Source organism: Meriones unguiculatus, chromosome 19 (assembly GCF_030254825.1).
Source record: "Meriones unguiculatus strain TT.TT164.6M chromosome 19, Bangor_MerUng_6.1, whole genome shotgun sequence".
NCBI classification, from domain to species: domain Eukaryota; kingdom Metazoa; phylum Chordata; class Mammalia; order Rodentia; family Muridae; genus Meriones; species Meriones unguiculatus.
Window position 1 is genome coordinate 53,406,160 of NC_083366.1, and position 134,456 is coordinate 53,540,615.

General features: G+C 43.5%; 2 protein-coding genes and 1 long non-coding RNA gene across 13 annotated transcripts; 1 reads left to right on the forward strand and 2 right to left on the reverse strand.

Annotated features, from left to right (window-relative positions):
* Window positions 1-1,656: 1,656 nt before the first annotated feature.
* On the reverse strand, window positions 1,657-31,636 carry Cage1 (cancer antigen 1). Of its 10 annotated transcripts, none has more exons than XM_060372326.1 (13): window positions 31,413-31,636; window positions 26,693-26,843; window positions 23,171-23,258; window positions 20,809-21,329; window positions 17,930-18,982; window positions 13,889-14,035; window positions 12,005-12,115; window positions 10,658-10,738; window positions 9,911-10,018; window positions 8,069-8,173; window positions 7,155-7,225; window positions 3,692-3,760; window positions 1,657-1,783 (listed from the first exon to the last, which is right to left on the reverse strand). In XM_060372326.1, exons 2-13 carry the CDS (start codon window positions 26,795-26,797, stop codon window positions 1,699-1,701), a joined length of 2,544 nt encoding a protein of 847 aa, XP_060228309.1. In that variant the 5' UTR covers window positions 26,798-26,843; window positions 31,413-31,636; the 3' UTR covers window positions 1,657-1,698. The 10 variants fall into 10 exon arrangements, with proteins under 10 accessions (XP_060228309.1, XP_060228307.1, XP_060228308.1 ...); XM_060372324.1 differs by having other exon boundaries at window positions 26,693-26,948; XM_060372325.1 differs by having other exon boundaries at window positions 31,382-31,636.
* An 85-nt stretch (window positions 31,637-31,721) lies between these two features.
* On the forward strand, window positions 31,722-55,653 carry Riok1 (RIO kinase 1). The gene is made up of 17 exons (XM_021633113.2): window positions 31,722-31,996; window positions 34,908-35,106; window positions 38,629-38,719; window positions 39,579-39,648; window positions 41,138-41,180; window positions 42,705-42,797; window positions 44,491-44,603; window positions 44,688-44,768; window positions 45,906-45,992; window positions 46,858-46,995; window positions 47,821-47,924; window positions 48,447-48,553; window positions 51,438-51,503; window positions 51,977-52,096; window positions 53,437-53,490; window positions 54,473-54,625; window positions 55,225-55,653. Exons 1-17 carry the CDS (start codon window positions 31,926-31,928, stop codon window positions 55,333-55,335), a joined length of 1,701 nt encoding a protein of 566 aa, XP_021488788.1. The 5' UTR covers window positions 31,722-31,925; the 3' UTR covers window positions 55,336-55,653.
* On the reverse strand, window positions 48,409-73,297 carry LOC132649263 (uncharacterized). Of its 2 annotated transcripts, XR_009587701.1 has the most exons (7): window positions 73,160-73,297; window positions 66,627-66,811; window positions 63,465-66,540; window positions 60,184-60,393; window positions 58,462-58,602; window positions 55,715-55,972; window positions 48,409-48,544 (listed from the first exon to the last, which is right to left on the reverse strand). It is a non-coding gene; the product is annotated as an uncharacterized LOC132649263 (long non-coding RNA). The 2 variants fall into 2 exon arrangements; XR_009587702.1 differs by lacking the exons at window positions 48,409-48,544; window positions 55,715-55,972; window positions 58,462-58,602 and adding an exon at window positions 58,640-59,587.
* Window positions 73,298-134,456: the final 61,159 nt, after the last annotated feature.

A 134,456-nucleotide genomic window follows, 5' to 3' on the forward strand; every position in this document is an offset into this window, starting at 1 on the left:
AGGCTATCTTGACCAGCTCCTCAATTAGCTGGACAGCCTCCATTCCTTCCCCAGCCCACACTTCAATCCAGCCACCAGGTTGATCACTAGAAAACCCACCACTTAACCTTCCTCTTCACCCTCAGGCTCTGTCCTCCTTTCTCTTACAGTAAAATGTTTATAGGCCAATCAGAAGCCAGTCATCGTTTGCGGTTTGGATCCCATCACCCGTGTAGAGGCGTGATTCTAGAGCACCCTTCTCTACATCACTGCCCCTGCTTCTCAGTGTGTCATGCCCATCAACACACACCACCCTCTAATACCACCTCCCAAACCTGACGGCTCAGAGGCCTCTCCTTTCAGTGAATCTTCACTCTCATTTTGCAGCTTTCTTCTCAGTCTAGTCCAGCTAGGCTTGGCTTCCAAATGTGTCATTAAACCTGATAAATCCGGTGACAGTAATGTAAAGCTTCCCTCCGCCTCCAGCACTCATGTTCTTTAGGCTCTAGATTCCCACCTCTGTGGCCCCTTCTCTACAGGATGACTAAATAACAAGCTACTGCCTAGGAGTGTCACCCCACCTGCTTTGGTTTTATACGAGGGCTTGCAGGATGGGAAGGAAGACCCTGGTAAGAGGCTGTGGGAAGACAGTCATCAGGTGCGGTTTGGAGGCCAGGGCTAAACGCAAGAAATACTGGACGGTACAGGCCCAATGGCAGTGGAGATGAGAGGAGGAGAGTGGAAACTAGGGAGAAATAGCCTGGGCACAGTAGAATAAGCCTTGCTTCCCAACAAGGCCACACCTACTCCAAGGCCACACCTCCTAACGTGCCACTTCCTATAGGCCAAGCATTCACAGACATGAGTGTGTGGGGCCGTTCCTATTTAAACCACCACAACCACATTCCCGTTTGTCCTAATGCATGTCAGTCTTAGCTGATCCAGTGCTGTGTAGGCCTCCCTTCCCACCTGTCCAGAACCCTCCAGGTCATCTATCCAGTCAGGTCATGAGACACACACACACCCCGCCCCTTCCCAAAGATAGAGCCTGTCTGAACCCCTCTGGGAGGCTCTAGTGGACCATCTTGTCCAAGTGTCCCAAGGCTTGAACATTTTTTGTTTCCAAGCCCATACAGGAGCTGCCTTATAGAGCACTCCAACAGACAGACGTGGTGATATCGTGACTTATTCAGCATGTCCTTTGGAACCGTTGTACTCTCCACACTTACTCCCTCTTCATCTAACTGGCCTCGGTGACATGAAAGGATTTCCACCAACAGAACATACTGATCAACAGCTGCATGTTCAGATCAACAGCTGCATGTTCAGCCTCTTTTGAGGATTTGACAAAGGGTTGGAATGGGGAGGGTGGGGACAGGGCATACAGGAAGCCAAGCAGGATATAACCAATAGGTCACATGTTTGGTGTGCAGACAATGGGGGACCTGATTTGCATTTCCAGACCCACATTTTTAAAGAGCTGAGCAGTGCTGCATGCTTGTAGTGTTGGCACTGTGGAGATGGAGACAGTGGGATTCCTGGGCTCACTGGCCAACCAGCCTAGCCTATTTGGTAAGTTCTAGGCCAGTGAGAGACCCTGTGTCAAAAACAACATGGATGACTCCTGGGGAGGAACAGCCAAGTTTGTCCGCCACCACATACACACATGCAAATAACTTAACTTCAGGAATGAATATTTAATCATGTATTACTGTCAGTTCACATGGACACAGAACATTCTTTATAGTGGCCATCAAGATGACCTACCAATGTCATGGACTTCGGGTGACTTTCTAATCTTGGTCTGTAAGAAAGAAAGAAAGACGATGTTAAAATGGGGAGAGAAGACTAAAATAGTGATTATTGTGAGAAATACACCATTATTGGCATATTTGCCTCTCACTTTCAAGAACTTGTCATTTATATCAAACTATAAGACCCTAAAAAGATGAAGCTTTTCAACACATAGTGTGTGGTCTGTGCTCAGTGTGGAGTTCGCCCAACACAATCTCCTTATATTGAATAGGCTCCTAACTTACTTAAGTCAGGACTCGGCTTCAAAATGAAACCTACAAAATCTCAGCAAGTGCTGAAGCAAAAAATTCGACACCCAGGGGTAGAGATGGCTCAGTGGCTGAGAGTTTATGCTGCTCTTGCAGAGGACCAGACTCTGGGTCCCAGCACCCACATCCGGTGGCTCACCACAAAACTGTAACTGCAGATCAGAGGGCTGCAAAGCCTCTGGCCTCTGTGGTCACCTGCACTCATGTGTACATACCCACACACAGGCACAGACACACACAATAACATTTTAAAGACACCTGGGACTGTCTCTTAATCCCAAAGTTCCAGTGTTTCCATTGCCAGAAACAACTGGGCAGATTCAGCACCGTGATTTTGAGAAGAAAATTAGGGGAAATAGGGGAAGTCTCAAGCCGAACTTCTGATGGGGACACTGAAGTCAGCAGGTGAGTCAAGACTTCAGAGGTAGTCATGGCTGAAGCCTGCAGGGAGCTGGAGTTTTCACACAAATGGAGTTACCATCCAGGAGCCCTTGTGACCTCTTTCCCTTGTTTCAAAGTCAATAAATCCATATAAATAAAATAAATGTGTAAAAATAAATGTGACAAGTAAACAAATGTCTCAACTGGTAAATGTATAAAGTTATATAAAAATATTTTAAAGTGATTCTAGAAATAAAGCCCATAGTTTGTTTCTAGGACTCAGAGAAAACCCACACTGTGTTAAAAGTAAAAGTCAAAACTCCTGAGCACACACCTGTGATCTCAGCACTCAGAGAGGCAGAGGCAGAGGCAGAGGCAGAGGCAGAGGCAGAGGCAGAGGCAGAGGCAGAGGCAGGTGGTCTCTGTGAGTTTGAGGCCAGCCTGGTCTATAAAGTGAGTCCATACAGAAAAGGCTACACAGAGAAACCCTGTCTTGAAAAACAAAACAAATAAAAAAACTCCTGAGCAGATTTAAAGCTAGTGTTTGCAAAGTGATCATATAAAATAACTATGACTTTTCTAACTTTCCAATTTTAGTATTGTATGTACTGCTGAAGCTAGAACCCAGCTGTAAGACAGTCAACCCACGAGATTATGTACTTACCCTATAGCACTGAGCTACGTGTCTGACTGAGACTCTTCTAAAATTAAAGAATTTAAGATTTTGTGTTAGTGGAGGGAGTCGGTTTATAAACATGTAGAAGGTAGCGTCTTTATTGAAGACAAGAACCTCAGCTCATAACCTGTGTAGTATCGGCATATAGCTTCTGTGACAGCAGGCAGCCTGGCCTTCTAATTCAAACTCCACAAAACCTGTGGTAACAAGGTAGGTGGAACATGCCTGTAATCTCAGAACTCAGGAGCCGTTGGTGAAAGGATTTTGTATTGCAATCTGTGCTGCATAGCAAAACGTTGTTTAAAAAAACAAAAACAGAACCCAGATGTGAGACCAGCTCAAAAACTGGATATAAAAAAAATCTTTTTGACACAGGATCTTGCTAAACTTTGGGATAGCTGGGGGTTTTAGGTGTGTGCCAGTGTGCAAGGCCTACAAGAAAACGTTGGTCAAGTTACTGTTTTATACTAGGAAAGTACAAAATACTTCATACTTATCTTAAATAAAGACATAAGGAGAGAAAAGTTTTAAAATATATTATTTACTAAATGTATTTTAAACACTTTTTTTTTTAAACAAAAGGAAAACTTACCTTGGCCTTCTGGTTTTCTCTCTGGGCGTTCTAATTAAATCTTCCAAATGTCTATTTCTCTCTTCCAAACTAAAGGAAGAAACAATTGCATTTTACACAAAATGGACTTTTCTAGATAAATATTTTGTAGATTCTTTGGAGACTGTCTTAGTTACTGTTCTAGGGCTGTGAAGAGATATTATGACCAAGGCAATTTTTACAAAAAGTATATAATTGAGGGCTTGCTTATAGTTTTGGAGGATTAGTCCATTATCATCATGGCAGGAAGCAGGCAGGCATGGCACTGGATCAGTAGCTGAGAGCTTTACATCCTAATCCACAAAGAGCAAGCAGAGAGAAAAAGAAAGAGAGAGACTGGGCTTGGCATGGGCTTTTGGAACCTCCAAGCCCACTCCCCCCAGTGACACACTGTCTCCAACAACATCACACCTCCTACTCCTTCCCAAACAGTTCCAGTGACAGTGGCCCAGGCATTCAAACATAGGAGCCTATGAGAGGCATTCTTACTCAAACCGCCACAAAAACTGTGAGTAGATACTATAAAAATTATGAGCTAAGGTTTTTATCTATAATAAATTGCTCTGTTATATATTTCATGATCAGATCTTTCTCAAAACTAACATTAATCCAAAGCTAATCATGAGTCATCTGTTTATCTCGCCATATAGGAATCTGGGATTTTTCCTGGAAATTCAGAACACATGGTCAATTTTTCCCTTTATAAGTTCCAGGGCTAAAGATAGTAATAGATAATAGCAAATATATAGAATGCATTTGGCTATTCTTGTCTGTTTGCACAGTGGGTGCACTGTAATATAGCCTAGAGGTGTGTTAACAGAGACCCTCGTCTGGGGGTAAACGCCTGGTAGTCTCACTGCATGGTCCCAGCATTCTGTTAGCCTGCTTTCTGTTTTTATGCATTAAGAAGAGGGAGGGAATCAAAGCAAGAGAGACATTTAGAATCTCAAATAGACTCTTCAGGAGCCAGAGTCAACATGTTCAAAACAAACAGAACTAAAAGCTACAAGGGGAAAAAAAAGGCCAACCTACCTACAAAGGCAAATACAGTGCATCAAACCTCTCAAAGGAACCCCCAAAATCCAGGGAAAACATGGGATGGTATATTTCAAGTCCTAAAAGCAAGTAACTTCCAAATAAGATTGTTATAGCCAGCAAATTGTCTTTAGAATGGTAGAGAAATATGGATATTTTAAGACAAACACAAACTAACACAATCCAGAGGGCTACCAAGTCAGTATGGCAAAGGATACCTAAAGGAACCCTAAATACAGAGGAAGAACCAAGAGTCTGAACCAAGGAGCATAATAAACTCACAACCCCCTAATATGAATAGGAGAGATAGAAAAGAACATCTGCTAATCCAATTAACCAGAGAAACAAGCAGCCAAATTACAGGAGTCAGCACAGAGCTCTAATAACCAACCCTGAGTGGAAGTGCTTTAAGCTGCCCGACTAACCAACCCAAAGACACCGGCTGGCTGATTGGATTAAAAAGGACGATCCAAAGTTCCTTTGTCTCTAGGAAATGCATCTCAGAGGCAAAAAACCAAACAAACAAAAAACAAAACAGTCACAGACTGAAAGTGACAGGATGGAATTCAATTTTCCAAGCAAAGGAAAGTCAACAGCCATGGTAGAACTCAGCAAACACCAGAGGTGTAAGAGGTCAGTGAGATGGGCTCAGTGAACAAAAATTCTTGCCCTCAATCTGGTTTCTATCCCCAGACAGAACCCAGGAAGGAGATGGCTCCCAAAAGTTGTCCTCTGACCTACACACTCACACACAAACACACACACAAGCCTATGCACATACATTGAACATACAACAAATAAACAAACTGGAGAAAACAAAACCCCAAAAAAAATATGAAGGATGTAAAGCAGATGCGTTTACCTGGTTTAGGTCATAATGTAGAACATTCGGTACCGTCCTTATTTTGTACCCCTAGAACCACGACTTAGAACCATCATTTAGGCTGTTAGGACATTTCTATACCTGAAATTCTTCTTCTAACGTTAATAGTCACTTTTGGAAAGTGACACGAACACGGGGTGATCTCTGTTTACACTGTGTCATAGCAATAATTTAAGGGGTTTCTTGTCTTCCTTCTCCCTAAATCCTACCTGATAAAAACCCTTATACCCCAAACTTCCAGCTACTTCTGGTATTTTGTTAAGCGAAGCCTTCAAGTTGTATTTCGAATGGGAATAAAGCAAAGCTGTTCTCAGTGCCCATCTCTTGATCTTTATCTGCTGGATTCCTGTCTCCAGCTTTTACACATTCACAAAAAACGGACCCTCTAGGCCTCCATTGTAGGGCTTGTCCCTTCTTGGGAAAGGTGTGAAGGGCTGGGATATGGGTGCCACCCGCCCAACCCGGAAGGAGTCTTCCGTGTGGTAGCTGTTGTCCACCAGGCGGGAGGGGCACTGGGGGCGGTGCCGACAAACCCAGGTCTGCTCTGCTGATCAGCTGCAGAGCTGCGGGTGTAGGGTTGTGGGTGCAGGGCACAGGCAGGGTGGACGCTTTATCCTGAAGAGAGTGAAGCTGATGTTCATGAGGACGAAGTGAGAGCCAAATGATTCCTCACGGAGAACTTCAAATGGAAAGCATAAAGCCCTTGAACCCTTGAGTCTCCTTCGTGGCCAGCGGCTCAGTCATCAACACAGCTCTACCACCACCCTCTAGGGCTGGGGCCATGGTCTTCTTGTAAGAGCTCTTCAGGTGACCGGATTGAGCAGGATAGGCAGGAACAGCACCTCTTGTAACCAGCAGCGAGGTTACAAGAAGCCCAAGGCTAGTGAAGATTTTTTAAAATAGGAAATGGAGTTCAAGGACAGCCAAGGCTCCACAGAGAAACTCTGTCAAGAAGAAAGGAAGAAGGAAGGAAGGAAGAGAGAAGGAAGGAAGGAAGGAAGGAAGGAAGGAAGGGAAGGAGGAAAGGAGGGAGGAAAGGAATAAGAGAAAGAACGAGAAAGAGAAAGAAAAAGGGAGGAAAGAAGAGAGAGGAAGGAAGGAAGGAAGGAAGGAAAGAAGGAAGGAAGGAAGGAAGGAAGGAAGGAAGGAAAAAAGAAAACCCAAGACCAGAAGCCCCAAATTGCCTGAGATTCTTTCTTTTGGATTAAATATAAACTGGCGGTGCCTTTTAGAGAAATTGGTTTGTACACCAAAATTCTCAGAAAAGCTGTAAGCTCTTGAAGACAGTGGAAGGCAAGTCAGCAGTCCGCCAGACGCCAGGCTGCGCTCTCACTCAGTGAGTCCCCAGAAGAAAGAAGTAATAAAGCAGCTCATCCGAACCAGGTCCTGGGACATACTTTCAGGCTGTCCTAAAGGACACATACCCTTGTTTACCTATTTCTAAGAGTCAGAGAAAAAGATCTTACAAGCCAGAGAATAAAACAAAACATCAGTAAATACTCATAAAAATTAGTTTTATTAACTTACTGTGCAATCTGAGAATGGGATATCTCAAGTCTTTGGTCAGCACATTTTATAATTTCTTCATATGACGTTACCTTGGGAAAATAAATATATTTTTTTTATAAATACAAGTATTTGCATCTATTTTTTTTTCTTTTTAAGAATCTTTACAAGTTGAAGTTTAATTATTTGACTACCATAAATGAAAATTCTACAACAGACAAAACATCCTTTTTCCATTTGGATGTCAGGAATATGAGTAACAACAGAGTTAGACTCTGTTAGTTAGAGTCACTCTTCAGGCTGGAAATGTGAGTCCCAGAAACTGGATAGCTCCAGTGAGTGCACTAAAATCCATCTGTCTCCCACACAACAACCCAGGGTAAGGATTATAGCCTGTTTGGTTAAAGTTATTGCAGTCTTTGTTTGTTTCTTTGAGTAAACTACAAACTTGGCTCATGTCTGCAGTTTCAGCACTTGGGAAGCTCAGACAGTAAAAATTGACATTCCAAGGCCAGGCTGGGCTTACATGTGGTGACACTGTCTCAAAAGACAAAAAGGAAAACAAACAAAAAAAAGTACAACACTAAGTTGGCAAGATACTTAATTAACTTGAAGGTAAAGTAGGGAAATTAAGACTTTAAGGTGCCAGGAGCAATGTTTTGGATACTTTCCAGCTCTCCAGCTAAAGGGCCATTTATATGCATTGCCAGTTAAAGGGACCAGTCTAAAGAGGCTTAGCAAAGCTCAGATCACTTTAGTGCTGGCGTTCTATTAGTTTTGACACCACATTTTTGTTTAGTTTTATTGTTGCTGTTTGGTTTGATTTTTTAGGCTGAAGACCAAACCCAGGGCACAGAGCCAGATCCTTATCCTAACATCATTTTTTGAAGTCATTTCATTCATTCCTTTTTTTTTTTCTATTAGAAAACTTGTACCTTATTTATTAGGCTGCCTACATGTCTCCGGTACTTGTCATTCTCCTCAATGAGTTTGCTGTAGTGGTCTTCTTTGCTCTCCAGAAGGCCTCCCAGCTTTGTGATCTATAGAGAAACATCAGTGGAAATGTAACCTGGAAACTGAAAGGGTTAGACTAACTTTGTAACCTATATGTCTTCTAAAGCCTATAGTTTTGAGTTTTAGGTCCAGGTTAAGCTAAAGCCTCTTAGTACCTTTCCAGAGAGTGAAGGAATGTGACCCTATCTGTGAGGACAGATATAAAAAAAAGGCAAGCAAGCAATGACCTTCACTCAGCAAAAGAATGACCAGACCCTTGTCCTTGAGATAGCGTTTCTTAGCAATGAACCTAGACTTCTTCTGAGTAGCTTTTGACCTCCAGCCAAAAGTCTGTAGCCCCTAATCTTCAAGGATGAGCTAACCACCCCACCTTCAATTGCAGCTGCATCCACACTTGGCAGGACTGGCCAAGCTTGAGCTCCTAAGACTAACCAATTATCTTACTTTATAACTTCTTCATCCAATCCTAAATTGCCAAAACTGCAACTTCAAATTTCCCGCAATTTTTCTTTTAAAAACCTAAAGGCCTTTGTCTCCCGGTGCCACTCTTTGCTGACCAGCAGGGGTGACCCCATTGTACAATGGTTAATAAACCTCTTGCTTTTGCAACGAGTCTTGGTCTGGGGGAGTTTCTGGGAAGGGCGCGATTGAACTCCTGAGCTGTGAGACCCCAGGTCTTACAGAAACCACCACGAAACAGGGGTAAAAAATGAAAACAACAAGCTATATTTTAATTCTAGTGTTCTCTGAAAGTGAGTTCTGCTAAAGCGAGATGTGATGTAGATGCCAGATCTGGGGACAGATTGCATATAGAACATATGAGCAGGAATTATAATCAACTAATCAATTGTGTTATTTTCTAGTATGAAATAGCTTTGTACATAACCAAGCACCTGCTAGTACCTACAAGCAATAATCACGTGCAAATTCATTACTCTCCATCACGCAGGTAACCCACGCAGAGGCATGTTTGAGTCTGAGTTAAAGGGGTGTGTGTGATGATGCAGGGGCAGGTCTGAGACATACCCTCCCCTGCAATGATGCTCATGTCTGAGGTTAGCTTAATGTAGGTCAGGGTCCAGCATATCGTCCATCTTTTGCAAAAGTACTATTGAAAATTAAAAATTGTACAGGTTGGCAAGATGGCTTAGTAGGTAAAGGCACCTGTAACCATAGCTGATGATCTGAGGTCTATTCCACAGACCCATGTGGAAAGGGAGAAGCAACTCCTGCTATTTGTCTCTATCTCCACAACACTTTGCATGACAATATGGTTACATACACACACACACACACACACACACACATTCATGCGCGCGCACACACATACAATCAATCAAATGTAATAAAAGTTTTAAATAAAAACTTACTTTTTTCTGAGAATGGTACTTAGAGTCATTAGGAAAGCTTATTAACAATTTTCTTTGAAAGTTAATTTTCAAAGCAATTATAGAAGAAAAACTACAGAAAGGTACCTACTAACTAGCAGTGCAAAAGTGATTTTCAGTCTTCTCACACTTTATAGTTGTGTGTTAGGGGTTGGTCTGGTCCTCTGGAATTGCAGCTTAAGCCACTGAGCCCATTTCTCCAGCCTGATATATAGAATTTTAAAACATAAAAACACTTCCATACTTTATTGGCAATGCCGCCACAGCGCCAGTGTGAGTATTTTAATGAGCAATACTTCGGAGGTTGATAACGTCTTAAAATTTAATGGATGATACTGGGTATAAAAAGGACCGTAAGTCATTGGTCTATCTTACCAAGAAATCAAGCTCCTCATTTAGGTTGTGGTATTTATCCAGTTTGACTGCCAATAACACAGGAACTTCTCTGGCATTCCTGGCTTCTTCTGCATCAAAATCTGTGACCTGAGATTAAACATGTTTGTACACATTTCAGTACTTACCCACTGCTATCATTTCACAGTATTATTTTAACTTGAGAAGCAGAGAAAGAGGTCTGGAGAGATGGCTCAGCAGTTAAGAGCATTTGCTGATCTTACAGAAGACCCAGGTTCAGTTCCCAGCCCCACATGGGGGCCACGCAAAATCTGTAATTCCAGTTCCGTGGGATCTGATGCCCCAGTCTGGACTCCTCAAACACTGCATAAATGTATGTGCTGCACATACTTGCAGGCAAAACACACTCTTACACATTTTTTTATTTTTATTTTTTAAGACTCAAAGAGAGGATTAAGCGATATGAGGCTAGATTCAAAGAAGTACAGAACTTTGGGGGAGGTAGTAGTGTATGCCCTTAATCCCAGCACTTGGGAAGCCGCAGCAGGCAAATCTCTTTGAGTTCAAGACCAGCTTGGTCTACTGAGTAAGTTCCAGGACAGCCAGGGCTACACAGAGAGACATCGTCTTGAAAAACCGGGGCGGGGGGTGGGGGGGAAAGGTTTACAGAACGTAGAGCTAGAAGGACTTCAGTGAATTTGTCGAGAGAACATAAATATCCACAGTGTACTTACGGGTTGAAGCCGAAGCACAACATGTTAAACTCACCTCAGCCGTGTGATCTTGAAGTGCTTTTTCATTAGCAATCAACTCTTTAAGAGTTGCAATTCTGTGTTTATGTTTCAATAACTAGGAAGAAAGCATTTCATATTTTAGAGGGAAAGAAATAAAATTGCCTACTAGAACATTTTTGATAAAGTCACGCAACCATGCAAAGTCTAATCTTGAAGGCGGAAGTGATGTAATTACTTCAAGCACTTCCCAGTATGAGGGGGCTTCCTACGGTGGGCCTAAGACTGCTGTGCTGAGCAAGAGCAGCTGGCAAGTCACCCAGCACCCCGCACTGAGGTTTCCATGGCACCTGCTGTGAATGACTCAAGGGGCCGAACCCCGCTACTCATAGCACAGTTTACACTGAATGCTTGCCTGCTTTCTGGTGGGATGGAACGTGGTTTGTGATTCCCCCAATAAACATTCTCTATGGACAAGTCGTTATCGACCTTCCCGGGAAGATGGCCCTCGAGCCTGTGACCACTGTTCAGTGCTGGGGAAATGATGCACAGACTCTGTGCCCCCTCCGGGGCACATGGGAACCTCTTCCCTTCTGATGCAGCCCCCCTGTGCCTTTCCCTGGCTGCTTCCCCCGGGTGTCTTATGGTGTAAGACATCTTAGTTAGGCGTGCAGTCGGATGCTGAATCCCATTAGATCCCTGGAGTTCGTAGTAGAAGGAGAACCAACTCCTGAAAATTGTCTTCTGCTCTTCACACATGCGCTGTGGCCCATGTGTGACCCCCCAACACACATTAATAAATACAATTAAATTTAATATTTTTGCAGTGAAGATACTCTAAGTGCCCCTGTTCCAACCCTTTTTCCCAATGAAGAAATAAGGGTTTGATTTTAAATGTGTCCAAGTGACAAGGTTTGAAGCCACTATAAGAAGTGTGAAAAAAAAATCTCTTCTTTAGAAACCACTAATGCCATTTAAAAATGAAAAAAAAATGTAGAAATTAAAAAATGTTTATTATACTTATGTGCTTTCATGTGTGTGTATATGCTTTGTGGCTCTGTATGTGGCAGTGAAGGGAAAACTTCTGAAAGTCTGTTCTTTCCTCCTCCATGTGGGGTCCCAGGGGTCGAATTCAGGTCACTGGGCATGGTGGTATGTGTCCCTAGCTACTGAGCCATCTCATCACCCAGGTGAATAAAATTTCCCAGTGCAGATTCAAGTTGTAAATAAGTCAAATGTTGACTATTGTATTTAATTCTAAGAGGCTGGTCTGGTCCCCAAGCGCGTCTTAAACAAATCCACAACGCTGGGAGCAGCTGTTCTGTGGTGTTACATGCTACTTTCTTCTAGACTGAATCGGGTTTTAGAAGAAAAAACACAGTACCTCTTTATCTAAATCTTTCTTTTTATTCTGAAAGTCCTTCAATTTTTGCAGCATTACATCATTAGCTCTCTTACTCTCTTGGCAGTGTTCAGCATCAGGAATGTTGAGATCCTAAGGATAAGGGTGGTTTGAGAAAGTAGATTGATTTTCGTTGAAGCTAAAATGAAGGGAAACCTCCTTTCAGACATAAGGGGCCAAATGAGATAAATCATATCGACTCCCATCCTTCAACTGTTCTTCAACATCTCACTAAGCGTTAATATGAAAGCCTGCTTGGAAATTCACACGTGCTCATGCATGGCTGTTAGGAGTGGGGAGTGTACTGCTAATGCTCACCTAAGAAAAATGCAGCTTACATTCATACATATATCAGCCCTTAGCCTGGCCTGTCTACATGTCCAAACCTTGAATAAATTGGTACCTCTGTCAGAAGAACAATCAGACATCTACGAAATTACTGTACATGAGCAACTGTTAGAAGGATGGGATGAAAAAGCTGGTAACCAAGAAAGGTCTGTACCACATTTGATCGGAACCTTTAAAAACAGTTTTGTGTTTGTGGGCCATAGCTTTGTGATCTATGATCTGCACACCAAAGACTTAGCATGCTATCTGACACTCAACGAATACTAATGTTCAACAACCGTTAACTGGATGAGACGAAGGTTTTTGTCTTATGTTAAAAACAAGGCTATGCCCGGCAGTGGTGGCACATGCCTTTAATCCCAGATACTGGCAGGCAGAGGCTGAGGCAGTTGGATCTCTTGAGTTCTAAAGCCAGCCTCATCTACAGTGTGGTTCCAGGACAGTTGGGGCTACACAGAGAAACCCTGTCTTCAAACAAACAAACAAACAAAACAAAGGAAAAAAAAAAAACCCAAAGCACGGCAAGCTATGCCCTCAAATTTGAGTTCAGATAAGTGTGCTTACAGTTGAAGAAGTGTACAACAGAAAAAAAAATGGCTAATTTGAAAATCTAGCAAGTACACACCCTTTCACATCATTTTTGTTGAATGCAGTTGCTGCCCAGGACAGAAGCACTTATGCTTCCCTATTTAAGGAAACTGGCTGAGACCACGTTACTTGGACAAGTCATACAGCCAAGACATGTAAGGCCAGGATTTGAACTCATTGACACTTTGTTTTAAAATTATTTATTTAGGGCTGGAGAGATGACTCAGTGGTTAAGAGCACTGGCTGCTCTTCCAGAGGTCCAAAGTTCAATTCTCAGCAACCACATGGTGGCTCCCAACCATCTACAGTGAGATCTGGTGCCCTCTTCTGGTGTGCAGACAGAACACTATATACATAAAAATAAATCTTATTTATTTATTTATTTATTTAATGGATAGATGGGCGTTTTGCCTGCATGTATGTCTGATGTCTACAGAGGCCAGTTAGCTCCCCTGGAAACTGAGATTATAGGCGGTTCTGAGCCTCCCTGTGGATGCTGGAAATTGAACGTTTGTCCTGTGGGACGGTAGCTCAACCCTGAGCTACCTCTCCAAAACTGTTACTTCATTTTTCATTCTACTCATATGTACAGTTCTGTCCCAAACTATTTTTTTAATCAAGCAAACAACTCATTAATGTGAACCAATCACTGAGGGAGGACTGACCCAGAATATAAGACTCTGGAAAGAAGAAGATGGCTAGTTGGTATTTTTATTCTTCATCACTTTATCTTTCCATCTGACTATATGCACCTGTTAGTACCATGAAGAGAAACAGTACAGAGCCTGGGGAGCAGAGGAGGGCTGCATGGGTGGAGGTCTGGTTCTGTCTTTTCTTCTGTAACTTAATTCTGTGACCTTTCACAGCCTCTCTCAGTTCACTCCAACTGAAGGAAATGATTTTTTTTTTTTTTTTTTTTTTTTTTTTTACCTGACATGTGAGAAGTCCTATTGTCAGGGCCAAAAGACTGTGAATTCTAGAGGCCAGTGGAGAAGTTCTCTTCATAGGCTGAAGTTGCAGGTTTTCTTTACAAGATGAGCAATTCAGGAACAAATTAGAATGTGTCCCCTTTGTATCCTACATGTACACAATTCAGATTTATCACAATGAAGCCAAAGGAGCATGTTAGCTTTTCAATAAAATGCTGGTAAAACACTATGCTTAAAAGCTCTGAGCAATGGTTCTGAAGTGTTTTTCCTTGGGATCCCTTTATATTCTTAAATTTTCTCAAGAAAAACAGGGCATACTTTAATAAAAAAAAAAAAGAGTCTGTATTTTTCACATTAGAAATTGTAACAGTGTATTTTAGAGTATTTGTTTACTAAGTCAGTTGTCTAACAATCCATTATGTCTAAACATAAACAGACCTTTTATTAAAACTGTATTTTTAAAAATAAAAACACTACCAAAGGAGAAGTTTTCTAATTTTTGCCATTTTGGGTGGAGGGGTGAGGGGTGGTACTGGGGATCAGACTCAAGTTCTTAAGTAAGCGCCTTGGCTCATTTTCGACTAATTTTAACTCTATAGTGGGAAAGGATTTTCATCTTTGATCCACACATCCAGTGGAGGGAGTGGAACTCTTTGAGAGGATTAGAAGGATTAGGAGGCGTGGCCTTGTGATAGGCGTGACTTTGCTGGAGGAAGTGTGTCACTGAGAGTGGTAGGCTGTGAAGTTTCCAAAGCTCCTGTCAGGCCCAGAGTCTCTCCCTCTGCCTACAGATCATGATGGTGCTTCAGTGCCTGCCTTTGTACAGCCATGCTCCCTGCCATGACGCTAACAAAGCTAACCTCTGGAACTCTAAGTCCCCAATTAAATGTTTTCTTTTATAAGAGCTGCCTTCGTCATGGTCATGGTGTCTCTTTCACAGCAACAAAACAGTGACTAGTACACATCCCATCAGCCAGGAGTCAATTATTTTACCACATGTCACAGAGCTTCTAAAATACCATATACTTGTGAAGTAACAATGGGGAAAGCAATAATGTCTTTTGAGAGAGGATATCAAAGTCGGTATTCCCACATACAGAGCAAATTCTCCAATTATCTGCCCCTGCCCATTCTTTACAATCGTAAGACAGTGTTACCAAGGCTGGCTTCAAATTTAGGATCATTTTGCTTCAGACCCCAAATGTCTGAGGTCATAAGCGTGTGCATTACACCCAGCAACAGTAATGCCTTTTCTTCCACGCTGTTAGCTCAGTTACAGACATATATAGTATTACTACATGAGTTCCAGAGTCTGAGCCACTTTTCAAAGTGATTATTCCTTTTAAAAATACTTTTCATCTGTTGAATAAATAAAAATATTCTTATTATTTATTACATTTCATTTCATTTCGTGTGTGCAGTACCATGTGGAGGTCACAGAACGACTTCTGGAAGTCAGATCTGTGCTTCCACCATGTGGATTCCAGGGACTTACCTCAGCTTCTCAATCTCCAAAGCAAGTGCTTTTACCCAGGAAGCCCTCTTGTCAGTTCCCAAACAACCTTATTCCTTAAGTGGCTTGAGTCTTACTATAAAAGGTGCCACCAGGCAAGGCATGGCGGCTTACACCTGTAATCTAAGCATGGATTCATCTAAAACAGGAAGATTACCACAAGCCCGAAGCCAGACTAGGTTACATCATAAAACCCTGTCTCCCCCAAAACAAAACAAACCAACAACAAAAAAACAAACAAAAGGACGGGAGAGAGGGAGGAAGTTATGTTGGGAAGAAGGGAGGGAAAAGGAAGGAGTAGCAGATACAGATCTAAAGCCCAGGGTCATCATAACCAATAATTGTCATCATAACCACTTGTTTTCCACTGAGAACAGTAAATACTTCCTGGGGTCCTCATCACAGTGGCGCTGATGCTCTGCTTCAGAATTACTCTATTACAAGCACCAAAGAAGACACAGAGATGGAAGGCAGAAGAAGAAATAGCTACACCACACCAGTCACCAATCTTAATATTACTATAATATGCTCTCTGACCATATTTTGAGAGAACAGACCTAGAATAGCAAAAATTTGGAGATGTTAAAGAAATCCTTTGGTCAAGATTAGCCCAAGAACTTTACTTCTTCTTCCCCTCCCTCCTAATCCTCCAGATGGGGTTTCTTTGTGTATCCCAGGCTGTCCTGGAACTCGCTCTATAGACCAGGCTAGCCTGGAACTCACAGAGTTCCATCTGCCTCTGCCTCCCAAGTGCTGGGATTAAAGGTGTGTGCTACCACTGCCAATCGAGAATTTGACTTCTTAACAAGAAAACTAAGGGGGAAAAAATCTACATCGTTTTTAACCTCTATAGTCAAACCATCTGAAAGGTACAGTGGTTGGGAGGACTAAGGCTTCTGCTAAAGTCAGCTGCTTTGAAAAGGTGGCCCCTGGAATAGCACCATTTTATTCCCCCTGGGATATCACTGCAACTGCATGCTCAGCCAGTCTGCGTGTCATCAGCTCCTTCAGGTCAGGTTGCACTTGTCCGAGTTTGAGGATCACTAATCTAGGTAATCTTTAGACAGCTTTTTTAGTGTTTTGATTTTGATTTTTTTAAACTAAGAAAACAACAGTATTTTCCAAAAAAAAAAAAAGAAAAAGAAAAATCCCAAAACTAGATTTACTTTCAAATAACACTTCTAATGATTATGAAAATGATTCTGCTCTTGTTTCTCTAACTCTCTCTCTTTCTCGGTGCCCCCTCCCCTTTTCTCTCTCTCTCTCTCCCCATCATGTCCTGTTCCCCCTTCCCTCCATACCCACCTAATAAACCTCTTGCATAGGAAAAAAAAAAAAAGAAAGAAAAAGAAAATGATTCCATGATACCTTCAAGGCAACACTAAAAACACACACACACACACACACACACACACAGCTGGGCAGTGGCACATACCTGTAATGTCCTACTTGGAAAGCAGAGGCAGAAGAACCACCAGAAATCGGAGGCCAGCCAGGTCTATATAGCAAGCCCAACCAACCAAACAAATAATAATCTCTAAAGTAAAATAGACTTGCCCAGTTGTCCAGCTCAAACTGGCTTGCTTGCTTCAGCAAGTTGTCCACGCGCATGCACCCCCACAGCTGCCACTAGATCAGCTTTTTTTCTGAACAAGATCTTACTTTCCCTGGGCAGCACAGTGGCTCATAACCCGCGAATCTAACACTCAGGGTTCTCAGGCATTAGCATCTTGAGTTCAAGGCCAGCCTTAACCACATAGTTTCAGGTCAGCCTGGGCTGCATGGCAAGATCCTGTCACAAACAAATAAGCCAACCAAAATAGATTTGATTCAACTTAGTTAAGATTCATATACTCGAAGGAAGAAATATAATAGATGTGCCCTGACTTGTGAAAATTACCCCTTCTTGGCTGTGCTTTCAGGTACTTTGCTAAAACAAACAAACAAAGCTTTAGAATGACAAAAAAAGGTAGTTTCTCCAAATGTGCTGATTAAAGGTTCTAATGCTGTTTTCAGTACTTTACAATTTTACAAATAATACATGCTATGGCATAGATTTTACTTTGTAAGTAAAAGAGCTCTTTTATTTGTTTATTGCTAAATCAGATTTGGAACCACACTTCAAAAATTCTCTGGCAGCCAGCTAAAACAAATCAGACATGACCCACAATCCTCTTCCAAACCAAACCAAACCAACCAACCAAACACACCTCCCCAGAAAAGAAAGAAATCCTCTTTCAAGACTCTTTTAGACATTGGTCATGGTACCAAGAAAATTCCCAGGTCAATTATCATCTCTACCAAAATCATCACAAGAAGCCAAGAATTATTGTTCTTTAAGGTTAAGTGGCCAGCAACAGTAGAAACTTCTCTAACTCTGTGATACATTCCCTTTCTGTTTCTCTGTTTTAAGAATAATTCTTTCCACAAACAAACACTACATGTGATTATTATCAAGCCTAAATGTCCATCACTAGACTGCTTGAAACTTCGGGGAGTGTGTTAGACACTCAGCATCCGCATCAGTACCTGGGTGACATCTGGCTCCATCACTTCCTCCAGCTGTTCCTTTGACTGAATTATCTCAAAGTCAGGGGCACAAGTTTGCGGCTCCCCCCTTGCAACCAGCTGCCGGAGTTCTGCATTCTCCTGCTGCAGCTCATTGACCTGCTGCTGGAGCTTTGTAGTTTTAGCCCTCTCACTCTCACAGGTCAACAGCAAGCTTTTCACTTGAGCAACCAGCTTCTCAACTCTTGACTTCAATTTCCGCCTTTCTTTCAGGTTTTCCCTTTCCCGCCTCTGAGATTCCTCCTGAAAAGACAGGAACTCTTGTTCCCGGATCTCCTTCTCCCTCTTCAACAAGTCCAGAGCAGAACTGGTGGCCTTTTCCAGCTCTCCCTTGTGTCGCTGCAGCCTCTGGAGCTCTTCATCTTTCCTGCTTAAGGTTTTCTCTATCTCCAGGAACTGGCTGACCGATCTGTTTTTCTGCTGTATCTCGGTGATGTACCTTTCCTGTAAACGGACGTAATGGACCTTGATCTTTTTAACCTGGAGCTGGAGGGTCTCCTTGTCTTTCTTGGATTCCAGAAGGTGCTTTTTGGTGCTAGCCGAAACCTCTTGCAGATCCTGAAATTTCTTCTTGATATCATTCTTCTCCAGGATCACATTGTATTTGTCATCAATTAACTGCTCAATGTTCTCCTTTAGTTTATTTATGACGTCAACCAATACCTGCTGTTTGCTGACCTTTGTCTGTAGTTCTTTAACCCTGTTTTCTAAGTTCGAGTTCCTACCGTGGAGGTCTTGGATCTGCATTTCCTGTTTTTTATTAGTCTGTTTTAACTTTTGCAAGGCTTCGTTTAAAGCCATGTCCTCTTCCAGAGGCTCTGAGCTTCCCAAGCCTAGCTCCCCAGCAGGCATCATGTAGTGGTCCTGAGATCTGCTCTTGAAGATGCCGGGTGGAGACCAAGGGGAGAGCATGGCCAGGCTGTCTACACCATCTTCTGTGACTTCCTCATGGTTGCTAACAGACATCTCAGAAATCTCCCCAGAATTCAATATTTCTTTTGAAGACACTTCAGGCTGTAAATTACAGTAAATAAAATAAATGTGAAAGAATAGACTTCTGAGTACGACTCCCAAACAGCATGGCAGAACACAAGCAGTAGGCATAAGCTAGACATGCATATCATATCTACTTAGACAAAAAAATTATAATTGGATTCTCATCATCTTCCGGGATGTAAACTTTCTGGCCACATTATAAAGTGCTTTCTTTTATTTCAAAAATCAATTAAACAAATGTAATAATGACCCTATAGACTATAAGGTCTTTTGAATGAAGATCTCTAATAACATCCCGTTCAGACCATTACTTCACCCATGCTGATTCTTATGAACATTAGAATGGCAGACGTACTTCATGATTGACTTACGCCCACAATTCATGTTTGGTGGGGGTTTGTATGCAACAGAAGACTGCAGAATTGTGGTATAGAACACTGAAAGGAATATGACATTAAATCCCTTGTGAAAAATATCTGTAGGGGTAGTACTCTATCAATTTAGAGATGCTGAGCCCCTGCATTTTTATTGGCTTTCCACTGCCCTGGGATAAAGTCAGTCATCTAAGCAAGGTTCCCAAGGTCCCGATAACTGCTCTTGACAGCTCACCTGCCACCCTGTCATCATTGTCTGCCACCCCCCCTGCTCCCTGTGGCACGTGCTTCCTGGACTCTGGGCTTCCTTGATGTCCTGGTAGGTATCACAGACCACGCAGGTGCAGGGAGTCCGAGGACGCCACTCCTTGTCGGTGGGATGTTTACCACTCCACAGTTGCTCGGTGGACCTCTCTCTACAAAAACTGCTTCAAGGAAACCGCCCCAGACTCCCTGCCTGGAGAAGTACTCTCGGGCAGGGGCAAGCTTCCCACTCTGTGTAGTTCTAAGATTCAAGTGCACATGAATTTTTTGATTATTTGCTAATATCTACCTCCCTTAGTAGGATGTTATTTCCATGAAGACAAGAACCATGTGTTTTTCTTGCTTGTTTGTTTTTAATGTCATATAACCATTACATATCCTGCCCCAGTACACAATAGATTCTCAAAAGTACCTATTGACTACTGAGAAAAAAAATATTAAATGCAATGGGAAAGGAATAAGCAATCCTAAGAAACCCGGATGAATCTTTGAAATACTGGTTTCCAGAAATCAACATGATTAAGCTAATACTGCCATCTAAATTCCAAATAAATGGGGGAGGCACCTCATAATCACAGAGACAAGTAATACCATTTCTTATGAAACTTGCATTGAAAAGGTGATTATTTATACTGCTGTGGATTAAGGTCTTCTTTGTGGTAGTTGTCTGGAGAATTCATAGACTTTATCTAGTTGATGTTAGGATATCAAACAGTGAAACCTAAGGCGTGTAAATATTTGCTTGTCTGAAGAAGTCCAATAAAATAGAAACATCTTGGGCTTGTTTCATTATATGATTTAATAACTACCTCTGTACAATGCCCCTTCCTCAGCTCTTCCCTCAAGTCCAGCTCTTGAGTCCCAGCTGGTTTGGCGCACCTCAGCAAAATGCAAACTATAAAGATGGGTTACACTTAAGGCACCATGTTGATACCGTGCCATAGAAATAGTAAGGCGTTCCGGACAGCGTGTCATCATCCTTAGAGGAAAACATTGGCACAGCTGATCTCTAGGTATGGCCAGAATTTATTAGGAAACTTTGTATCTGGTTTGTTAAGCTGCCCATGGGAGCAAAGTCCCTTGCACTGATCTGAGAGGAGCTAATGCTATTGGGAAAGTCTCAGAATGCGTGTTTTCAGACAATTCAAACACCCCACATCCTTGAACACCCCACGGGCTCTAAGGACAGCAACAGTCAAGTCTTACCTCCTCTGCTTTACTGTTAGCTCGCAGGTCAAGCAGGGCCAGGCAGTTCTCGTTAACAAACATGCTTTCGCCACCTCGGAAGACATTTTCTTTACTCAGAAGTCTCTGGGGGTGATGATCATTGACAGAGAGGTCCACCATGGTGCTTCTCACCAGTGACTTTTCCACGAATGGCTGAGCCTCTTCTCTGTAGTAGTTGGGAGCCATACCTCTAGGAGACATCCTGACATGCTCGTGGACAAGCTGGTCTTTATTTTCAGAAATGCTAGTTTCTGCTGGGCTGTCCTCCTGAAGCAGATCTGGCTTTTCACAGATATCTGTGGTATCATTGTACGCCTGGCTTTGCAACTGTAGCTTCTCAGAGTAAGAAAAGGCCTCCTTCAGGTCTTGGAGTGTCACTTCATCATTAAACGCTTCTATCCAATGAAATTTGCAGATGGGTTCAAATTGTCTCAAGGAAGTAACCCCAGTGTTAGCTGGTTGATTCTGCATGCTCTCTGTGTAATTACCAAGGTTGATATCTTATGAGAATAAGAAAGAGTATGAGTTACCAGAAACTTACGGGATAGCTGTTACAGTTATATTTAAAAAATAAATGTTGATATCTTTCAATAATTATATGTTATTTCAAACAAAACAACTCTTTTTCTTTTTTAGCATCTCACTAACTCAAGACAGCCTTAAACTCCAAGTGCTAGGATTACAGGTGTGTGCCGTGCTTGACTTAGGTCTGATGCCTAGCACCCATGTGACCGTGCACAGATGTCTAGTCCCAGCCCCAGGAGATCTGACACTCTCCTCTGGCCTCAAAGGGCACTACGTCACCTGCTGTACAGAGATACACGCAGACAAAAACACACAAAACAGTAACATCTATTTTTCTTTGAAAAAGGATTTAAAAAAGCATAGGATAACATAATTACAAGTACAGAAAGGTGTCTAATTTTTAAAAGTTTACAGTGCTAAGGGCAGAAGCAGATAGATTCCCAGAGCTCATTGGCCAGCTGGTCTAGCCAGTCAGTTAATTAGTTTAGTGCAAAACTCTGTCTAAACCAGTTAAGGGGCAGAGCAATAGAGGAAGATACCCAAAGTCAACCTCTGCTATATAAGGCACACACACACACACACACACACACAGAGAGAGAGAGAGAGAGAGAGAGGTCTGCCTGCCTCTTCATTTTGAGTACTGGATTGAAGGAATTCGCCACCACGCCTGGCCTTGGCAGGGAGATTTAACACAGCAGCAGAAAGAGACTGGAACAGGGGGTGTACACCTGCAATCCTTACTTCCGAGGTGGAAACAGGAGGAGGATGAGGTGTTCAAGGACACCTCTGCCTACATAGCAAGTCCTAGGCTGGACTGAATTACCTGCGACGCGGTCTCAAAGCTGACAGATGGCTCGGCAGGTACAGGCGCCTAGCACAAAGCTTGACAACCTGAGTTCAGTGTCCGTGACTGTCGTGGTGGAAGGAGAGAACCCCCACTTGCCTGCTGCCATGGCACACGTGTATCCACACTTATACGTACACAGACGTTCAAAAACGGATAATTAAAAGACGTGAATAAAACAAAAGTGCCTGGTGATGCACACATCTGTAATCCCAGCACTTGGGAGGTAGTGTTAAGAGGAGAGGAGTTAAAGGCCAGCCTGGGCTACATATGACCATCTATTAAAGAAACAAAAGGAGAATTCTTTTTTTTTTTTTTTTTTTTGTTTTGTTCTTTCAAGAAAGAGTTTCTTTGTGAGGGCTTGGCTGTCCTGGAACTCACTCTGTAAGCCAGGCTGGCCTCAAACTCACAGACTCCCCTGCCTCTGCCTCCCAAGTGCTGGGATTAAAGCCATGTGCTACCACCTTCTGGGGGCGATTTTCATTCAAACCACCACATGTAGTGTTCTAGTGTTTGACATGACTTGAGTCGTAGCTTGCAGATTAAAGATACACAACCTAGGGCTGGAGAGATGGCTCAGAGGTTAAGAGCACCGGCTGTTCTTCCCAAGGTCCTGAGTTCAATTCCCAGCAACCACATGGTGGTTCATTACCATCTAACAATGAGATCTGGTGCCCTCTTCTGGTGTGTAGGCAGAGATGCAGACAGAATACTGTATAAATAAATTAAAAAGAGTGAGCTGAATAAACTCGCTCTTTCAAAAAAGAAAGATACACAACCTAGACCAAATCATTTCCTTAATGGAAATAAAAAGCACTCTTACTTGAGAAAAAGAAAATTCCACCATTTCATAGGATTGCCTGTCGGTTTACTGTAATGACATGTATAAAGCACTTATCTCAGCACCTGGGAATTATTGTTGTTATTATAAGACACACAGTTTTCTGTCTACTGCAGCAAAGGGATACTTACCACCTAACAAACTGTCCTGTGTGCTATAAATATCTTCAGAGAGAGTGTGTATAGATTCATTTTCCCTTTTAACGTCCTCTATTTCATTCTGTATAATAATTTAAAAAGCATTATTAACACTTCAAGAAAACATCAGCTTCTTCTAAGAGTACACAATTTGCTAGTTTTTTGATGAGAATTTTATTGTTGTTGTTTCACAGCCAAAATATGCATTTTAGTACATTTTCCCATTGCATGTTTCTCTCCCTGTAAATCACTCTTAGGAGAGTCACATTAAATGACAGGTAGCCTGTTATGTAGTATTTCTTTTTTCTTTTTTACTTTAAGAAATTTTTTAAGAATATAATGTAACTTTCTCCCTTCCCTATCTTCTAAAACATTTCCATATATACTTTTTTACTCTCTTTCAAATTCATGGCTTCTTTTTTAATTAATTGTTATTGCATGTATATATTTATATACATATACATTCCTAGATACTCTTAAATAACATCCATTTAGGATGTGTGCTTACACACTTGTATGTATGTTTTCAGAATTGACTATTTGGTAGTGGACAATGGACAGTGGACAATGGTGTGCTCTCTTTGAGGGACAGTAAGACAATATTTTTTTAAAAGTGAGATTATGTATCTCTGATCACAGAGATATATAAGAATGTTCATATCTCTTGCTGCTAATTGGAAGGGGGGGGCTAGAAAATTGGTTTCACTAAATGTGACTTTCCTGAAACTCATCATGTTGACCTAGCCTTTATGTCATGGTCATAGTCCTACCTTGTGCTCTCAAGTGTGGGATTATACATGAGAACAATCATGCCCAGCCTGGGTAATTATTTTTTATCCATTACTATAATTTGGGAAGCATATAGATACAATGGGGAGTGTGGAGGTCAGAGGACAACTCTGGGAAGATGATTCCCTTCTTCCACTTTGTTTTTGTGGAAGGACCTCTCTTGCTATTTCTATCTGGCTATGTACTCTGGGTTACCCAGTCTGTGAGTTTCTGGGCATCTCGCCTGTCTCCCGCCTCCCTTCTCGCAGTGGGAGTGCTGAGATTACAGCTGAAAATCTGGCTTTTTCCCTGGGCCTTGGGGAACTGGCCTCAGCTCCCCAGGCTCTAGTAGCGGCACCTTTACCTGCTGAGCCTCCTTGACAGCCTCAGCTCAGGTAATTCTTTAACGTTTATTAAATCTTGTCGAAACAGAACTAAAGTAGGAATTTGCTTCGTATTATTGTTATTTTTGTTTTGTTTTGTTTACAATGAAGATAAGAATTCTAGTAATAAGGTAATACCAGATTCCACTAAAGAATTTATAAACACTTGTAGCCTTGTTCTCCAGTATTCTTAATGTTATATAAGATAAAAGGGAATATTGAATTAGTATTAGAGATAAGATAGCAAAGTGACTAAGTTTTTTTTGAGGAAAAAGAAACACTTGGTTTTATAAAAAATAGTATATCTAGTATGGGGATCTAAATGATGCCTTACTATGTAGAAGCAGGCAACCAGCAACGGAGTGAAAAATCTCTCAAAAAGCCAAATGATATATGGAGTCTTAAAGAAAGTTTCTTACTGCTATCAACCTCTATCCAATAATGCTGTTTCAGAGTTGCCCTTGTACAATAAAACCTGGGCTACAGTTTACAACAGCTTGTTCCCCAACCATTTCTCCTAGTGAGACTTTAAAGTACTAAGAACCAAACAGGACCACTGACGTGCCTTTGGGTTCTATCTCAAACAGCCCCTTGGGATCCTGACTCTCACAAAATTTCACTGATAATTCTGAGCTCTAGTTTCCTCTTGTATTTTTATTCCTTTCAAACTTTAGGTGTATGGGTGTTTTGCCTAGACATATGCCTGTGTATCACATGAGCGTCGAGTGCCTGTGAAGGCCAGAAGGTGGTCCTGGATCTTCTGAAACTGGTGTTGCAAGCAGTGAGGAGCCACCATGTGGATGCTAGGAATTGACGCCAGGACCTGTAGAAGATCAGGCAGCCCTCTTAACAGTGGAGGTCTCTCTCCAGTCCCTTTCTTTGAGACGGAGTCCTCTTCTGGCCTTTGGGTATTGCATGCATGTGGTACATAGACAAACATTCAGGCATGAGAGCCACACACATAAAGTAAACAATTTTTTAAAATCCTGAAATTTTAAAAGAGATTATATAAACATTATATAAAAAAGCCCCTAGGAAGTGAGCTTTCCAGTACACTGAAAAACCAATCATTTTTTTTTTCTTTTCTTTTCCTTTAAAAAAAATTGAAGGACTATGAAGATCATTAGTAATTGGTTAAGAGCACTTGCTGCTCTTCCAGAGGACCCAAGTTCAGTTCCTACTACCCACACTGGGCAGCTCACAGCAGCTTATAACTCCAGTTCCAGGGCATCTGCTGCCCTTTTCTGGCCTCTGTGGGGTAGCTATACTGGCAACAGACACACACACATAAATAATAAAATAAATCTTTCAAAGTGTTGGGACAGGGCTTTGCTATGTAGCCCAGGTAGACCTTGGATTTAAGATCCTCCTGAGTCCACATGCTGGCTGTTAGGATTACAGCTATGTACCACCACTCCTGGCCAGTGTGACCACTTCTCCATCAGCAAGTCCATGTTTTCAGTCTATAAAACCACATCCATGGAATAATTTATCTACTGTCTTCCATAAAATAATTTAACTTTCCTCTACTCAAAAAATGTTTCTAATACAATTAGAAATTATGCATCATGTGGTAAAAATTTTTAATTTATGGATTAAAAGAATTAATTATCCATATTGATAGTTCTTTTAAATTTATAGATTCTTTCAATTTATAAATAAAATAACTTATGGATAATTCTTTTGAAGTTATGTTTAGTTATTTTTGTATGTATGAGTGTGGACACGTGTGTGCAAGTGCTTTTGCCTGCTGAGCCATCTCACCTATTATGGACAATTCCTCAAGTATCTTTTTGGAAGATTTTCTAGAGATAGCCTTTTAAATTGCAGTTTATCTGGGCTGCATGAATTTTTCATTATTTGTCCATTTAAAAAGAAACAAACCAATATGGTGCAGCTTAATTCATTCCTACCGTCTTCCTATACTCTTGCTAGCTGCTGCAAAACTCAGCATCTTTGAGGATCCTGAGACATCACGATCTCTTCTTTCACGAGAAAGGCACCAGGACTTCCCATGAAGATGCAGGATGGAGGCTGTCAATGTCCCGCCTGACAGCTGCTCCCTCCCTCCCCCCCCCCCCAGATAAACACAGTGGAGTAGGAGGCAGGGCTCTCAGTCTGTGACTGACTTGCAGCCATGTCGCCTAGCTGCATGCCTGGAACTTCATGAACAGAGAGGAACTGTTTTAGCACAGCATCTACAGAAGTGTTCCCCCCTTTGTACACTCAGGCCAAGAAAACCAACCAGTCCCTGCATGCCCCTTCCTTCTGAAGATCTTTTGCTATGCTTCATAATTAAAAAAAAAAAGTTCCTCTGAGAACAGCCAGGGTTATCTCCTTAGACTTACTAATGTAGAGCGCGCACCTGAGGCAAGGCTGAAGTGATGGAGCTGGCTTCTAAACAGAAGGGCGAGTCTGAGCAGAAGGCGTCTTGAGGACCATTGACATCTACTGTTTCCAACTCTGACATACTTTCTAAATTTTCATGGAAGTATCCACTTCAAAACATGCAGGATCTGAAGATGATGACAAAAACATTTCCTTTTTGTTTTGCGCTGCCAGGGACGATGACAGAAACTTTTGAGAGTCTTTAGTTCTAACTGCTGAGTGACGGAAGGCCTCTTTAAAACAAGCAAACAGAAGAGAAAGACACACTTTTTAGTGTCAGCCTGTATGTGCAAAGACCTCCCTTACCCCTTTTCACAATATGAAAATCTGCAGAGGGGGCTGGAGAGACAGCCTCGTGGATAAGAACTCCACTCTTTCAGAGGACCGGCATTCAATTGCCGGCAGCTACATAGTAGTTCACAACTGTTTGTAACTCCAGTCCTGGAGATTCCACACCTCTTTCTGGTCTCCTTGGGCACTGCACATGGTGCACAGACAGACACGCAGGCACACACGTAAAATAAGAATTTTTAAAAAGCAGTAAAGTTTATTGACTACCTTAGATTTTTTAGCTAGCATTTTTTAAAATATAATTTTACTTTTATTTTATCTGCATTGGTGTTTTGCCTGCATGTACGTCTGTGGGTGTCAGATCTTGGAGTTACAGAGAGTTATGAGCCGTCATGTGGGTGCTGGGAATTGAACAGGGGTCCGTCGAGAAGAGCAATCAGTGCTCTTAACCACTGAGCCATCTCTCCAGCCCCCACCTTAGATTTTTAAATGCCATTTTCTAACTTGGTATCACAGTAAATAGTGATTTGGCCAAAATCAAGCCAATGTGTGTAGCTTCTCTCCAATGTCCTACAAAACTTGAGCCATACAAAGTAAAGAAGTCTGTTATTTCCAAAACACTATAAAAAACTTTGTTTTCACAAAGTACTGCATTTCTGTTTGATGCTATTTCAATATACTAAGTCAAATCTAATACTGTACAATTTTTCTTACACTATACCTGTTGGCTTGAAATTTGCTTTGATTTGTTTTGTTTTTAAGAGAGGGTCTTGCTATGCAGCCTGGGCTGCCTTAAGTTTGTGGCAATCTTCCTGCCTCAGCTTTCTGACTACTGGGATTATGAGCTGCCACCATGACATTTAGCCTCAGTTTCTGCTCGTTTTGGTCCACTTTCACCACATTGGGAAAGAGTCTGAAAAACTGAGGCATCTTAGAAGTCCTACATCATCGCCTTCAGCTCTGGTCATCCAGTCATGCCCATTTTTCTTTTATAAGCATCTGTCTACAATCCATGCTTTCATTCTCTCTCCAGTCTTCACTGATCTGCATTCTTATGCACATCCATCAGGAGACAGGATGAGTAGGTCCAATCACAAAGTCCAAATTCTTCTGTGTCTGTGGAGGTATACCCCCCAGCCACATTCACCCAATACTACTACCTGTGTGGGCAGATCAGGCTCATTTGTCTACAAAAGCATGCTTTCCACCTTTCCAGCCATCTGCCTGAGCTGGAGCTTCTCCGAGAGCGTCCCCTAGTTCACCTTCTGTTGCTATGATAAAAAACCATAACCAAAAACAACTTGGAAGGGCTTATGGCTAATGCTTCTGATTTAAAGCCCATCACCGAGGGAACTTCAGGTAGGTCAGGGAGGAACTCTGCTTATTGGTTTGCTCAGCTACTTTACTTACTTATAATTTATTTAATATTTACTTATACAGTATTCTGTTTGCATGTGTGCCAGAAGAGGGCACCAGATCTCATTATGGATGGTTGGGAGCCACCATGTGGTTGCTGGGAATTGAACTCAGGACCTTTGGAAGAACAGCCAGTGTTCTTAACCTCTGAGCTATCTCTCCAGCCCTATTTATTGTTTTACAGCCTAGAGATGACACATACCACAGTGGCTGCCCAGGCCCACCAGCCCAGCGATGGCACAGACCAGTGGACTGGACCCTCCAGCATCAGTAATAAATGCCCCACAGAAATGCCCACAGACCAGTCTGAGGGAGGCAACTCCCCGGTTGAGGTTTCCTTCCCCTGACGACTCAAGCTAACAAAAAGCAGTGCAACATCGTGTAGTTTAGTGCCTACGGTGTTACATTAGCCTTTGCATAGTTCTTTCATAACTCATCTTTTTACTGTTAGTCTTATACTACTCCAAGGCTGTTACTAAATCTTCCATATACACATTACACTTGTCTGGCAAGGAGTCTATTTATAGTTTTCAGTATTTCTTACTACAAACAGGCCAGTGTTATTCTATGTCAGCCCTCTACTTTCTCTGGCCCCACTAGCTTTCCTACTTATTTTTAATTATGTGATGTATTTGTCTTTCTCTGTGGGTATATGCTTGTGATTCAAGGTGTCCTCGGAGATCCCCTAGATCTGGAGTCATAGGTAGGGGTGATCCACCTGACCTGGGTGCTGGGAACCAAACTGCAGCATGTGCTTTTCCAGCTGAACCCATCTCTCTAGCCCCTGATTTTCATATTTATAGTCTTCTCTTTTTCTATCAAGTGGAGCAGATTAGACCAGGGCTTTGTAAACTTTTTCCACTCACTCTGTAAAATTTACATGTATACAAAGTAGGCATACAAATAAAACACTGATAACAAATCATATAGAAATTTATTTTAAAACAATTCTTTGGTATACGTATAATTTTACCACTTGTTAAATTAACAATTTACAAATCAGCTGTATTTGTCTATCTGATATAATACCATCCAAAGATATACTATGTTAATATTTATATGCAGAGAAATTACATCAGGAAAATATTGTCTGTTTTCTGCAATGAAATAATTATTTCTGTAAGATCAGAAAACTGCATGTACAGTAAAAATACTGCGGTCCATAACATGTAAATCTCAAATCTGAACAGAGGTATTTCCGGCAGTTTGTTGCTGTGGCTTGGTACTCAGCAAGGCAGTGCAAGTTGTGTGATGTTATCATGGGTGGACATTGCCAGACAACTGTCAGATGCATTACACATTTTATTATGAGTCAAGTTTTGGGTATGGATAATTATTATGACCTCCTTACCCCAAACTACCCCATTTTAAGGCTATGATCCTGAGTTAAGAAACTCTGGTCTACCCAGGCGGGGTAGCCTTTAATCCCAGCACTCAGGGGGCAAAGGCAGGCAGATTTCTGTGAATTCGAGGCCGGTCTGGTCTACAAATTGAGTCCAGGACAGTCAGAGTTCTAGTACAGGGCTCTACTACCCTGTCTTGAAAAAAACCAAAAAGAAAGAAGAAAGAAAAGAGAAAAAGAAACAAACTCTGGCCTACTGCTAAATATTGACTGAAAAATACCTTGCATTTTAGTGACTCATTATCAAACTGTCTCAGTCTATAGTTAGTAACTATCTGCCTGGATGACTTTAATTACTGAAATTTACTGAAGTTTTCAAATTGATGCCATCATCTGGTAAAGTATAAAAAAAATTGGTAGGCCAAGGAGGCTACATAGGACCAATGAAAGACTTAACCTCATGTTCATCTTTCCCACCTTGCAAATAAATGCTACCTGTGGGATGATGACAAGGATGTGAAAATTCTTAAATCGTTTTTCCAAATGCAAAAAAACAAAACAAAAAAACCCCCAAACCCCTAAACCAACAACAACAAAAACCAAACAAAAACGTTTTTCTGTTCCATGGACTCATGAACTGCAATGCCACTTTAAAACCTTTTGCGTTGAATATGTAACACGCCGTGTGTGTACTGGATCCTTTTAAAGTGGAGTCACAGTCGTGAGTGGTCCAGCTGGACGCAGGGAACTGAACTCCCATGTGCTTAACTACTGAGCCACCTGCTCCCACTGCTGGTTTTTAAAGTCTGTTCATTCCTCCCATGGTTCTGTATATGCTGCCATAGTACTTTAAAATACAAAACAAACAAGACTTCGTTAACACCCGTCACTTCAGTCTCAAGCCAATTTAAGTTTTTTCAGTTTTCTTTCCCTTTTTCCTCCTTTCCCTTCCTTTTCTCTCTCTCTCTCTCTCTTTCTCTAAGACAGGGTTTTTGTCTGTTCTGAAACTCGCTCTGTAGAACAGGCTGGCTTCAAACTCACAAAGATTCCCCTGCCTCTGCCTCCCAAGTGTTGGGATTACGTTAGATTTTAAAACATTTACTCAAATTTTCCGTTAGCCATACGATCTAAAGCCGTTGTTGTTTTGTTCGAAACAGGGTTTTTCTATGTAGCCCTGTCACGAACTCTGCAGAACAGGTTGGTTTCGAACTCACAAAGAATCGCCTGCCTGTGTCTCCCAAACGCTGGGAGGAAAGGTGTTCGCCTCCACCACCGGCTTGCGCTAAAGCCGTTTAAAGGTAGGTAAGAAGGGCCTGCGACACGGGTGAACGGGGAAAACGTTCAGGATTCTGTTCCGGGGTCCCGAGTTCGGTTTCGGAGCCCATGGTGGAAGGAGGGAAGACTTTCAAGGTACCCTCTGGACCTCACACGTGCGCTTGCGTACACACGCGCGCGGGAGCGACAATACATAACATTTAAACATTAAAAAAATAATAATAGTAAAAAAGGCAGCGAGAGGTGTCACGGAAGTTCCTGCCAAACGCAAAAATCTGACCTCAGCGTTTCAGTGGAAACCCACCCGCCCACTCGTCTCCTCTGCACCTCAGAACAACGCACCAACGTTTCTAGGGAGCAAAAGTGTGCTCACTTCCATGATCCATAGGGCTTCTGTGACCCAGGCTAAGGAATCCGGGCTTCCCCCCGGCACGCCGCCTCCGCGGGAGGGAGAACTCCTTCCAACCGTCCCCACCGAGGGGCCGTATCCAACTGGCTGCGTCGCGGGGCGCTCGAACGTCCCAGTGTGACGTCCGCAGGCCGGTACCGAACGCCACCCACCCGACTCCACAAATAACGCAACGCTCCCACGGCACAGCGCGGATTGGCCTTTCCCGGCCACCGTCCCGCGCATGCTCCCTAGGGCACTTCGGCGTAAGGGCGGAACTACTAGAGGCGTACTTCCGCCGTCGGACTTCCTGTCTCTCCGTGGCTGTGTCTGCGGTAGTGTATCCTGAAAGCCCGTGGCTGCCGGTCGTTGCTTCGGGCCTGGAGGTTGCCGAGCGATTTGTGAGGTGGGAGTCGCGGAGACGCGGTTGGATCCGCTAGGTGAAAAGCCGTCTCCTCTGCTTGCGGCCGGAGAGGTGCAGGGCCCGACCCAGTCTTCATGGACTGCCGTCGGGATAGGATGACCGCGGTGGTCCCGGGCCAGTTTGACGACGCGGATGCCTCTGACAGGTAGGCGGCCGGAGACTGCCCAGAGCCTGCTCAATTCCTCCGGCTCCGCATTCCGCTCGGGGCGCCGAGACCTGACTGGTTGGACGTCTCTCGGGGTCTGTCCTCATGGCTGAGCAGTTCGTAAAAGCTACTAGTGAAGGGAGTCGGTTCCGAGAATGACTAGCAGAGAAGCAGATCTGAGGATAATTGAGAAATGTAGGGCTTTTGTTTATTTTTGTTTATTTTTTTTGTTTTTGTTTTTTTGCAAACACACACACTCAGCAAAATTTTGACCTCCGCTGGAGTTAGTGAGGAACAAGACAAATCAAGTCTCTACTGTCTATTTGGAAAAGGAGGGCAGACCAGGAGGCTAGCGTCTAGAGCGCAGTGGAGAGAATTGAGACAGAAAGGAAGACCAGCCAGGTAGAGCCCTATAAGGGGCTGTGAGGAGTTAAGATACTGTTCAGGTGTTAAAAGGCCAGAGGAAGGCTTTTTAGCAGAGACAGGGAGTCATTTGCTGTATGAACTAAAGGAACTGGTCAGTTATGTAGAAGATGCCTTTGGAGAGTAAGAGTGGAACAGAGAACTAATTAAAAAAAAAAAAAAAAACAGGTTCAAACATGATAGCTCCTAGAGCTAAGACCATAGAACTGTTTTGAGGTAGCAGTGTTGTGATTAAATTAGATGTAAGGGCTGATGAAAACAGTAATGGAAAAGTTCCCATTAAAAAGGAAAAAAAAAGTCATTTTGAAACAACAGAGTTTTGTGTACTTTATGTCATGCAGATTTTACTCATCAATTATGAGTAGTTTTGATAAATATATATTGACCACCCTGTGTGTCAAATCTAGTGTTAGGGAAACGTTGGTGACTACCGTCTTGATTGACACAAGAATTGCCTTCTGCTAGGGGAAATTGATATTAATAAAGAGGCAAGTTATTTGTGTTAAAATGAAATGCTGACTAGTATAAAGGAAAAATGAGTAAGCAGTTCCATATATAGTAAGCAGAGGGTGGCTAGGGACTAGCAAAAGAAATTAGATTTCTGGTTACAGATCATCTCACAGAAATCCGGCAAACCTGCTAGTCAGTGTGTAATGGTAATGACAGTGTATTATGTACCCACTGTCGTCCCCCCCCCCCCCCCCCGCCCACAGGATATTGTGAGACTACACCAGTGGTCCGCTGCTGGATTTGATCTTGCCACTGAACCAAAGAGACTTGGCACTCTCCAGTAACGTTTTCATATGTCACACGTGGGTTGGGGGTGGGGCATACTAGTGGCCTGTGGTAGTTAAGTAGAGGCTGGTGGTGCTGCGTGTTGGAGACATTCTCACAGGGCTGACTAGTTGGGACTAAGAACGCTGGGATCGTTCGCATATTTCGCAGAGTTGTAACTTTTAAATACTACTCTACATTATTGGACTGGTAAGTAAAAGAGTAAACTGCAGTTACTCTATGGTTCTCTCTCTAGCCCTATTAGCCGTAGCCAGTTAATGCATTGGAACTGATAACAAATTTCTTTCTGTCTTTTAAAAATAGGGGCCAGGTGTGGGGACACCCTTTAATCCCAGCACTATGGAAGCAAAGGCAGCTGATCTCTATTTATTTCCAGGCCAGCCAGAGCCACACAGTGAGACTCTGTCTCAAAAACAAAACAACAACGGAAGGGTGTGGGTGGGAGGGAAGTGCTAGGGATTTAGTTCTGTGGTAGAGTGTTTGCCCAGAAAGGGCAAGGCTCTGGTTCATTTTTCAGAAAACAAACCAACAAACCAACCAGCTCTTTATGGTCAAGTGAAGTGACACACGTCTTTAATCTCAGCACCTGTGAGGCAAGAGGCAGGTGGATCTCTGCATTCAGTCTCAGCCTGCTCTACGAAGCAGGTTCCAGGCCATCCATGGCTATGTACTGAGGCCCCATCTTAAAAAAAAAAGTCCTTGTCAGGGGCTCATGCTAATCTTGGTGTTGGTGTTCCTGTTGTATTGTGTGCTGCAGAATCAGGCATTATGTCTTTTTAAGTAGCATGTATATTTAGTTGTCTAATATGGTTATTGGCCTGTTCTTTGCATGAGGTCAAAGCTGGCAATACCTGTATTGAATTTGGTGGAAGATGTGTTTGGTTTAGAAGGCACATGTTTTAAAAAAAAATTGAACTTGGCAATTGTGTGAAAAAAATTACATAAACATCCAGTGTTTTAGCTTCTTGAAAAACTAGGAAGATCCAGTAACAAGGTCTGCATTCTCTTGTGGAAACCGCCCGCCCCCCCATTGGTTGCACTTTCTTTACATTGGACCTCTTCTCTTCATATATCCCCTCTTCTGTTATCCTATACTTGGCTTACTTCAGTGTGTAGTGTTTGACCTCTCTGCATTACTGTTCTTCATCATAGTATTACAGTTAGTTCAAGGAAGGGCAGATTTTGTCATACACATCCCCTTAAAGTAGGTTTATGAATGATTTATCTAGAGTCTGGTCTTATACACTGATCTGAGCCAGTTCATTTACCAAAGAGAATAATGTAAATTCTAGCTTGATTTAAGGCAAAAGCAAAATCAACACTGATGAGGGTGTGGAGAATAAAGGATTGCCACAGACCTGGAGGACAGGAGAACTTGATATTAAGAAGATGGAGCTGGGAGTTGTGGTACATGCCTTTAATCCCAGCACTCAGGGAGGCAGGGGCAGGAGGATTGCTGTGAGTTTGAGGCCAGCCTCATCTACAAAGTGAGTCCTGGATAGCCAAGGCTACATGGAGAAACCCTGTCTCGGAAAAAACAAACAAACAAACAAAAAACACCCAAAAAAATAAAACAAAACAAAAACAAAAGATGGAGCAGATTGGGAAATGCAAGGGAATCTTTAGGTATATATGTATGTGTGTTTTGTTGTTTGAGGATGTGTAAACATGCCAGAACATTCTTTTTTTCTAGTGAAAACATAGAAATGAAGTCAGTCCAAGCAAAAGGTGACATTCTACTTAAAAACCTTCAGAATGATATGACAGAGATGAAGGGTGACGATGAGAGTGAGGAGGAAGACAGCTATGATTATGACAGTGATTGGTACTTGGATGATGGGACTGGCAAACTCACCAAGAGTTGTACCTGGAATGGAGCCAGTAACCCTCAGGTATGTAAGGAATCCTATAAATCTGTTATTTGTTTATAGTTTGTGTGTCTGAGTGAATGTAAGTATGCATTTGTGTGTGTACATGTCTATGTGCGTGTTGGGAAGGCAGAAGTGGACATCAGTCCTTTGGAGCTGGAGTTACAGATGTTTTGGGGATCCCCAGCTTTTTATCTGGGTGCTGGGATCCAGTTCCAGTCCTCATACCTGCTGAGCCATCTCTATCCTCTCTACCTTATCTTTTGGGACATCTCACTGAACCCAGAGTTGATCATTGAGCCAGCCACTGGCCAGTGACTTCCAGAGACCCTCTTCTCTCAGCCACTGCAGTGCTGGGATCATGAATGTGTCACTTAGTCTGTGTTTTCATGCAGGTGCTGAGGACTGAACTCAGATCCTCAGGCTTGAATGACAATAATTTAAGGACGGAACATTTTTCCAGATCCATATATTTTTTTTAAAAAAAACTTGTGGTACTATAGGTTATAGTGTCTCGTAGCCCCAGCTTTTGTTGATTTTTTTTTCTTTCCTTATGCCTTTCATATTTCTCATAATTTCCTATATTTGGGTTCTTTCAATAATCAGTAAATATGAAGCATTACTGAAGTGTCAGCTGGGCAGTGGTGGCACATGCTTTTAATTCCAGCACTCAGGAGGTAGAGGTAGGTGGATCTTTTGAGAGTTCAAGGCTAGCCTGGTCTACAGAATGAGTTCCGGTACAGCCAAGGCTACACAGAGAAATCCTGTCTCAAAAACCCAAAACTAACCAAACAAAAAAATCCTGAAGTGTTATAGGATGTATGAACTTAAAAATGCAAAGGAAAAGCCATGAGTAAGTAGTTAACTATAGACCATTTAAGGAACAGAAAAGGGGCTGGGAATTTAACCCAGGAGTAAAGCATTTGGTTAGAGGACAAAAGATTCTGGGGTTTATCCCTAGCTCCCCAGAACAGCGTGGGGGGGGGGGGTGGGGAGAAGAAATAAAAAAACAAAACCAAAAATCCAAACAAACAAACAAACAAGCATATAAGGTTGAAACTCACTGCTAACTACAAAAGTATAGCTGGGCTTGTATACAGTTCTTTAGCTCCAGCTACTTGTGGAGAAGAGGCGAAAAGATCACAAGCTTAAAGCCAGCCTGGAATACAAAGTAAGTTTTGGTAAATTCTTCACCGAGTCATTGGTAAGACTGGGTAATGTCAGCCTGGATATTGCGCTATGATGTATGTGTTCCTCATGTTGGCTGTTACTTTTGGTTGCCGGTGATCACTGCTTTGCTGGGTGCAGTGCATTGTTGGAGCACTTGCCTGCCATGCATTCCAGCGCTGCAGAAGTCTAGTCAGCCAGACAGACAAGTATGTGATAGGAAACAGAGGTTGATAGGCAATATTGTGGCGCCAGGGATCAAACCCAGGGCCTTGCGCATAGTAGACAGGTACTGTCCTGATCTTTATCCCAAGGCCAGAAGTTATTTTTAAAGTTGAATTAAGGGCTGGAGCCATGGCTCAGAGGTTAAGAGCGCTGTCTGCTCTTCCAGAGGTCCTGAGTTCAATTCCCAGCAACCACACGGTGGCTCACAACCATCTACAATGAGATCTGGTGCCCTCTTCTGATGTGAAGGCACACATGCAGATATTGTACACATAATAAATAAATATTAAAAAAAAAAAGTTGAATTAAAAGGGGCCCAAGAGATGGCTCAGTGGTTTAGAGCACTTGTTGCTCTTTAAGTTCTTTTTTTTTTTTTTCAAAGATTTTATTTTATTTATTTTATGCATATTAGTGCTCTAAGAGGGCAGTAGAAGGTATTGATGGTTGCAAGCCACCATGTGGTTGCTGGGAATTGAACTCAGGACCTCTGGAAGGGCAGCCAGTGCTTTTAACTGCTGAGCCATCTCTCTAGACCCTGCTCTTTAAGTTCTTTACAAATAAGACAACGGAGGCTCAGAGTTTCATGATGAGATACAATAAGACTGAATTAGCAATTCAGTTGAGAGCTTTTTTTTTATTTTTTAAATCTTCTATTTCTCCTGAGACAGGGTTTTTCCTTGTAACCTTGGCTGAACTGGAACTCTGTAGATCAGGCTGGCCTTGAACTCAAAAAGATCCACCTGCCTCTGGTAGGATTTTAATATCAGGTAGTGGCGTGCTCCACTACCACCTGACTGAGAGCCTTTTTTTTTTCTTTTTTTTTAAACATCTATGATACATTTTCTGAGTTTTGGATATTGTTTCTGCTTCCTTCAGTGTTACTTACGGTCATACAGAGCATCAATGTAATTGCTGAACCTCATACTTACCCTTATCTGTTTCATTTCTTGAGGTGTCAGGATTAAAATAAAATGTTTAGAATGAATTTAATGTCAGCCTTAGCTTTTTGCTAAACACTTTGAAGGTAAATGAATATTCTCAAGTATCACGTCAACAAACCAATTGAAATTTAAAAAATCTAACTTAATTATTATTCATAATAACAAAAATACATTGAAAAGAAGTAAATAACATGGGGCCTGTGCTGTGGTCAGTAACCTTACTCAGCCTTTTCTTTGAAATGCTTTTTAAAATTTTTATTTACAGATGCACATATATTTATACGCTTGTTCACACACATATACATATATATATATATGGGTGTTTGCCTGCATATGTATCTGTACACCATGTGTATACAGTTCATGAAATGCCTCAGAAGATCAAAAGGTTTTGAATCCCAAAGGACTGGAGTTATAGATGGTTGTAAGTTGCCATGTGGATGCTGGGAATCAAATCCAGTTCTTCTGGAAGAGCAGACAGTTTCTTCACTGCTGAGCCATCTCTCCAGCCGTGAAACCCATTTATTTTATTTTGTTTGTTTTTTTAAAGTTTCTTTGTGTTTAGCCCTAGAACTCACTCTGTAGACCAGGCTGGTCTCTCTCTCTCTCTTTTTTTTTTTTTTTTTTTTTTTAGTTTTTATTTTATATGCATTGGTGTTTTGCCTGCATGTATGTATGTGTGAGGGTGTCAGATCTTGGAGTTACTGACAGTTGTAAGCTGCCATGTGGGACCTAAGAATTGAACCCAGGTCCTCTGGAAGAGCAGTCAATGCTCTTAACTGCTGAGCCATCTCCTCAGCCACAGGCTGGTCTCATTGAACTTACAGAGATCTGCCTGCTTCTACTTCCCAAACCCTGGGATTAAAGGCATGCGTTAGCACACCCAGCTTAAAAACCTTTTTTTAAAAAGTCTTAGGAAATGTGTTTCTTTTTAGTATAAAGCTCCCATATATGATGGTGCTTTAATAACTAACTGAACTGGGGCAGGGGGGTGGTTCAGCAGGTAAATGCTCCTGGTGTCAAGCCTGATGACCTGAGTTCAGTTCCTGAGACCATTGGGGTACCAGGAGAAAATGAGCTCTTCTGGCCTCCATCTGTGTTGTGCCCCTCCACCCAAATATAATAAAAAAACAACTAGGGAGGAAAAAGAATGTAATTATGAGCCTTGAGCCTGAATTGACAATTAATCCTATCTTCAACTAATTTCTTATAGGCAAATCGACAGACATCTAACTACAATTCAGCCAAAATGTCCACTCCAATTGACAAGTCCTTGCGAAAATTTGAAAATAAAATCAATCTAAGTAAGTTTTTAAAAAATGTATTGCTACCTGGGCTGTGAAGAGATTCTTCCGAATGCAGAAGTGTTAGGCACTTTTTTGGCTGAGGAAGTGAATGTATTGATTCAGTGATAGAGCTAAATGAAGAAAATAACTTAGCAACTTAACAGTTTAATTCACAAGTTCTCAGGTGTTTTTTTTTTTTTAATTTGTTGTGGGATTATGAAGTTTCAAATACACATTCTATTTCTTATCTGTTCTGCATTGCATTTTGTATTAGAACAGCCTAAAAATGCTATTTTGTTTGGTTAGAGTTTTGATGGTGTTAATGGTTTAGTGAAAGCCAGCCCTAGTTTGAACCATACTGCTTTAAAAATGCAAGACCGCCATGTTATGCTTGCACCAATCTTTACTCTATAAACCTACCCAGTGTCTCTCATGTACCCTGTCCATTAATATCAAATTAATGTATATAGGTATTTCATAGTCATGATGATCTAACTCTAACTTGAAAAGGAACTGAGGCTTGCAGAATTAAACTTTGAATTCAGACAATTGTGTTATCTGTATTGAACAAAATATTAAGTATCAGAGATTTAATATGTAGAGCCAATGTTTTGATTATTGTCTATATCTAGAATTTTGGCTCAAAAATGACACTACAGTGCTGAAAATACACACTCTGAGGAAAATAGGTTAATTTATTGCTTACCTTGTAAGTAAAATATATTCTAATTCTATTAAGAAAATAATTTGTATTAAATTTAGAAAAGTAAAAAAAAAAAACATACAAGGGGAAAGTAGAGGGGGAAGTGTTCTGTTCAGAGATATTAATGTATTTTTGTCTTTCGTGTGTTTACATTGTCTGTTTTTCTATTCTTAGATAAACTGAATGTTACTGATTCTGTCATAAATAAAGTCACCGTAAAATGTAGACAAAAAGAAGCGGAATCGTAAGTAATGTTTTCATTATAAAGCATGGTTGGTGGAGACTGATTTCTTCTTTTGTGTGTTTTTGGTTTTTTTGAGATAGGGTTTCTCTGTATAATAAGCCCTGGCTGTCCTGGACTTGCTTCGTAGACCAGGCTGGCCTGGAACTCATAGAGATCCACCTGCCTCTGCCTCTGCTGGCATGAAAGGCGTGAGCCACCCCACCCTGGCGGAGACTAATTTCTTGACTGGGTAGCATGATTGTTCTGAAAAGGATGTTTTTTTGTTTCCTTTTGTTTACTAGCTTAGCGTGTGCTTTGCCTTTGTAAGCCAAAATCATAAATAGTCAAGTAGTAAAAGCACAGTCTTGTGAGGTTCACAAATGTGTTTTCATTAGGATACGTGTTTGTAGATTCCAGTTTAGACTAGGATCTGGCTTCTCTTCATAATAACTGGGATGATCCTTCCAGTATAGAAGATAGCATTAAGCCAACTAGCAGTGTTAGAACTGAACGTTAAAGTCAGTTTTCTCTGGTTTGTTGCAATGCGGTGGTCACTGCATTCTGAGAGAGGCTGGGGTCACCTGGTATTCTGCTGACCTGTGTGTCTGACTCCTTGTATTTGAACCATGGCAGTTTAGGTTAGTGTATTGGATTGCGTTATCTAGTATACAAGCTGAAGTTAGTTAAGGACAGTACACTCAGGATTACCCTTGTCACTCTACTCCAGCTGTCACTCTACTCCAATGCCTCAGGGACGTAGAAAGACTTCCACTTAAACACACAATCTCATCTCCCCTTTCTTTCACCTCTCCATCTTTTCCTCTCCCTTCTCTCTCCCTCTCTCCCTCTTCTCTGTGTGCATGTGTGAAATATATTATATGTTACATAAAATTATATGTGAATGTATATGTATTTGTATGTGTTTGTATACCTCCATAGTAGGCATTTCCAACCTGTGGGCTCATGTGAGTACATGTGTTTAAGGATAGTTATGAATATGACCCAACAGAAAATTGTAAACTTATTTACAGCATGAGATTTGTTGTTTTCATTGTTTCTTGATTACACAGCTGTCAAGTGTGAGCTTTGTAGATGCCAGATGTCCTGTGGAAATACCAAAAGGGGTCCTGGGAGATGGTGGTGAGGGGGTAGTGAAAGTGCTTGTCATGCAGGCTTACAATCACAGTTTGACCCCTGACGGTGGAAGGAGAGAACTGGCTCCCGAAACTTGTCTTCTAACCTCCATGTGCCGGTGGCATGCACTCGCCTACACTTCATTCACACGGAAGAATAATACATGAAAAAGATTAAAAACTTCACAATGAAAAGAAACAAAGGATTGGACATGCTAAAGAGAAGTGACTTGAATGTGCAGTTTTTCACTGAGCACAGAGTCTTTATCAAACTGTGATCTCTTAAGAAAAGCTCCGTAAGAATTGTTGCAGAATCTTCTTATTCTGCCTTCTCCCTGAGATTTGAATATGTCTCTCACACTTCTTTGTTCCCTTAGGTATCGCATTAAAGATAAGGCTGACCGAGCAACCGTAGAACAGGTACGCTTTAAGTGTGCTGCACAGTCTTGTTTGAAATTAGCGTTCCTTTTCTCTTTGAATTCTGCCCTGTTTTTAGCGTCCTTCCTTGGTGTCAACTCATCGAAAATTACTCCTGAGTAAACACCGTTTCAAGTTAGTTAACTGGCGTTTTGCTGTGTAATCTGATAACTAGTAGGTATGGTGAAGCCATAACCCCTCATGGCAGCTACTATAACCCTCGAAGCTACTTGGGTGTTCCCCCCTTCTCAGAGCTCCAAGGCAGAGACTGTCACACCAGAATTTTTCTTAAGCAGGGTCTGTAGGAATTTTATTCTCTCTTCCACCAAATAAGTTGAATATCTGCCATAAAACAGGTTGAGTAGCTGCTGTGTATCTTGGGCATGCATAGAGGGGAAAAGGGAAAGAAGAGTAATATCTTCAAATTTCTAACTAGACATGTCTTTCTTTAAAAATTAGACATGCTTTATTCTTTGGATGGGGCAGAGCGGTAGTCCCTAATTACTTATGGGCAGCAGAATATGATTGACGTTTACTTGTGTTGTGTATGTAAAGACACATACACATACCACATTCTGTAGCCCTAGCTGGTCTGGAACTTGCTGTGTAGATCAGGCTGGTCTCAAACTCACAGAGGTATACCTGCCTCTCGCCTCCTGAGTGCTGGGACAAAAGTGTATGCCACCTGATCCAGATTTTTATAGAGTGAAGAAAATGATAAAGAAGATTTAGGTTATTATTATTATTGCTGCCTATTTGGCCTGTCCTCCTCCAGTATGTATGCTTATAATTCCACATATTGAAATAGCAACCTCTTGACGTAAGGCTTAAGGGAGTAGAAGCTAATCTGCAGTCTAGTTTGTGCAGTTGGAGACTCACTGGACATGAAAGTGCTTATTTATGATGTTAACTTATCGTATTGTACTGGTTGGCTTTTTGTCCGCTTGCTACAAACTAGTCACCTGGAAAAAGGGAACCTCCAGAGAGGAACTGCTTCCATCAGATTGACTTTGTGGGCACGTCAGTGCGCCAGCCCACTGTGGGTGCTGCTACCCCTGAAAGAACTGGGTAGTCCTGGGTCATACAAGAAAGCAAGTCAGTCAGCATCTCTCATCCATGGTTTTTGCCTCAGTTCCTCCGTCAAGCTTCTGTCCTGCTTTCGTACTGTTTTCTCGAAGAGTAAGATGAGATGAACCTTCTTCTCCCCACATTGTTTTGTCATGGTGTTTATCACAGCAACAGAGAGCAACTAAAATGTGTGTGTGCACGAAGGGGAAGGCAGTGCCTGTGTAATGGGGCCTGTGTGGAGATCATAGGACAACTTTGTGGGGTTCCTTCTGTCCATAAGCCTTTACGTGGGTGGATGCTGGGGCTAGCAGACTTGGGTCACAAGGTCTGTATAGCAAGTACCTTCACTCACTGAGCCATCGTGATAACTCTGGATGTGTATTTTTATTGTCCTGTAGTTTGTTTTGTCTGATTTGTTTTCATGATTATACTTTCTTTAAAAAAGACATTTCTTTTTAGGTTTTGGATCCTAGAACAAAGATGATTTTATTCAAGATGTTGCATAAAGAAGACATATCAGAGATACATGGCTGCATTAGCACCGGAAAAGAAGTGAGCTGTTGTTGGGATGGCAGTGTTTTCATGTTTGTTTCCTTATTTCAGATACCAAGGAGCACTAAGGCACTTTGTAATGAAAGTGCCTTAAAAAAAGAAAAGAAAAGAAAGCTGGGGCTGAAGAGGTGGCTCAGTGGTTAGGAGCACTGGCTGCTCTTCCAGAGATCTTGAGTTCAATTCCCAGCACCCACATGGTGACTCACAACTATCTATACTGGGATCTGATGCCCTCTTCTGGCGTGCAGGTGTACATGTACATAGAGCACTCATATACATAAAACAAATAGCATCTTTACAGAGAAAGGAAAAGGAAGTTGAGCATTGTCACACATACCTTTAATCCCATTACTCAGGAGGCAGAGGCAGGTAGATCTCTGTGAGTTCCAGGCTAGCATGGGCTACCGAGCAAATTTCAGGCCAATTAGAGCTACAGAGAAAAACCCTGTCTCAGAAAGAAAGCAAGCCAGCTATGGAGGCACATGCTTTTAATCTCAGCACTTGGGAGGCAGAGACAGGTAGGTCTCTGAGGCCAGCCTGGTCAGGTCTACAGAGTTCCAGGACTACACAGGGAAACTCTGTCTCAAAAAAAATTTTGTATAAAGAAAGAAAAAAAAATTATGTGTATAACTTACCTTGATTGCTCTATTGTATCACTGAGTCTGTGTGCTGAACACTGAGCTTAGATTTTCAAATCACTGTGGTCCTGAGTTCCAATTTAAAATTACTACTTATGAATGAGGGCTATTGATTTTATTTCTATTAGCCAGTCTTTGTTTTTTTATTTTTAAGTGTAGAAAAAAGTAAGTGTGACTTTTTCTTTTTTTAAGACAGGTCTGTGTATCCCTGGCTGTCCTGGAACTCACTTTGTAGACCAGGCTGGCTGCTAACTCAGAGATTTGCTTGCCTATGCCTCCCAAAGGCTGGGATTAAAGGCTAAGTGTAACTTAAAAAAAAAAAAAAATAGATAGATAGATAGATAGATAGGTAGTTACTCTTCTCTTGCTGTGATAAAATACATAGCCAAGAGCAGCTTAAGGAAGAAAGTTTAGTTTAAGGTTCCAGAGGAATAGTGTTCACAGAGGCAGGGAAAGTCATGGCATCAGGAAGCAGTGAATGACCTAGAAATAGGCCCAGGGTATTAATTCTCAAGCCTGCCTCCAGTGACATACTTCCTGCAGCAAAGCTATACCTCCTAAACGTTTCATAAGCTTCCCAAACTGGGGACCAGGGGTTCAAATTAATGACCCTATAGAGAACATCTCTTATTTAAACTATCACAATTAATGATTCATTTTCTGTGGAAATTAGATGTAAGAAAATTTTTATTAGAGATACACGTATGAAAGCAATTACATTTCAATTATACTTTTATATGCATGGTGTGCCTTGTGTAACAATAGGCTGCAGTCAGAGAAACTAAGATAGCAGTGACATCACTATAGGTGATATAATCTTATGAGACCACTGTGTCAGATGGGGCCCGTCGTTGACCAGAACTTCATAGGATGGCATATGAACGTATGCTGGAAGTGTATTTATTATAACACAAATTTCCATATTTTAATTCACATCTTCAAGAGATGACAGTGATGCAAGTGTTATCTCAGTTTACTGGAGGTTAGAATCAACTGGAAATCTGACACTAGATATTAACGCATGCTTCATTTCCTTTGTTTCCTGCTTAAAATAGGCTAATGTGTACTATGCTACCACAGCCAGTGGAGAGAGCAGAGCAATCAAAATATACAAAACTTCTATTTTGGTGTTCAAAGATCGTGATAAGTATGTAACTGGAGAATTCAGGTGAGCCTAGATTCTTGAGTTCCTTTTTCCTCAAGTGCTAAAATAGTAAAATGCAGTGATTTAACAAATGTTTACTTGTTCTAGATTTCGTCGTGGCTATTGTAAAGGAAACCCTAGAAAAATGGTGAAGACATGGGCAGAAAAAGAAATGAGAAATTTATCCAGGTGACTGTCGCGGTGTGTATGAGGAGAGGGTGTGGTGCACATGCTTAACTGCGTCTGCCTGGGTGTCCATGCCCCACCCTTTCCAAGCACAGGGGACTAATTAGACCATGTAGTTCTGTTGTACATGCTGAACTAAGTAGAAGAATTTTGCTATTCTGATGAGCCTGGAGCCATGTTAAAACATGTAGTATTTGCTCTAAGAAAGATAAGACAGGATTTTAGATAGGAAGGGACTTGGTGATAATAATGCTGTCATTTAAAAGAGTCACAGGGGAGCAAGGCACTTGTGGCACACGCCATTAATCCCAGCACTTGGGAAGCAGAGGCAGGCAGATATCTGTGTTTCAGGCCAGCCTGGTCTACAGAGTGAGTTCCAGGACAGCCAAGGCTATGCAGAGAAGTCCTGCCTTGAAAAAAAAAAAACAAAAAATACATGCATACATATGTACATACATATATATACACACATACAGGCATACATGCATGCATGCATACATACATACATAAAATTACAGGGGTTTTAGATAGATTTTTGTCAGGCCCTGAGCTCTGGCTAATCACTTGCTTTTCCTACGCAGTCCAGTTTAGGACATAAAATGTAATTTTGTCATAAGTACTCTTTGAAATTATGCTTAACCTAGCTTTCTCAAAGTTTATGAGTTTCTCCTTCCTCTTTCCAGTGCCTTAACTTTTTCCGTGCTATCTGTAGGTATAATTTGCTATTAAGCCAGTACCATTTGTTTTGGAAGTCTTTTGAAATCTTCTGTGTCCACTTAGCTACTAGAGTGTGTGCAGTGACACTTTTTTTAAATTTTTTTGAGATTAGTAAATTCAAAATATAATCGTTGGCATAGCTTCTATGTCTCATCAGTTCAAAGGTGTGCTTTCTTTTCATAGTGAAACACCTCTAGACGTGGACTGGCTGTCACAGGTTATGGGATGTGATAGTTTACAGTGTTTTGGTGTTCTTGGTGACTCATAATGGCGCCACCTAAAATCACTGGTTTATGAAGCAGCAATATGGTTGAGAGGACTTGGTGGTGTTTTCTAACAGGAGCTGTCATGCATGGTCCGTCGCTGCTGTGTTCTGTTTATGTTTCTTTTGACCTTCCAGCTGTCTTTTTATCTATGTCACAGGCTAAGAACAGCAGACATACCATGTCCAGAACCAGTCAGGTTAAAAAGTCATGTTCTTCTCATGAGCTTCATTGGCAAAGATGATATGTAAGTATATGGACTGTCAAAGAATTTCATGGTGAAACTATTTGAAGTCCGGTGAACTATTCACTAGGGTAATTATTTCCCACAGTTCCTTTCATGGTTCTTTCTTACTATGTTAGTGCATAACTGTCCTGATATGCCATTGTGAAGTTTCACAGTGTGTTGTAAGTTGTGATTTTATCCTTATCAGCTGTATAACCAAATCACCACACAGAGACTGGATTTATTTAGTTAACCTAGAACACAATGCTGGGCAATAGTTAACTCCCTCCTAAACCTCCAAGCCCTCATAGTTTCCTGACATTTAGATTTTACCCATTTTACTTGCTTTTTGTGAAATCTTAGGTCTGGTTCATTCTCCACGTCGTCTCTCCTGCCTCTGCTCTCCTAGCTCTGCCCCTGCCCTTTTGCCTCCCACTCTTTTCCTGCCCTCTGGCTCCTCCCCTCTCCCGCCTACTCCTTCCTCTCTATTGCCCAACATTGTGGCTGGTTGTTTTATTTTGGATGTTTACATAAAGTTGAGACAGGTGATGCCTATAATAAGTATAACAATGCAATATCCAGATTGAAACCAGAGAATTGGGGGAAGAAATCTCATTTGAATGAACAAGGATAAGGTGTATACATTTTAAAAGAACATTATACCAACAACGGTGCTTCAGAATAACAAAACTAACCTTGGTTTTGAGAGATGTTTAATTTATTAAAGTGTTGGGAATTACTTGTGATTGTCAGCATTTTGGAATGGCATTCATCATTCCATTGTCAGTTTACATGATGAATTATAGAAGAAAGGTGTGTATAACAGTGTAGAATTAGGCACGAAAATTTGATCTTGATTTTATCGTCATTTCTTTTTTTACTTGAGGCCTGCACCACTTTTGAAAAATGTCCAGTTGTCAGAATCCAAGGCACGGGAGCTGTACCTGCAGGTCATTCAGTATATGAGGAAAATGTATCAGGATGCTAGACTTGTTCATGCGGATCTCAGTGAATTCAACATGCTGTGAGTGTGGTTTGTTTACTAGAAACTGCACATAAGTTAGTCATGTTTAATTACTTTAAAACAAATACTAGTCTACAAAGTCATACTTTATGCTCTTGTCATCTGCATAGTGAGAGTTAAGATGTGGTCACTGCCTTCCATGACCTTAGCCATATAATAGCCGACTGTGAAGTTCCTAGCTTGTTTGGTAGAGCAATTGCCTAGAATATATATGTGTGAGGCTTTGGATTCCATCCCCAGCACAAGGTTCAGGGGAAGGGGGTGTATTTTAGCTGACTTAATAAGCTTTCAGATTTTCTCGATTTTTCATCTTTTCATTAGCCAGGATAGCCCTTTCTCATCAGCTGTAGTCATTTATGAATTACTTAAGGTGGATTAAAAAAAAATGGTGGTGCATGCCTAATGCCTATAATCTCAGCACTTAGGAAGCTGAGGCAAGAAGAATAAGAGTTTGAGCCTGACCTGTGCTACATAGAGAGAGCCTATCCAAAACAAAGAACAGAGTAGATTGTTGTTTCATCTTGCTTTTTTTTTCTTTTTTTTGAGATAGGGTCTCTTTACATAGTTTGGCTGTACTGGAGCTCACTTTGTAGTTGAGGCTGGCCTTGAACTCACAGAGACCCAGCTTCCTCCCAAGTGCTGAGATTAAAGGCATTTGCCACTACATTCAGCTAAAAATGTGTAGCCCAGGCTGGCCTGATCTCCCACCTCTGCCTCCTTCAGCATATCCTACCTGTATGTGCCACCACAACCAGCTTCAGAATAGATTTCTTTTAAAAAACAAGAACATAGTAACCTATAACCTCTGTGCTTATTGCCCTCAAGGTACCATGGTGGGGATGTATACATCATTGATGTTTCTCAGTCTGTGGAGCATGACCACCCACATGCATTGGAGTTCTTGAGAAAAGACTGTGCCAATGTCAATGGTGAGTAGAAAATGGAATTTCCTGACAGCTCTGGATAAGGGAGCATTTTTCAGCTTGAGTCCTGACCTTTTGGAGGTCAAATGACCCTTTCACCAGGGGTCTAATGTCAGATATCCTGCATTTCAGATATTTACATGATGATTCATAACTAAGAAAATGACAGTTATGAAGTAGCAACAAAAATAATTCTATGGTTGGTGGTCACCACTACCTGAGGAACTGTATGAAAGGGTCGTAGCATTAGGAATGTCTAGAACCACCGGGATAATGTCTTGTCAGTTGAAGTGGGAATGTAGTCTGGCATAGGAATGCTACGTTTGCCTCTCATGTGGAAGGCCCTGCATTTGGTCCGTGGCACCAACAAACAAGTCTTGCTACTGTATTGTTCAGTACAGTGCCACTGGCTGCAGATGTTAAGCCATTGGCTGCAGATGTTGCGTTGTTATTTCTTGCTCTGTTCTTTAGCTGAGGTAATAACTATTCCCCTTATGGCGCTGTTGTCAATGTTTTTCCTTCTGACAGATTTCTTTTTCAAACATGCTGTTGCTGTCATGACTGTGCGGGAGCTCTTTGAGTTTGTCACGGATCCTTCCATCACCGCTGAGAACATGGATGCTTATCTGGAAAAGGTAAGATGGGCTGAGGAGAGGACTACGCATGACTTGCCTTTATATGGCACATCTGAGGGATTTGGGTTGATTCTGAGTGTCACTGTTCATTTTGATAATTTCTTACCACTCTCAGTCCACAATGAAATTAAAAACACAAAGAACTCAGGAAAGACAAGAAAGGTTTCTTGACTTAACTCATGATTACAGAGACTTTTTCTTCTTGACACATGCCATAGTGTTCAGTGAGAAAACTTCAGGGTGTGATAAAACATATGTGACATTAAGGACTAAGCATTAAAAGCACTTAAACTATTGTACAAACTAATTTTTTATCTTCAGAACTTTGTTTTTTTAAAGCAACGATCAAAGACTGCAACTGTGCTTACTAACCCCCAGTAGCTCCTAGAAACTACTGTTTGGATAAGAAAAAAAATAAAATTAAAAAAAAAGAAACAACTGTTCTGTTGTTATTCATCTACTCTTGGAACTACTACTAAGTAAAATCACATGCTTTTATAAAAGACTTATTTCTTTGTATATATGTGTGTTTTTATGACTGTATGTGTGTTCAGATGCCTAAGGAGGCCAAAAAAAGTTATTGGATGCCTTGGAGCTGGAGTTACAGATGATTATGAGCCACCTGCAGTCAGTGTTGGGGAAAAAAAGCAATGCAGAGGCAGAAGAAAACACCACAACTCGCGGCTGATAGGAAGTGAACAGGCAGGGTCTGCTACAGGACAAATGCCTGTGTGTGGCTTCTTGTTATGTTGATGTTGAGTGCTCCCTTTGGGCCCCAAAAAGTTTTCTATTTTGATATGATCTATTTATGTCTTTTTAATCTTGTCACTTCTGAGTCAGGATTCTCATACCTCCTCTGGAGTGCTTTTCCACCTAGGCCCTTGTTCATCTTGCTTTGCCTGCTGAATGTTAAAGCTCAGGTCAGACAGTTGTCTCAATGGAAGATTCAGGAGAAACAGTGCTTCCAGGGGTATTGTTTTCTCTTTGAAACTTTTTTGAGACAGTGTTTTCTGTATCGTAGGCTGCCTCAAACTCTGTATAACCAAGGATGAACTTGAAGTTGTGATTCTCCTGCCTCTGTCTCCTGAGTTCTGAGATTATAAATACACCTGTATGTCCAGTTTGTGCATGCTGCGGATCAAACCAAGAATTTAGTGCATGCTGTGCCAGCATTCTTAGCAGCTGAGTACATCTCACTGACCTTAGCGCCTCCTGCTGTTGTCTCATATGTGCTGGGGCTTAGCTGTGCACCACCGTGTTTGGCAGATTTTTAACTCTTAAGGGACAGAAATTTTATTTGTATATTTTCAGTAGCGGATTATGTGCTCAGCAGCTAGATACTGTCTTAGGGTTTTCATGGTTTTTAAGAAACATCATGACAGGGCTGGAGAGATGGCTCAGAGGTTAAGAGCACTGGCTGCTCTTCCATAGGTCCTGAGTTCAAGTCCCAGCAACCACATGCTGGCTCACAACTATCTATAATGAGATCTGGTCCATCTTCTAGGGTGCAGGCATACATGCAGGCAGAACAGTGTATACATAAATAAATATATCTTAAAAAATAAGAAAAGAAAGAAACAATATGACCATGGCAACTCTTATAAAGGAGAACATTTAATTGATGCTGGCTTATGGTTTAGAGGTTTAACCCATTATCATCATGGTGGGAAGCATGGCAGCATGCAGGCAGACATGGTGCTGGAGGGGTAGCTGACAGTTTTACATTTGGATTGGTGAGTTGCAGGAAGAGAGAGTAAGCCACTGGACCTGGCTTTAGCTTCTGAAACCTAGAAGCAACACCCCCAGTGACACTTTCTAAAACAAGGCTACATCTATTCTAACAGGGCCACATGTCCTAATCCTTTCAAGTAATGTACCCTTTCTGAGCTTGCAGGGTCCATTTTTACTCAAACTACCACTTCCATGTATTGACTGAGTAAATATCAAAGTATTTTTATCCCTAAACCATTACTATTGATTCTAGGGTCTATACTTAAAAAAACAAAACAAAACAAAACAGAAAATAGATATTCTTTCCTTCTCTCTCTGTATTTCTAAAAGATATATTTTAATTTAATCATGTGTACATGTAAGTATGTGCATGTGTGTGTAGATGCTTGTATAGGCCAGAGGCCTTGGATCTCCCTGGAGCTGGGGTAACGCGCAGTTGTGAGCTCCCCAATGTGGGTGTTAGGGATTGAATGCTGGCCCTTGGAAGAATAGTGCATGCCCCTAACCACCGAGCCTCCTCTCTGGCCCTCTCTTGAATGTGTTTTAATTAGAAAACTGTTTTCCTAAGTCAGAAGAACTCTGTATAGAGTCTTTGTCACCTTTCTCCCAGTCACTGTTTGCCCAAGGGACTTCCATGGTGATTTATGCTATAGCGGCATTAAAGCCTCCCATCCACCTTCCTTGTGATTGATTTCACTAACTTTTCAAGTATCAAGAAATGGTTTATTTTTGAGTCTCAGTTTTATTCTGATAAAGATTTTTGCTAATAGTTTAAAAATAAGTTTTAAAACAGTCTTTCTTTCCTTTTGGTCTTGGCTATGAGTTGGGTGTAGGTATGGGTGTGAGTGTTGCTGGTGCTAGGATGTGGGCTGTGTATATCCTAGGCCAGTGTTCTACTACTGAGCTACACCCAGTGTGATTGTGAAGAAGGTACTAAAGGTACCTTGAGACTAAAAGGGTTTATTCTATTTCTTTTTAAACGACTGACAAGTCTTTGGTAAAGAGCCAGCATTGTAGAAACTCACTTTAGGTACTTTCAGAATTGTGAAATGTCATACCTATGAAGATCAAAAAAATCGTTCATTACAAAATAGAAAATGTGTCTTTTCTAGGGTGAATGTAAAGGAAAATAATGTTTTGCTTTCTTTCAAAGGCCATGGAAATAGCATCCCAAAGGACCAAGGAAGAAAAGACTAGCCAAGATCATGTGGATGAAGAGGTGGGATTTATCATGCATTCACAGCCTTGAGAATACTTTTTGGCTTTTGCTGTGGCGCTCTGTGGTAAAAGGTCTTATTGTATAAGCCAGGCTGTCCTAGAACTTGATATGTAGTGAGGTGACCTCAGACTCACACTCTCCTTCAGCTGCCTAATTGCTAGAATTACAGGTGTGTGCCATCATTTCCAACTAATGTGTTACATGATTTTGCATGGTTTTGTTTTTGTTGGTAAAGCATGAACTTGATTTTATAGACACATGGCAAACAGTTTACTTTCAGTTATATTATTGCACTCAGCAACCTCTTAGTCTGTTAGTCTTTTCAAATTGCTTTTAGCTTACCGCATAGCAGACATGACAGTGTGTGCACAGGTTGGCTGAAGGTCAGTGTTGGAAATACCAATTTCCGCATGGTTGATAGAGCTAAAGACAGAGTGTAGGAATAATAGCTTAACTTTGCTTTCCTCTGTTAGGTATTCAAACAAGCATATATTCCCAGAACCTTAAATGAAGTAAAAAATTACGAGAGAGATGTGGATGTAATGATGAGGTTGAAGGAAGAAGACATGGCTTTGAGTACCCAACAAGACAATGTGAGTAGCTTGCTTTGTCGTGCTGGCGTGGTGTTAGTGAGATGGTTAACTTCCCTTGTATGAACATGGTCCTTACACATTGGCTGTAAAGGGACTACTTCCTGGATTTAAGAGAGGGGTGATGTACTTGCATGTGCCCAGAGAGCTATAATTAGTAAAAAGGCAGATCCACAAAGAAGTCAAGGATACAAACATTTGTACTAGATCGATAAGCTGTGCTTCATTTCCCTATGTATTTGAATAAATGCTTAAAATATTTATATTATTTTTAACTACATGTGTGTGGGGTGGTATGTGCACATGAGTGAATGTGGGTGTTCTTGGAAGCCAGAGATGTTAGGTTGCCCTAGAGCTGGAGTTAAGAGGAAGTTATAAGCCTCCCTGCACAGGTGCTGGGAACCAAACTCAGGTCCTCTGCACGGGCAGAACAAGTTCTTAGTCACAGTACACCTCTCCAGTTCCCTTGAATTTTGTTGTTGTTGCTGTTTTTTGTTGTTAACAGACCAGAAAGTAAACACTTCCAGGTTTGCAGCCATATAGCAAAACTTAGCTGTTTATATGTTTTCATATAAAGAGTGAAGAAATGTTCTCCAGATTTTCATGCATGAAACAAAAGCATTAAAAAAATATTACTATGTGTGTCAGAGCATGCGTGCCAAGGTGCCTGTAGGAAGGCCAGAGGACAGCTTTATCAGGTCACTTCTCTCCACCTTTGTTTAGCTTCTGAGGATTGTAGTCAGGCGTTCACAGCTAGTGCCTTTATTTGCTGAGCTAGCTCTCTGGGCCAAAAACACTTTAAAAAAAAAAGATCAATATTTACATATGTCTATGTGTCTGTGAGATTGCATGTATACATTTGTGTGCCCTCAGGCCAGAAGAGGGTATTGGGGCACTTGGAGCTTTCTGAGCCAGTGAGTATAGGTGCTGGGATCCTAACGGTGGTCCTCATGATTGAACAACATGCACTCTTAATCACTGAGCCATCTTTCCAGCCTCTGGAAAGCACCGTTAGTAATAGTTACAACTTTTGGTGAGAGTAGATAGGGTTGTTTGTGGAGTGGCTAACATTTCACTGAATAAAGTTCAAAGTCAGTTTTTGCTATCACCTAGTGGGTAGCAAAGCTTATCTGAAAACTAAGGGGTTTTGATTGTATTGGGTCTGTGGAGGTGCATATGTGAGCCACAAGAATATGGGCATGCTATGTTCTGTGTTACTGTGTGATAGAATGTGATAGTACATTCGCAGAATAACAGGGGACTGTGTAGTCCAGTGTTTAATAATGTAGTATGTGTATATCATTGTCAGATTTATATGTATTCTTTTTCCTTTTGTTTACAAGATTCTATACCAGACTGTGACGGGATTGAAAAAGGATTTGTCAGGAGTCCAGAAGGTATGAAGAACATGTGTTGCTTTATAACAGAATTTATCTGCCCATATTTTACTGCATGTGCTGTGACATGCTTATGAGTACACACACAAATAAGTGTGGTAAAATATTTGCAGAATAAATTAAATTTGGAAATGTACCTATTCTGACTCTGAAGTCTTTTGTTAAAAGTGAGATGATTTGTTGATAATCCTGGTCTTCATTGTGCAGGATAGTCATGATAGTCATATACTTTTCAGTAGTTTTTACAATCAGTTTTGAAAAATCTCAGGTCTGGAGAGGTGGCTCAGCCGTTAAGAGCCTTTGCTGCTTTTCCAGAGGACCTGAGTTCAGTTACCATCATCCACCCACTTAGCTATAAGACAAGAAAAATGGAAAGTTCAAGGTCAGCCTAGACTATGTAATAAGGTCCTGTCTCAAAAAAGAAAAAAAAAAGTTAAATAAATATGGTAAATTTCAGGGAAAATGTAACTTTCTCTTGGTTCATTTCAATTAGATTAGCTCATTGCTAGTAATGTAATAAGTTCATAGGAAAACAGTTGTGAAGTCGCCCAAATAGATCGTTGTCATTATTGCCTCTGCATTTTACATTCTTGCCTGATTCCAGCTCAACCGTCAGGCTTGCAAAAGCAGCAGCAGAGCTGTGTTGTTGGCTTAGGCTACCCATATAGGCCTAGCAATCAGGCATTTGTGCCAGGAGAGCTGTGAATGGAGCCCAACACATTTGTAGATGGCAGCATCGTGTTGCAGTGTCTGATGATTGGCCACCACTGCTAATTCCTGTATTTGTGTGTGTTCTTGGGCCCTCCTGGAGTGAATGGATGTTGTCCATCTTTTCCCTAATGTTGATTCTGCTATGTTGATGTTTCACTGCACACTTTAAAGTGTATTTGGTATACTAATATAAAATGCTATTACTAACATGTTGACTAACAAATACGTAAGCAATTGGCTTCAAGTAACATGGTTCTGTAATGATTTCAAGGTCCCCGCGCTTCTAGAAAGTGAAGTTAAAGAAAAGGCTGGTTTTGATTCAGAAGATTCTGGAAGCTCCGAGTACTCTGCCACAGACTCTGAAGAGCAGGGAGATGATGCCCAATGCAAAAAGCATACTGCTGACCCTGACATTGACAAAAAGGTTAGCCGGTTTATCCTATTCCTTCTGGGTGTGGTGGCTCTAATTACAGTTTCCATAACTAAGTGTGAACTTTGCTTTTGGAGTAAATTAGAGACTTGACTGCTTTTAGGAACTTTTTTAGTTTTGCACAAAGGACACATTATATTTGTCTACTAGAAACAAATATTTGTTTCTTTCTAACCTTTATTTCTCTTAAAATATGGAACTTGTAAACAACAAGTAACATAGGGATACTGATTTGACTGTGTACAATTTTAACAGTTTATGGGACAGGGTGTAGCTCAGTAGTAGATGGGCTGGGCCAGGGAGGAAGGGGGAGTAGAAAAATAACCTGCATATAATGACAGGTATCTATCTTCCAAGAACTTGAAAACTGAAGTGTGTTGGGGGGAGTATCATTTGAGCCTCAGGAGTTTAAGAACAGTCTGAACAATAAAGTGAGACCTTTTTGAGAGATGTAATAAGGCAAGAATATTGTGTGTGTGAGAGGAAGCAAGTACATATACTTTTATCCGCATAACATGAATTTTAATTTAGTTCTAATAACAGTTTGAATGCTCTGACGAATAAAATTTGTTGGGGTTGTTTGTTTTTTACAGGAAAGAAAGAAGATGGTCAAGGAAGCGCAGAGAGAGAAGAGGAAAAATAAAATCCCTAAACATGTAAAAAAAAGAAAGGAAAAAACAGCCAAAGCCAAAAAAGGCAAATAGAATGAAGACATCCCTCAGCTACTTTTTAACTCTAAAGCAGAAGTTGCATCTGGGGGATGCCTCTTTGTTTACCATCTCACTGTCAGGGAAGATGAAGGTGTGGTCATATGGTTGCTTCAAAAGACCAAAGCCTGTATGGTCAGGATCCAGTCCTGGCTCTGCGTCTGATGGATTTATTAAGGCACTATTTGAATGAATAACTTTAGATATTTTATTTTTATATTTTTATCTTACAAACTGTTTTTCAGAAGCATCATAAATATTTATGATGAGCATCCACCACTTTTATAAAGGTGCGCATAAAGGCATTTGGACAAACCTGGGGACATTTGTTTTCTTTGTATATGCCAAAGACATCTGAAATCAGCCAGTTACCAACCTGTGGCTCATAGCCTGGAGTTCTACTCGTCAGCCAAGTCATCTGGCTATTCTGTTGCCATCCACAGCAGCTCTGGGACTTGTTTATCATATGATCCTGCTTCATCTTTAGTATGCTTTTTCTCTCCGCCCAGCTCACATGCCATTTCACACTCAGCCATTTGGCATATTCATTTGTTCCTCAAATACTTTAGGTATTTTAGGTACTGGGTTACAGCAATGAACAAAACGAAATTACTTCCTTTGAATAGTTTGCATTCTAGTAAGGAAATGAAACAAACAAAATAAGTAACCTTCCAAGAGATTATAACTTACATAGAAATAATGCTGAATAAAGAGGATGCCTAGGGAGACAAAGGTTTGCAATTTAAAATAGATTTTTTAGGATACACAGTGATACACTTGACAGAATATTGAAGCTGAGACACTGAGCTTCCTGGCACTGCAGTGGGTGAGTGGACTGGACTGCTTATGCAGATGAGGATACAAACACAAAGCCAAGTCAGGTATATCGAGATGGAATACCCCAAGCAGAGCATGCAGCCAGGAGAAAGACGGTGCAGCAAAAGGTTGTCTGCAGTGATCAGGAATGGAGCTGCAGCATCAGAAACAAGGGGGGGGGGTCAGACATGAGAGCTCATGGAGTTTTTAGCAGAGAAGCAGCAGGATAGCCTTGTACTTGGAAAGCAGCACTCTGGTGTCTAGAGAATTGCAGCAAAGGTGATGATTGCCTATATCCGTTGTCAGCCCAGGTGAAGGCTGCTTTTGGCTTGGCCTAGGATGGTAAAGGCGGATGTGGAGTTGCTTAAGGCAGCAGGTGAATTAGACCGGAGCAGCGAAAGGTGGCTTTAGGGTTTATGACCCAAAAAGCCACTGAGACCACTGCAGTTACTACGATGAGTCATGGGTGAAGTAGATTTACTGCTGGAGAGAGGACACGCATTGAGAAGAATTTTTTTTTTTAAACCTTTTACCTTTTAATGTTAGAAATGGCTGCTTTAGTCCTTGCACCAGACACGCTTATACAGCAACCTAGGGTTTCCGCTTAGACTGCAGCTTCCAGCTACCTGTTTGATGGGGACAACCTGAACTCTGATCATATGTAAGTCAGAACATGCTCCTTTCTGCTTTAAAGTTCAAAATGTAAAATGTGATTCAATGAAACACAAAAGTAGTTCTAACAATTCCCATCTCTGTGCATACTTGAGTATCTTCCAGGTTCTCTGATTCACTTAGACAACTTTATGTTAATTTGTTATTTTACCTTTAAAAAGTACCTTCTCTTGTCCCTGCATCAAGGTTAAACCATGTGGACTCAAAGCTTGGTCAAAGCAGAATTGTGCCTGCTGGTACCGGCCTAGCTCCATAAGCTGACGTCATTCCTTGCTGTTGTTGTAAACACCTTGCTATTGTTCAGATCCCTAATGTCCTCCAAAGGCCATGTGTTAAAAGATTTGGTCTCAAATTGATAGTGGTATTGCTGAGAAAGGGTAGGACTGTGGGGGTGGGAACCTGGGGCATTAGATCACTGGGGGTGTGTTCTTGTGGAATATTGAATCCTGGTGCTTTCCTCTGCCTCCTGGCCACAGTAACACAAGCAGCTTTCCTTCATCACCATCTTAATGTCCCGTGTCACCACAGGCTTCACAAGTCAAAATGAACATTTCTGTTCTTGGTTTGTTTTCTTTCCTTGTTGTCCACTTTTAGCTCAGGCACGTTGTAGTACAGGTACTCACTGTGACTCTTCAGCGTTCTGTCCCGTATTTCATCACAGCCACAAGAAACTTAACACGTGCCCTTTGCATTATGAAATTTAGACTCCACTTAGGGACAAAACTAGGGAATTTGTATGTTCAAAAATGATGTTAGCATTTGCTTTTACCCAGATCTTCATTTTAGAAGACACAGTGTTGACCATTCGTGGTGACATACTACTGTAATCCCAACACTAGGGAGGAAGAGGCAGGTGGGTCTCTGTGTGTTCCAGGCCAGACTGGCTACATAGCAAGTACAGGCCAGCCAGGGCTATACAGTGAGACTATGTCTTGTAAGTAAATAAAATCACTGCCTCAGTGAGGCCTGCCTTACCCACTTGCTTTGGTACTGTCTATGTCCATGGCTCCTGCACTCGGTTGTTCTTCCTCTGTGATGTTTTCCTGAAACTCTACCAATGACAAAGTGACTTGCGTATTGAATTTGCTTATGTATACCAACTGTTTCGTCAGCCTCCAACCTCAGATCAGAATGTAAGTGCCACAAGGGCAGGGATTATCTTTGTTGTTTTGTATCCCAGCACCTGGCCTGTGCTGAGACGGTCACCTCTCCATTAATGTTTAAATGATGATGTTCTATTTCCTAAGTAAAGGAGAGGATATCACGCCTGCCTCATATTCGTAAGGATGGGAATAAGGAATTGATGTGGGTCAGTTTGCAACCCCCAGGCTTGTAATAAGGTTTATCCAACTACCACATAAAGTGCTCAACCCCCAAAATGAGTTACCTAATTGCAGTACATAACGTAGATGGAAATGGGGCAGCCCAGTCCATTTTCTGATGCCTTGTGATGTAACATTGCTAAGGCTTTCTGAGGGGTGGATGCCACCTTTAGTCTTGAGCCCCCTCACTTGTTCTGATATGCTGGTGTGACACTGGGAAGTCACTTTCCTTTGAGGAAGAAGTCCTCATGTATAAATAGTGGGACTTGGACCAAATGAATACAAAAATGTCATCTAACATACATTCACTCACAGTTTTTTTCGTGTAGCCCAGGCTGGCTTCAAACTCCCTTCAAAGGTCCATGTAGTCAAGGATGACCTTGAACTTCTGATCCTTATGCTTTTGTTTCTCAGATGTCACCACAGCCTGCACTTTACCTAGAGGTGGTGGGAGCTGGGAGAACAGAGCCAGTAAGTGAGGCAGACTAACGTTTCATGCAATAAAAGCCATCTTCATACTCTGGGGGCTAGGAGGAGTCACATGAGTACAGTCATGATGGCAAGCGTGTGTGCGTGTAGCAAGCTGCATGAGGCAAAAACATGTTTTTCCATAGAGACATGTAAACAAGTAAAAGTAGCCAGTTGTAATGAATAATCTGAAATAATCCACTACACCTGGGAGGAGCACAAAACACATTCCAAGAACAGTTCTGTGTTTTTGAAGTCCTAAGACCTTTTTTTTTTTTTTTTTCTCTTGATGTTTTCTTGGGAGTACTCAAAATCTCCTATGACTCCATTCTTGGATTGTGGTCACCCTGTTTAATGCAGAACAAACCCTGAATCATTAGGCTGTTTTGCCTTGAGTTTGCTGTTTATAGTCCTCACAGTCATCTTGCTCCACTAGAGGGAGCCATGTTCTTGAGTTCTGGTGTTTAACCAGCCTGATAGGCAGCAGATGCCCTAAGTGGGAGAACTGAAGTAACCAAGTTCCTCTCTCTACTCTCCCCTAAAGAGCGATCCAATAATGGCACATTTGGTGCTTGCTTTCTAAATTAGTCCCTACTTGGAACCCCTGACAAACTTGTGCCTCAGTATATACTTTGCAGAAGTCGTAGCTAATCAAGAGTTAAGTCAGATGTGGTAGAGCATATCTCAGTCTCAGCTTTTGGAGGGCAGAGGCAGGACAGTCGCATGTTGGTGGTCAGCCAAAGTCAGACCTTATCTCAAAAACCACAACAGAAGTGGTTTTCCACGTGGAAATAATGCACTTTTAATAAGGTGTTTACAGAAACAGCCCCTGAAGGGTCCTCGATTCACAGTGTAGTGTGCCTCTCAGCTGCTTTACTTTATCTTCCTGGGCCTCAGTTTCCTTTCTCACCCGTTATGAAGGCCGAGTGGAGAGTGGCTGCAGTGCACTGGGGCAGAGACTGTGGAAGACACTTGGAAAACAACAGTGAAGTACAGTAACTTGTTAGTGTTGAATACGTGTCAAGAAGGTACTTCCCAAATGCCGGGCTGGGTATATTTCTACTCGTACTGAAATTCCTAGGTGAGGGCAGGAGGAAGTCTCAGTGGGCAACAGGGCCTGCTGGGCAAACCTGACAACCTGGTTTAATCCCAGGATCTCAAACTAGAAGTAACTGACTCCCCAAAATTGCCCTCTGATGTTTACACTTGTTATGGCTGTCCCCTCCAGCATACACACAGTAATAATTTTTAAAGTAAGTTCTGTGTGTGGGCATTTTGTATGTACATAAGTAGGAAAAAAATGGCTTTTCTTAAAAAATTTCTATTCAATTTTTATTATTAAGGAATCTTAATTACTAAAAACTAAAGTAGCAAGAAAGTTAAATTGCCTTTAATAGCTATTTAAATGTTGGGTTTTTTTATTTTTCTTTTTTTTTTTTTTCTTTTTTTTTTTTTGCATAGGCATTACTGGTTGAGCATCCCTACCTCAACATTGAAATTTTTTTAATCATCACATCATTGATCAAAAAGTCAGATTTTGAAGCATTTGAAATTTGGGGGCACTCACATTGTTTTTTGTTTCTTCTGAGGTGCTTTGTTCATCTGTCAGTTTGCTTAGAATTTTCTGTCAAAAGTTAGGGAAGACCGGCTAGAGAGATGGCTCAGTGATTAGGAATGCTGCTCTTCTAGAGGATCGAGGTTCACTTCCCAGGGCCCCCATGGTGGCTGACAACCATTCCAGAGGATCCAGCTGGCCTTCCTTTGTCCTCCGTTGGCACTGCATGCAGGTGGTGCACAGACATACATCCAGACATTCATACACATAAGTTAAAAAAAAACCTCAAAAATCGTTATTAGAAAAAAACATGGCTTCAAGCTTCCTTTCATCCCCTAGGCGTGCTATTTCTTGTTTTACAATTAAACAAAAAATCCATAAGAAAATTTTTATTCCACTCAATAAATTCCTATTTAAAATTTTAAGTTTTTTTTTTCATTATGAGAATAATGCCTCAGAGTTATATATTTAACCTGTGGCAGGCACATCAGGACTGTCAAAATTATTTGGAAGTTTGTGCTTGTGAGGTTAGTATGTCTGGGGTTTTGCTAATGTCATTTGTTAAGTGACAGGATTAAGTGAGAATTAATACCAGTAAATTCGCACCAGTAAATGTTTACAGAAAGATAAAGGGGACGGGGAGACATAGTGGATAAATGGATGGTCACAAAAGCAGAGGACAAGAACTTGGATCTTCCAGAACCTACATAAACGGCAGGTGGCATGGTGGCCTACCTATAATTCCAGGCTTGGGAGGTGGAAACTGTGTTGGCTAGTTTCATGTGAACTTGACAAGCTAGAGTCATTTGGGAAGAAGAAAATGCCCTCTTTGAGAAAATGCCATGTCCAGATTGGCAGTGCATTTTCTTGACTGATGATTGATGTTGGGGTCCAGCCCACTGTGAGCTCTGCCACCTGTGGGCTGGCAGTCCTGGGTCTATAAGAAAGGAGGCGGGACAAGCCACGAGGAGCAAGCCAGTGTCATTCTTCCGTGGCCTCTGCTTCAGTAACTGCCTTGACTTTCCCACAGTGGGAACTCCCAACATTTTGGAATAGTGTCAGATGATCTGCAAAAGCAGCAGGTATGGAGTAGAGCTGGCCTGAGCCTAGACAAGGTGTGTGCTGTGGATGGCAGCGCCAGGGAAGCAAACCTGCCTTGGGCTTTTGGAGCCCAGAGATTGTGAGTGGATCCCATATATCTGACCCTGGGCCTTTTACGTTGGGCTGTGTTTTTGCTTTGATCTGGTAGGAACTATACCCTAGCTCTGTTTTTTAAATAAGCATTTGACTTTTTTTTTTTTTTTTTTTTTTTTTACAGGAACCCATAGTTGAGAAATTAGATATTTTAGAGAGGCTTTGAACCTTGAAAGAGATTTTTGAGTATTTTAAGGAGATTGAGCTTTTAAAGTAATTTTTAAAGATTGGGACTTTTAAAACTTAGAATGTTTTATATTGTGATATTGATATTAACATGAGATCTTGGGAATGCAAAAGAAAGGGAAGGTTATGGCTTAATAAGTGATAGGTTTCTATATTAAATTAAATTAAATTAAAACCTATATTATATTAAATATAGGTTTCTATATTAAACAGTTGTTCTGGTTTTTTTTTTGTTTGTTTTTGTTTTTTTTTTGTCAACTCGACACAAAACTAGTTATATCCAGGAAGAAGGAATCTCAAAATAGAAAATACGTCCATAAGATTGGCCCCTAGGCAATCCTGTGCAGATTTTTTTTTTTTAAAGTGATTAATGTGGAAGGGCCTGGGCCATTGTGGGTGGTACCACCCCTGGTCAGGAGTACCTGGGATTTCTAAGAAAGGCTGCGAAGGGAGGCTGTGAGGAGCAAGTCAGTAAGTCGTCCTCCACGGCCTTCGCTTTAGTTATTGCCTCCAGGTTCCTGCCCTGACTTCCTTCTACGATGCAGTGTATTGTGGAAGCATACACTGAAGGAAACCCCTTCCTCCCCAAACTGCTTTTAGTCATTATGTTTTATCACAGAGTGGAAGTAAGTGTGACAGACAGTGATCCCCAGAGCAAGCTGGTTAGCTAGGCTAGCAGTTCCAGTGTCCTGAGTTCAGTGAGAGGCCCTACCTCAGCCAATAAGGCAGAGAGCAGTTGAAGATAAGGTCAGACATCCCTTTGAGCTGCCGCACTCACGCTTACACCCACACATCTGAACATCATGCACACGCATACCGCTCATACACAATAAAATATGGATTATTATTCTCATTTACTACTAACGCGCATAGTTCCGTAGAGGACGAAGGATGACAGAATCTTCTTAGTCTTGAAAAATGGTGACCATTTCAGAGTAGCATAGTTAAAGCATGCATCACATACTATCAAGCATATAGAACACTTCCTTTTCAGTCCTTAGTATTGATGCAGGTAGTGGAAGGCATGTGGTGGTATGAATGAAGTCAAGTGGTAAAAATGAGAGGTCTTAGCTTTTTTTTTTAATTTTCTGTATGTGTGTGTGGGATCATATGTATGTGCTTACATGGGTGGATGTGTGGAGACGAGGTCAACATTGGATGTCTCCAATGGCTTTTCACTTCCTAGTTTTGAAACATGGTGGTCTCTCATCAAACCCAAAGGCTTTTTTCTGCTAGTCTGGCTGGCTAATGTGCTCCAGGGACTCAACTGTCTCCCACCCCCTTTGACCCTGGCTTTGGAGTTGCAGGTAAGCTACTGTACCCATCTTTTTATGTGGTTTCCGGCGGATCTGAACTTGGTTTCTTATGTACTGAACCTTTGAAGAGATGGTATTTCACTATGTTGCCCAGGTTAGTCATGAACTCTTGGCCTCAAATAATTCTTCCATCTCAGATTCCTAAGTAGGCATAACTATAGTTGTATGCCATGTACTCAGGCCTTGTCCAGCCTGAGTAGCAGGTTTGACTTAAGAAAACCCAGATTTTACCAGTTTCAGTGGTACATGCCCTTAATCCCAGCTTATGGGAGGCAGAGGCTGGTGAATCTCTGAGTTTGAGGACAAGCTGGTTTATATAGAGAGTTGTAGGATAGCCAGGGCTAGGTAGAAACCCTGTTTCAAACCTTCCCCACCCCCTCCAGAAAAAAGAAAAGCCAATTTCTAGTCCACGATCTGCTCTATCATTTTTTTTTTCCCCCAGCATACCCTGCTTTTTAAATTTTCTAAGTGGTTTTTATTAAGCTACATACTTAGTTCTGTCAATACAAAGAGGGAAGCCATGACTGTAACAGAAACCTAATAAACTGCCTGTGTGCTGTGACTTATAGGCAAAAGGCAACATTTGACATTTCCCACCTGGTTATAGCTGTTCTCCATGGGATTGGCCAGGTGATGGTTAAGGTAGTGAGCTGGATGAACTCGGGCAGGTGTGGCCTTTTGAACTCAGTCCTCCATGTGAAGTGAGGACAGTGTGAAGGTCAAAGTGATGCCAGGGAAAGTTGAAAACATGACACTTGAGAACACTGTTCATGTTGACTTCTCTGACTTCTAGCAATCTCCCCCTGTAGAGTCACTTACATAATTAAGTGAGCTAGGAATGTAGCTCAGTTGGCGATTTCACTTAGCATGTAGGAAGCTCTGGCTTTGCTCTCCAGCACTGGATAAACCAGGCATAGTGGCATCTACCTGTAACCCCAGCATTCGGAAGGTGAAGGCAGGAGGATAAGTTCAAGGTTATTCTTGTTCAAGGCTAAACTAGAATGCATATGTCTTCCTGAAAAGGAAAAAAGTAAATGGATGAATGTTCAGGAGCACAGTTTGATATTTAAAAGCGGCACTCCTGGCTTGATCTTGGAGGAATGTATGATGAATATTATCAAAATACATTGTGTATGTTCTTGATAGTTTCATGTCAACTTGACATAAGATAAAGTCATCCGAGAGGAGGGAACCTCAACTAAAGAAATGCCTGCCAGCACCAGGGGGGCTTTTCTTTACTGGTTTTGAGTGCTAGGGGTTGAGCCCAGGACATCATTGCTAGGAAGTGCTCAGCCACAGTATATCCACCCACAATTGCCTGGGTGGTCCTCCATCAATCACTAACTGAGAAGATGCACTACAGGCATCCCTACCTTTGGTTTTGAGGCATTCTTGTATAGCCCAGCCCAGCCTTTTGATTCTCCTGCCTCAGCCTCCCTGCTGCTGGGATCACAGGTGTGAATGGCCACACCCAGCCAGGACTTCTATTTCAGTTAAATGGCTCATTCTCATTCAGCAAATCTTGATGTGGTGAAGGGACCTGGAATTCTGGAAGGGGTGTGGCAGGAAGTGAAGAGAAGCAGAAAGAGGGTGGAGATGCCAAAAAACCCAAACTACTGACTCCACCGTTTTTCTTGGCAGCAGGCCAGTTCTGGCTTAACACAGCAGTAAGAGCTGGGTCACTGCCATGCCTTCTCATCATATTAAGAGTCATTCTCCATTTGGGGCTTGAGATTTACTCCTGCTGCGTGGGGGTCTGAGTGGGGCTGGAACAGAGACCCGTGGCTCACACCTAACAGCTCCATAATGCTCATGCAGAATGGACTATGGGGCAGATTCAAGCATGTGACTCTGGGTTTGGGGACCCCAAAGGAGAACAGGGACCTTGTCTGGGTACTTAGTTTCTTTGCTTCTGTGTGCTTCAACTTCACGGCAGCCTGTATAGATCTACAACAGCAGAATGAAGAGGAAGCCAGGAGCTTGTACTCTGTTGGAAAACCCAGCTCTCCACAGGGTTCCCTTCCTGTGGTTAAGGTCCCTTTATCCTGTGATGAGGGTGTTCCCTTCCCTGTGATTAGGGTCCCTTCCCCGTGGTTAGGGTCTTTTTTCTGCCTTTATATTTTATGAACATCTCAGTTCCCATGGAGGGATTGATTCAGGACTCCAGAAGGACACTCGGATAGATGCTTACATCCCTTCAATAAAATGATATATTTCAATAGAATCCTTACCTCCTGTTCACTTTAATCTCTGCATAACTTACAACTTCAAATACTATGGGAGTGCTATGTAAATACCGTGAGGCCACTTATATTTAGGGAGTAATTATAAGAAAAAAGTCTGTACATGTTTGGTGTAGAGGCACCCATCATAGGCCTAACAATAGACATCATGAGACATCAGGTGAACAATGCTGAAAGAATGAGGGCTGAAGCAACAGGCTCTGAAAGAGGTGGGAGGCTACAGCAGAGTTTACCCTGTTCCAGTACACTTGAGTGAGTTCAGCTTAATATTCACAATACGGCAAATTTTGCTTTTTTGGAACTTTCTAGAAATTTCATTTATTTTTACCCTGTGGGCTCTGGGGATTGAATTCAGGTTGTCAGGCATGGTGGCAAAGGCCTTTACCCACTGAACCATCTGGCCCATTCTGAATGTTTCTGATCCATGACTGGTTGGATCCTCAAATACAAAACTTATGGGTTAGAAGGCCAACTATGTGCCTTACACTTGTAGCCTTTAGCTTGTGTCCAGGGAAGAAGGTTCCTTGACCTATAGAATGAGAGGTCCTGGGGCATTAGCTGGATTTGGCCTTGAGGGTTTGGCTTATAGGGGGGTGGAGGAAGTGCTCTTGCCTCTGAATGCTGGACAGGACACAGACTGACTCCTGTGGAGACCTCATTCTAGAGAGAGGACAAAACATGAAAGAAGGTGTCCCGAAGGGAAACTCCAGCTCCCTGGCTCATGGGCCTTTTGTAAAAAAAGGCAGTCTTGGGACATGGGAGAAGCCTTCAGAAATCTAAAAAAGTAGGGGCTGGCAAAGTGCCTCCTCATGGGACCTAGAGAGATGGCTCAACAGTTAAGAGCATTTATTATGCTTGCAGAGGACCCGGGTTCAATTGCCAGCACCCACAGGGTGCCTCACAACTATCTGTAACCCCAGTCCTAGGGCATCCAATAGGCACACACATGGTGCATATATGTGCATGCAGGCAAAACATTCATACACATAAAGTAAAATAATGTTAAGGGGGAAAAGGTAGCTCAGCAGATAAAGGCGCTTGCCACCAAGCCTGATGATGTGCATTTGATCCCCAGTACCCATGTGGTGGAAGGAGAAAGCTGACTCACAAGGTGTCTTCTTACTATCACTTGTATGCCCTAGTTCCACAAATAAAATGTAAAAAACAAAAACTTGAATGATGGAGAAATGTTCTGTTACAAAGGACAGCCCCCTGGACAGGGTAAGTCCAGAAAAGACACCTGAGCTGATTGTATTTGGGGCCTTGAAATTTCTGCAGCTTCTCTCCTCCTGCCAAAAGAAGGCTCTACCCTATCTCACTGGGTAGCCTCTGACCCAGTCTCTTCTTTGAGAGGCACTCCTCCTTTAGGGTGGGCTTTGTGCCAGCTTCTGTTGGTGTCTGAGCAAGCCTGGGAGTTCATTTTCATGACCCTGTACATGGAAAGGAAAAAGAATCAGCAGGCACGAGGATTGGCCTCAGACGTCGCTGGGGGAGACCAGGTGTGGGTGGGACTGACCATGGGTCCCTCGCTGCTGACTGAAGCTGTGGTCACCTGAGTGGGTGGGACACGTGATGGAGACTAAGGAAGGCCAGCCAGGTCATGCGAACAGGTCCATCTGAGCCTTGCAGCTTGGAAAAATCAGACTGCCTATGCTTGTTCAGAGCAGAATCCACAGCAGCACGGCTTGGGAGGTCCAAAGGCTGGGGGTGGGGGGGATAAGGATCAGGCTTTCTTGGGTTTGGTGATGTGGCCACTTGAGCTGTTTTCCCTCTTGTCACATCACCTCTACAGAGTTCTTTCATTCCTCTTGCCTGTTTTTCAGATGTGTTTATTTAAATTAAAAGTTCTAATCGGCATATATTCATTATATTTCATAATTTGTATTTCTACAGACCATTCCCTTCACGGGTATAACTTTGGCCATTTTCACCTGCCTTCTCTTTCTCTTTCCTGTTCCACAGCTCTCTGTCCTTTCCTCATCTCCCTTTTTGCTACTTAGCCTGAAGCCTGCAGCCTGAGAGATCCTCCTGCCTCAGCCTCCTGAGTGTTGAGATTAGAGGTGCACACCACCAGACCCAGCTTTCTTTTACTTTTAAAGGACCTGTCACTTACTGGGCAAAACAAACATATCTTTTGTTTTCTGTTTGTGGTTTTGTTTTTTGAGGCAGGATCTCTTGTAGCTGAGGCTGGTCTCAAACTCTCTCCATAGCAGAGGCTAGCCTTGAACTCCTGATTTTCCCTGCCTCTACCTCCTACCTAAGTACTGGATTACAGGTGTGTTTGTGCCACCATGCCTTGTTTCTGTTCTTCCTTCTCGAGTATATTTTCTTCTATTATATCAATATTGATACAGTTTTAAATACATTTAATTTTTTATTATTTCAAAACAGCATATAATACGTTTTGATCAAATCCACCCCCATCCCCTCTGTTCCAATTCCTCTCTGATCCCACCCACCACTTTTCCCTCCCAACTTCAAGTGCTCTTTACAAAAAAACAAAACAAAACAAGTTCGTGCGCTGAGTGCTGCCCCCATTAACCATCCCCTACAGCACGGGCTGACTCTCAGAGGCCAAACCCTTGAAGAGAACTGGCTCTCCCTATTCCAGCAGCCAGCAATTGCTAGTAACTCCTCAGCTAGTGCTGTGACTCCATGAATCCCTTCCCCATTTATATGGGGATTTTGTCTGGTTGGATTTTAAATTTAAAATTTTTATTTATTTTTTGGTTTTCCAAGACACAGTTTCTCTGTGTAGCCCTGGCTGTCCTGGAATTCACTCTGTAGACCAGGCTGGTCTTGAACTCAGAGATCCACCTACCTCTGTCTTAAAGGTGTGGCATTAAAGGTGTGTGCCAGCACCACCACCAAGCCCTTCCTTCCTTCCTTCCTTCCTTCCTTCCTTCCTTCCTTCCTTCCTTCCTTCCTTCCTCCCTCCCTCCCTCTCTCCCTCTCCCTCCCTCCCTCTCTTCCTTCCTCTCTCTTTCTCTCTTTCTTTCGGTGGTGATGGTACTGGGGACTAAGGATCTCATGTGTGTTGGGCAAGCACTGTATCACCAAGCTCCACTCCCCAGCCTTTAAAAAATGATCCAAACTTTTATTTATTTTAATTTTTCTATATGTTACTGTTTTGCCTGCACGTTTGTATCTGTGTGTGTGTGTGTGTGTGTGTGTGTGTGTGTGTGTGTGTGTATGCTTGTTGTCCTCAGCGGTCAGACAGGATATCATATTTCCTGAAAATGGAATTGCAGATGATCGTGAACTGCCATGTAGGTGCCATGACTCGAACCCAGTTCTTTTGCAAGAGCAACAAGTGCTCTTTACTGTTGAGCTGAAATTAAAATGAACTCTTAAAAATTGTAAGACCTGGGGGCTGGAGAGATGGCTCAGTGGTAAAGAGCACTGACTGCTGTTCTGGAGGACTGGGGTCAACTCAAAGCTCCCACATGGCAGCTCACAACTGCCTGTAACTCCAAGATCTGACACCCTCTCACAGACATATATTCAGGCAAAACACCAATGCACGTAAAATAAAAATAGATAAATTTAAAAAAATTGTAAGACCTGGTTTCTTGACCCAGTTGTTTGAAGTAGTTCATTCCTCTTTCCTATGCTAGAATAGACCTAGAAGGTATTTCCTCACTGTAGCAGCTGGCCCGCTTCAAGTTGCTTCTCTTCATTCCGTAACTGACATCAGAGATCTTGTCAAAAGTGTGCTAAGCAGTGTTGGCCCACTCCAAACTCAGAATTGGGATGAAGCCCAAATTGGGACCTCTGAGAACATTGTCATGTGTGTAGGCTGATAGGAATGGCCCCCAATAGAATTTGTCTTCCAAGTCCCTAAGTCTACACCTTTGTTTTCTCCTAGCTAGGTGCATATGTGTGTGTCCATCTGTCTGTCTGTCTGTCCACTACACAGAGATCTCCTTAAAGTCCTGCTTGACAAGAGGGGAGGGTGGAACTTTATACTGTCTCACTCAGCTGAGTGTGAGCATTCCAGCCTCTGCCTTCTCTGTCAGGAGATCTTCTCATCTCCAGCTCTGCCTGGTAACCCCCAGTCCAAAGATCCCTTGTTCTGCTCTTCCCTCAGTATAGGTTTGGCTTCTGTGGCCTCAGGGCAGCGCTAATCTCAGATCCAACCTCTTTTTCACCAGCTTGCTCTACTCGTTATTTAGCAAGCCACTGCTCCCCTGGCTTCAGGAGGCCTAGTGTCTCCACTCCTGAGTGCGGAAGGACTCTGCCATAGAAGTCACACCCCTCTCAGCTTCTTCCGGTTGGGATAGCATTCATCCAAGTCCTGTACTGCTGCATTTGAGCCTTTATCCCTGATTTTTCTCCATATCCTTGGAGAGGTCAGCTCTGTTTTTAGCATTTCTCATTTCTGCAGGCCATTAGACACACTTGCTGCTTATCTTTACCCAGAACTGCATCTGAACAAACTTGTTCAGACACAAACATTGCAGAAATGACTAGAAATATTTTATTTTGTTGCTGAGTGCTCCTAGGAGAAAGGAAATTTCAAAACATAATCAGATAAATGTCTAATTCTTTTTATCTCTGCCCAGAATGCAGTGCTGTTGTTTTCAGTCATCTGTAGCTTTTTCTGACTAGTCTCTTCTCTCTCACACACACAATAAAGAAGCTTTCAAAAATCACAGGATCACCACTTATGACAACGGAAAGCCGGGAGTCACTAGAGGACGGGGTCCCTTGATTGGGAAAAGGACCAGAAGGGTTTTATGATTGACTTTGTTTCCAGTTCCCAGTACATGGGGTGGGGCTGGGTGTCGGGTGGTGACATAGGATGGGCTTAGCATGCACAGAGCCCTGCGTTCAGTCCCCAGCACCAGGAATAAATATATAGTCAACGGCATGTGATGGTACTAAAAGCCAAAGGAGGCTGCAATTGCTCTTCCGCCTTACAGGGAGGCATCTTCATACACAGTTATCCCTTGTTTGACCTCTGCCCCTTCTCTCAGGAATCCATCATTTTGGGAGTCCTAGAAAAAATTACTCCAAAATAATGGAGTATGAGCTTAAACTTCCGGCAGAATAGAAAAAGTTCCCCGGGTTTCAGAAGTTTTAAAACTTTCAGAACTATGATTTTTTTTCCTAGCTACATTACTCTCTCTAAAATTCTGTGAAAATGGCTTTCTCAAGTTTATTGCTAATTATATACTTGATATATATTTATTGAAAGCCATTTGTATGTCAGCCCTATGAAAAAAAGCTGAAATAAGATGCCTCTTAGGAGGTTAACCTGTTGCTTAGCTGAAGAGAGTGACATCTTTTTAAAACCACATAGAACAGTGTATGTACAGCATGTGGGAAGCAGTCAGCCCGACCACCAGCACTGAAGACAGAGAAAGAAAGATGGTTCAGACAAGGTTCTGAAGCTATAAGAGGATGAGGCCCAAAGAGGAGGGAACTGATTTTCCCCAAGGACACCAGACAACTGTCAGTCAGAGAGGGCATCCACACAGCAGGCTAGTGTCTGCAGAGAAGGGAAGTCCCCTAATCGAAAGAAGTCATTCTGTCTGCCTGAAAAGGAAGGTGTGTGCCAAGGCCAACGTCCTATAAAGAAATCTGAAGGTGAGGCTTCAGGCAAGTAATTTTGAAAATGAGCTCTCTAGCGATACTGAGCTAGAACTTGGGATTTCCAACTGTCTGCTTTTTAAAAGCCCCCCAAGTGTGTGGACTGGGTTTAGAAACCACTGTTTCAGGTAGTGTGGTTCTGTGGAAGGGATCTCAGGAGTGAGACAGTGCAGCCAGACTAATGAGGAATCAGCCCTGTAGCTAGACTGAAGAGTCAGGGGCAGCAGAAACAGGGAGATTGTGTTGAGGGGCTCATGACAGGGAGAAACCAAGGTGGGACCAGGAGAGGGTAAGGATGAGCCTATAGTCTGTTTCACTGTCCTGTCCACCATAAGAAGGAAGTATAATCACCTGTAGGAGGCTGGGTCTCTAACTTAGATTCAGCAGAACTTTGAGTTCAGAGAAAGTGGGTGAGACACTCTGAGCATCATGAGCAGGCAAGTGTGTAAGCGGGTATGAAGAGTTGAAGATTTAGGTCTCCCTGGTTGAGGAGAAAGTGCTTCACCAGACAAATAAGGGAGTGACCCCAAGAGAAGGTGAGGATTGAGATGAAAGAGAACCATATTGTCAACCTCAAAGCAGTGAGAAGAGCAAACATGGTGGTAGATGAAAGTGATGGAATCAGAAAGTTGCAAGAACTACTTATCTGGAATGCTTGAAGCTCTGGGTTCCTTTCCAAGCACCACAAAATTAAAGCAAAGCAAATGAGGAGGAGGAAGACAGACAGACAGAAAAGAAAAATACCTACACAAAAATTATTTCCCAAGCACACATCTGTAATCCCAGTATTCAGAAGTGGAAAGCAAGAAGATGGAGATTTTGAGGCCAGCCTGGGCTACATAGGAAGATCCAGTCTCAAACAACAATAAAACCAGCAAGAAGGAAAGGGAGAGCAAAAAGGAAAAGCCCAGTGCCCTCAGACAGTGAGGACGCCTTGAACAAGCCGAGCATGTGGTCAGACAGGGCTAGCAGCCTTCACCTGTGCGGCTGCCTCCCATCCTGCCCTGCCTCTAGGGAGCAGGCAGCTTGAGGCACCAGGAAAAAAGGGGAGAGTCAAAGTGTGCATCTCCCTTATTATTTGTAATCTCCTTGAGGATTTCATTGGTGCTCAGCAGCATTTTGCCCCCTCCCCCAGACAAAGGTGGGAGGGTGCTCCAGGCTTGGGTGTGACTCCAGCAGATGTAATTGCTGAGTGAGGAGCTTTAGTGTCCCTGAGAGCCAGCTGGGGAAGCCAGGAGCGTCACCCTTTAGGCACATGCCAGCTCAGTTCTGCATTTCTTACACATTTCTTCCGATTTTTACAGCACACACCTGGTACTCAGATTATTCTGGTGCTGCAAAAAAGGATGAAGACATTTAACAGAGAAAAACCAGGTGTGTGTGTGTGTGGGGGGGGGGTGTTTCCCTCATTCTGTGCTCTCTACTGATTGTATTTTTGCTTTCACTGGAAGGAGACTTCACACATATGTTAAAGGTGGTCAGAGACCCCCTATTACCAGGTAAAGTCTATTTCATATGCACCCTCCTTCCCCACTCCAGCAAGTCAGTCATTTTCCTCTGAAGAGCTCAGGTGTCCTGGATACAATGAATTAAGCTGTCTAGCACTCCTGGGAAGTGGGAAAGTTGGAGGCTCCTCTGTGAACAGGTAACAAGGCTCCATGACTATCTCCATTCACACTTATTCACTCAGCAGATATTTTTATTGACTGCCTACTCTGTACAATCCAGGGCTTATGAAACTCTGCCCTGCCCACAGGAACAGTGTATCCAGCTCCGGGGCAAGCTGAGGCAGGCATGCTCCACTTAAAACGCTTGCAAGAACAAGGCAGGCAGCCTTGCTTGCCAAATGAAACGCCGAAGAGCTCCTGTTCCCTAAGCCTGCTCACCTGGGCCTGTGTGACCTGCGAAGGCTCAGAGCAGAAGGCAGCAGAGCACTAGTGGCCTGTGCTAGCCAGCTCGCAGTCTCTCTCCCCAAGAGGCTGGCAGTTCTCAGCAGCAGGGCTGGAACTGGCCTCTTTGGGCCACCTCCAACACAGGCCCACGTCACCCCTGCAGCCCACTTCACTTCCGGCTCTACTTCCTGCGAGCCGCCATCTCTAGCTGTGTCAGTGTGAAGTTCCATCTCTTGGCACCTGGAGGGGACCTTGTAAATGTGTGTAGAATGAGGAACGAAGGAGCACTGTGCACAGAGAGCAGGCAGTATGTGTTAAAGTCCCTGCCTGCTGCAGGGCGTGGCTGCCATACTCTGCCCTCCGCCTAGGGCGGGGCTTCTCTCCCAGAGGCCCTTCACTTATATAACCGGACATCTTGTTTGCATAGGCCCCCTTTCTGCCCTTCCCACCCTTTTACTCCTTTCCTGCTCTCTCTCCCTTCCCTCCACCCCACCCCCAGCGCTAATGCCAGCGCCCCTTCCCCTCCCCACTCCCTCGCTGCTCCCAAGAAACCCGCACTTACATAATATAGCTTCGTCTCTCCTTTAGCTCATTCTGTTTTATTTAATCAAGCAGTATAGACTCAGAATGCACTTGGGGTGCTCAGAGGAGTGGAAATAACCTGCTAGGCTGGAATCTGGTGTGTGGGAGGGCCCTGGGCTGTGTGGGAGGATCCTAGGAAGACAAACAGGACCCAATCACGGCATGTCTTATGTCCTTAAAAGTAGACTTTGTCCTACTGGCATGGACAGGAGACATGTAATGCAGATGGGGAGTGCCAAGGCAGGAAAGCATTAGGCCGAATCTGGGTCGGGGTACAGCGTGGATTAGATAAAGCAAGGTGAGACCAGGAGGCAGCTCAAATGGGAGCCAGTATTACCTCCATCACTCTTATGCAGTGTGGAAATGCAAAAGATGCATCTAGAAAAGACAGCGTCTTTCTTCTATCAAAGGGCATCCTGAGAAGGTAGAATGAGGATGTGTCTAATTTCAAAATCCAAGGAAGGTGGTGGTGAGGTTCACAACCACAATCTCAGCACTTGAGAGGCTCAGGCAGGACGATTGCAGCACGTTTAAGGCCAGCCTGGGCTACAGTGGGAGTCTATCTCGAAACAAAAACAACAAAACAAACAAAAACAGACTCCCCAAGCAAAAAAACAATCAAAAAATTTAAATATGATGGACATAGTGGTGAATGCCTTTAATCCCAGCACTCAGGAGGCAAAGGCAGCTGCCTCGCCGTGAGTTTGAGGCCAGGCCTACCTATATAGTGAGCTCCAGCCCAGCCAAGGCTACATCATGAGACCCTCAAAAAATAAAAATAAAAGAAATCTAAGCCAGTTTCATTTGGGCTGTTGATAAACAGCCCCAGTTTCTAAGCAAGAATTGGCCTGTCTCTGGCCTTCCACTCCCAGGATGCCACTCTCTTGAGAAGCCTGCTCTGTAGCGTGGGCAGGAGTCTCTCTGGAGATGGAGGAGAAGAGTGGAAGCTCTCATGGGGTACTGAGTGTTCACTTTAGTTTATGAGCTCTCCAGGATGACACATGAGAGGTGCGCAGATAGGCACATGTGTATTCACCTCTGCACGTTTGCACTTGTGTGCTTGCATGAACATTGTATGCCTACATGTAAATGCATGTGCTTGCATTCATGGGCGTGTGTGTGTGTGTGTGTGTGTGTGCATTTGCATTTGTGTGAGTACATGCACACCTATGCCTATACACCCATATGTACACGTGTGCATTTCTGCCTTCGTTCTGGTGTGTGCCAGTGGCTTCTCCAGATCTCTTGCCTCTCCATATCTTATCTGGAGCTAAACACTGTCCTGGCTGATCCTAATCTCTGCTAAGACAGTCTCTTTGGGCTTAGTAAGCCTGGATTTGAAAAACAGCCCAGCTTTACATTTGCCCCAATTCGTGGCGGCGGAGGCCAGACCAGTTACAACAAACCATTTGCCTTTCAGGCAAAGAGCTAATGGCAAAAATGACTATTCAAGTAAAGCCTTGGAGTGCCAGTGTTTTAGTGTTTTTCCATAGTGAATTAACTCAGGAGTGATGATTGCATGTCTTGGCTAATGGGAAAAATGGAAAAAAAAATTGAAATAAGCAAGCAAAGAAAGGTGTCCTCAGTGGAAAGCCACTGAGGCCTGTGCTGTTTTGGGACACCCTCGAGTGTAGCCTCAGATAGGGAGGGAAGGGGGCTGGGTTAGCTCTGCAGTAGTGTGTGTGCTTAGCACTGGTGAGAGCCTGGATTCCATCCTGGGCACCACAGCAAGTAAGTAAACAGAGAAGTAAGCAAAGGAAGGGGAAGAGGCAGCAAGATGAGAGGCACATGGTAGGCTATCTATGTAAGAAGTGCACAGAAAGGAAAGGATTAATTTAAATGAAAATTGGACTCTTTATAAGTTAGACAAGAATGGATTCTGTGTCCTTAAATATATACAGATGTCTGTGACAGACAGCAAATGATATGAAACCCTTGCTCTGAGTATCAGGACCTCTTGAAATGCTCATGAGTTAAAGCCCCCTCCTCCCTCTGCTTTTGTCCCCTCCTTTCCTTCTCCATCTCTTACACAGGCTATTACTAAGAAGTTCAGGATAGTCTGGGCACAGAAACCTGCACAACAGCCCCCTTCTTTCCTTCCTCTCAGGTGCAGGGATTATACAGGCCTGTATAATATTATGCACACAGAGCCTGGAAATTCCATGTTTCTGTAACAAGATTTCCAGTAGTCAAAATTCTGTAGAAACAACCGAAATATCCATCTTCATTGTGGATAAGCATCATTTCTGCATGGTTCCATTTTTAGGAAGTGTCCACAGTGGGTAAATCCGTTGACTTAGAAGGTGGATTAGAATGGCTGCCAAGTGTGGGACAGTCAGGGAGATGGGGAGTTTCCCTTTGGGGTGATGAACTGAATTGAGACAGTGCTGTTGGGATAATGACATATAAATGCTAAGAGCTACTGAATTGTAACTTTAGGGTGAACTTTATGGGTAACTGTGTATTCACAAATTTAAAAATGAATTTCTATGACTACACCGCTCAGTTGGAGCTTATTTACTTTGTTTTTATTTTTCCTAACTGGAAATACTATTACAATCACATGTATAAAATCAAAGTCCTGTTTCTTCCTTTCCCCAGTTACTCCATGCCTATATGCAAAAGTAAGGGATATTATCAGTTTTCTACGCATATTCACAATACTCACAGATTTTTTGGGTATACAAGCAAATAAATGTACATTTGTAAATAGTTTTCACTCCTTTTAAATGTGTAGTAACTTTCACTTGGTTCTGTACATTTTGAATCTCCTTACATGATGTTCGCTCACATCCCAAATAACCAAATAACCGTGTCAGTCAACAATGCACCCATAGACAATGGTGGTCAGAATAAATCACCGTTCAAGACATTCTCCCATTGACCTACTTCCTACACTCACACCCAACACTCCCCCCCCCAACACACCAAAAAGACAGAGTAAGTAAAGATTCACAACCACCAGTCCTCTTGTAGCAAGCAAAGAAGTACGTGGGAGGTCTGGGCCTGACACCAAGTGTTTGGGTCTTTCCAGTATTGGGCTGGCTGGTTTTCCCCAAGGTTTGGAGCTAGATCTAGGAGTTCTTTTAATACAGGAGCTAGTTACTAAGATGCTCTGGTCCGTCCTTTGGACTTCATACATGAAGATCCCTGTGCATATGTAATATTAATGAAATTTGTGTAGTTTTATTAAACAGTAATTGGGTTCCTAGAGCTACCCAAACACCCTCATGATGGGGACAGAAAGAGACCTTGCCTTCTTTTAAAAATAAAACCAGGCCATGAGTTATGATCTGGGCAGCCTTTCTTGGTTTGGGGCCTCAGCTGAGGATAAACAGTTCCAGTATTACAACTGTAGTGCCATGGGAATCAGAAGCCATACAGAAGCCGGGCAGCCATCTTAGCAAACTTGGCAATTTCAAAAACCATACTTTATAACAGGACACACACACACACACACACAAAACAAACAAACAAACAAAATAGATGACCTGGGAATGTAGCTCAGGTGGGAAGTGCTTACTCAGCCCTGGATTCAGTCCCCAGCACCTCATAAAACCAGGAGTGCTGATCCTAACACTTTGGAGGCTGTATAAGAGGGAGTTTGAGGCCAGCCCTATACCACATGAGTCCTGGTCACTAACAACATAAAAAAGGAAATAATAAAGAATAATAAAGGAAAAGGTAAAAAAGTGACTGTGTTGAAACAACAACAACAAAAAAATTTCCTCTCTGTCTTTTGGACAGTGTAGAGCACAGACTTCAGACTTGGGAGAGTATCTGCCTAGCATGTGTGAGGGCCTGGATTCCATCCCAGCTTAGAAAAATTAATCTGTATCCAATAGGCGCCTTTACTTCATACTTAAAATCATCCACAACAGTCAAAAGGCAGGCACAATGCGATGTGCACACTCATTCAAACTTGAGGGATGAACCGGGGCGAATGGAGCATGGGGAGTTAGCGCTCAGCGCTTTAGTTTTAGAAGCTGAAAAGGAGTTGGATGAATGGGTAGGGACTGACCACAACTTTGTAGTTAAAAGTGGTTAAACTGGTCTGTTTTACGCTGTGTTCATTTTGCCGCACTAACACAATTTATTATTATATAAACATAGATGTATTCACGTTGTTTTGTGTATATACATGTTTTGCCTGCCTATGTACATGCCTTGTGCTCGTGGAGGCCGGAGGAGGGGGTTGGAAGTGCGAAGGGAGTTCCAGGTGGTTGTGAGCCACCATGCGAGTGCTGGGAATTGAACCCCGGTCTTCTGCAAGAGCAGTAAGTGCTCTTAACCTCTAAGCCACCTCTCCAGCCCCATTATCACACTTCCCCCCCCTTTCAAACAGGAAGGAAATTCAGACACATGGAGACCTTTGGGGACATCTTGCTAAGTGAAATGCAGCTCAGAGGACCAGCACTGGACAGTTGTGGTTGCTCGCTAGAGAAGTCAGACTCAGAGACAGAAAGCAGAATGTACCAGAAGCAGAGAGAGAGAGACAGAGACACACAGAGAGAGAGAGAGACAGAGAGAGAGAGAGAGAGAGAGAGAGAAGCAACTCCTTTAATGAGTATGAAGTTTCTGGGCTGAATGATGGCTTAGACTTGAAGGTTCTTGATCTCTGAAAAGTGATGGAAGCCTGATAACCCGAGTTTAGTCCCAATACTCAAAACCTAAGTAAAGGCAGGGGAGAGAACTGATTCTACAGAGCGGCCCACCTGACTTTTACATGCATGCTGTGATGAATGCACACACACACACACACACACACACACACACACACACACACACATAATAATAATAAACAAAATGTTAAGAAAAAGATCACACTCTCTTGAAAATAGCTTTAGGTTTTCAAGATGAAAGCGTTGTATCGATAGAAGGTAGCACAACTATACCTAACACTTTTGAACTATACACACAAATGATTAAAATGGTAATATTTATGTATGTAGCAATAAAGAACTTACCTTTGGATACAGTGACACCTGCAGAAGACTGAGGCAGGAGAGTAGAGAGTTTGAGGCCAGCCAGGGTTACATGGCAAGACCGTGTCTCAAAAAACAAACAAGCAAACAAATAAATAAAAAAGAATAAGCAAAAGATAAAGAAAGGCTACAAACTAAGAGAAGAGAAAAGATATTTATTAAATGTTTATATCTCTATTCATTTATCTTGCATGGAAACAGCAGGTTGATGATCAGAGAATATACCAATGATTTTATTGTTGATTTCGAATGCCTCAGTTTCCCTCAGGGCAGCCAAGTGAGATCCAGCTGCATTCTGCAGAACCAGGCCATGACCCTCAGGGCACAGCTGGAGATGCAGGGAGAGACCTTTGGCCTCCTAACAATCCATGCTGGAGGAGAAAGGAAGAGCGATGGGTTTATCATCCTCTGAAATGTAGGCAAAGGGCTCTGGACTCACCGGCCTTAGAGGATACAGGGAATATGGTGCTGGGGAAAACAGCCATTTTCTTTAGAGCTTGTTCACATCTGTCTCTTAAAAAGATCCAGGGATCTTTTTCCCAACAGTTTGCAGCAAGAAAGAATTAATGTATGATGACTTAGCTAAAGCAGCTTGAAAAGTGGATAAAGTCACATAAATAGGTAATTTGTAGAAGACAGTGTTGAAGCATTTGTAGACATTGCCTGACTCTGTACTAACTAGAGAGAATCAAATGAAGATAGTACTGAGTACATACTGAGATGTTTCCCAATTATTAAAAAACAAAAGCAAAATTAAACTAAAATGTGAGGAATCAGTGCATTGTCAGGTTTTAGGATGATGATATGACCTGACTTCAGGAAATACCAAAATTATAAGCCCGCTGGAGTGGTACATACCCATACAAACCAGCACTCTGGAGGCTGAGGAAGGGAATGGAGAGTTCCTGGCCAACCTGGGCTACACAGTGGGATCTCATCTGGAGGGCTAAAAAGCAAATATATACAGACAGAAAAGAAATCGGCTTTTGCCTGGGCCTAGGGCGGTCATTCGGAGGTGGGCAACAAGGGTCAGGGGTTGTCCAAAAGGAGCAGAAACTTTTTCAGAAAAGGCATAGCTACTCTAATAGCTCGTGGTGATGGATTCACAGTTATAAAGACACTCCATCACTTCCTAAAGTGGGTGAGACAGAGCCCCCGTGCACAGCACAGTGACCGTGGTTCACATGATGTATTTATTGTACACTAGAAATTTGCTGAGCGTAGGCAGCAAGTGTTCTCCTCACATAGAAGTTGTTTATATTTGACTGTAAATATGGAAAAGTATTTAACAGAAAGACACACAGGGAAGGGATGGGGGAAGGCAGAAAGGGAAGGAGAGGCAGTGAAGAAGGGAAGGAAGGAAGGAAGGAAGGAAGGAAGGAAGGAAGGAAGGAAGGAAGGAAGGAAGGAAGGAAGGGACAGTTTGGACAGATAGGGACCATCCCTGCTGCTAGTGGAAATGTAAGTTGGTTCACGCTAGAAGAGACAATGGTGTATGTTTTAAAGATGAGCCTCCGTATGTCCCAACAACCTCACCCCTAGGTTTCAGAAACCTTTAGGGGCTCAGCAGTGGTGGCACACACCTTTAATTACAGCTCTCAGGTGGCAGAGGCAGGTGGATCTCTGAGTTCCAGTCCAGCTTGGTCTACAGAGTGAGTTCCAGAAGGGCTTATGGCTACAGAAAGAAACCCTGTCTTAAAAAAACAAAAAACCAAACCAAACCAAACCAAACCAACAACAAGAAAATCTTCAGGAGTTGTAAAAACACACACACACACACACACACACACACACACACACACAGCTGTGTTTGTGGAGCTATCATTTGTGACAGTGAACAATTTAAATGTTTAATTTATTTTTTAAAGATCTATTTTATTATTTATGTATGTGTATATCTGTATCTCTGTGAGTGCAAGAACCAGAGGAGGCTGAAAAAAGGTGTTGAGTTCCCTAGAACTGGCATTACAGGTGCTTGGGACCTGACATGTAGATTCTGGGAATTAAACTCGCTCAGGGCCTCAGCAAGAACAGCCAGTGCTCTTAACTGCTGAGCCATCTCTCCAGCCCCCAACTGAAGCATTTTAAATACTCATGCACAGGACTCTGGGTAAGCAAATAAGTTATTTTTGCTCATACAATGGACTAAATAAAAAAGCACAACGTAAATAATTTGACAGGCCTGACTCTCACGACATTAAGTGACAAAGATTGCATTTGCAAGTGGCTTCCTACTCAAGGCTGCTTGTATAAAGGTTTGCAATGCAGCAACGGCTCTATGCTTAGGTCACACACGATCATGCGAGTGGAGGAGGAATAGTAAGCTCCAGAGAGTAGCTCAGGAGAGAGGAAGGAGAATGGAGGGGTCCGGAGTGTACCAGCTGCGCCACGGTTCAGGTTTGTTTCTTTTAAACGCCATGGGAATTTGCACAGAGTGGAATCGTCACCGCAGAATCCAAAGTCCAGAGTTATGTTTGCTTACCTCTCTCTATCTCTGCTTGTCCCAAGGTGCAACAGGATAGGTACCCTGACAGTGCATCTCAGGTGTCTCGCCGCAGAGTCTCAGCGGCAGGTGTTGGTGAGCAGAAAGATACTGCAGTTGCAATCTTTGTCTTCATCCAGGAAGAGAACAAAACTGGCATCTAGGCAGAGGAGCAGCTGCAGGACTCTGTGTGTGATCTCAGATGAAGGTGTGTGTGTGTGTGTGTGTGTGTGTGTGTGCACATGCACATACAGTTTTGCCTGAAACTCACCAGATAGTCCAGGGCAGTCTTGAACTCGTGATCTTCCTGCCTCAGCCGTCCAGGATTTCAGCTATGCACCACAATGAACTGACAGATAGAATTCGGTAGCACGGAAAATACCCCAGATCTCAAAATGCCTTTTTATTATTCAGAAATTGTGCCTCGAAGACTCACCAGCTCTTAGTTTCCAGGGCAGTAAACTGCGAGATTTTAACGAGACGGCCTGGATGATGAGACAGTCCAGAGGAAAGCCCCAGGGTCGGTTATCAGTGCTGCCATGACAACCACAGGGCACAGGATTAACACAGGATTAGTGGAGACCAAAGGTCATGCTAGACATTGATAAATGAATGTTGCAAGCTTCACTTAGGTGCCTGGACTATACACTTCAAACATGTTGGATGACTAAGGGAAAAAACGGTAATTTTTTTAAACCTGAAAATATTAATTTTATTTTATTTTTTTTCAGTCTTTGCATTGGAATGTTGCCTAGCAAACAATCACTCCCAAACTACCCTTGAGGTGCCTCTCAACCTGTGAGTTGCAACCCCCCTGAGGGGTTAAATGACCCTTTCACAGGGGTCGCCTAAGACCACCAGAAAACACAGATATTTGCATTACAATTCATAACAGTAGCAAAATTACAGTTTTGAAATAGAAATAAAATAATTTTATGGTGGGGAGGGGCGGTCTCCACAACATGAGGCACCGTATTAGACAGTCTCAGCCTGAGGAGGTTGACAACCACTTCTTTAAAGGGACACATCTATTAACTATGTTCAGTACACTCAGGGGTAACGCTGGCTCCCCTGCTTGTACAAGGCTTCAATATCACCATGACTTCCCCCCTCCCTACAGCGCTGTCATGTCCTAACATCACGCGCTTTGCAACTCAGATTCCAGAAGACTCGAGAATAATTAAAGGCTGAGAGTAATCAAGCACCCAGAAAGCTGGAGGCAAGAGAATGATGTGTCAGTTCCAGCTGTCGCTTTTCTAGAAGGGGGTTGTCCGCAAGGGCTTGTCTGGTATAGCTTCTTGCTGCTAAACACGTGTTCCGTTGGCTGGCAGCAGCCCCTGAATGTTCATCAGAGACCTAGAATCTGAAACCCCACTCAGTTGTATTGGACAATCTCTTGCTTACCATGATTATCCAGTGGTTTTTATGCCCTTGGATCACCTATGTATTTATTTGACGCAGATCTCACAGTGTAGCCCAAGCTGAGTTCAAACTTATTATAAAACCCAGATGGGACTTGAACTGAAGACCCGTTTCCTTCTGCCTCTAACCCTAACCCGAATGCTGGCATTACAGGTGTGTGCCTCCATGCCAGGTCATGCACATTTCACCTTTGAGATTGTAGCCTGACCACTCAAGGCACACACTCTCTTCCCCACAGATGTTGGCATAGTAAGAAGTAGCTTGAGGAGGATCAGACTCTCCAGGGAGTTTACAAAGGGAAGTTTTTCTAAAAGCCATGGAAAGGTAATACCAGAACTGCCTGGCTTTGTGGAAATAGGAGTTTGCTATTTGCAGATTATATTTGGCACAAAATTGTTATTCTGTCTTCCCTGATTCATTGAAAACACAAAGTGGATCCTGGAAAACAGCAGGAAGAAGAGAAGGAATGAAATGGTTAAATAATAGTGGAACCGATGTTGAAGCTGAGTGGGAGAGCTTCAACACAGGCACATAGAGTCCTAGACGTCCTAATCTATCGTTGGAGCACCCCTTCACACGTTATGCAGCATGACCATGACCCCATCGTATTCCAGTTTCCTCTACTTGGAAATTGCCCTCATCATTCCCAGAGCCTGAATGAGGGCTGTACCCAGGGTGTGGTTGTAAAGGGCTCTGGGCTCTCAGATGGAAGACACTGTCCCAGCTCCTGTGTCATCAGGACCATGCTGTGAGGGCCAGGTGGTCTCTTGCTTTGCAGCTTCCTTGCACTTTGGGCATAGTGTGGTTGTTTATTTTTAGCTCCTGGCTTCTGGGGAGGAGAGCAGAGGATGGCTCCGAGGTGGGGTTAAGCAGATGAAGCAAAACTGTGACTCCGGAAGCCTCATGGTGGCTAGCAGATCCACCTGCCACTCATGGCTGAAGAGAGCTTGAGTTTCGTATACTGTTGCCGTGATGTGAGAGGGGGCATGCATCCAAGTCCCTTAGCCTGCTGGAGGAGGAGCAACTACCCAATGGTGTCACGAAGTAGCAGGGTGGCTGTAACACCTGTGACATGTGATAACATGGCAGTGGAGGTGAAGGCATAGCCAACTCTCAAAGTGGTATCCAGACACAAGCATAGAATGAACACCCGTGAGTGCCTCCTGCAGAGTCCCAGAGACACAGCGGTTGTATGTGGGCAGCTCCGGAGTGCAGCAGGTCAGAATGTGCCTGGCTTACAGGTGTGCAACACACGTAAGCCGGAACTCCCAAACTGGGAACGGGAGAGAGAGAGAGAGGGGAACCATTTAGAAGGAGGAAGGAAATTGGAGAGAGGGGAAAGGAGGGATGGGGCAAATCTTATGCATGGATTAAAGATGTCATAATGAAACTCATTATACTGTATGCCAACTAAAAATGAATTACTAAAAAAAAAAATTAGAGGCTGGATAGCTCAGTTGGTAAAGCGCTTACTGTACAAGCATGAGGTCCTGGGTTCAGCTCTCCATCCAGCACCCAGATAAGGGCAGGCATGATGATCCATGCCTGTAACATTAGTGGTGTGTGTGTGTGTGTGTGTGTGTGTGTGTGTGTGTGTGTGTGTGTGCGTGTGTGTGAAATGCAGAGACAGGCAGTTTTGGGCCTTCTGGTCAACCCACCTAGCTGAGACAGTGAGGTCCAGCTTCAGTGAGAGACCCTATCTCAAAAACTAACCAAGAGGGCAATGGAGGAATATATGCTTATCTCTAGCCTATACAGGTGAGCACATGCTTCTGCACACATGTGTTCATATGCATTCTCTACACACACCTGTGCACACACATGTATACATGCGGACATCAAATACTGTTTTACCACTAGCTTATGGCCTCAAGTTCACTCATACCTACTCTTAAGTCAGAATTTTCTAACTATGTGAGGTCAAGTCGCTCTATATCCTGTTGTGCTGATGTGCCACATCTCTTTTGTACATTTGCCTGTCAGTGGATAATTGGCAGCTTTCACAGGTTGGCTACTGTGATTGTATATGTTACCAAGGATACAGGAATACAGATACTGTCAAGTGTCTGTTTTCAGCATTTAAGGTTTAGGCAGATGTGAGGTGATGTGTTTAGAGGGTTAAAGATTCTGGGCTATGGATGTAGCTCAATGAGATGATAGTGTGCTTTTCTGTAGTATGTGCAAGGCCCTAGGTTCAAGCACCAGTACCCTATAAAGAAAAGAAAGAGAGGGTTGGGGGAGAAAAGGATCAGTGATTCTGGCGAGCAGAGGGCTCTGGACCACTGACTGGTCATATCCATTGTGGTTTCTCTTGTTAATCCTGAGCTCTGAGTATGTCCCCAGAGTGGAATCAAAAGTATTATTTAAGATGGACATGTCCTAAAACTGAAATATAAAGAGATTCCTGCTGTTGGACAGCTCACATCTTTTGAAATTCCCAAGTTTTAAAAAAGCAGAACAAAGCTAGTTTAATACACAAAGCTTGAAGCACAGTAAGGAATGTTGTTTTAACCAGCTCTTACTTGTTTGTTTTTGGGTTTTTTGTTTGTTTGTTTGTTTGTTTGTTTGTTTTTTTCTACTTGTATTCCATGAAGTGAAAAACTAGTGGCATGGAGTTTTCCCTTTGTAGTTCATGTTCCAAAAAATCAAGGCGTTTCTTTTGGTCTGCTGCTGCTCCGACAGAATGCTGCAGGCTAGGTTACAAATACTAGAAGTTTATTTGTCTCCAAGTTTTAGAGGACCAGAGGACTAGCAGTCCAAGATGGCAACCTTCTTAGGTGTCATCAGAGCAGAGAGAAGGAGGTGAGTTTGAGAGAGGAGAGAGATGAGATTGAGTCAGAGTTCTAATCAGAGACCCATTTCCAAAGCAAAGGCACTAACTCCTACAAAGGACAGAGCCTTTGAGACCGGATTGCCTCTTCTAGGACCCACCTCCTGTCATCGCAGCAATAAGTTTTTTGTTTGTTTGTTTGTCTGTTTGTTTTTGTGTGATTTTTTTTTTTTTTTGAGACAGGTTTTCTCTGTGTAGCTTTTGCTGTCCTGGACCAGGCTGGCCTCAAACTTAGAAATCTGCCTGCCTCTGCCTCCTGAGTGCTGGGTTTAAAAGCATGTGCCACCGCTGCCTGACAGCAATTAAGTTTTAACTTTAGCGAGCTTTGGAGGGTATATGCACGTTGTTACAGGTTCAGGAATAGCTGTTCACTGGCCACTCAGATCCCTGACCTAAGTCAATAGTGTTTTATTGAACATTAAATAGAAACTGACCTGTCAGGGCCATAATCTGGATTTGGGGGCCAGACCATGACATTGTCCCTGACTTCTACAGGTCTCTCTCTGTCTCTCTGTCTCTGTCTCTGTCTCTCTCTCACAAACACACACAATGAAAGCAAATAGATTCTATGTGTCAGGGGAGGAAAAAGACACAGTTGGAGTACCAAGAGTGATGGGGCTATTGGAACAAATTTACTGAAGATCAAACTGTCAAGGCCTCATTCCAAATGCACCTGGATTAAGAATGGAAAAACAAGCCTGGAGAGATGGCTCGGAGGTTAAGAGCACTGACTGTCCTTCCAAAGGTCCTGATTTCAATTCCCAGCAACCACATAGTGGCTCACAACCATCTTTAGTAAGATCTAGTGCCCTCTTCTGGTGTGCAGGCACACATACAGGCAGGATAGTGTATAAATAATAAATACATCTTAAAAACAAAACAAAACAACAACAAATCAGACCATGGGAACTAAGGACAGCTGCACCATAAAAACAAGAATGGAAAAACAAAACAGAACGCTTTGCAGAATGGAGAGAGTGTGTGTTGCCCTGAGATAGAGAACCTATTTACCTATTCAAACCCCAGGGCTCTGTACTGAGCACCAAAAGAGCTAACCAAACACAATGGGAAATTGCTCTTGATTTATTTTCTGTGTAGCTTTGAGATGGTGTGTGTGTGTTGAATAATAGATTCTACACTGAGACTAAAGGAAACAGGCCACAGGTGTTAGCAGCAACTATCTTTTGGGGAAGAATTAAGGATTTTCTTTCTCGTACTGTTCTTTTAAAATAATTTTGTTTTAAATTATGTACGTGTGTGTGTGTGTGTTGGGGTGCTCTGCACACTTGAGTGCAAGTGCCCAAGGTGGCCAGAAGAGCATGTCAGATCCCCTGGAGTTGGAGTTGTAAGCAGTTGTGATGCAGATGTGGAAGCTGGGAACAGAATTCAGATTCTCCCAACAGTGACGCACTGTCTTAACCACACAACTGCCTTCCTAGCCCTGTTTTCTTATTGTACTTTACTTTATTTAAATATATAGAATATACAAAACAAACAAACAAACAAACAAAAAACTGGGCACTGGTGTTTTCTTCACTCGTCCTCTTCCCCCCTAAAATGGCAGACGGAAGAGTGCTGGTGATAAACTCACAAATAAAGCTATAGAGCTAGACATCGCTCAATCTCCTGACACACCAGGCTTTGCAGTGACTCTGCGTTTATCTCCCTGTCATGCAGCTGGGTCTTAACAGCTCTGAGAGGAACGGTGTGATTATGTCAAGTGACTTGCCTGTGGTTTCACAGTTCTCTGTTTTGTTTTGTTTATGTTTCTTTGAGACAGGGTCTCACTTGTTAGCTCTGGCTGACCTGGAACTCACCATTATAGTCCAGGGTGGCCTGAATTCTCAGAGATCTGCCTGCCTCCACCTCCAGAGCACCAGGATTAGGTGTTCACTACCATGCCCCGCTGTATTTTGTCCTGACAAACCTGAAATTCTCAAGCAGAGCATAGAACACGGGAGCTAATGAATATTGAGCTGTGATCTCTTAATTGTGGTGTCTTTGTTATACACAAAGAATGTGACTGAAAGCCTCTGCTAAGAATACTGGCAAATTCTTAACACTGGGCAAAATAGAGATTTCAAAGTTTAATGTGTTTGGCAGGAGGAAAGGTAATATTCTGAGAAAACTCCCATACCCGTATACCAACACACACACACACATACACACACACACACACAGAGTCTTGCTACGTAGCCCCTGAATATGTGGTCCAGCTGCCCTTACACTCATGGTGACCCTCCTACCTTAGCATCTCCTGTGCTGGCATTCTGGGTCTATGTTGCCTGGCAATTGTTAAATTCAATGTTAGTAAGTGTTTGCACCAGGATGACTTGAGATGCATGTTTGGGTTTATCGTTGTTTTAGGAGACAGTTTCCTCTCATTGGCTTCCTGGGGAAGATTTACTTTTCTTGGCAAGCAAGTCCTTAAACAGAGGGAATGTCAGTCCCTACAGAAACTGGTGCAGGCAGCCAGCTGAATTAGCTACCACTGGCAGGGAAGATGCCTGCTGCTCGCCACACCTATTCCTGAACGACAAGAAAGAAAACCACCCCGACAGCTGGATGCCATCCAGAAGGCAGGTACAGACCCTCCTTCTCCAGGCATGCCCATTTCCTGAGGTATACCACCATCCTGGAAAGATTGATTGCAGCTGGAAGCCCAGGAGGCATCTTGCTCAGGCAGGCTTGGTCCTGATAGGTGACGTCAAGGCGGCTGGGACGGACCTGTACTTAGGCACGAGGTGTGTGGAGTGCCGCCCCACGCTGCTGAACTAGGGTTTTAGAGACTCTCTCAGCCCTCGGTCACAGAGACCAGGTGGTGAGAAGCTCTGGGAAGGGCTTTTCCTTGTCACACCTTCAAAAGAAACAAATGGCTGATCGTAACTACACTCAAGAGTTCAGGGGTACAGCACTCAAACTCTCTAGATTCTGTTGTGTAAAACAAAACTCGAGTCCAGAACCCACCTAGAGGTGGGTATGGTCGACCACTGCCTGGAATCCCAGCACTGCAGAGGCTGAGGCAGGAGGATTACCCTGGGTTTAAAGATAGCCAGAGTAAGCCCTACATCCTGTTTCAATTAAAAAAATGAAAACAAAAACAAACAACCCCCCCCCCAAAACCTAGAACCCTAGAACCCATCTGGGGTGGTTCAGTCCCAAAGAGGTCAACTCTATTCCCTGCCTTTCTCTCCAATGCAGATAGTGATGGGATGGGCTTTCTTCAGAGGAACTCAGCCTGACAAACCTGGTAACACAGAGAAAAATTTTGGCTAAGGTGTCCAAAGCAGCAGACAAGTCTATGCAAGATATCTGGCCCAAATTTAGCTGCAGACACCGGAGTGTCTGAGCAAAGCTGTTTAGTAAGGAATTCCTGGGAGAAGGTCCGGGCATCTGAGCTGGCCAGACACATAGGGCTCCTTCCTGGTGGGTTCTGCATCTCTGTTCTATGACTACACACCTGTGCAACACGTGGTTGTCTAGATTGCTTCAGCTTTAAAGTAAGTTGTAAAACCAAGCAATAGAGACAGCTTTGTTGTTTTCTGAAATTGTTTGGTTTGATGTTGTTGTTTCTTCCTGTATAGCTTTCAAGGTCAGCTTAATAAATTCTATTTCTTAAAAAGTCCGTTAAGATTTCTGAAGGCTGGGGAGATGACCCAGCAGGTAGGAAGGCCTGAACAGCTCAGGAAGGCCTGAGCTCACTCGTAGAAAGCTGGGCAGTGCTGTGCACTAGGGGGACAGAAACAAACAGATCCTGTTTTGCTGGACAAAACAGTCAGGTTTAGTGAGAAGATAGAAAAGGTGGAAAGTAACAGAGGAGGAAACCTAACATCATTCTGCTTCAGCCTTTGTACATATGTGCATGCATCACACACACACACACACACACACACACACACACACACACACAGAAAGAAGACTTCTGTGTAAAATGGTGTTCTGGTTAGTCATCTGGGAAGAAGCAAACTCAACTAAAAAAACATGCCTCCTTCAGACTGACCTGTAGGTAAGTCTGGGGTGGGGGAGGAGGGCATTTTCTTGATTAATGGTTTATGTAGGAGGAGCTGTGCCACTGTAGGTGGTACTGGCCCTGGACAGGGGGTCCTGGATTGTATAAAAAAGCAAGTTTGGCAAGCTATGGAGAACAATTCAGTAAGCGTCTGTGCTGGCTAGTTTCCTGTCAACTTGACACAAGCTGAAGTCATCTGAGAGGAGGGAACCTTGATGAAGAGAATGCTTCCGGAAGATTGGGCTGTAGACTGTAGGCAAGACTGTAGGACATTTTTTTAAATTAGTGATTGATGGGGGAGGGCCCAGCCCATTGTGGGTGGAGCCATCCCTGGCCTGGTGGTTCTGGCTTCTATGAGAAAGCAGGCTGAGCAAGCTATGACGAGCAAGCCAGTAAGCAGCACCCTTCTGTGGCCTCTGCATCAGCTCCTGCCTCCAGGTTCCTTCCCTGTTTGAGTTCCTGCCCTGACTTCCTTTGATGTTGAACAGTGATGTGGAAATGTAAGCAGAATAAACCCTTTCCTCCCCAAGTTGCTTTGGTTATGATCTACAGAACACTGAGGCTGCTGGCAAAGCCAAGGGCTTCCATTCCCTTTCCTCAGCATCTTGTAGGCTTAGAGTTTTCACCAAACCTACTTTATTTAGGGTTCTTAAGCACCTTTACCTCCCTTCCAACTCCCCCTGCCCACACAACTTTAGGTGGGAGATTAATAGGGAAAAGGGCTATAGTCCTCTTTTATCCACTTCCTGCTTATTAGGGTCAATGGGTCGTTAGGGGATTACCAGATTCAGGATACCAGCAGTCCAGTCCAAAGGCCAACACAAAATAGCAACATGAAGTCAGCGAAAGCCAAAAGACTCATTTGGACTGACTAGAGAAGCTGTCTGGAACGTTTCTCTCTTCAAAGTCAAGTGTTGGAGCACAAAAATCAGCAGAACGATGTCCATTCAAAAAGCAATGTCCTCTCCTCAAAGTCCACATACCAATGTTCTCAGCTGGCCAAAGTCACACCCCTCACACATGAGAGGTCACATCAAAACATCATGTGACCTCTCACAAGCCAACCTAGGTAAATCATCACGTGCCCAGATTGCAGCAAAACATCACATGGCAAAATTCAGTCTTCAAAGAAACCAGAAATTTCCACTTCAGCATCTTCTACCCCTCCTCCTAGCCAAGCTGAGAGTGAGCAAGAGAGCACCAAAGAAGTGATTTAGAATTATGATGCTCAACCCAGCATAGGTGTGCCAGAAACTCACTTCAGATGTAATGGATTCCAGCCACAGTGAATCACGTAACGGAGAACTCAAAAGTGTGACATAGGTATGTGTGGTTGTTTGAATGAGGTGTACCCCATAGGCTCTTGTGTGTGAACCCTTTGTCTCCAGTTGGTGGCACTGTTCAGGAAAGTTCTGGAACCTTTAAGAGATGCAGCCTTGCATGTCACCAAGCAGAGGATTTCTAACCTCAGTGTACATCTTGTTCTTTCTCTGATTCCTCTGTACGGATGAAAATGTGACCGGCCAGCCATATGCCAATTAAAAAAAAAAAATCCCTTCTTCTCAAGTTCCTTTTGTTCATGGTATTTTACCACCACAACAGAAAAATAATAAGCCATGTTCAAAGAAAAGAATGAAGATAATAAACTCTTGGATGAATCCCAAGTTAACTCACAAAAATATCCAGCTGAATAAAATAAGGAAGTCATGGTCCCTAGAAGGAAATCTTAAAAATGTTTTAAAGATTTATTTAATTTTTATTTTTTAAAGAGTTCTTTGTGTAAATGGGTGCTTTGTCTGAATGTACACCTCTGCACCAGAAGGGTTTCCCGACATCTCTCCAGCCCCAAGGTTTATTTTATTTTCAGGTGTGTGTGTGGGGGGGGAATGTGCACATGAGTGCAGGTGACTTTAGAGGCCAGAAGAGGGAGTCAGATCCCTTGGAACTAGAGTGACTGTAAGCTGCCTGACATGGGTGCTGGAACATGAACTGGGTCCTCTTAAGCTGGGAGCCATATCTCTAACTCCCAGGGAATAGTTTTTGTTTTTTATCACCAGATACTTCCTCCTTTTCTCACTGGCTGAGTAATCAGGAGTGCGGTATTCAGTACCGTATAGATCACATAGCTCTTATCTTTCCCTCTGCTTGCCGTTATATGTTCTCAATGGATAGTGTTCTCAATGGATAGGTCTGTTTCTGTGTTTGCATCCTGTTTATTCTAAAGCTTATCAGACACATGACCTTGTCACATCTGCAGGACATTAGGCAAGCTTGGCTCTTAGTAGTTTTACTCTAAGCTCCATGCTAGAGTACTCTACCCCCTGAGCTGCAGCCTCAGCACCCTGAGATTGCTTTGAATTAAAGAACACAATTCTTCCCCCTCGCCCCCATTTGGTGCCAGAAATTGGATTTAGGACCTCAAAAATGCTAAGGGTGTGCTCTATCTCTGGGCTTCACTCTCATCCCTAAACTCATTTTTAGATTGTTCGTTGTTTATATATTGAACACAATTTTTATGTACTAGCTTTATGTCCCACGACTATGCTGATCTACTTTGTTAATTCTATGAATTTTAAAGCATTCCTTAGGATTAGTCATCTATAGGATCATGTTGTCTGTGGGTACAGCTTTTCTTCTTTCCTTCCAAATCTATATTCTTTTAATTTATTTTCCTTGCATTGTTTCCAAGATGAGGGCTTCTAATCGCCATACACGCTAATCTTCCAAGCTGACTGATTCAAACTGGCTTTTCTGGGCTTCTGACCAGATTGCTTTGCCCGGCCTCATATTAACTTTGGCAGTATATTCTAACTTCTGGCTCCTTTTGTCTTCACCTGTGTCTAGCTGTTCTCTTTGCAACCTGTCTCTGTAAAACTGTCCCAACACCACACTCCTCTTTCTCTTTAAGTAGCCTCTCTTCCCTGTGCTGTTCTTGTGTGAGCAGGGCTGACCCTAACTCTGACTCATTCCGTCAAATCTTTTTTTGATTTGTCACTTTGTCTGCCCTTCAATTAGACGTCATTGTTTGGGATTCAAGGTGTGTACTAAGGGTGTGTCTGCATTCCAGCCAGATCACATAGACCTAGAAAGTCTCTGGATGTGATCCCTTGCCAGAGCATCCATATTGCTGGATTAAAATGTTTCTGCATTACAGGGATCATAACTGGGTAAGACTGTTGATGACTTTTCTCTCCCAGCAGCTTGTATAGCACCTTCCACCATTAGGAAAGTTAGCCAGCAAGCTGGAAGTGCCCGTATCTGTTCCATCTCAATTCCTCTTTGTTCTGCAACTGAAAGTACTGTGGATCTTACCCCTTGTTTTAGGGTCTCTATAGCTATGAAGCGACACCATGACCACAGCAACTCTTACAAAGAAAAACCTTTAATCGGCGCCAGCTTACAGTTCAGAGGTTTAGTATACACTATCACCATGGCAGGAAACATGGCATCCTTCAGATAGTGCTGGAGAAGGAGCTGAGAGTTCCACCTTGTGATCTGCAGGCAGGAGGGAAAGAACTGACTTGAGCTTCTGAGACCTCAAAGCCCACCCTCACAGTGACACATTTCCTTCAGGAAGTCCACATTTACTACAACAAGGCAACACCTTCTTTATAATAATGCCACTTCATATGGGCCTAAGAGGGAGATTTTTTTTTTTTTCAAACTACCAGACCTCTGGTTTTGGTAGGACATCAAGAGCAATGACAATGGCCTGTGTTGTTTTGGAGGTCTCTGGGCCTCCTGACCAATAGCTCATAGAGAGTTATCAAACACATGACATTGCGTTTTTTATTTAGTGACCCATAGCTTCTGAAGCAGCATTATTCACTCATACAGAGTACCTCTACCCAAACTCTTTATAGCTACATCTTTAAAAAGCTAGCTTACAAAACAGTAGTCCATACTCCTCCTTCATAGCAGTGGTTCTTAGGTTTGGCCGAACATTGCCTGGGGAACTTTTGTGCTTTTGCCAATGAATGGGTCTTCCAGATTAATGAAAGCAGAGCCCCTGGAATGTGAAGCCTGGATATTGGTGGAAAGGCTGCCAGTTAAGTTGAGCCTAAATTGCTGTTCATGAAAGTATAAACAAGTAAAATAATGTTTAAGTTTTGGGGCTATTTGTTATACACAACAGATAACCACTATCTCAGAGTGAGAACTACACTGGTAATCTCTTTCTCTTTTCCCCTCCTCTCTCCTCCCTTCCCCTCTCCTCCTTTTCTCCCCTCTCCTATCCTCTCTCTACTTCTGTCTTCTCCCTTCCTTTCCTATTCATTTTCCCTCCTCTCCTTTCCTCCCCTCCACTTCCCTCCTCTCCTCTCTTTTCCTCTCTTTCTCATCTCCTCCCCTCCCCTCCCCACCCTTTTCCTCTTTTTTTCCTTTCTCCCTTTCCTCCCCTCCCCTTCTTTTCTCTTCTCTCCTCCCTCTCCCCTCTATTTCTCTTCAACTTGCTTTCTCTCTTCCTTATTGTGGCTCAAACACAAGGCTTCACATATGCTGAACACATTCTAGAAGGAAATTAAAGGACTGTGGTTTCTCTGCTATACACCCCTGCTATCATACCACTTCACCACAGGCCTAAAGCCACAAGACCAACCAATCAGGCTGAAACTTCCAAAATGGTGTGCCAAAATATACCTTTTCCTTTCATAAGCTGATTAGCTTAGATGTTGGCTATGGTAACAGAAAGCTGACTGACACGTTAGCTAGCAATGTTGACCAGGCAGGAATGCTGGGATGATTCAGTGAGAACATACTAAAAGCAAATACTGTAATTGATCTTGGGGACAGAACCTGCACCCCAAGTCAGGTCTGGCTACCTGTCTTCAGTAAACCAACCCAAAGAGGAAAGCAGAAAAAAAAGGTTTATTCAATGGGGCCACATTTGGTAGAAAGACAAAGAGATCCAATAAATTCTTCTAATGCCTCTTCAGGATGCTAAAGTGAGATTAAAGTTTAAATAGAAAGCCAAGGATGTGTGCATCTCAGCAGTCCTGGTGAAGGTGTGGTCCAGCTCACCACTGACCTGTCATGTCATCATTAGGATGGAGCAACAAGTTGTTAGAACTCTGTGAAATCACTTTCTGGGAGACAAGCTCTCTTTGCCTGGTACCTTCTTCCTTCTCCCAGGATGAGACTTCTGAGAGATATTCCCTTTTCTTTGGGGTCCATTATTTCAACAGTCTGATAGATTAAATAGCTTTAAAATAACTTCCCTTTTTCCAGACCCATTAGAGCACCGAAGAGCTGGGTCCCCTTTCTCAGTCACATACTATGATCATTTACTAAAATGATACTTACTTCGCAAAAGAATCTAATTTGTTGAATATCCAAATGAACTTCATTTTCTCTCTCTTTCTCTGTCATCTCTGTCTCAGTCTCTCGATAGGGTCTCACTCTACATCCCTGGCTGTTCTGGAACTTACTATGTAGACCAAGTTGGCCTCAAACTCACAGAAATTCTTTCTCTGCCTCCCAAATACTGGGATAAAAGGCATGCCCATCACTCCAGGGCCTCACTAACTCAGGGAAGTTAGTTTGATCTCAGACCTATAGTCCTCCAGTGCTAGAACTACACTGTGCTCTGCTGTCATGTCTTGAAGCAAAAAGATGTCTAATTTTTTGGGGGGTGGGTAGGAAATGGGACATAAGAGGCAGGGTCCCCTATCGGCCCAAGACTAACTCCATGTGGTATTATGTGGAATTATCACTCAGGGCTTGAGTATCAGGAACATGAAAGACTGATGAAGAGATATTAGGTCCAAGGTAATGGAGGCAGCAGATATGGAAGGAGCAGATATCCCTAGAGAAGGAGAAAGTCTGTCTTCTGTAATAGCTACAATCAGGAGCATCCAGTGTGGCGCAACGATAGAGCCTTGACTACTATTCCCAGTGCTCTGATTTCTATCCAGTACTACATACACAGACACACAGACACACACAGACACACACAGACACACACACACATCTTAGTTATTTTTCTATTATTGTGAGGAGACACCATGACCAAGACTTACAAAAGAAAACTATGGGGATTCATGGTTCCAGAGAGTAAGAATTTATGACCATTGTGGTGGGGGGGGGGCGTGGCAGCAGGCAGGCAGGCAGGCAGGCAGGCATGGGAGTAGAGCAGTAACTGCGAGCTTACCTCTGCTCCAGAAGCAGGAGGCAAAGAGAGAGCTAACTGGAATGGTGGGGGATTTTGAAATCTCCAAGCTCACCCCTAGTGACAAAAGCCTCCTACAAGGACACACCTTCTATTCCATCCCTAACAGTTTTACCAACTGGAGATCAAGCCTTCAAATTCATGAACCCATGGGGGCCGTCCTCATTCAGAGCAACACACACACACACACACACACATGCCCCTCTGTCACTTCTCCAGTCTGCTTCTTCCTTGTCCTTCTTTCTTCCTCGTCCTTCACATTCTTCCTCCTGCACCACTTCCTCAGCCCCCATACTTTTTCATACTGTCCCCATACCTCCTCAGTCTGGGCTCTGGATGCCTGAAAAAACATGACAGAACCTTGGTGTCACTCACTGCCCATCAGGTAGCAACCGCTGCTAATTGCCACACGATAAATGCTCTATTTGACTGTAATAAACGGGTCATTTTTGGAAACTGGGAATGAGAGGTGTCCGCGGTGACTATTTTCATGCCAGTGGCTTTCTGGTTGAGCTTTAAGACTCTTGGTTCTGCAGCTTCTGAGATCGGTCACTTTCCCTTCGTATTTACAATCCAATAACCCGGTTTAGGGTGTACACTTGGAGGCGAGGGAGCTAACTGCGCAGTAGCTTCCACGCGTGCTCTCGGATGAGGGTGAAACGCAGAACTGCTAGAATGCACCGTGTCTACAGGTCCCGCATTCCTGCTCTCACTTCTCACTGCTTCCCCTCTGCTCCCGTGGCAACATTTACCTAGAAGGGGTCATCCCAAGCTTCCCAAACAGCCAGATCCCTTCCTATAGCTTAGCACATTCCTGGAGTGTTTGCCCCAAGTTTGCAGCCAAAAGAGCCACACACACTTCATTGGCAGAATGAGAATCACTGATTCCTCACCCGAAGAAAGTCCTGTTTGTTCTTCCGTGCTCACTCGCCCAGGACCTTTCTCTCTTGCTGGGGAGCCCCACCCACCTCCCACCCTTACTTCCTTCTGTCTGTATTAGCAGTCTGTCCTACTCTCCTGCTTACCAGTGACTCTCCTGTGCTATATCCTGTGAGTGCCAGAGGTCCATACTGAGATGTCTTCTGTATACTTTTTTATTTTCCTGGTTTTTGATCGTGTGTGTGTGTGTGTGTGTGTGTGTGTGTGTATGTGTGTGTGTGTGTGTGTGTGTGTGTGTGTGTGTGTGTGACTGTGAGTGCATGGGTGCTGAGGTATGCACATGCAGGCCAGAGGACAATTTTCCAGAGTCAGCGCTCTCCTACCACCCTGGAGAGGCAGGGTTCTCTTGTTTCTGCTGTTAGCTGGCCTGTGAGCTTCCAGGGGAATTCTCCCTCCTGTCTCTACCTCCAATCTCACGGCAGGAGAGTTTTGTTTGTTTGTTTGTTTGTTTGTTTTTAAATTAAAGTTAAAAATAACCTTTTACATGCATGCTGGGGATTGGACTCAAGTTGTCAGGCTTGCAGGCAAATGCTTTCTCCTGCTGAGCTCCGAGCTCTGTTACATAGTTTTTGAGACAGGGGCTCTCTCTCTGAACCAAGAGCTCCTCATTTCAGTTGGCCTGGCTGACCAGCGGACCTCTAGGATCTGCCCATCTCCATCTGGGTCACAGACATGTGCTCCCATGCCTGGCTTCTGTGTTGCTGTTGGGGATCCTAACTCAGGCGTCATTTTGTGCATCAAGCATCTCCCCAGCCCTCTCTCCACTGTTTTCATTTGTATTGCAGACTCCACAATTGTCCTTTGCACATGCTGCTAAGATGAACTTTTTTTTTTTTTTTTGCAACTTTACATAAGAAGAAAAAATTTAATGAGGGGTATTTCTGAGCTTGTTGTATGCCAGCAGGCTAGCAGTCTACTTGTAGGATTGTCCTCATCTTAGTAATTGGTTAGGCTGAAAATTACTCTCCCAGGAAAATGAGGCACTCCCATTCTGGGGAGACACTCCCAGAAAAGCTAGTAAAACTTCTCAAAGTCTTTGTTTATCTATATGATGGCACAGTGCCACAGAATAAATAATTATATATGTGAAATATATAATCTGCTTTGTAATTAAAGATGGGATGCTAATTGAATCTACTTCCCCTTAGGCGCTGTCTCCTAGCAATGAGCATTTGGGACCAGCTCTGTGGGGTAGCTGCAGAAGACAATGTACAAAGGAACCAAGAGAAAATACTGAATGAAGGTGCTGTCTTGCCATCTTGTCACAAACATACAATGATGCTATCCAGAATTGCCATTAAAGGCCCTCTCTCAACTTTTAGGCAAAGGAAGTATTACTCACATCACACTCTTTTGGAGAAGCTCATTTCATTTAGGAAAAAATTTTTTCTTTTTAGTTGGCAGGCACCTCACTCATCAGTTTAATAGTGGATGCCCATGGAAATCCTCTTCTTATCCAGTGGAAGGTTTAAAATCATCTAAGCAAAGCTGCAGAGACCTTTGAAGAGAGTAGAAATTAAAAAAAAAATCATGCTTTCTAAAACTTGAACTCCTCCCACCCCTGCCTCTACCTCCCAAGTGCTGGGATTACAGGTCCTGCTTGCCTACTCCACAAATTGTGTTATGTATCCTCTTGTTGAGCTATTGGAGCTCTTTATATATCCTGGATATTAAATGTTTGTCATATGTGTGTTCTGCGAATCATCCTCCCATTTTATGGATTCCCTTTCTACCTTCTTGGTGGTGTCCTTTGATGTATACAAGATTTAAGTTCTGAGGTCCATTTTGTTTTTGCCTTTGTGGCTCATGCTTTGGTGTCATGTCTAAGACTCCCATGCCACATCCAAGGTCAGGCCTGACTCTTCCGTTTCCTTCTGAGTTGTACTGTTTTGATGCTTTTATTGAGGTTATTGATCCATCAGAGTTAAACTTTACATGTGGTGAAAGACAGGGCCCCATTCGTGTGGAAATCCTGTTTCCTGAGAACAGTGTTGAAGAGACCATTCTTTCCCTCATTGGATGGACTTGGCCACTTGGTGAAAGTATGTGCCCGGAAACAAGGTTTTATTTTCAAACTAGTCTATTGACCTGTGTGTCTATACTAATGCCAATACCACAAGTTTTGGATTTTTTAAAAGAATTTTTCAGGTTTATTTATGTGTCCAGGTATGTATCTGTGTAGAGGTGTGTGCTTATGAGTAACGTAGCTTTGGGGGCCAGAAGAGTGTGTCAGATCACCTGGCACTGGAGTTACTGGCACATGTCAGTGCTGGGAATCGAACCCGGGTCCTCTGGAAGAGCAGCGAGTATTTTTAACCTCTGAACACGGTCTAGATTGTCTCTCCAGCACAGTTTAGAGTAGCAAGTTTAGTTTTGCAGTAGGTTTTGAAACTGGAATGTGTGAATCCTTCCGTTTTTGTTTGTTTGTTTTCTTTCTTACTGTACTGATGTGTCTTTGGGGTTCTTTGTAATTCCAAGTGAATCTGAGAGTTCTTTACACTTTTCCAAAACAAAGAAATACCAAAACAACCACACTGCCTCCTTCTTCCCCGGGGATTGCCCTTTTATCACTATGCCTGTATGGACGGACACCTTCACCTGCAGCTCCCGCCAGGACATTCTTTTTGGAAACCTAAGACATTCTGTTCATGGGCTAAAGCTTTCTTGAGCTATATTAGGAGTACAAGGGAAAAAGCAGGTGAGGGTGGGGCTTAAGGGTCATTTATTTTTTAAGAATTTTTTAAAATTCTTTATTAATTACACTTTATTCACTTTGTATCCCCCCTGTGGTTCCCTCCCTCCTCCCATCCCAATACCTCCCTTCCTCCCCCCTCTGCACGAATGCCCCTCCCAAGTCCACTGATAGGGGAGGACTTCTTTTCCTTCCTTCTGATCCTAGTCAATTAGGTCTCATCAGGAGTGGCTGCATTGTCTTCTTCTGTGGCCTGGTAATGCTGCTTCCCCCTCAGGGGGAGGTAATTAAAGAGCAGGCCAATCAGTTCATGTCAGAGACAGTCTCTGTCCCTATTACAATGGAACCCACTTGGATACTGAACTGCCATGGGCTACATCTGTGCAGGGGTCTTAGGTTATCTCCATGCATGGCCTTGGTTGGAGTATCAGTCTCAGGAAAGACCCCTGTGCTCAGATATTTTGGTTCTGTTGCTCTCCTTGTGGGGTTCCTATCCTCTCCAGATTTTACTGTTTCCCACTTCTTTCATAAGATTCCCTGCACTCTGCCCAAAGGTTGGTCGTAAGTCTCAGGATCTGCTTTGATAGTCTGCAGGGCAGAGCCTTTCAGAGGTCCTCTGTGTCAGGCTCCTGACTTGTTCCCTCTTTTCTCCTTCTAATGTCCATCCTCTTTGCCTTTCTGGATAGGGATTGAGCATTTTAGCAAGAGTCCTCCCTCTTGATTAGATTCTTTAGGTGTACAGATTTTAGTAGGTTTTTAAATGACATTTACTCTGTGTGTGTGTGTGGGTGGGTGGGTGGGTGTGCGCATGTGTGTGCACCACAGGATGTGTTTAGAGGTCAGATGGCAACTTTCAGGAGTAGGCTTTTGCCTTCCACCATGGGGGTCCTGAGTGGGATGTGTCTGTGAAGTTTCTAGAATCTCAGCTCACTGGAGAAGAGAGGCCCCAGCTGCAGAGCCAGGGTGGAGCCCAGAGTGGAAAACTGTGAATCAGAAGGAGTTGTCTAGAATTGTTGGTCGTGCAGGATTTATGGACTCATCTCGCCGAGCTCTGCTAGCCACCGTCTTTCCAGTTTCCAGAGGACCCATTGTTCCCAAAGGGAAGGTGGAATGTGGCCCTCACCACACATCAGCAGGTACAAGAGCTGGGAACGAGCGTCAGGCACACCCGAGTCTCGGGCTTTTGTTCTGTAACCGCCACCCAAGCTGGGGCCCAAGCTGGGGCCCTCTCCACTCCACAGTGGGAATGATTGAAATAGCCTCTTGTCTGACCTCCCTGCCCTCGGGCTCACCTCTGCCCTAAACCACAAGGCGATCCACGGCAGCCTAAGGCACCCACAACAATGTCAACACTGCGTTGTCCATTACTGGCGCGCTGTCCAGCTTGGACCCAGGACTTCTCTCCCTAGAGCCATCTCAAGGGTGTCCATGGTTCTCCTCAACCTGTACGCTCTTCATAGTACTGGGGCTTGAACCCAGGGCCTTGTACTCAGGTTTGCCAGGAAAATGCTCCGCCATTGAGCCTATCTCCAGCCCTGAGTTTGCCCATTCTAGGCATCCTATTTAGAGTCCTAACTCCAGTACTTCAGAATGTGACTGGATTCAGAGTAGGACTTTTGTAGAGCTAATTAGGCTGAAATAAGGTCCTTGTCATGGACTCTTTCTGGTATGACTGGCCTTTATAAGAAGATCAGGTCACAGGCACACACAAAGGGTGAGCGTGCGGGACACTATCTTCAAGACAAGATGGGAGACCTCAGAGGCAATCAGCTCTTCTAGTTTGTAGGACTGTGAGAAGATGAGCATCTGTGCTCTAGCCCTCAGTGCAGTGCTTTGTTACAGCAACCCTGGGAGTTTGTCCCCTCTTGCCCTGGATCACAGCGATACCTGTCCTTGCTATGACTTCTCCCTTCTTCTGCCTCAGAGATCGTCACTAGAAACTTCAGAATTGTTCTCGGTCACTTTCGTATCCTCACACGGCATTCAAGTGTGCTTGGATCTGCCTGTGATGGTCTCTCTCCTCTCTGCCCTTTTTATTCAGCATCCTTTGCCTGGCTGTAACTCTTCACCCAGGAGCCCCGGGACAGGACTTCACACATGGCTGAAACCAGCCGCTTCATGCCTGCACTCTGCTGGCTATCCAGGTCTGTGGTGCTTCTGAGCCATGGTTACCTCACTTCTGAAAAGGGCTTGGAAAATAAAACCCTCAGTCCTCTCCAAGTTGAGTAATCCTCATCCCTTAGGCCACGAAAGAGAAGTGGTTCCGATTTTGGACTTCTTTCAGATTTGGGGGTGTCAGAACATGTATGCTAAGGAATCTTGGAGATAGATCCCAAATCTCAACATTAAATTAATTCATATTCTACTAATCAGGCTTGTCTACATAGCCTGAAGGTAATTTTATGCACCTTTCCTGTGACTATAACCATCACATGGGGCTGGGTGTGGAATTTTCTGTTTATGGTATCATATCACCACTCAAAAAACTTCAGATTTGGATTTTTTTATTAGAGATTTTCAGTGCCTTTATGTGTACATGTACATATATGTATATGTGTGTGGGGAGACAAAGACAGAAGTATAAGAACTTATATTTATTTATCACTGCCTTGATTTAAAAGCTTCCTAATTGCCTCTGGCTGCTAGCTACTTTGACACAGAAGGAAAGTCCAGTACCTCTGTCCTAGTTTCCTTTTTGTTGATGTGATAAAACGCTGACCAAAAGCAATGTAGAGGGGAATGGGTTTATTTCATCTCACAGATTACAGTCCATCATCAAGGCCAGCCAAGTCAGGAGCTGAAGCAGAAACCACAGAGGAATGCAGCTTCCTGGCTTGCTTCCTGCTTCTGTTAAGTTAGCTTCCTTATACAATCCAGGACCACCTGCCCAGGGGTGGCACTGCCCAGAGTGGGCTAGACCATTCTCCATCAATTAGCAACTAAGAAAATGCCCCCACAGACATGCCCATCAGTCAATATGGTGGAGGTGGCTCCTCAGTTGAGGTTCCTGCTTCCCAGGAATGTCAAGCTGACACCCAAGAAGAGGCACCACAAATCCACTCCTTGTCATTTTGACACACAAACACACCACTTTCAGCCATCCCCCTTCCTTTCTTAGGTGTCTCCATCATCTCACATTAATACCATTTTAATAAAACACAGTATGAATTTAAAAGTCCCACTGTCTTTAAAAATGCCAATGACTTAAAATATTAAAATATTGAAGTCTCTTAACTGTTGAGTAAGAAAGCATTTTACTTTTGTGTTCTAACCAGAACACAAAAGGAATCACATTTAAGCCAAACTGAGATCCAGCAGTATTGCTCAGTGTCTGACATCTGAGATTCTCAATCTTCTAGGCTCCAGGACTTGGTCCCACTCTCTTCCCCTTGCCCCTGATACCCAAATCCACACATGCTAATCCTAGTTCTACTTTTCTGTTCTGGTAATAATGACAAGAAAAGTAAGCATACACTAGTATTGGCACAATTTTGAAACATATTTTTTTCTCTGTTGCTGGTAGAGTCCATGGATCAGAACCCACAGATATACAGCCCTCAGGTGTGGAAGGCTGGCTTTATAGAGCTTACTAAAGACTCTGCCTGACTTCTGTTTCCTCTAGCACCTGACACCTGACACTAAATAGTCTCTCAACAAAAGCTTTGGTATTAACAGAGAAGGGGAGCTGGGGGCAGAGCTCAGTTGGTAGAATGCTTGCCTTGTATACATGGGTGCTTGGGCTTGATTCCCAGAACCACACAAGACTGGGCGGGGTAGTGTATACCTACAATGCCAGCACTAAGGAGGCAGAGGCAGGAGGATCAGAAGTTCAAAGTCATTACTCTGCAGTGTAAAAAGTTTGAGGCTAGCCTGGGCTACATGAGACCCTGTCTCAAAAAGCAAATCAAAAACAGAAAAAGGGATAGAATAGCAAAACCTCAGTGACTGAAGGGAGTCCCACAGTCTGTTTCAAGGGCATGCCTCCAATGACATGAGGACCTCCCAGTAGGCCTCAGTTTTTTGTTGTTTTGTTTTTTGTTTTTATTTTTCTGAGACAGGGTTTCCTTGTGTAGCCTTGGCTGTCCTGGAACTCTCTCTGTAGACCAGTCTGGTCTCGAACTCAGAGATCTGCCTGCCTCTGCCTCCCAAGTGCTGGGATTAGAGGCATTTGCTCGGTCTTCCTAGGCCCCATTTTTAAAAGCTGGCAACCAAGCCCTTAATACATGGGCCTATGAGGAACATTCCAGATAAAACCATAGTAGGAAGCTTGTAGCTGTGAGCAGGGAACAGCAGCAGGAGCTTCAGTTAGGGCACCCTACATGAGGCCTTGAATGGCAGAAAGAGCAGGATGTTTTAGGTAGAAGGGAAAGCCCTGGTAGGGTTTGCTGGTGGAAATCCCTCAGGCTGGCCTTGGTTAAATTAGAATCAACAGTGGCAAGAGACAGCAGAATTATCTATTAGTAGGTGATTCGGTTAGTAGAATTTTGCACTAACACTGGGATGAAGTAGTGGGACCTTGGATAAGGATCTCAGGGTTGGAGAGGAGTGGTGAGGTAAAGAGAGCTGTGACAGAGATGTGAGGTAAAGGGGGTGGGGAGATAGTCTGAGACCATCTTGAAAGCTTTAAACTTGGTGCGAAAGCAATGAATTTGGAGGAGATTGCTTGAGACGACAATCTTGTGTCTAGACAGTGAGAATGGCCTGGAAGGATGAGAATTCGGTACAAGCCAAGATAGCTGGGGGTCATCTCATGAGGTTACAACTGAAATCCTGGCAGTGAATGGTGGGGGGGGGGGGAGGGAGGGCTGATAACAGAAGGAGGAGGCAGGAAGGAAGGCCATTGAGGGCATGGCCATGGGGAAGAGCTCGGTTCTGGGTGAGGAGAAGAATGAGGTGAGAGAGGCTGTGGGAGCTTCAGAAGGCGGGAAGAGGAATTTCAAACGAGGAGGAGAGACCTAGACATCACTCCAAAGGCTGGCCATTTAGCACGTTGCTATTTCTTCAGTATTTTGGTCAAAGGGTAGATAGTAACTCTTGCCTTTTTCTCTACTTCCTGTCACTGTAATTTACATGTGATTTTTTTTTAAAGGGCTTTTCTATGAACAGGTGATCTTGACTTATGATGGTGACGTGGTTCAATCTTGGGGTGTTTTGATTTTATGATGATGTGAATTCAGTGGAAGCCAGCCTTGAGATTTTATGGATGAATCTTGACGAATCTTGTTGTAGTTATGGATTTGTACTCTTACCTCTGAACTACAAGGGTGCCATAGCTCCCTATGACCTTCACTCTGCCCCATGTTGCCTGCTGAGCCTAGACCTGGGGTAAGGCAGGTGCATTAAGTGGACTTTTGTTTCAATGGTAATTTTAATTCTCCATGTAATGATCCAATCCCATCTTAAGCTGAGGGACATCTGAACCCATAAGAGCAATGGTGACCAAACCATAATAGACATGAGATTCTGCCCCTTCTTTCTCCTCTCCCTGCTCTTTCTTTCATCTCACTGTGCTGTTTAGACTGGGTGTAGATTCACTATGTAGCTCAGGCTGGCTTTGAACTCATGGTCCTCCTACTTCCATTTCCCAGCTTAGTACTGCCACTAAGCTGGCTCAAAGCATATAATGTCAGTGCAGCCAGGATGTCCTGTGGGGCTCATAGATTTCACTCCAGGTCTCCTCACCCTTGCTGCAGCGGTCGGTCAGAAGGGCCCTTAGGTCCTCGTCTGGGCTCTCCTCTTTCAGAGCATTAACAGCTTTGACCTGGGCAGCTCCCTTGTTGGCCTCACCCCAGGGTGCCTTCTTTTACAGTTAGCTTTTGAGTCAGGACAGATGATGACCTGTCTAGGGCCTGTTTTTTCTTTTTCTTGGACTGACTAGACTGCTTATCTTGGTCAGGGCCGTGAGGGATCATGACACTCCTCCAATCAGACCAAGTGCACAAGGACAGATAAAGGAGATACCGTCAGACCAAGGGATGTGGCTCAGGGGTGGAGCACTCTGGTGGAGCACTGGGCCACTCAGGGCAGAGTCATGGCACATGAAGTAAGGCTTCTGGAAGAAGAGGGAAGTGCTCTGTCTCTTCGTGACACTCTGTCTCAGTGTGACACGGTGCAGCAATGGGGAAGTCTCTTTCCTGGGAAAGAGAAAGAGTGCTGGTGGCCATTGACAGGCTGTGCTCATTGTCCTCAGGCAAGTCTGGCCAGTGACTAAAAAGGTCACAGGAGAGTGGAGCAAATGGAATCCCAGCCTCCTCCCCTTTGGTGTTTGGTGTTTGGTGTCCCCCTTTTCCTTTCCCCTTGCTTGATGGCTGCTCCCAGCTCCTGCTCTGTTCTCACTAGTCCAGATGATGTGAGTATAGAGAGGTGAAGGCCTTGATGCATCCAGGCATGCTGCCCTCTGTGAGATGGAGCCTGGCTCTCTGTCATTCTGAGAGTCCAGTCTTGTGGTCCACTTAGAATGCGTCCTCTGCTCAGGAGGATTTCCATTTCCTCATGCCCTCCTTTCCTTGCAGGCTCTTTTGTCTTATAACTAGCCCTGTTTTCTCTCCTTTTTTTCTTCAATAAAAGTTGTAAACCAGAGCTTGAGAGATGGTTCAGAGGTTAGGAGCATTTGCTGCTCTTCCAGAGGAACGAAGTTCGGTTTGCAGTACCCTAGTCTGGTGGCTCACAGCCGCCTGTAACTCCAGCTTCAGTCGATATGATGCTCTCTCTAGCAGGCACATACACACGTAGAGCACCCAACCCACATATATAGCATAACCCCCCCCCCCCGAAATAAAAATAAATTAAAAAAAGGGCCTAAGCCAGAGTGTTGACTTCAGCCATTCAAGTACAAGGGGAAGGGGGAATCACTATGGGGGGGGGGGAGAGAACAGACATCAAACAAAGTTGATTCAATTTTGTTTAAATTCATGTTTACAAGAGAACAAGTTCTGATAACATATCTTTCGTGATAGCTTTTCTTCAGAATGTTTGCTCAAGTCTACCAGGTCTCCACCATTTTCTTGAGGGCCGCCAGATCGATTGTTGATGATGTTGCAAATACACAGCTGTGTTCAAGAAAGCATTGCTCAACACTCAGCCTAAACCATTGTGAGACGGACAATGGGCCACCTCTTTCCCTCTGAAGCCTGTTTTCAGCATGGCTATTCGTCTCTCACGTCATCCTGGCCTTGCAACATCACCCTCCTCTTTTTTATTTATTTAATTTGTGTGTGTGTGTGTATTCACACATGATGTATGTGTGGCATGTTGTGGGCGTGAACCCTGGTATGTACGTGGGAGCTGGAGGACCATGTTGTGTGAAGTCCTTTCTCTCCTTCCACTTTTATGTGGGTTCTGGCTGTTGAATTTGGGTCACAGCAAGCACTTTTAGCCATTCAGACTTCTCCCTGGTCCTCATGGATTTTTGTTTGTTTGTTTGTTTGTTTGTTTGTTTAACATAATCTTGGTGACCAGCTCTCTACTGACTGACATCAGATGTACAAGATTTGGATTCTAAATTCCGTTGCCAATGAATCCTGGGATCCTAGGTAAAAACATTTGCCTTTATGGGCCCCGATATTCTTATCTGTGAATGAAGGGAATGAGGGAGTTTGCAGAAGATTGTCAGTGTGCTAACAAACTCTGCAGCTGTCAGTTCTAGATAGAAAAGGGAGATGCAAGCCCTGCTGGCGTTTGCCGGCGTCTGGGACGTAAATCATTTTACACTATCAAATTCAAAACCTATGTTGAGCAACATTCCCTCATTTCCTGAAATTTTAATAAATGGGCTTTGTCTGGGCAGCACTGGATAGAAACAACAGTACACATACTTTAAGCCTGAAATTTTTATTATTATTTTGAGACAGGGTCTTCTGTAGCCCAGGCTGGCTGCAAACTTATTGTAGTCAAAGATGACCTTCTACCTTCATCTCCTGTGCTTTGGGATTATACCACCGTACTTGGCTTTGGCAGTGCTGGGGATTGAAACCAGGGCTTTGTTTTGGTAGGCCAGAACTATACCAGATGAGCCAACTCATAGGCTTACTCCTGAAATTCTACGATACAGTACATCTTAAATCCCATTCAACCCTAAAAGACTGCAACTATGGTTCTGACACTGGATCAGTATACACTGGAAACTTGATTCACAGCACTTGGGGGCATCAACATCCTGCTTCCAGGTGGTTATAACCTCCCACTTTGGGTGGTGACACGGGTCTGGTGGTCTTTGAACTAGAAAGTGGTCTGAAAGGACAGTGACTTTGAGTTGGGACATTCAGGCCTTTCGCCGCGCCAGAGTGAGAGCTGCTCGGCCTTCCCTGTGGGTCAGATGGGGCATGAGTCATCCTGTGTCATTTCAGCCGCTGTTTTCCCAGGGTGCTGGGAAGCGAGGAGGCCAGAGAGCATGAAACAGACAGAGAGGAAAAACAGGGAGGAGGAGAAAGGGCCCCTCCTTGGGCAGGGCCTCCCAGGCAAGTGTGAGTCATTTCTCACTGTCCTGTCTGCCACACCTTCTGCATGTCAGGTGGAGAATTTGCCTAGACCAAGCACCCTTGATCAAGTCAGAACAGGTTTCCTAAAGACTGGGCCCATTAAGATTAATGGACTCAAAATAGGCCAATCTCTTCTTCAATGTGGCTTCTTTCTGTTCTGTGTGCACCTGGGGCTGAAAGTGCAGGAGAGAGACAGAGAGAGAAGAGAGAGAGAGAGAGAAACAGCAGGTATATTTTGTGTGTCTCTAGGAAGCTGGGGAAATCACAGAGAAAAGGGATGGACTCACAGGGTGCCTAGCTAACCTTCCTGACCAGCTTGTTAAAGAACAGTGAAGAATATTCTGGGCACATCCTTAAGTTAACCATACTGCAGTCAAGATCTGCCCATTGTGAATGCATCTGTCCACAACACTGCTACCAAATTACGGGAAGGTCTAGCATGGGCTTATAAGCAAACTTGAAATCCCAAGGGATACAGCTCACATGAAGATGGATGCTATCCAAGCCAAAAAACAAAACAAAAAACTAAATAGAAAAGAACAGGCATTGGCAAAACAGCAGAGAAATTAGAAGCCCTGAGTATTGTCTGGGGGAATATAAAATGGCTTAGCCATTGTAGAAAACAAAATGGCAGGCTTTCAGAAAAGTAAACATAGGAATTTATGACCCAGCAATATGGTTTCACTCTGGGCCTACACTGGAAGAATTGAAAGCAGGGCCTGTATGTGTGTGTGTGTGTTTGGTGCCTGTCATCTTTCGTGTGTGTGTGTGTGTGTGTGTGTGTGTGTGTGTGTGTAAATGCACATATACAAGTGCATGCATGGTGAATGTGATGAAGTCAGAGGACAACTGCAAGAATTAGGCCTCAACAGGTCTCTCTTCTTGATCACTGCTGCCTGTACCAGGCTAGCTGGCCCTCAGGTTTTGGGTGGTTCTGTTTAGCTGCTTCCCATTGCCCGCAGGGGCACTCTAGGCCACAGATACAGGCGTTGCTGCTTCCAGCTTTCACGTGGGCTTTAGATATCAAAACTCTGTTCATCAGGTTTGTGCAGCAGGCGCCTTACCCCCTGAGCCATCACCACAGCCTAGACGTAAGGTCTAGGAGAAATGGGTGCACGCCAGGTTCCTGTAGCATTATTCATTGCAACCCAAAGGTGAAGGTACCTCCAATGCCCCGTCACTGATGCTGACTGCATAAGCAAACTGCGCTACACTGCAGAATGGAGTAGGGTTTGGCTTTGAAGGACAAGGGAATGCTGACACAAGTTGCAACATGGGTGAGCCTTGAGGACAATTTGCTAAATGAAAGAAGCCAATCACTAAACACTAATATTTCGTGGTTCCACTTACTTGAGCTTCCTAGGATAGACAAAATTCATAGGGACAGAAAGGGGAATGGTGGTCCCCAGTGACAAAGGAAGGACTTACCTTCCTCTTTTAACGACTACAGCATTTCAGTTTGGCAAGGTGAAGAGAATTCTGGAAATGGATGGCAGTGTGGGTTGATCATTACTATGAATACACTTAACTTTTCTAAACTGTATACTTAACATGATTAAGATGGCAAATTTTGTGCTGTGTATATTTTCCTATAATTTGAAAAACAATTCTGTACACACAACAGTGATGAAAAATCATTGTTTAACAAACAACCTGGATTTTGAGGTTTTAACAAGAAATATGACTTCGACCAAGTAATGTGACCAATGTGAGTCTGTTTTGTCCTATCAGAGACAGTGATGACAGTCCTGAAGCCTAGCCTGAGGTTTAAGCAAGATAGTACAGGCAAAGCTGTTGATAGCTTTTTAGTATACAGCAAGTGCTCAATAAGTGTTAGCGATTGCTATTATTGAAACACGCCATTACTGGACTTCATGAACAAGGTCAACAGAAGGTGGCCATGGGCAGTCTTGTCTAACTTGTCTTTTTCGACCTGGTTCAAAAGGTTGAAGCAATAAATTTCTTCCCATTCATATTCATGTCCAGAAATGCACGTGTCATTAAGACTGTGTCTGTATATGTGGGATAAAGACTAGCTGAGATCTCTTGTTAGTGTTTTTTAATTTATTTCCCCAGTGCTAAGAACAGAACTCAGCCAGGTTGTGGTGGTGACACATAGCTTTAATCCCAGCACTCCAGAGGCAGAGTCAAGCCAATATCTGTGAGTTTGAGGCCAGCTTGGTCTACAAAGCAAGTCTAGGACAGCCAGGGATACACAGAGAAACCATGTCTCGGAAAACCTAAAAAACAAACAAACAAACAAACAAACAATAACAAAAGAAAACCAGGATCCAAGGCCTTGCATGTGGTAGGTCGGTGCTCTACCACCAAGCTGTACTCCTAGCCCTCGTCAGCATTCAGAACTTGTCTTTTTTCTGCTAATAAAGCAGAGTCTCCCTTTGCCTCTAGGCAGGCTGCATTTAGAAGTGGTTCAGGTTTATCAGCATCATCAAACTGCCCTTGGGATTTCTCTGAGGAACTACTATATAAGCGTCTGAAGTGTGTGGTCTGCATCAGCTTTAGGGGAGAGCTCAGAGGCACCGAGCCAAGCCTGTTGCTCAGGCAGAAGCAGTGGCAGGACAGGTCCCTACCCCACCCGGAATCCCTATCTGTATACCTGACCCCTCGGGTTCCCTCTCTGCTCAGTTGCCAACACAGAGCACTTTCGGGGGGATTCCTGGGCAAGTTCAGCTTCTCCTAATGATGTTCAAAAAGCAAGGACAAAGAAAACACCCCAGACTTTACACAAGATCCCAATATCCAGGGATGACACAGGAAAAAGTGAAAATGTTCTGCCAAAAAAGTATTTGCACAACAGGGGGTCTCGGGTGGGGATGGGTTGTCCCCGTTGCTGCCGTTGCTGGTTGGAGGCATGTGCAGGCCTTCTCAGTTGTCATGGCTTGTGTCCCGTGATTGGAGGCCAGGGATCCTGAAAAGATTCTCTAATCGCTAGGGTGTTATTTGCAACGAGAATTGTCCATCCCATAAGGTCAGTAGCTCTGATGTTAAAAATATCAGAACAACAACAAATGGAAATCAATCATTTTCTTCCTGAAAAGAGGGTGAGAAAAAAGGCCTGTTAAAATGGGATGGTTAGAGGGGTAGGTTCAAAGGAAAGAGATGGCTCATGGGACCTGCTTAAGAATAATAATTATGCTAGACACAGTGACACACGCTTGTAATCCCAGCACTCAGGGAGGCAGAGGCAGGAGGATCTCTGTGATTTCAAAGCCAGCCTAGTCTATGAAGTGAATCCAGGACAGCCAAAGCTACACAGAGAAATCCCCAAAACAAAACAAAACAAAACAACAAAAAAGAATAATAGTTAAAAAATCATCTCTTACCTTTAAATCCATGAATATGTGTGCATTCACACACACACGTGACCAAGCCTACATTAACTGCATATAACTTACTACTGTTGTTTTTGTTTGTTAATTTGTTTTGAGATGGAGTTTTGCTTTGTAGCCGAAGCTGACCTCACATACACCACAAGCCTCCGGTCTTAGCTTCCTGAGTGCTGAGATTATGGCATGGTCCACCACACCTAGTATCTATTATCAATCACTTTTCTTTGTAGCATCTTTCTTTTGGAAATATTTAATGCCAGGAACCTACACTAAGCATTCCGGCTCATGCTCCAATCCCAGAACCTGGGAGGCTGAGGCAAGATTACCATGACCTGGCTACATAGTGACTACCAGGTTGGCCTGGAACCTTGTCTCAAACCAAACAAAAGGACATTTTCAAGAGGGAGGATTTCCTCTCTAAAACATCGAGGCTGCTTTAGTGATTCCTTCAGCAGCACCGGTCTGAACTTGTTTCCTATCTTGTTCCACTTTCAGGAGGAATTTGTCCAAACACGAAATCCTTCTAAGCTTCACAGTGGGTTCCCCCTGGGAGACAGCTTTAGGAGGCACAGATTAAAGTGGGAAAGGGGCTTAGGAGCGCCACACCACGTGATCTGTGGTCACTTGATTCTGAGTCACTTGATTCTGAGAGCGTAAACCCCCCCTACGGGCTGGGACCCTAAACCTTCCCGCAGTGTATTCATAGGCACTTGACCTCAGCTGAAAAAAATAGCCCACACTGTTCCCAGTGCCCAGGGTTATGTCTTGTGATCAGGAGATAAGCTGGGTGGCCTTTGGCAAGTCAATACACTTTTTGGTGATCTTGTCTCCTCGTCCAAGAAATAAGGATAACAAGAGGATGTACCTTACCCAGTTGTTGGATAGACTGAATGAGATAGCAAAGTCTTTGAGAAATGTCAGCTGTTTCAGTTGGAGTATCAAAGCAAAACAGCAGTCTTGTTGCTCACTACCAACCCAGGCAGGAGCTCCCACCAACACATTTTTGCACCAGGCTTCTCGCTTAGGCCCAGCTCATGAACGCAGGAGAATTTCACCGACACTTCATCCATTGGCCGTTTACTCCTGCCCTTCAAAGCAGATAAGTTTGCAGACACGGGAGTCAAGTGCCAGCACCCAAGGGATGTAACTTAGGAATCTTTTGGACTATTTTCTCTTCATACCTTCTCAGGGGGGCCTCATACCATCATTCAGAGATGGTGATCCAATACAAAGAGTATTCCAACTCAGTCCTACTTTGCTAGAGTCGGCCACAGGTGGGCAGACAGGGCTTACTGGAAACCTCATCTTGGTCACTCACCTGTCTGACACCAACTTTGCTGAGCCTGGGAAGCTCATCCAGGCTTGCGACACCTCTCTCTGCTTGTGAAAGCACAAATATGCCACGGAGCTTTCAGGCTGGAGTACAAGCCTGCTCTCCTGCCCTGCAAGCCTGTAGGTGTGGAAATGCCTTTGACAGCCAACCCATCCGCTTGGGTACACAAGTGCCTCTTTAAAAAGGGCAGTGCGGACTTCTTATTAAAAGTGATAGGTGCTGAGTATGGTGGCACACGCCTGTAACCTCAGCTACAAGGAGGCTGAGGTAGACGGATTGCAAGTTTAAAATTTGCCTGGGCAACTTAGCCCGACCCTGTATCGCAATAAAATGAAGTCAAATGAAGTCAAATAAATCCAAGTGGCAGGATCCTAGCTCAGGGGTAGGATTCTTGGCTAACATGGGAGAGGACCTGGGTTCAATCAAGTTAAGCTTGATAAATTTCTTCCCGTTCTTTGAAATGAAATCTTCTGCTGGACACATGGTCTAATTATTCCCTGGAACTACAGGGCCGGGGGTTGGGGATACCCAGAGAGACACATGTTTTTGTTTGTTTTCATGTTGTAGGATGACGCAGCACACACATTTATTGCTAAGGGAGGAGGGGTTTACTTGGCCTCACAGTTTGAGGGCTAGCATCTGTCATGGCAGGAAAGGCATGGACGGGTGATTCTGTGACAGTTGGTGGAGGGGGCCTTGTAGGAGCTTGCAGCAGTTGTTCATGCCACACAAGAAAATAACCTTCTAGGGCCGGAGAGATGGCTCAGTGGTTAAGGACACTAGCTGTCCTTCCTAAAGGACCAGGGTTCAAATCCCAGCAGCCACACGGCAATTCCCAACCGCCTAAAACTCCAGTTCCAGGGGATCTGACACCCTCGAACAGACCTACATGGAGGCAAAACACAAATGTAAATAAGATGAAATAATTAAAAAAAAAAAAGGAAAATAATGTTCTTTTTAAATGGCATTAAATGGAGATCCTTTTTTCTTTCCTGGTCTGCTTGCATCCACTAGGAGAAATGGACGCATCTATGTGAATTCCCATTATAATCCCTCTGTTATAATCTGCACAGAGCTTCTGGAGCTTTTCCTGTGCTCCAGAGGCTTCCTGCTGAGATTATTGGTCTTTTAAAAATACAGTTAGGTGGCTCAGCAGCTAAAGGTCTTTGCCAATAAGCTTGATGACCCAAGTTCAGTCCCTGGGAGAGATGCAATTGTATGAGCTGTCCCTCTGACCACCACAAGTATGATGCGGAGGTGCGTGCCCCGCCCTCATCCAAATAAGAAAATGGCGATGAATTCCCTCAGGAGATGATTTGGGGCTAGGGATGTGTGATACAGGAAGCCTGTGAGTAATGACTCTCGTGTATGAGCACCACCTGTGGAGATGCCATGTCCAGGCTGCACTCTGGACCAGGCGTTTCAGCATCTCTGAGGAGATGACTCAGCTGTGTAATTTCTAAAGCTACACGTGCAGTTCCAGTGTAGAGCTGGGGTCAAGAACGAGGCCTTGGATCAATAACCGTCACCAAATAGGCTGTGTGGTAAAACATTCTTGGGGGGAGATGTATGTGAAAGCCAATTTGACTGCCCAAGCCTCACCCCAGAACAGATGAGTTGAGGATCTTTGAGAGAGGCATCTGGGCTGCTGGAGTTTTCCAAGGCTCCCGCAGACACTCTGAGGAGCACCAAGTGTTGGAAATCATGACTGTCTTCAGTCTCAGATCGAAGCCATGTCCATCTCCTTGACCCTGATTCACACATGGCTGTGTAAGTTGGGTTATTTCCACCAGGACACATGGAAAAATGGAGACAGTGTGGCTGAGAAGCTGGAGAAGCTGAAGGTCTCGGGGAAGCTATGGCTTTGCCACTTAATGGTATCTGTGAAATGTCAGACAGGAAGCATTGCTCTGGGGTTGAGTGTTCTTCTCCCCAAACTGCAATCCTGTCCTCTTTTCACCACAGAGAGTATTTCTTAGCATTTCCCTCTTAAATAATATTTTACTGCCTTTTGTTTGTTGACCAAACTGCAGGCCTAATAACAATTCAACTGTCTTGCATAAGTGTCTATGTTCCTACAAACTCATGCAGTTTATCATACAAGTGCTGAAATATATACATACATACATACATACACACACACACACACACACACACACACCCCAAGCAACTGTAACTTTTTGCTTAATAGTTGTCCTATCGCCTTTCAGTTCACAAATTGAGAACAGTGTGTTCTTTAAGAGAGGCTTTTGGGGCCAGGAAGAAGGCTCAGTTGGTAAAGCACTTCCGTTCAAGCACCAGCGCCAAGTTTGATCTATAAAATGCATGTCAAAATGTTGGGCACGGTGGCCCATTTTTGTAATCTCATTACTGGGGAGGTACAAACAGGTACGTTCCTGGGCTCGCTAGCCAGCTAGCCGAGCCCACTTGGCAAGTTCCAGGCTAGTGAGAGGCCCTGTCTCAAACAGAAACTGGAAGAGGTAGGTGACACCTGAGAAATAATAGCTGAGGTTATCCCCTGGTCTCCACAGATATGGGCATGCACAAGGATGCATGTGAGCACACACAAAGAGGCTCCCAAAGATACCTTCAATGCACCCTCCCCTGGAGGGTTGGTGCGCTGGCTCAGAGGATAAGGGCACTTGTTCTGAGAGGGTGAGGGTCTGAACCCAAACCCCTAGAACCCACGTCAAAAGCTGGGCATGGCTCTGCATGACTGCAACCCCAGGATTGGCGTGCGGAGGAAGGAGAATCCCCACAACTTGCTGGCTAGTTAGCAGAGCCAAAAGGGTGTGTTTCGGTTTCAGGGAGCGTTTCGGCTTCAGGGAGCCTGTTTTGAGGCAATAAGGGCAGACACACAGAGGGAAGCACTCTGTCCTGCTCTAACTATCATATGTGCACACAGGCACACGCTCCTGTGCGTGTGCCCTCCCCACACTTATAATTCATCATTTCGTATCACATGCACCTGCTAGGTGTGTCCAGTCTTTCACAACAGATGGCCGAAGGCATTAAGAAAGCCAGGTCACCACAGGAGGCTATTGGGGACACTCCAGGGAGCTCAGATCAGGAAGCAGTTTTAGAAATAGTTCTACCAGGAGAGAACCAGATAAAACTAAGCGTGTATAATGCCTACAGCAAGACGGATACGGGGCTGCAGCTTCCTCAACGGCGTCCCTCGTTGTAGAATAGTCTTTAAAACCTTCTACTTCTGTTAAACAAGTATGCATCTAACAGGCATGGATGGCTCAGTTCTTTGTCCTCACAGAATGCCAGCTTCATCCTCTGCCCTCTGCATCAGTCCCCACCCCCTGCACGTATGAAACAGTTAACAACACAATTCATCTGGTTCTACAAGAGGGTGATACCGAGATTAACTCTGAGACTCAGGCCTGGCTGCTGATCAGATTTGGCTTCCAGCTCTCCTGCCCTACCACAGGTTGGCCTCTCCTTGTTTGAGCAGCTTCTGCTTTCCACATCGAAGCTTTGACTTCTGGGCCAAGCAGGAGGAAGGACTCTTTTTCCTCTGCTTTCTTTTGGAATTTCCTGCTTGTTTGTTTGTGGTTGTTGGCTGATTTGGCTGTTTGCTGGCTTCTCAATGACTTTTGTTGTTTCAGGAACGGGTCTGGGTGACAGACCACTAGCCTCTCTTTCCATTCTCCCTTAGCAAAAGGGAGGAGATGACCCTTTCCCTAGGCATTTTGTCAAGATATGAAAAGCCTGAGTGTTTGCGGGAAGGGTTAGTGACACTTTTGTGTGGCTGGGCTGGCTGGTGATGATGCAAACTCTATTCTTAAACTTTGTCAATGTACCAAATTGTGTGTGTGTGTGTGTGTGTGTGTGTGTGTGTGTGTGTAGGCTAGAGATCAAGATCAACCTTGGGTGTCACTCCTAAGGACACCTTGCGTATTAAAACAGGGTCTCTAATTAGCCTGCAACTCGCTGGGTAGGCCAGCCTGTCTGTCAGCAGGCTCCAGAGATCTGCCTATCTCTGACTGCCTAGCACTGAGATTACCAGCTTCTTTTACCACGCCCTTCTGTTGTTTGTTTGTTTTTAAGCTTTGGCTCTGAGGATGGACTTCAGGTTCTCATCGATTCGAAACAAGCACTGTACTGACTGACCGAGACAGCTCCCCAGCTGGAGAAATCCTTTCATAGTTGACATCTTGCAGAAATCACAGTGCACTTTGCTGAAATGCAAATAAACTTGCCTTAAAACACCTTACCACACCATCACACAACTCTGAAAGATGATAAAAGTCCTTTCAGGGATTTTTCTCTTCATAAACAGAATCAATGATCCGGTTTCCCATTTCTGAAAGAAAGCTGGATGAAAGAGGGGGTGCTGATGACACAGCCCTGGGTAACAGCTGCTCCCACAGTCCTGATGTCAGTGGAGGAGAGGCATCTCTGGGTGAAACGGGAAAGAGGTCAAACCACAAGTCTGACCAGAGATGAATGTGGGGCTCCTTGGCTGCCTTCATCCAGGAGAGTCGGAGAAGGGTCTTTCCTTGTGGGGGAGAACATGGCTGAGACACAGCAGGGGCACATTCGCTCATCCCCAGTGACTAACTGAGCCCTGTCAGTTAGCATTCCGTAGGTGTAACAAAATTCCTGGGCTAAATGGCTTATGTGGAGGAAAGGCTAAGCTCAGGGCTTCCACTCATGGTCTCCAGTCTTGTCTGGGAAGTGTGGCAGCACAATTCATGGTGGTGGAAGGGATCTATCTGATCAGCTTGGGGCATCCAGGAAGCAAAGAGAAGGAGAAAGGGGAAGAGGTGCCCTTTAAGTACACACCCCGGTGCCCCAACCTCCTTCCTTTGGTCCCCATCTCCTAAAAGTTCCACCATCTTCCTGGTAGTGTTGCAGGTGGGAGACCAAGCCAGTAACACATTGTCATTTGCAAGAGTCTCACACTCCAAACAGTGTCAAGTGCTCCATGAGTCGGTCAGAAACTGCTTACGGAAGGATCCCTACAGGTGAGCCATGACCTTGGTTAATGACCACTAATCGGTATTCATTGTTTGCCAGCAGCTTCATAAGGCCTTTAATGACCTCAGGGAAGGAAACAATTAGGGAAGCACAGCCTAGGTGACCGTGTGACCTGCTGAGAGCCTGGATCTTTATCTGGCTGATCAGTTTGGGATCTGGAGTAAGTGTCGCTGATATTTCCTTTAATTATATCAGGCCGGCGGTGTCTTGTCCCTATGGGAGGCAGGTTCCAAATGCTTGACTCAGTAGACTCTTCATTGTCAATACGCTAGCCGTCAGCTACACTCCTAGTTGTATGTTTTGAAACTGTTCTAATGTAGAGATTTCTGTGTAGGCATTCTAAGTAAATTCTCCTTGGAGTTTAATAGACATTGATCAATAGGTACAAACAGTGTGCACACAACTGGATAATATTTTGCATTCATGAATTTGCCGTGTTCTCGGGCCAAGAAATAAAATATCACCATCACTCTAGAAGCCCTCTTTGTCCCTCTCTGTCACTTCCCACCCAAAGTAACTGAGCTGTGAGCCTAACACTGTATGCTAATATTCTCTGGCTTCTTGGGTTCCTATTATAACAGTCTAAATACATTTCCATAAAATACAATATTTTACCTCTGCAACCGTAGTAAGTAACTCTTTTGTTGTTTTTCTTTAATGCCCCAATGTGAATTGGACATGTTTGACAGAGCGTTACAGAGCTCAAAGACAACAGATGGTTCGTTTGTTGGCTTTCTGTAACAAGGTACCTGAGAAGTTCAATTTATAAAGAGAAAAAGTGTATTTGAGGTGCAAATTTTGGGAGTATCAGTCCCGGTCAGTGGGTCTTGTTTTGGGACCTGTGTTAGGCTTCATGTCAAAGTGGGGAATGAGAGGTAAATGCAAGCCACTCACCTCACAGCTGGGGGAGAAGGGGTAGAGAGCTGTATTCTTCAAGGCAGATGGAGCCAACCTTGTTATTTAGCCATTTCACCGAGTCTGAACATCTCTTTGATGGCCGAAGCATTTCAATGACATTTATGCATCATATTTAAGCCATGTGTATCTGCATACTTTAACTTTATACGCTTGCAGGATGTGCACACAGGAGGCTTCCTTTTCCCCACCTTGGTTTTTCTCTTCCTATTGAACTTCTCAAGCATACCTTCCTTAGCAAGCCTTGCTCCCATAGTTGATCATGTTCCCACCTCACCCCCACACTGCCTGGAGTTACTTACTGTTTACTATTCAAAAACCATCACAGCCTGGTCTACAAACCCAAGGCTACACAGAGAAACCCTGTCTGGAAAAACAAAAAGACAAAAATGCCCCCAAACAACAAAAGAACAGAATGTGTGAGTTCTCATTATTTGCATGAAGCTTTATCTTACTTTTTTTTTCCTTCTCTCTCCATCCCTCCTTCCCTTTCTCCCTCCTTTCTGATGGCCGAGAATCAAACCCAGGGTTGGAACATTCTAAGCACATGTCTTACTGTGGATCTATATCCGCAGCCTCATCCTGAGTTCTTTCTGGGCTGGGGTGGGTACCTGTGTCTCCACGTGGATTTGTGAAGTGGTGTGCATCCCATACATTTAATAGATCTTTCCAAGGCCCGTTGTGTGCTAGCCTTCAGGTTAGAGACTGAGTTTCCAATGAGGAAGTCTCTGCAGGCTGGGGCGAGCCTGGAATCCCATGCGGGAATATTCTACAGATGTGACCCTCAGGATATAGGTAGCATCTAATACTCTCTGTGTGTGGGAAACCTGAGGCTTTCCTTGTACTCTGAGAGTGTTCTTCTACCAAGTTACATTCTCAGAACCCCTAATTCCTCAAAATGGGGACCGGGTGGAGAGATGGCTCAGCAGTCAAGAGCACTGGTTCTTAGATGACCTGGGTTCTATTCTCAGCACCCACATCTGTCTGGAACTCAGGCTCTGCATGCACATGGTACACATACATGCATGCAGGCAAAGCAGTCACGCATATAAAATAAATAAGAAATAATAATGGATGAAGTAATAATACTGTGCGTGTTCTTCTGGGACGAACCAACAGACTCTGAATAGTTTAGAAAGAATGCAGAGCACTGGTTTTAAAATGAAATCTAATGCTGCACACAGAGCCCTCCTCCCCTGGCTGGCAGGAAGTTCAGCCCTATTCTCTCCCCTGCTCAGTGATCGGCTGTAAGTGGCTTTATCGGCATATCAATATTGGGACAATTGGGGAGCCGTGTTGAACAACATTGAGACAGGAGATTCTCAGAACAGGGAGTGCAACCTGACATGGGGGGGTACAGAAATTAGTATTTGAATTATACAATAGCCTGATGCCTACACACACACACACACACACACACACACACACAAATAGGTATAATTTTAAAAATTAAAGAAAAACAGGAAACAAACAGCAACAACAAAAAAATCAAACATATGGAGAAAATATGAAGCATCTGGTCACACCACAAGGGAGTTGTGTGCCCTTCCAGTGACTCCTCCTAGGCTCACTCAGAAACATTCGCTAATATTTTATTTTAAAAATATTATTGATATGTATGGGTGTCATGTATTGCCTGTATGTATGCATGTGCACTGTGTGTGTGCCTGTGGCCCATGGAGGCCAGAAGAGGGCATGGGATCCCCTGGGAGTGGAGTTACAGCTGTTTGTGCACTACCATGTGGGTTCTGGGACTCAAACCCAGTTCCTCTGGCAAAGCAGCCAGTGCCCTTAACCATTGGGCCATCTCTGCAACTCCCTCCCACTGAATCTTGGTATATACATAGTTGATGTGTAAGGAAGAGAGCCTCTCTGTTACTTATTTAGTATGGATTGATTGATTGATTGATTGATTGTGTGTGTGTGTGTGTGTGTGTGTGTGTGTGTGTGTGTGTGTGAGAGAGACAGAGAGAGAGAGAGAGAGAGAGAGAGAATGGGGTGCATGTGTTCTTGTGGGTTGTGTGTGAATGCCTGTGAGCAAGAAACCAGAGGAGGGTACCTGCTGTCTTGCTTGGCTGCCACGAGAGTCTCTTTCCCATCGGACTTGGAGCTTGCTGTTTTTCAGTAGGCAGCCAGGTCAGCAAGCCTGCCAATTTCCGTGCCTCTGCCTCTAATCCCCCCTGCAGTGGTGCACATGGCTCTGCCCAGCTTGTTAAAAGTGGGTGCTGGGAAGGGTGTCCCGACTTAGATTTTCATGCTTACTCTTGTGGCATGCAAGTGCTCTTACCCACTGGGCTGTCTCCCCAGCCCTCTCCTCTGTGTTCTTGTTGAAAATATTTAAGCATCAAAGCTTTGTCTTAAATAGGGAACCCTTCCTAGAAAAGAATCCCGGATGCGTAAGTGAGGTGAGCCTGCTCTGCGAGGTACCTTTATTCTGTCTGCTTGGGGCTGTGGGTGAGCAAGCTGCTGGCAGTGTGGCTCTTCACCTCCAGGAGGTGAGTGCCTCAGGGAGGAGATGTTTTATATTGGGGCTTATGGGCACTGTCCATAGACCGAATAAGGTTTTACAGCCACAATTACCATTTTTTGAGAGCACGGAGATGTTCAATTATGGTTAATAAAATACAGTATTTTGGAGGGGCCATGCTTGAGGTTGACTTCGCGGTTCATACTAAGCACTTCTGGTCTACTCTTTAGTACACCCTCGGTTCTTAAAATACAAGTTTGTATAAAGAGCTGTCTAAATTTATGGGAAATGTGAAGCTATTGTACTGTCACTGGGTGAAGTTATTTTTTTTTTCCTCTCCCTCAAGTTCTGTCTTTCTAAAAGAAAGAATTCAGCCAAGAGGCACAGATAGCCTAAGCAGAAATATAGTTAGCATTGTAAAGGAAAGCGTACAATCCGGACAGAGGGCTGAGGGATGGCTCAGACCTTAAGAGCACTTGCTGGCTGCTCTTCCAGAGGACCTGGGTTCAATTCCCAGCACCCACAGGACAGTTCACAACTGTCTATAGCTCCAGTTCCAGGGACTCCAACATCCTCACACAGACAAATATTCAAGCAAAACAATCCGGACAGAGATGGAAGCGGCCTGATCCACAGTGGGAGCTGGGTAGCAAGGTGCACACGAGACTGTGCCTTGTGTGTCTCCTGCCCATTCGATTAGTGTGAGTGCGCGTGTGTGTGTGTGTGTGTGAGTGTGTGTGTGTGTGTGCTCCATGATGTATATGTGGACGTCAAAGGACAACTTAAGGGAGTCTGTTCTCTTCTGCTATCTTCTGCTATGTGAGTCCCAGGGTTTGATGGAACTCAGGTCATCAGGCTTGGTGGCAAACACCTTTACTCACTGAGCCATGTCACTGGCCCACATTGTGGATTTTTTAAAGGAATTTTCATAAATATATGTTTGGCTGGAGGCATATTTATAGGGTTAAGGTGATCATTTCCCCCACTCCTAAAGCATGATGAGCTCAATCGCCATTTTAGAACATTCTCCCCCATAATCCTTTTAAAAAGCCCACAAGAGGGAAAGTCAAAACGCGGAGTAAATGCTGTTATAATAGAGTTGTCCTGAAGGTGTAGACCCCCTTGTCACTGCCCGTGTGTGGCACCTGAGAAGGTTCCATGGCACCTTAGTTTCTGGTAAAGTAGGAAGATCCAAACTGCAACTTCAAAGATTTTAACCACATCGGGCGTTCTGACCGTCGGGACGTAGAGCTGCCAGGATACGACGTCAGTTTCCTTGGCTGTCTCGTACCTCCTGGCCTGCTCAGTCTCCGTACTAACACATAATTACTGTTCCCTCATTGGGTGCTGTCGGATATGTAATTTTTGCTTAGGTGCAGATATACAATTTTTAATAATAAAATGGTCCGTATAATTTAAAAGGGGGTTATCGAGAGTGTTAGGGATCTGCTTAACCCATGTTTGAGCTCCCCTTCCTCCATAAAGATGAGGCGTTGACTTTACAAGGCCATTAGAGCAGCTAGAGCCACTCTGTGATTCCTACTCTGTACAGGGAATAGATAGTCTTGATTGTCTTATGGTATTTACAGTTTACGTGGGGAAACAGGAAAGGAGCACAGGCAGAACCAGAAGACAGGTTAAGAAGATACAAGCAGAAAACACACTGCAAAGGTCTGTCAAAAGGCTGTGAGCACAGAAGAAAGGGGAAGGGGCTAAAAAAAAAAGAAAAAAAAAAGGCTAAGGGAGGGAGAAAAAAGAAGAGGAGAGAGAGAGAGAACCTGGGAGTACTGACCTTGCTGATTAACACTGAATGACCACGGAGCGATGACCTGGTCCATGAACTTACTTTATCTCAATAAAATCAAGGTTACACAATGCCACCCCTGGTGTTATTCTGAAGTTAATGGCAAAGCACCTTACATGGCACTGTGGTTGATTCTTTCCCATGGCTGAGATGATACCTGAGAAAACAAAGAGGACAGATTTTTTTTTTTTTTCCCCTCATGGTTTTATTCCCTGGAAGCTGACTGCACTACCCTGGGGCTGAAGCAAATCCAAACTTCAGGATGACGGGAGTGCAATGCTGAAGGTTGTTCTTGCCACCCAGGAAGCAGAGAGAGAGCACAGTGTTAGAGAGAGAGCAGCATGGGGTACACCTTTCAAAGGCATGACCCCATCTTCTCCATTTCTCAAATCAGGCGCCACTCTCCAGCACCTCTCAATAGTCCATTTAATTATGAAGTTATCAAGGAACTGATCTTTTGAGTAGGTCTAAGCTCACGTGATACAGTCAGTGACTGAATCTGCTAGCTAGAGACCAAGCCTTCAGCTATGAACTCTTGGCGGGGGCGGGAGATGGGGTGGGCTCAGTGTGGAGGCACAGCTTATCTAAACTGTAACATATACACAAACTAAAAGGTAACAACTTCCTCTTTTATTAGGCTGTGAACCCTCCAGAATGGGAAGTACAACTTGCTTGGTTTTGCTTTCCAGGAATCTAGCACAGTTCATAATAGGGGCTCCAAAATAGTTGTTGAGTGACAAGACGGAAGGATGGTGTGGTGAGTGTTTTTTGTTGTTTTGTTTTGTTTTGTTTTTGGGCTTTGGGAACCTGGCAGAGTTTTAGGATGTAGAGATGCAAAGGATGTCTAGGTCTTGTGTGGACCAGGTCAGAGGCATTGCAACAGGAGAGACCTTAAGGATGAGAGAGAGAGAGAGAGAGAGAGAGAGAGAGAGAGAGGCAGGAGAGGACTATGTGCATGCAGGGTAGGTTAGGATTCGGTTGTGGGGTATCCTGCCCTGAGTTTCACAGGCCACGCTGTTAGGGTGCATCTCATCTGCTGGCAGAGAGGGTTGACGAAGAATTTAGGATGATGACATGAGAGAGAATGTCTTGAAGGCTAGTCTGGTGCTGATGTGTGTACCATATGGAGAGTGTCTAGGGAGGGTCAGCCTGCTCTACAGAGGAAGTGGTCAAGTTGCTGACTAGGGTGACGGCTATCAATGAGAAGAAGGACAGAGGGCAGATTAAGGAGAGGGCAGCCAACTCTCCTCTACAGTCTGTCTATGAATTCTTAGAGTGGACCTTTATTCCAGGAGCCATGTACACTGCTCCAGAAGCACGATGATGGTTGTGAAAACCTCTCGGTGAGTCTGAGTTGGAGATGAGACACGTTTGAATTGGAGGATGGGCTGGGGAGCGCGGAGCATGTGGAATGAACTGATGAAGGCGTTTTTCTCATCCGAGGCAACTTCTTCTCTGATGACGCTAGCTTGTGTCAGGTTGACAAAACACTGACCCGCACAAAAGTCAACTTTCATGCTTGTTGTGACTTACACTAAAAGGTGGTTCATGTTAGGAAAGCAAGTCAAAGGCTGAAGGATTCATTTCAGCTCATGGCTCAGGGAATATGCTTTGTCTTGAAGGCATGACAGCAGGACCCATTCCTGTCCCTGGTGGTGGGAGTATGAGGTGGTTGGTCGTTGCATTGTGTGTGACATCAGGAAGCAGAGAGCACACAATCAGGAACAAGAGCTGGTAATCACCTTCAAGAACCGACACCCCAGGACCCATTCCTCCAGCTAGGCTAGCCCACGGTCCACCCTCCCAAAACAGCATCAGCAGCTGGGGGCTAAGTGTTCAAACATGTGAGTCTGTTTTGGTAGGGGGGACATATCACATTCATCCTGTAACAAGGAGCATGCGTGTACCAGTCTATGTCATGGGTAGGGTGTGGGCTGACCTGTTCTAGGGTTTGGAGGATGCAGATGGAGCTGCTAGGTTCTTCTTCTTTTCTTTTCTTTTCTTTTCTTTTCTTTTCTTTTCTTTTCTTTTCTTTTCTTTTCTTTTCTTTTCTTTTCTTTTCTTCTCTTCTCTTCTCTTCTCTTCTCTTTTCTTTCTCTCTCTCTCTCTCTCTCTCTCTCTCTCTTTCTTTCAATACAGGGTTTCTATGTATAGTCTTGTCTGTCCTGGATTCACTTCCTAGAGCAGGCTGTCCTTGAACTCCAGAAATCGGCTGCCTCTGCCTCCTGAGTGCTGGGATTTCAGGCATGCGCCGCCGTGCCCAGCTGCTGCTAGGTTTCCAGATGAAACTATGGATTAAGTAGACAGAAGAATAGAGAGATACACTGTTAGAATTTATCATCCAGGGCCTGGCAAGATGGTCAGTGTTAAGGAGAACCCTCCTGCCCTCAGGAGTTTTCAGCCTGTCCCAAATTAACAAAACAAGAACCAAGACAGACACTGAACTTGATTTCTATGGCTGGGAAGCCCATTGGTTCTATTGTGTTTTCCTTATTATAAAGTTACTGTTCTCAAATGTTTTCATTACATTTATTCAGCGATAAAGAAAACAATTTGAGAAACAAAAAAGGGTATAGAAGACCATCCACTTGTTATTCTAAGCTCAGAGATAATTGCTTTTAGAGTTTGGAGGATTTGCGGACTAGGATTTGGTAAGAATCCTGGGGGCACCCACCAACTGTATGCTCTCTGACCAAAACAACATAGCAATGCATTTCGGAGAACAGCACTGTCGGTTTAAGAGAAATGAATTTGAATCTCACTCTTGGTCCTTCCTATTGGCCAAGCCAACCACTTCTCCTGTGCCTCATAATACCAGGGCTGGCCTCAAGGATTAACTCAGACAAAAGGTAGAAGAATTAGCAATGAAATCTGGAGCAGAATCATCCTGCTCTGCTTTCTATTGCTGTGACGAAACATTCTAACCCAAAGCAATTTGGGGAAGGAAGGGTTTCTTCGATTTCCGTTTCCGTTTCCGTGTCATAACCTCCCACTGAGGGGAATCAGGGTACGAACGGAGGCAGGTACTGAAGCAGAGACCCAAGGAGAATGCTGCTTACTGGCTTGTTCTCCAAGGTTTGCTCAGTTTGCTTTCTTACACAACCCAGGACCACCTGCCCAGGAGTGGCACTGCCCACAGTGATAGGGCCTTCCCACATGAATCATTAATCAAAAAAAAAAAAAAAAAAATGCCCCTTAGGCTTGCCTACAGGCCAGTCTTACAGAAGCATTTTTTCAATTGAGGTTCCTACTTCTCTGATGATCTTAGCTTGTGTCAAGTTGACAAAAAAAAAAAAAAAAAACCTGACCACTAAAAAAAGCTAACTTTCTTGGTAGTTGTGATTTGGTCCTATAAGGTGGTGTGTGGTCTGGGGCAGAAAAGGGCCCTTAGGTGACAGACCTGCATGCTGGAAGGACCCCCAGAGAACAGCAGTGGGGACCCCAAGAGTCTGAACACTGCAGAAAGTTCTGCAGAAATCTTCGGTGACAACCTGGAGGCTGACTTCCAATATGTAAGATAGAGGCCTTGAGAACTTGAGAATCCTGGGAAATGAGTACATGCCTGCCTCGCAGTAAGCTAGGAGGCTTATCCTTCTCCAGCAAGTGGGAAATGCCTCTGTTGTGAGACAAGGGTGCCAATGATGGTGGGCATCAATGATGAGGAGGCGTCATGATCTTTTGAGGATTCATTTTGTCCAGTAACTCTCCGAGAACAGTGGCGGTATTTCTCTGTACTGGGTATCCAGTGAGAAGAGCTTGTAGGTTGAATCTCTCAAGTTTAGTTTCTAAAAATGAGTGGAGTGTGTCTCAGTGTAGGACATTTTCAACACTTACATCATGAGGCCCTGAGCTCCATCCCCAGGACACAAGGAAAACAAACCAAAACAAAAGGAAAAAAAAAGGGACATCTTGATGTCTAAAGGTTTTGTAAAACGCACAGAGAAACAGGGTAGGTCTGCGCCTCTCAAAAAACAGCACTGTGCAAGCAGCAAAGACAAGGGAGTAATTCTCCTGACAATATGAGGGGCTTTTGTTCCCAGGCTGGAATTCCATATCTGGCCAAGTGATCAATTTAAGTAAATGCTGGCATAAGGAAACTTTCAGACAAAGAAGTCCTAGAAAAATGGGCCTTGCATGCACACATACTCAGTTAAGTTTCTGGAAGATGTGTGTCTCCAAAATTAGGGTGTAAGTGAAGTTAAAAGGAAAGCCACTGGCCCCAAGAGAGGGGGTACAGCTCACACATGGCAGTGATCAGATAACCGGGGACCTCACTGAAGCAAAGGGGCTTGTTTGGAGAACACCTGCCAGCTTGAAGCTGGTTTCTTTAAGCAGTGAATTGAGTGGAATAATTTATTCAAATGTTTGTATTGAAAAGATAATTATTCAACTAGGGAAGAGCTTGGGGATGAGCTGATGGTAATAACAGACAATGAAGCAAAGGCGGAAATGTTACAGCTCTGAGGGATGGGGGAGTTGTAGTAGGAAAGGATTATGATACATTTATTACCTAAAATAATCAACCAGTCTTGTTTACAATAGGCAATAGATGGAAGCAATCCAGATGTCTGTCCGCAGAGGAGTGGACAAGCAAAACGTGGTGCCTCCATACAATGGAATATTATTTAGCCTTAAGGAGGAAGGAAGCTCTGTTACCTGCTGCAGCAAGGATCAACCTTGAAGGATTATGCTCAGTGGAATATGCCAGAAATGAACAAAGACTGTATTTCTGTTGATACGTGATCTCTAGGGCCATCAGATTCATAAGGTCAGAATGCTAGTGTTAGGGTGGTAAGGGGGGAGGAGCTCGTATTTGATGGAGTCTCAGTTTGAAATGATGATAACGTTTAGGAGTGGACACTGGTGATGGTTGTACACCAAGAACGTTTATAGAGCAAGTGTGAGGACCCAAGCATAGTGCCATTCTCTCAGAAGCTCTCAGGCCAGAGTCTGTGAACAAGAGACCCTGCCTCAGACAAGCTGGGAAGTGAGGCCTGTCCTCAGACTGCTACATATATGCTTGGCATATGAGGGTCTGCATTCACACACATGAACATGCACATACAACCACACGAACATACATCATACAAGTACAAACACAGTGATTCTATTTTTGTTTTGTTTTGTTGGTTTTTCGAGACAGGGTTTTTTGTGTAGCCTTGGCTGTCCTGGACTCACTTTGTGGACCAGGCTGGCCTCTGCCTCTCTGAGTGCTGGAATTATGTGAGCCTTCATGTCCAGCTCAAACACATTGATTTAAGAAAACAAACAAACAAACAAACAAACCAAACCTCTTTATTTTGCTTCTTTCATGTCTGTACTCACACAAATGTACTTATTTTTAAAAAATATTTATTTGTAGTAACACCTGAAACAAAAATGGTTTATGTTAATGTAAGTCCCTCTTTAAAACCAAGCTCCTCCATAGTTAAAAAGGAAACTTTCCTTTTGTATACCACATTCTCCAGGGAAGTAAAGGGGAACATTGACATAGAAGATGGAGAAGAAGAAGAAGAAGAAGAAGAAGAAGAAGAAGAAGAAGAAGAAGAAGAAGAAGAAGAAGAAGAAGAAGAAGAAACCCATGACGACAGGAGCCCCTTTTTTAAAGCCATGAAATTATTTTTTCCCTGTTTTGTAAAGTACAGGCAAAGGTTTGGGGGCAGCGACAAATGATGTTTCTTCTGGGTGCCATGGTGGGAAAGGACGCTTTGTTCCAGTCCAGTTGAAGCCAAACTGCTAAGTAGTCAAAACGCAGGAGCGGTCAGGCTGGTTTAGCGAGAATGACGTGTCCCTGTCAACACCCACCTTTGTAAGACAAAACTGATTCACCAGCTTGTGGAGCCTGCGTGAGCCGGCGTAGCTTTTTCTGTATTTGAAGTGTGTCTGTCTCGCAGACAGTGTGGCGTAGATGTTTCAGAGTGAAATCCTGCAAGCGTGTAGGCAGCGCATAAGTGAATGCAGCTGAACACGGGTCACAGAAACAATCCTTTGAGTTCCCTGCATGATTTGCATAACTTTTTCTTGCTGAGGGGAAGGGATCAGTTCCCTTAAGAAGCTGGAAGTCGCTCAGCTCCCTCTGTACGCACGGATAGTCCGTGCACTGGAGGTAATTCGGTCTCTGACGTCTGCACCCCTATGCTGAGCGCTCAGGACTGTTGGGAACCTTACAAGGAAATAGCTGCATTCCTGAGGGTAGGATTGTTTTCTTAAACACCGTTTGATGATGGTTGCCATTGCCTTACACTAAGTGGTTGCTCACTACCTTCCCACTCCTTGGTTTCCATCAAGAGTGACTCCTGCTCACCACGGATATGGAAACTCCTAGAACAATTCAAGCCCAAACGAAACCACCAAAACCTTTAAAAGCACCACTAACAACATGCTTTAAATGAGGCGAGAAGCTGAACACGAAATTGTCTACATACTTGGACAACAGTTAGGAAAAATGTTTCCTGGGGAGGGAAGAACACCAAAGATATTTCTTAGGATTGTTTTGTGGCTGGTGTAATTATAGATGCGTTTGCTAGCCTTCTCTCCATTTCCACTGCCACTGTGTGTATTTTATAGCTACCACACACACTTTATAACCAGGAGGATACACCAAGTCCAGGTTTACTTTTCTATCTAAGATAAGTTGATTTGGTAATTGGGCTCTAACTTAGTTTTCTGCTCACTCACAGGTTGGGAATTTAGGCAGTGATTTTTGCCTGGGGTTTCCTTCTTGGGGGACATTCTCAGGACCCTAGATTAGGAGACCCAGTTGAAATAACCCTTCCACCCCTATTTAGATGTTTACTTTTTTGTGTTTTATTATCACTGCTGGTTGGTTGGGTTTTGTTTTATTTTGCTTTGTTTCTTGCTTTCAATGCCAAAATAGTTGGACTTGCTTAGATATTCGGCCCTTTTTCCTCATTCTTTACTCTCCCAGATGCCAACATTTCTCTCCTCAGTGGGGGTGAGGGTGGGGGCGGGGTGGGAGTGAGGGTGAGGGAAGGGGGGGCAGAGTAGCTGAGAGTACTTTAGGATAATGGTGTGGGAACTGGGAGCTTGTATGTTGGTTGCTTGTGAGTATCTAGGACTTTGAAAGAGTCACTTCAGAAACTAGATTATGTCTTCAAATCTGAATCTATGTTGTTTAGGATATGAACCTCTCTGGTTTTGCTTTTTCTGAACAATGAAAAGTACATTCAAAACCAAAAGGGCGAAGGAGGCAGGGAGATGGCTGAGCTAGAAAAAGTGCTTGTCAAATTCTTGAAACCCGTGTAAAAGCTGGGTGCAGTGCTGTGTGCCCTAGCGTTTGCACAGTGAGATAGGAAGCAGAATCAGGAAGATGCCTCTGGAGGATCACTGGCGAGCCACCAGTACATGGTTTAGTGGCTAATAGCAAGAGAAACCCTTCCACAGACACGGTAGAAGGTAGAAGGTGAGGACCGACACCTGAGGTTCTGCTATTCGCAAGCATGGCATACACATGTCTCCGTCACACACAAATAAGTACAGTCTCTGTAGTAGCCAGGAATCAGTGCTAGGGTTCTCCTCAGGTAGCAAAATGCACATATGCTCAAGGCCATTGCATGCTTTAAATAATCTCTAGTTATGTATAATGCTCAATGTAATGAAACAGTAGTTATTACACTATATAAAGAAATAATGACAAAAATTCTGTATATGTTCAGTTTAGAGGCTTTTTTTTTTTTTTAAATCTCTGTTTGTTAAAGTGGGAGGGGAAGGGGTGTTGAAGAGCCCTGGCTGTTCATGCTTTGTGACTTGAGAGTATCAAGAAAAACAGGAATAAGACTAAATATAAACAATAACTATGCTTCGTGTGACCTCGGGAAGCAACTACATCTCTTTATTGTTATCTTGAATCCAGATACCCCATTCATGTAGTTTAGGAAAATAGCTAATACTGGAACACTTTCTTATGGCTGGAAAGATGGCTGAGCCTGTAAGAGCACTGGCTGCTTTTCCAGAGGACCTGGGTTAAATTCCCAGAAGCCGCACAGCAGCTCACACCTGTCTGTAACTCCAGTTCTGGGGCTTCTGACTCCCCCACACAGACATACATGCAGGCAAAACATCAATGCACATTAAGGAAAAATAAGTTAAAAAACAAAACAAAACAAAACGATTTCTTGGGTTCAGGTGGGTATCAAATCTTGCTCAGAAATTTGTTCTTTCACGCCTGACTGGTCAGGAATTTTGGCATAGTAGTACAAGATTAGGAACGAACAGAATTCTGATATTTCAAATATCAGGTAACTCAGGGAAGTGCCTAGAGTTTCTGGGTTTCACTACTCTTCTGTTACATGATGTTCTTGGTTTACATGATGGCATGTATGCCGGGGAAAAGCCCTTGGATCAGAGCCTCAGAGGAGACCCAGGGATGATGGGCAAAACCAATACTACCCAGTCTATAGGACCGACCCCACCGTGATGTTTCTTCTGCTGCCTGTCTTTACAAGGCTTCAAGTGTGGAGATTCTCCAAGTTTGGAATCACTGATACAGGCATGATCTGTGGATGCAAAACAGTGAGAGAGTTGCATTTGGAAGGCCTCGGGCTCCAACCCCATTGCCGGAAGGAGGATAGAAAGTCAAACCATTTACATAAACAAAACAGTCCTAAATCACGTTTCTGAAGTTCTCTGTGGACATGAGGTTTGAATTCTTCCAGTCAAGACTGAGGGTCTCTCTCCCCAGGTTTCCATTCAGAACTTGGTACAGGCCCGTGGTGTCCGTGATGACTGGGCTTCTGGGAGGAAGCTACATCTGGACCGAATACTTAAAGAAGCTTGAGAAAATGTCCCCACCCTGGCATGCTTTTCAGATTGACAGTTCCTCACCATCACGACCAGCTTAGAGAATTACTTAGGATACTAAAGGGGGAACTTGGGGAGTGAGATGAGTCTGTGCAGTGGGGCCTGCCAGGAGGAGATGAGGCCGGAGAAGCCTTATGCCTCCATCTGAGAAATGGTCAGCACGACAAGGGGTGAAAGGCAGAGAACAAGCGGTGAAAGCAGAGGCCCTCCCTTGCCATCGTAGCTCAGGAAGACTAGGCCCTGCCCTCCAAAATCACACTGGGGCAGAGAGTGGGGGCTGGAGAGATGAATCAGTGGTTAAGAGCACCAGTTGCTCTTCCAGAGGATCTGGATGCCATTCCCAGCACCCATGGCAGTTCACAACCATCCAGCGTCAGGGGATCTGGTGCCCTCTTCTGGTTTCCATGGGTACCAAGAATGCATATGGCAGATGTACATGCAGGCAAAACATCTATACACATAAAATAAAACAAAATTAAAAAAAAATTTAAAAGTACTCTGTGATGGGGCGGCGACCCACGCCTTTAATCTCAGCACTCGGGAGGCAGAGGCAGGTGGAACTCTAAATTTGAGGCCAGCCTGGATTACAGAGTGAGTTCCAGGACAGCCAGGGCTACAAAGAGAAACCTTGTCGAAAAAAACAAAACCAAAAGGCACACTGTGGCACCCATATGTCCCCCCAAATAAATGAACATATAAGTTTTATATGCACATTTCTTTCAATAGAAACAATGTACAGCAAAGACTAAATTCCTTTATCTAGACTTAGTGAATCTTTCAATGTTCTCAAGTCCCTTACAGGTAGTCAAATCCTGTAGTTATAAACTAGGAATAGGATTTAGACAAACTTTTTTTAATTTAGTTTAAAACTGCCGAAATTGTAAACATGTGCAAATAATAAACACCGCTTGCAAGCTGAAGAAATGAAAGTTGAACTTTCGTGGCTCTTGTATTGTGTTTATTGCATGTGTGTATTGCCCACTAAAATAAATGAGTGATTTCATGGAGTAGGCCAAGGGTTCCACAGCGGGGCTTGCCAGCCTTGACATGCTTGAGCTTTACCAAACTTGGGGCTCTTGGTGAAAAGAAGAGTCAGACAGGACGGTGTCGACGAAACCACTAATAGTTATGCTATCCAGCCAACGGCAGGCAGAGCAAAACAGAGCCAAACCGAACCAAACCGAACCAAACCAAACCAAACCAAAACAGTATTCTTAAGACACAAAGGTTCAGCTAAGCGTGACGGTGTGTGCCTGCAATCTCAGAACTCAGAAGGCAGAGGCAGGAGGATGATGAATTCTACACCAGCCTGGAATACAGAATACGACCCTGTCTCAAAACAAAACGAAACAAAACAAAAACCCTAACTACACACACACACACACACACAAATCAGCACAATTTATCAGTTGAAAACCAAGACAAGGGGCAGAAAGAATGTGTGAGAATTTCCATCCTGCAGTGGAGAGTGTGTTTGAAATGTTCCTTTCAGATATTTAATTTTTACGAAGTATGCCACTGTCCTTGGCAACAAAACAAAAAACACACAAAACTCACTGAAAACAGAAAATTTCTTCTATTTATTGGGAAACTTAAGCCAATAAAAGTAAAGACAGTTTTGACTTAAAATACATACTTTAACACTTTCCTATTTCTGAAGTAGATTTTATTTGCTTTGTCAAATTGCTTTCCGCAATGAAGTCTCTGAAAAATAAGAAAGGCTGTATAGAGTTGTATGTCCTTATGTTTTTACACACACATGCGCCCACACACATAGAAGCATGCTCTGGATCAAGCCCAGGGTCAAATGTGTCAGACAAGTGCTTTTCCCAGAACTGTATGTGTAGCCACTGCATATTCTGAAGCTAGAGTATTTTCTGCCATGTTAAGAGATCTTTTCCTTTATAGCACTGACTTTTAGCCCAAGCTTCTGTCTGTTCTGACTTATTAGAATGATCCCCCTCTAGCAGGCAGACTAGCTTGTTTGAACTCGGGCTGGAAATGGTTTGGGGATACAGATGTATCACTTACTACGAAGAGATAATGAGGGGTCCCGTGGGATTCTGAGCCAGCAAATGGTTCTTGTTAATCTCATTGAAGTCAAGGTGTACTGCTGATCGTTTTAAATCTGCTCAGGATATGGCTGAGGGCTCTTTCCTAGCTGCAAGGTCATTTCTAAGGTCAGCCAGAGACAAGCTTGCCTGTCAGGGAACTGTCTCTATCAGTACATGGGAAGCTATCTGTGAGTGGCGGGGAAAAAATAGCTGACCTCCGTCAGCCCAGCAAGTAAAGACTTCCAGACTTTCAATCTTGTGCTTTTAAAACCCAGCTGTAAGCCAGGCAGTGATGGCACACACCTTTGACGCCAGTACTGGGGGTGGAGGCGGGGTGGCAGGCAGATCTCTGAGTTGAGGCCATCCTGGTCTACAGAGTGAGTTCTAAGACGGCTAGGGCTACACAGAGAAACCTGTCTCGAAAAATCAAATCCAATAAACAAACAAAGAAAACAAAACAACAAAACCCCCAAGCCCAGTTGTGAGAAACAGACTTTTCAACCTTTACTGTGTCCTCACAGTTCTAAGGCTATCATAGCATACCCAATGTCCTGTAGTGATTGCTTTCCTTATGCGGATTTTGATTTCTTACAGGGCAAGAGCCACGTCCTATCCACCTTTGTGTGTCTGGCATTGAGCCTGTGGGCTGCTCCATTCTACATATCCAGTACACTCATCATAGGTAACATATATTAACAAAGATTTCTGAATTAGAGATAAAGATGGAAACACTAAAGGTTAAAACTTCTTATCTAGAACCAAGAGCTTTTGGTTCAGGAGGTGGAACCCGAAGTTTTATATGCAATTTCCATTTAAAGGAATGATTCCATCTCTGGTCCTTACTACAGAAGTTTGAGCAAATTATAGCACAGAACAGTAGTCTTCTGATGTTTATCCTTTATCATGGCATGAACCAGCCTAGTGAACCAATGTTCTGTGTATGTCTGGAGTCCACCTTCCCAGCATGTCAGCCTACTTATTTTATCCTTTTATCTTCCTGACTTGCCTTAGAGAAAGATAAATGAAATCACTGTCTTCCCAGACAGGTATGTTTGGTTAGTTTTAGAGCCACCAGTATTCTTGGGAAGACCTGAAGAAGGGCAAGATGCAGTGAGGTAGGTCAAGAAGCAGTGCTGGCCAAAAGCCTACCTCTGGTGGGCTCTGCTTTTCACTTCTTCCCCTACTTTGTAAATAGATGACAAGCTGTGAATGGCAGAAGGGGGAGGGGGAGGGCAGCCTGGCTCCTGACTAGCCTAAGTGAGCTTTCAGGCATTCTCCTTGGCGGAGAAGAGCCTTGCTGTGAAGTGTTACCTAGATAAATGGGTTGTATTTTAGGCGAATTAGCAGGGCAATTGTGTATCCCTTTCAGTGTTGGAGAAAGGGGCTCTCTGAATTGTTTAAACTGAGGTTCTACTTACAGCATTTATGAGGACAGTAGTTATGCTTTATTCATTGTTGTCTTTTTCAGTCTGACAGCAGCCCTTCCATATGGTGTTGTTATAGTTATTTGCTGGACAAACAAGATGTATAAGGGGGAAAA

Bases quoted from the DNA above. Each gene is read 5' to 3' on its own strand.
- Cage1 (XM_060372326.1), bottom strand. From the start codon at position 26,797: ATGTCAGAGTTGGAAACAGTAGATGTCAATGGTCCTCAAGACGCCTTC. The intron at 10,739-12,004 runs GTACTGTGTTTT...CTTTCTTCCTAG, and splicing joins AGAAAGATTTAGATAAAGAG to TTATTGAAACATAAACACAG. The intron at 3,761-7,154 runs GTAAGTTAATAA...TTCTTCCTTTAG, and splicing joins TCCCATTCTCAGATTGCACA to TTTGGAAGAGAGAAATAGAC.
- Riok1 (XM_021633113.2), top strand. From the start codon at position 31,926: ATGGACTGCCGTCGGGATAGGATGACCGCGGTGGTCCCGGGCCAGTTT. The intron at 44,769-45,905 runs GTGACTGTCGCG...TCTATGTCACAG, and splicing joins GAAATGAGAAATTTATCCAG to GCTAAGAACAGCAGACATAC. The intron at 46,996-47,820 runs GTGAGTGTGGTT...ATTGCCCTCAAG, and splicing joins CTCAGTGAATTCAACATGCT to GTACCATGGTGGGGATGTAT.